Source organism: Muntiacus reevesi, chromosome 7 (assembly GCF_963930625.1).
Source record: "Muntiacus reevesi chromosome 7, mMunRee1.1, whole genome shotgun sequence".
NCBI lineage: Eukaryota > Metazoa > Chordata > Mammalia > Artiodactyla > Cervidae > Muntiacus > Muntiacus reevesi.
Window position 1 is genome coordinate 13,415,006 of NC_089255.1, and position 136,775 is coordinate 13,551,780.

General features: G+C 50.5%; 1 protein-coding gene and 1 long non-coding RNA gene across 3 annotated transcripts; one reads left to right on the forward strand and one right to left on the reverse strand.

The window, feature by feature from the left end:
- Positions 1 to 7,843: 7,843 nt before the first annotated feature.
- On the reverse strand, positions 7,844 to 23,585 carry LOC136171910 (uncharacterized). 2 transcript variants are annotated; one of them, XR_010663938.1, is made up of 3 exons: positions 23,517 to 23,585; positions 22,103 to 22,190; positions 7,844 to 8,079 (listed from the first exon to the last, which is right to left on the reverse strand). It is a non-coding gene; the product is annotated as an uncharacterized lncRNA (long non-coding RNA). The 2 variants fall into 2 exon arrangements; XR_010663939.1 differs by having other exon boundaries at positions 7,844 to 8,074; positions 21,982 to 22,190.
- SMAD6 (SMAD family member 6) lies at positions 22,547 to 100,249 on the forward strand. The gene is made up of 5 exons (XM_065940967.1): positions 22,547 to 22,712; positions 24,651 to 25,993; positions 33,774 to 33,830; positions 37,530 to 37,607; positions 98,419 to 100,249. The coding sequence occupies exons 2-5, from the start codon at positions 25,171 to 25,173 to the stop codon at positions 98,958 to 98,960; spliced, it is 1,500 nt and encodes a 499-aa protein (XP_065797039.1). The 5' UTR covers positions 22,547 to 22,712; positions 24,651 to 25,170; the 3' UTR covers positions 98,961 to 100,249.
- Positions 100,250 to 136,775: the final 36,526 nt, after the last annotated feature.

Sequence of the window (136,775 nt, forward strand, 5' to 3'; positions counted from 1 at the left end):
TCTTGGAACTTATATTCACTGACTTTGTCTTATTTTTTTTAGAATTCAGAACATTAAAAAAAATTAATTTTATTTTTGGCTGTGCCGAGTCTTGATTGCTGTGCTGGGGCCTTCTCTAGTTGTGGTGAGCAGAGGCTGGCTACTCTTGGTTTTGATGCTCAGGCCTCTCATTCCAGTGGCTTCTTTTGTTCCAAAGCACAGGCTCTAGAGCATGCCGGCTTTGAGTAGTTGTGGTATGTGGGCTCCGTAGTTGTGGCACAGGAGCTGAGTTGCCCCATGTCATGTGGAATCTTCCCAGACCAGTTATCAAACCTGTGTCCCTTGCATTGGCAGGCAGATTATTAACCACTAGACCACAAGAGAAGTCCATGCCTTTATCTTTTTTATTTAAAATTTCCTTTTCATTAGGAATTATTTGAGACATTAAAAAAAAAAAGTAGAAACAGTGTCCCCATCACCCTATTTAAGAAATAAAGCATCATAAATACATTCTCTCTGCTCAACTATAGTCAGAAGTTCATATCCCATGCCCTGGAGGCCTCCACTCCCTCTTCTATGCTGCTCATGGCCTGTGAGAGATCCAGATAATACACAATCAGATCCTGCCATAACCCTCTTGAAAACCTCCACTTAGTAAGATAAAATCAAACACATCCCCTTGACATCCAGGCCCTTCGCTTCTGACCCCCACTGACCCTTCCCGTTTGATCTCTGCCGCCCAAAGTCAAAATTCCCCTTGGCTTTTCTTTTCTTTTTTTAAAAAAGGTTTATTTCTTTTACTTTTTGGCTGTGCTGGGTCTTCATTCACACATGGGCTGCCTCTAGTTGCGGCAAACAGGGGCTCCTCTTCGATGCAGTATGCAGGCCTCTCGTTGTGGTGGTTTCTCTTGTTGCAGAGCACAGCTCTAGGCAGATGAGCTTCGGTAGTGGAGGGGCACAGGCTCAGGAGTTGTAGCTTACAGGCTTAGTTGCTCCGAGGCATGTGGGATCTTCCCAGAGCAGGGATACAACTGGTGTCCCTTGCATTGCAAGGCAGATTCTTAATCACTGGACCACCAGGGAAGCCCCCCTTAGCATTTCTTAAGTGTCTCTGCTCTTTGCATACGTGGCTCCTCTGCTGGGGAGTTCTGTGTACTCCTTCTCTTTCCTTCCCCCCTCCAGGAGGAGCAGCATCCTTTGATCCCTCCAGACTCCCCGAGCACTGTCCAACAGGGATGCGTGTGTGTGTCTCCCCTCGGCTGTATGGTCCTCATGGCAGGTCCATGACCGACTCATTTTCATCTGCTCCTGGTAAAGGAGAGGCATACACTGGACTCCACAGTTGTAGTTGAGTGTGTTTGGGGCAACTTGCTAAGGTGCAGTATGGATGGTCATCCAGTGACTCCAGCCCCACGCTTTTCACTGGGGACTCACAGTTCATCAGCTTTGAAAGCCCTGGGGAAGAAGCCAGAGGTCATTAAATGGGGGCCTCATTTTAAAGAAACTTCAGCACAGTGTGATTTCCTGCAGTGCCTGGTGTCCTCTACTCCTTCCATCTTCCTCTTGGTTCCCCATTTCCTCTCTGTGAGTTCCTCACGACAAGTGAATCATCCCTAAGGCTGAAGATGCGGGACATTTAGTGACCATGTCATGGATCCAAGAGACTTGTAGGTTTAGGGAAGCCAAGTGGATGCCAAGTCTGGCTCCAGACAACCTAGGAGCAAAGAGGTTGCTTCCAGAGTGGGGGCTCCTGGCCTGTTTTCATAACATCAGGTGTATCTGCAATGCAGATTCTCTTCACAGAGAGAGGAGAGCCCAAATATCCACTGATAGTAAATGGAGATGTGCACTCTGCCTCTCGGGAGGAAGCTGAGTGCCTAGCAAGAGGGTGGCGGGGGGGTGGGGAGAAGAGGGACACTTGCCTCTATAGACATTTTGTTCTACATTCACATCTGACCTATTTTTTTTTTTTTTTTTTAATGAAAACATATTGGATGGTAATCAGAAGAGCTGGGTTCCAGTATTGCAAATACCAGTGACCAGCCTGTTCACCTTGGTCTCTCTGAGCCTCACTTTAATAACCACCCAGTTCTCAAGCTCAACGAGCAGACACAAGGGAGACCTTTGTAAACTAGATGGGGTGGGTGCACTTAATTATTATTTACTCTGCACTCAGTTCATCTCAACAGACAATCACTGAGGCCTCTCTATTGACCATAGTGTGTGGCTCTCTCTATACAAGTTTGGGTGTGTATGTCTGGGCATGAGGGTGTGGGTCTGGGTGTGTGTGTGTCTGGACATGTCAGGGTGGGGTCTGAGGTGACTACGAACTTGACCATTACAGGGTTTCTGCCCCAGGGAGCTCCTGGTGCAGCAGGACAGGTGACCAAGTGAACAACTTCCTCTAACACACCTGAACTCTGTCGTCGTTGTGTAGTCTCTAAGTCCTGTCCAACTCTTTGCGCCCCCAAGGACTGTAGTCTGCCAGGCTCCTCTGCCCATAGGATTTTTCAGGCAAGAATACTAGAGTGGGTTGCCATTTCCTACTCCAGGGGATCTTCCTGACCCAGGGATCGAACCCACATCTCCTGTATTGACAAGTGGAATCTTTACCACTGAGCCACCAGGGAAGCCCCTCCTGAATTCTGCTCAGGGCCAAACAAAGAGATGAAAATGTGGGTGCACAGAAAAGGCAACATGGAATCAAACAGGGGCCTTTGTCCTGGCTGCTCCTTCTGCTTGGAATGTTCTTCCTCAGAATCCTTAAGGCCCACTGCCTTGCCTCCTTTGACTCTTTGAGCAAATGTCACCTTCTCAAGGAGGTCTACATGATCATCCCACTTAACAGTAACTCCACCCTACACTCCCTAAGTCCATCCTGGCATTTTTTTTTTTTAATGTAGGCCCTTACTTTCAATGATAGTAAATTTATCTATAACAAAACTTACTTAAAATAGTCTTATACTTTACTCATTTGTTTTGTTTAACTGTCTGTTTCCATCCTTTCCTTCATTAGAATGAAAGCTCCATGAGGGAAGGAACTCTATTTTGTTCGCGGCTGTACCCACCCCCACTGGCCCCCCACCCCAGCCAGGGCCTGGAATGGTATGTGCCTGATGCAGAGAAGATGCTCAGTGAGCATTCATGAGTAAGGGTGGTAACAGGGCAGGTGTTCAGGGGTGGGTGGCAGAGGGGCCATAGCCTCTGTGGACTAAAGGGGTGCCTCGTGATGTGGGATCTGGGGGCCCTGTAGGTGGTGGGGGTAGGACACTCCAGTGGGCTCAGGGAGAAGACATGGCCTGCAGAAAACTTAAGACATTTTGGGAGCCATTCTGTATATCCCCAATTCCAGCTCAGTGTCCATCTCTTCCCTCTGCCACCCTGAGAATCACAGCCTATGTTATGGGCGAGGGGAGATTCGAGGGCCCAGCTGGTTTGTGGGGGAGGTGATGGTGGACCCTTTCATGAGAATCAAAGGCAACCTGGAGGTCCCTTGGCTAGGAGAAAGTACCTGTGGGGACGTGGGGGGAGGTGCATTTAGAAGAGAGAAGGCAGCAGGAGTCCCTGAGATGGTGATGGTGGTGGCTGCATTGTAAATTCAGTGAAGGGGAGATGTTTTTGTGACTGTTGGTAACAGAGAGCAAGGTCCAGGCAGAGGGCACTCCTGGGATCATGAGCTAGGCAAGAGCTTGAGCGGGGACTGAGGCCAGGTTGGGAAGGGCCTCAAAGCCAGGCGAAGGAGTCAGGATAGGATCCTGGGAGCCCCAGGGAACACACGAGGATCTGGAGCTGAGAGTAGGAGGTGGCAAAAGAAGGAAACAATATTCAAGAAGATTTGCCCCTCGGGGGTCTTTACCACTGTGAGCTGCCCAGAGAGGAGGAGGAGACATGCTCTCTGAGCCTCATAGACAGAGAAGGGGGACAGAGTCTCCATTTCACTTTGGTAGTCCATTCATTGACTCACTCACTTTATCAAGCACTTAATGTGTGCTGGACTCCATACTAGCATTTGGGGATCCCACGAGAAATCAGTCCCAAACTTTGACCCCATGCAAGGGAGAGAATACCCCAGGAGAGAAGTGACAGCTCCAAGAAGGCTACAGTTGTGCCCAACTGGGAGACCAGAGAGAGGGATTCTAGGAACAGGAGGCATCTGAACTGGGCACTAAAGGATGGTCAGGGGTTTAAAATTCATCTGATCAGGAAGAGAAAGCATTTTAATCAGGAGCGCCAAACCTTAATGCGTACTGTTTCATTTAGTTCACCCAGCAACTCTTGGAGGAGGTAGCCAGGGCAGAGGAGATGACATATTATAGACAAGGAAGTAAAGATCTGGGGACCAAACCCAGAGAGGGGAAGCGCCCAGCCCCACCCAGGTCAGCGCCCTGAAAACCACAGAGTTGGGACTGGAACCCAGGGTGCTGGGCTCCCACCCAGGTGCCCATCCTGTGAGCTGACAGCTGCATTGATTGTTTTGGAGTTCCATCCACGGCTGCTCACTAGTGCTATGAGTGCTGAAGAGGAGCTGTCAGTCCGTCCCCGCCCCCAGGATCTTGATCTGCCTCGGCCTGACCCCAGAAAGGAGCCAGGACAGGAACCCAAGACCCAATGCAGGCTCCTCTGTGGTTGGCTGTGGGCCCTGATGGCGCAGAAGGTAAAGAATCTGCCTGCAATGCAGCAGACTCAGGTTCAGGTTTGATTCCTCAGTCGGGAAGATCCCCTGGAGGAAGGCATGGCAACCCACTCCAGTATTCTCGCCTGGAGAATCCCCATGGACAGAGGAGCCTGATGGGCTACAGTCCATGGGGTCCCACAGAGTCGGACATGACTGAGCGGCCGAGAACACAGGCGGAGGCTAGGATGGAAAGGGGTTTGTCGGAGTCTGAGTCTGAGGGCTTGGTCCCAGCTGTGCCATATGCTGGCTCTGCAGCTTAGGCAAGCCACCTCACCTCTCTGGGCCCTTCAGTTCCTGCCTCGGTCAAAGGAGAACGCTGTTCACTCTAGTATTCCCCACGTCCAGTCAGTGGAGAAACTGAGGACATGATAGTTAAAAGCTAGCTGTTATTTAAGGGATTGGGGGTTGTCTGCACCACAAGAATGATTACAGGAACACTCCATTGTGCCTCTGCAGGGTGTGTTTCTCTGAGTCCTTACCAAGCCCAGAGCTGAGCACTTGCTGTGTATTAATTCCCTGAATGCAGTGTGGATGGAAAAATATTGTGGGCAAAACGATCAATATGTATGGTCTCTAAATATGATGATGATGAGGGAGAAGGAGGATAAAGATATCTTTTAAAGCCATGTAATTAACAGGTTCAGAAGTCTTGGCCAGCTCCTGGGGGCTTTGCAGACTCTGTGGCCTGGCCCCTTGACAACTCTGGGCCTTTGCTTCCTTCATCTGAGTGGCTAACATCCTCAGAGCTCAGGCATCCAGCCTCCCAGCCCCTGGATGAGGTGTTTAGGCCCCAAGCCAGGCCAGCCCCAAGATTCCTATTCTGGGGCAGCCCAGCTACAGCCCCAGGAGGGCCGCCAACAAGGGGCCCAGCAGCTTATCGCTGCGCGGGGACTCTCCAGCGGGCAGACTGTCTCCACTGCTGCTGAGCCAAGCTGATAAAGAGGACAGACCCTTGTGTTTACAGTGGCTGGGAGAGTGGGGCCTCCTGGGGGCGGCCCCATCTCCTGTGGGAACAGACTGTCTGTTTGCTGAGATACCATCGCATTCCTGCAGCCCCAGGATGGATGGGGGCGGGCTAGGGTGCGGAGATGGGAGGGGAGGAGGAAATATGACAGCTGCCTGCTCTCTCTGTTCCCTGGGGCCCCACGCTGAGAAGGCCGACACTAGGTCTTCTGGTGGGTCTATGGTTTTCCAGCCTGATTGTTAAGCACTTCATTAAGGTCCATGATACCCAACACAGGCACTTCTCTCTACAGTTTATAAAATACTTTCTCAACATTTGTCTTTTTTTGGTCTTCCAGAGAACCTTCTATTTAGTTAGTTTGGGGTCATAACGTTTCACAGAAAAAGCTGCCTTTCTTTCTAACAAGACTGGAGCAGAGGACCGGTGACATGACCGGACATTGGGGCAGGGGTCCTGCATGACGCTCAGCCGATCAGGCCACCCCACAATTAAAGCTACACTACATACTGCTTGCTGTGGGGCAATGGCTGTCAAAAGTACTTGAGATGCATTAAGTCATTTAATCTTCACAACAGCCCTCGTGAAATAGGTGCTATCACTATCCATTTTACGGTTGAGGAAATCAAGGCATAAGTCACACAGGAAGAAAGTGAGCGGGCTGGGATTTGAACCCCGGCAGCATGACTCCAGCATCCCCAACTTAACCACTGGGCTACACTGCCAGCTCAAATTCAGTTAATGATCGTTATTGGGTTGGTCGACAAGTTCATTCAGGTTTTTCCATACGATGTCATATCACTCTCCTGCTTACAAAGGCAGCAAGTGTTTACAACCACAGAGGCAGGAACTGGCCTTGGAGTTAAGCCTGTGTTCAACTTCCAGCACTGACACGAATGACCTCAGAGGCTGATCCTCGCCTGTCTGAGGCTCAGTTTCCTTCTCTGGAAAGTGGAAACAAGACCAGCCTTGGCAGCCTTGACTCTGACCAGGGTGTCAGCGTTGTTGTATGTGAAGGGTCTGGGACAGGGTAGATTTTCATTAAATAACTACTCTTATTACTTTGACGGCTGAGGTAGGGAGTATTGTTTAAACGAGAGAGACCCGCCACTCAGCTATGGAAGCACAGAGGAGGGGTGATGTCTAGTTGAACAGCTCTGGTGGCGTCACAGGATGCAGCATGTGGTTGGAACCCTGGCCTTGAGTTCAAATTCCAACATCCAGCCCTTACTCTCTGGGTAGACTTGGGGAATTGCTTAACTTCTTTGTAAAATGAGAACACAAGGAGAACCGTCCTCCTAGGGTTGTGAAGAGCAGATGAGATTGTTCAGGAAAAGAAGCGCTGGGCACACGGGCAGGCAGTGGTCCGTGCTCAGTAAATACTGCTGACACTATTGCTCCTGGGGTGGGGGAGGGGGTGGCAGACAGAACAATGCTCCCCCCACCAAAGATGTCTGTGGCCTAATCTCAGGAACCCTCAACTGTGTATCCTAATTGCTGGAACCTGTGACTGTGTTAGGTCACGTGGCAGAGCGGAATTCAGGTTGCTGGTAGAATTAAGGTTGCTAATCAGATGACCTTGAGATGGGGAGTTATCGTGGGTTATCAGTGTGGGCCCAGTGTCATCGCAGGGCAGATGAGTCAGGATAAGCTAGATAATGCTGTGGTAACAAACATCCCCCCAATCCCAGTGGCTTTACTATAGCCCTGTTTAGGTACTACCTGATGAGTTATCAGGATGCTCTGTTCTTCAGTCACTCAACCGTCCAGCTGTAGGAAGTTTCATGTTGATATGTTTCCATAATGACGGCAGCAGGGAAAAGAGAATATGGCAAATCACACACTGGCTCTTAAATCACCTTCCTAAAAGTATTGCACATCACTTCTGCTCATATTTTATTGGCCAAAGCAAGTCACATGGACACATTTGAGTTCAATTGGGTGGAGAAGCACAATCCTACTATCTTCCCAGAAAAGAGAGAAATGACTATTTATCAAGTCTTAATACCTATCATCAATGGTATAGTCCAGAGCGAGGCTTGGGTTGAATGCAGTTCAGACATAATTTGTTTGGCATGTTCAGTATTTTAAATAATTATATAAAGTTTCCAACATGTATGACATCTAACTATGTCATATGCAAGTTCATCTATTCTGGCTAAATTTGAAAAGTTGAACTATTGTGATAATGAGCCCAGCTGTATTCATTAGAATTAGGTTGGGCAGATTATAACAGAAAATGTCAAAGTAACAGTAGTTTAAATAAGATACATGTTTCTTTCTCATATGAAAGGAGCCAGGAGAGAAAATAGGCAGCTCCGGCCTGGGTAGGTAGATTCAAAAAGCCATCAGGGGCTTGGCCTTCTCTGTTCTGTTGTCTTCAGTGTACAGCTCCCACCTGCAAAGGTCGCTCCATAGTCCATGATTGCTTCCAGGGTTCCCGCCATCACATTCACATTCTAGGCTAGAAAAGAAAAAGTTGAAGTCAAATAGGGGGCCTCCAGATGAGCCAGCTCTGTTTATGCAGCCTTCCCAGAATTCGTGCACAACGCATCTACTTACAACTTATTGTCTAGATAGTTGCATGGCTATACCAAGGGCAAGGGGGGATACAGATGGTCATGTGACTGTGCTCAAGCCAAAGTCGTCCTTTTCCCCCAGGATGAAATTTTCCCAGCTTAAAATAAATCATCTTTCTGCTATTAAAAAGAAAGAGGAAGGAGTGGGGTTGCCATTGGCACTTAACAGTCTCTGCCAGGAGCCGGCAGTCCTGACTGTCTGGAGTGGAATAGCAGGTCGTCATTCACACTGGGCCTGAGTGCATCAGTTTCCCACAGACCCCACCACTCCCTGATGCCTTGCCAGCATTCTGTCCATTACTATTTATCATTGGGCTTGTGTTGGCTGTTTTGGTTTTTTTTCTTAGCAGAATTAAGAGGAGAAAGAAATATTTCTTTTATTATGCTAAAAATCAGAAAGAGCAAAAAATATACCAAGAGAATCATGAGAGTAGAAGCATGTTTCTCTGGGGAAGAGAAAAATATTCTTAAAAAAATTTTTTTTTTAAGTATTAAAAACATTTTTTATTGGCTGCAGGATGCAGCATTTTAGTTTCCTGACCAGGGATTGAATCTGTGCCCCTTGCATTGGGACTGTGGAGTCTTGACCACTGGACCACCAGGGAAGTCCTGCGAAAAATATTCTTAGCTGTGTATCATGCAAACAAAGTGTATTAAAAAGAAGCAACTTAATACACTGTTCTGAAACAGCTGACGCTTTAGTCACCGCTCTGGCCAGGCGTTTGACTGGTTGTATAGCTCCCTGGGAAGACAGTGGGCCTGCAATCCTCCTGGTTTTGCACAGCTCACCTTCTTTTTGGGAGGAGAACAGCCCCATTTTGTCCAACATCTTTTACCCCTTATTTGGGATGACCCTGCCCTTCTTTGTATTCGGGACTTATTTTGAGCAAGTTCAAAACTGTCTTGTAAAGTTCAAGATCATTATGGCAGGCAAAAATGCAGTGAAATAGCACACCACTGTCAGTTAATTACTAAAAATCCTTTAATAGCTGACATTATTATAAATTATATACCCATTATGACAGGGACAATTGAGCTCTCTGTTTTTCTTGCCCTGCATTGGAACCCCAAACAATGCCGTCTTGTTGGAGAATGACCTGGATGCTCTTGGAAGCAAGCTGGGAGTTTACATGGGCTACCTATGCTGACCACAGCAGCCTGTGGGCCTCTGAGGACACCCTGTTGCTGGGTGGGGATGAGGCAGCTACCTGAAAAGGCCTCAAAAACAACCATTTTCCTGTTCCTACCTGCCTCCCCCACTGCTATGGCTGCAAGAGTCCCTTCCGCAGTGAACCTCCCAACTCCCTCTGCTCTGTTCCCTGTTCTTTCCCTGTCCTAGACCTAGCTCAAAGAGCCCCTCTTCCAGACAGCCTCCCCTGATTCTCCTTCCTAAAGCTCCAGGCACGTGGTTGGTTGGTTCTCTTTTGTTTTTGCTTTTAGGTTGAGCACATAAAGTACACATATTAAATGTAAACCTTGGAGGGTTTTTTTTTTACCTATGTGTACACTGTGTAGCCTCCTCCTGAATCAAGACATGGACTATGGGTCCTCTCCTGACTCAGAAATGTACCTGTGCATGAGAATTCCCTCTGGAGAGTGACAGATGCAGCCTCTGGCCTAATCCAGAGATGCCAACTCAGTAGATCTTGAGTGGCTCAGGAATGCAGATGAATAGCACCCCTCAAGTAGAGGGGACTTCCCTGGTGGCTCAGTGGCAAAGAATCTGTCCAATCCCTGGGTTGGGAAGACCCCCTGGAGGAGGGCATGGCTAACCCACCCAGTGCTCTTGCCTGGAGAGTTCCATGGACAGAGGAGCCTGGTGGGCTACAGTCCACGGGGTTGCAGAGTCAGACAGGATTGACCTGACGAAGCAGCAGCAGCCTCAGGTGGAGCAGGTCTGCAGCCCACCCTGTAGAAACCTGCTCCGTGCTCACGGGGGTAGGTCCCGTCTTCTTTGTTACCCGCCCTGTCAGATGGCGGCGTGCTCTGGTTCCTTGTCTCAGGACCCGGCAAGGTTCTGGGCTGCAAGAGGCATCCACAGGGGTGGATCTGGGCTGGGTGCTGCCTGAAACTATGCAATTAGGGAGGCTGGCCCAGAGAAAAAGAATACTCTGATGGGTGCAGGGCCTTGGAAGGGCCTCCCACAAGTTACTTTAACCCCACTTTCAATCTACCTCTGGCAGCCACTTAAGAGTTCATGGTCTTAGATGTTGTGGGGGTGAGAAGTTTTCTGTTGGATGAGACAGCTTACTTCTTCCATTCACAGGAATGGCCACGGGGATGCTTAACCTTGCTTCAGATTACAATCACCTGGGGGAGCTTAAAAAACCCCCCACATACCCAGCCCCCCATTAGATATTCTGATTTGATTGGTCTGGGGTAGGGGTTGAGCTTTAGTATTTTTTAAGCTCCCAGGTGATTCTAATGCACAGTCAAGGCCAAGAACCTCTGAGCAGAGGCCTGGCTCTGAAATTTAATCTTTATCTGCTCCAGATATATACTGAGTATATAGCTTCATATATACTGTATATAAGTATATAATGTATATATACTTAGTATATATATTTAGTCTTATATGTTTATACTCAGTATATATACTCTTATATATAATCTTTTATATGTCTAAAAGTCTATGTATATACTTATATAAAAGATTATATCCATATATAAGAGTTTATATACTAAGAATATAATTAAAACCAGGTAAATGCATGTCCTCCACCACCTTCCTTCTGCCTCTCCTGAAGGGGCCAGGACTTCTGACTGTGGTTGGTGTCATCCAAGCCAACCATGTTCCTGGGCTACCTTCAGAGCACCCACTCCCTCCTGGAGACAAATCAACTAATAATATTGGGTATTTATGAAGCAACTTCTGTTATATTTCTAATCCTCATGGCAACATTGCATTTCAGCAGGAAGGAAACTGAACTCAGGAAACCTTAGTGATTGCCTTCAGAGCCTCAGTGGGACTGGAGCTAGGATCACACCCAGGCCTTTAGGGTTCCAAAGGCCACGTGCATTTCCCTGGCCAGGGGGCTCCTGGAAGCAGTGCCTGTTTACTGAACACCAGCCATGCCCAGGGTACAGGCCTGGGGCCCACTTACCCATTAGGCATGGTAAACATGGTGCCGAGGGCCCACGGTAATTTTAAGGGGCCTAGAAAATGTTTTAATTTTCATTTTGTTTGAAATCAGAAGAAAAGAAATAATAATGACAAACATACAATGATGAATCCAGCCTGGATTACATTTGTCTTCATGCCAAAACACTTGTAAAATAAATAATTTTTTTTTTATGGAAGAAGGTACCCATGAAGACAAAAGTGTCTAGGGACCGTGGAAGTCACAATGCAGCCCTGTGCAGAGTCCTGGGTCCTGGAAGTTGCTGACCATCGTGTCCCCCAGCCTTTCCCAGGGCACAGCGGGTGCTAGTGAGGACTGAGGCAAGAAATGTTTATCACACACCCTCTGTACGCCGAGCTCTGGGAAGTAAACAAAAGCAACAAGCGTGTCCTGGTCTGGCGGGGAAGAGACGATGTGCAGACAGGAAGCCAAGACAGGACAGGATGCCCTCTCCCACTGGTCAGTTCTTACTTCTATCTCTTCTTATTTTTTTAAAATGTTATTTATTTGGGTCTTTGTTGCTGCGGGGGCTTTTCTCTAGTTACGGCAAGCAGAGGCTACTCTCTAGTTGGATTGCTTCCATGTCTTGGCTATTGTAAATAGTACTGCTATGAACACTGGGGTGCATGTATTTTTTTGAATTAGAGTTTTTGTCTTTTCCAAATATATGCTCAGGAATGGGATTGCTGGATTATACAGTAGTTCTACTTTTAGTTTTTTAAGGAACCTATAGGGTCTGCACCCATTTACATTCCCACCAACAGTGTAGGACTTCCTTTTTTCCACACTCTCTCCAACATTTATTATTTACAGATTTTTTTATGAAAATCATTTGATATTATTGGTTTTTTGATATAGACTTTGTGGGTTTGATTTGCATTTCTCTGATACTTTGCAATGTTGAGCATTTTTTCCTGTGCCAGTTGGCCATCTGGATGATTTCTTCAGTGAAATGTATATTTAGGTCTTCTGACCATTTTTTCATTGAGTTGTTTGTTTTTGGTTACTTAATGTCGTGATCTTTTCATACTGAGGGCTACCTCATTCTTTTTCAATAGCTGGATGATATACAGTAATTGATTTAACTAGATCCTTTACTGATAACCTTGTTTCCAATCTCTTTGTTATAAAGTCACCTTATGGAGCATAACTCCCACTCTTCCAATTGTGCATTAAATAACTGTATATACACATTATTTCACTATGTGCAAGCACATGTGTATGTCTGCACATAAAGCGGAATCACAGCAGCAAGAGGTGCGGGCACTGTGAGGGAGGGCTGGTTGTTTAGTTTAAGTCGTTCTCAACTCACTGCGACCCCATGGGCTGTAACCCTCCAGGCTCCTCTGTCCATGGGATTTTCCAGGCAAGAATACTGGAGTGGGTTGCCATTCCCTTCTCCAGGGGATCGACCCAACCCAGGGATCAAACCTGTGTCTCCTGCACTGGCAGGCAGATGCTTTACCACTGAGCCACCAGGGAAGCCCGTGAGGGAGGGGAAGTTGGGACAACTTCCATGAGGAGGCGAAAGTGGCCAAATCTATCTACATTAAATTTTGGGAGCACCTCCTGGGTGCTGGGCTAGGAGTACAGAGGGGAGGAGCATTCACACTTTGCTCTTGGGGGGGCCTCTCAGATTGGGACAATCACTTGTATTCCTGGGAAGGAGGGCTGTACAGATACCAGGAAAGAAAAAGGAAGGCAGCCACAGGACTGTCTCTCGGGAGAGAGAGGAAAAAACTGGCGGAAAAGAAGGAAGAGCATTGCAGGCAGGTGAACCAGCCTGGGCAAAGACTGGTTGTCAGTTGGCAGGAAACGGGGGAACTTTGGGGGTGTTCTGGGCTGCAGGTCTTTTCTTGTTCAGGGTCCACATGGTGGGAGGGGCATTGGGAAGGGACCTATACCTAACCGGGCTGGGAAGTGACTCTTTGCCCTGTCGGGTCATGGGGTTCTCAGTCTGGGAGCCTCATGATGAGAGAGAAATGCTAGAAACGTTTTCTGACTGTGGTATGGAGGAATGATTGAATAACAAGGACTATCCAGTAATCTCCCAGTCCCTGAGGGGCAGGCTCTTTGCACTAAAGGCCTTTGACCCATAGCGAGGGCCCTATAAAAACAAGCAGCTGAATTATAGTCAAGAACATGAGCCATGTTCCCGGGCACTATCTCTGAGATGAGGGCTCCTGTATTTGGCTGAAGGCTAAGGGAGTGAGCTTCATCCACTAGGAGGCCTGGGCTCAGGCCGGGGTCAGGTCTGGGGTCACAGTCCAGAGCTGCTCACAGTGATTGTGACATTCTTTAGGAGTCTCTCATCTCTGTTCAAAGAAAAAAAAAAGCCGCTCCATTTTGCATACTATTCCCTGATATATCTAGGTTAGCTTTAATAGTAAAATGGGATACATTGCAAATATAATATAAAAGTAAATTTCTCCAATCTCTTTGAGTCAAATTAGCCCTCCAGAAAAATCCTTTGACTTCAAGAGATTCACCTAGTTTGAGAAGGATGGATGAAGGCAATCCAGTTTCATTGCAGCAAAGCTACAGTCCTCACCCAGGTCTCTGTGTAACTACCTCTGACCCTCTTAGCAACCAGGAGACTTGTTGCTGAATAAGACTTCACTTATTCACGCCTCTGTTCATTCATTCACCTGGTATTTCTGAAACCTGATAATGTTCAGGGCATTGCCCTCTCCTATGACACTCACAAGGAGCAAAATAACAGTAGCAGCTCTAAATGCTTTGCATATATGATATCAATCAATACAGTGACCCTACAGAGTAGGTACTATTATTATTAAATCCATATCACAGATGAGGAAACAGAAACTTGGAGAGGATAGGTAAAGTGACCGAGGGCACCCTGTGAGCACCAGAGCCAAGATTAAAACCAGGCAGTCTGACCCCAAGGCTGCCCTTTTATCTCCTGTTCTGTATACACTGCACAGTTAGGGTGAGAAGCCTTAGGCGCCAGGATAAGGGGCAAAGAGCCCTGGGAGCTAGAAAACCTCAGGTCAACCTCTGACTCCCTCCAAGCAGCCCTGTGATCTTGGACAAATGACTCTCTTTTTCTGGTTCTAGAATCTCCTCTGGCTCCCCTCCCTGTCCTGTTCTGAGCTGTTTAGACTATTTAGATAGTGGAGGGTTAAGTGCAGCGCAAGGGGTGTGACCAGCATCATTGGGAAGGGCAGTCTGTCTAGGTTCCCAGGAGCTGCTGAGTCCCACAGGGTGCCAAGACCTTATTCCTGATGCAGTCAAGCAGGCCCATTTTATCGATGAGGAAATTGAGTCTCCCAGAGGTTAAATAAAACAACGAACTCCTTGCTTATTTAGCTAATGGGCGTGCTCAGTCGCCTGATTATATCTGACTCTTTGCATCCCCGCAGACTGCAGCCCCCAGGCTCTGTCCATGGGATTTCCCAGGCAAGAATACTGGAGTGGGTTGCTGTTTTCTTCTCCATGGGATACTTCCAACCCAGGGATCGAACCTGCATCTCTTGCGTCTTCTGCATTGGCAGGCGGATTCTTTACCACTGGGCCACCTGGGAAGACAACATCTCCCGTGTACTGAGCACCTGTTAGGCGCCAGACACTGGACTAAACCTTTGAGTCTGCAAAACAACCTCCCAATATTGTTATTACCAGTTAAGTGTCAGGCTCCACGTCTGTAGTCTCTAATCTGGGAATAATAAGAGCACCCAATTGGGGTTTGTGTTAGGAAGTTAAGGAGGTTGCCCATGGTCACACAACTGAGAGGTAACTGAACAGGATTTGAACCCAGGTCTGTTTGGTTCAACAAAATAATGGTTAAGAACCATTACCCCGTGCTGCCCAAGCACAGCCTGCCTGGAGTGGTCACGGCAAGTCGGCATTTGATTCATAGAGACTGTGGTAGTAATAGGTCCCATAATTGTAGACAGGACCGGGAAAAGCCCTTCTGAAAGTAAGATGTGAACAAACAAAAAAGCCTGAGAGTAGGTGAAATTAGTAGTTCGTTAAACTGGCATTCCCAACATTGCATGTATTCAGATGATTATTAGGATAATTCAGGTGATGCACAGATAAACTACCTATTTTTTAATGTATTATGTATATATGTATTTGTTTTGTAAGAAATGCTTTATTAAAAAAAGTTTTTTTGGTCACACTGCGCAGCTTGTGGGATCTTAGTTCCCCAATCAGGGAATGAACCTGGGCCCTCGGCCATGACAGCATGGAGCCCTTACCACTGGACTGCCAGGAATTCCTGATTTTATGTATTTGTTTTGTTATTGTTATTTTAAAATTTTATTTATTTATTTTATTTTTGGCTGTGCTCTCTGTGGCTGTGCATGCTTTCCTCTAGCTGTGGTGCATGGGCTTGCCGTGGCTTCTCTTATTGTGAACCACAGGCTCTAGGATACATGGGCTTCAGTAGCTGTGGCCTGTGGGCTCACTAGTTGCATCTCCCAGGCTCTGGAGCACAGGCTGAGTAGTTGTAGTACACGGACTTAGTTGCTCTGTGGCATGTGGAATCTTCTTCCTGGGCCAGGAATTGAACCTGTCTCTTGCATGGGCAGGTGAATTTTTACTACTGAGCCACCAGCAAAGCCCCTATCATTATATATATATACATATATACATGTATATATATTCAAATTTGGCTGACCCAGTTTTTAGTTGTGGTATGTGAACTCTCAGCTGTGGGATATGGGACCTAGTTCCCTGACCAGGGATCAAACCTAGGCCCTCTGCATTGGGAGCATGGTGTCTTAGCCACTGAACCACCAGGGAAGTCCCTTTATGTATTTATTTTAAAGTCATAAATTTAACTAGCACATTTGTGACTCCATGGCTATTATTGCTTGTGACAAGGCTAAATAAAAGTGGTGAACTGACTTTTAAAATTAAATAAATAAGCGTCAATCAGGTGTCTTCACTGTTCAGATGTTCTCTTGCACTCTCAAGTCTGTGTAAGAGCAAGTCACTCAGGGTTCTATCTTCAGATATGTCCAGGATCTGACCGCTTCTCCCCACGCCAGCATGGCCTCTCCTGGGCCACTGCCATGGTCTCCCACCAGGCCGCCATCTCTGCCCTGCCGCCTATTCTCCATGTGGCAACTAGGGGGAGCCAGTCAAACAGAAGGCAGATCATGGCCCTCCTCTCAGAACCTCCAGGGGCTCCCAGCTCAGAGGACAAACCAAAGACCCACCAATGGCCTGGGTACCCTGTAATCTGCATGCCCACCCCCCCGCAGTATTTGTCTCGTCTCATGACCTCTTTGATGGTCCTGGGATATGCAAGGCACACTCCCACCTCAGGACCTTTGCACTTGCTGCTCTCTGAGCAACATTCATCTCCCAGATAGTGTCAGACAGTGTCACCATCAAGACCTTGCTCAAATGTTAACTTCCCAGAGAAGTATCCCCTGACCACTTTCTCTGAACCATATCCACTCTCTCCTGGCATTTGTCCCTTCTTATTTTTAACATTGGCACATTTATCTTCCAAGATGCTGGATATGATTATTTTGTTTATGGTCTGTCTGTCCTCCCACTGGACTCCTTGAGCTCAGGAAATTTTGTGATTTGCTTACTGCAGTATCCCTAGCACCTGGAACATGGCTTGACACCCAATAGGAACTAGATGAGTATGTGTCATGTGGGTGAATACATGCCTGTGTGCATTCTTCAAAACAAAAAAGGTCTGCAGCATTCATCAAAGTCTCAGAAGGGTTATCCATCCCCAAAGGGTAGCCATGCTCTCCCACTTGGGACCACGTTGACCAGCGAGATTTAACCTTCTAAAGGGGCAGATGACACCACTTAGCCAGTTGTTGTTGGGCCTATAGTTGTTTTCCTAAGAATTAATAAGGGAAGCCTTGATTTATCCATTAGTTTTCTGTGAAGTGGGCTAGGATGACTCAGTCGCCCTGCCAGTCCATCTCACCATAGCAAGAGGTGGCCAGACTCTGTCTGTGATACCTCTGTTCATAAGTAGTAGCCCCTAGAACCTGGCTCTTCCCACCACCAAGTTCTGCCTTGTGAATTCCTAGCTAATGTGGAAACTAATGTGGAAATCCAGCTTCCCAGGTGGTGCTAGTGGTAAAGAACCTGCTTGCCAATGCACAAGACATAAAAGTTGTGGGTTCGATCCCTGGGTTGGGAAGATCCCCTGGAGGAGGGCATGGCAACTCACTCCAGTATTCTTGCCTGGAGAATCCCTTGGACAGAGGAACCTGGTCAGCTATGGTCTATAGGGTCGCAAAGAGTCAAACACAACAGAAGCGACTTAGCATGCACAGGCATGGAAACATCCCAAAGGCAAAAGACCGTGTTTCCTTTTTTAGGGCCAGATTCTAAGAAGCTCTATACAGTCAGCAAAAACAAGACTGGGAGCTGACCGTGGCTCAGATCCTGAACTCCTTATTGCCAAATTCAGACTTAAATTGAAGAAAGTAGGGAAAACCACTAGACCATTCAGATATGACCTAAATCAAATCCCTTATGATTATACAGTAGAAGTGAGAAATAGATTTAAGGGATTAGATCTGATAGAGTGCCTGATGAACTATGGACGGAGGTTCGTGACATTGTACAGGAGACAGGGATCAAGACCATCCCCATGGAAAAGAAATGCAAAAAAGCAAAATGGTTGTCTGAGGAGGCCTTACAAATAGCTGTGAATAGAAGAGAAGCGAAAAGCAAAGGAGAAAAGAAAAGATATTCCCATTTGAATGCAGTTTCAAAGAATAGCAAGGAGAGATAAGAAAGCCTTCCTCAGAATGCAAAGAAATAGAGGAAAACAACAGAATGGGAAAGACTAGAAATCTCTTCAAGAAAATTAGAGATACCAAGGGAACATTTCATGCAAAGATGGGCTTGATAAAGGACAGAAATGGTATGGACCTAACAGAAGCAGAAGATATTAAGAAGAGGTGGCAAGAATACACAGAAGAACTGTAAAAAAAAGATCCTCACGACCCAGATAATCATGATGGTGTGATCACTCACCTAGAGCCAGACATCCTGGAATGTGAAGTCAAGTGGGCCTTAGGAAGCATCACTACAAACAAAGCTAGTGGAGGTGATGGAATTCCAGTTGAGCTATTTCACATTCTGAAGGATGATGTTGTGAAAGTGCTGCACTCAATATGCCAGCAAATTTGGAAAACTCAGCAGTGGCCACAGGACTGGAAAAGGTCAGTTTTCATTCCAATCCCTAAGAAAGGCAATGCGAAAGAATGCTCAAACTACTGCACAATTGCACTCATCTCACACGCTAGTAAAGTAATGCTCAAAATTCTCCAAGCCGGACTTCAGCAATACGTGAACCGTGAACTTGAAGATGTTCAAGCTGGTTTTAGAAAAGGCAGAGGAACCAGTGATCAAATTGCCAACATCCACTGGATCATCAAAAAAGCAAGAGTTCCAGAAAAACATCTATTTCTGCTTTATTGACTATGCCAAAGCCTTCGACTGTGTGGATCACAATAAACTGTGGAAAATTCTGAAAGAGATGGGAATACCAGACCACCTGACCTGCCTCTTGAGAAACCTATATGGAGGTCAGGAAGCAACAGTTAGAACTGGACATGGAACAACAGACTGGTTCCAAATAGAAAAAGCAGTACATCAAGACTGTATATTGTCACCCTGCTTATTTAACTTACACACAGAGTACATCATGAGAAATGCTGGGATGGAAGAAGCACAAACTGGAATCAAGATTGCCGGGAGAAATATCAATAATCTCGGATATGCAGATGACACCACCCTTATGGCAGAAAGTGAAGAGGAACTAAAAAGCCTCTTGATGAAACTGAAAGAGAAGAGTGAAAAAGTTGGCTTAAAGCTCAACATTCAGAAAACTAAGATCATGGTATCTGGTTCCATCACTTATGGGAAATAGATGGGGAAACAGTGGAAACAGTGTCAGACTTTATTTTTGGGGGCTCCAAAATCACTGCAGATGGTGATTGCAGCCATGAAATTAAAAGATGCTTTACTCCTTGGAAGGAAAGTTATGACCAACCTAGACAGCATATTAAAAAGCAGAGACATTACTTTGCCAATCAAGGTCCGTCTAGTCAAGGCTATGGTTTTTCCAGTGGTCATGTATGGATATGAGAGTTGGACTGTGAAGAAAGTTGAGAACCGAAGAATTGATGCTTTTGAACTGTGGTGTTGGAGAAGACTCTTGAGAGTCCCTTGGAGTGCAAGGAGATCCAACCAGTCCATCCTAAAAGAGATCAGTCCTGGGTGTTCATTGGAAGGACTGATGCTGAAGCTGAGACTCCAATACTTTGGCCAACTCATGTGAAGAGTTGACTCATTGGAAAAGACCCTGATGCTGGGAGGGATTGGGGGCAGGAGGAGAAGGGGACCACAGAGGATGAGATGGCTGGATGGCATCACCGACTCAATGGACATGAGTTTGAATAAACTCCGGGAGTTGGTGATGGACAGGGAGGCCTAGTGTGCTGTGATTCATGGGGTTGCAAAGAGTCAGACACGACTGAGTGACTGAACTGAACTGAACTGAACTGAAGAACACTCAACTCAAGCAGCCCTGGGTTCAAGCCCCATCTCTGTCACTTGTTGGTTGTGTGACCAAAGACAAATTACTGAACCACTCTGCTTGCTTTAAAAATGATTTTGTAAGAACAGGAACAAAATCTGGGGGGATTTGATGAGATAGTGCATGTAAGTGTTTGGTCCAGATGATCATGAGTGTGGAGCTTGGTGAAGCAAGGTGTTTTAAACCAAGCATGTCACAAATATAAAATGCCCACTACATGACAGGTGTTATGCTAAGGACCGGGGAGAAGAAATGGGCTAAGTGTTGTCTTGTGTGAATTAGATTCTCTGATGGTACAGACAGAGTGAGAGTGAGTGAGAGTGAAGTTGCTCAGTCGTGTCCGACTCTTTGCGACCCCATGGACTGTAGCCTACCAGGCTCCTCCATCCATGGAATTTTCCAAGCAAGAGCATTGGAGTGGGCTGCCATTTCCTTCTCCAGGGGATCTTCCCGACCCAGCAATCGAACCCAGGTTTCCCTCATTGCAGGCAGATGCTTTACCGTCTTAGCCACCAGGGAAGCTACAATGGTACAGATAGAGGGGCATCAAACGGCCTGTTTCTGACTTCCTCAGCGGGGCTGTGGGTGGCCTGTGCCTGACAGTCTCCCCATCTCTAATCACGTGGCACTTACATTCCAGAGACAGAGAAGAATTGTCATCAGGTTGTACGGGTTTATTAACTGTGAGAAAACACAGGATTCTTTGGGGGAATATTAGAACAACAGGGAAGGAGCAGGTTTGAATCTGAGGGGTCAGAGTTACTTCTTTGTGAGTCACTTTGTGAGAACCTGACTGTGGAAACCTGAGGAGCAGCAGCCAGGACCCTACATTTCTCCTCTCCCGTACCCCCAGGACATTTGAGCTTGTTTTCCAGAGGGGCGGCTTTGGAGGGTATCCTCAGGCTGCTGGAGAAGACTCTTGAGAGAGCAAGGAGATCAAACCAGTCAATCCTAAAGGAAATCAACCCTGAAGATTCATTGGAAGGACTGATGCTGAAGCTCCAATTCTTGGCCACCTGATGGGAAGAGCTGGCTCATTGAAAAAGACCCTGATGCTGGGAAAGCTTGAAGGCAAAAGCAGAATGGGGTGACAGAGGATGAGATGGTTAGATAGCTTCACCAACTCAATGGACATGAACTTAAGCAAATTCTGGAGCCAACTGGAGGACAGAGGAGCCTGGTGTGCTGCAACAGTCCACGGGGTCGCAGAGGTGGACGCGACTTAGCAACTGAACAATCACCACCTAAGGCTGAAGCTCTGAGGCCCTGCCCTCTGGGCACTCACACACGCACCCTCTAGTGGTCACAACGCAGGTAGGCGCCAGGCTGCATGGGCCCTGGAAATCCAAGGACAAGGGGACTGACTGTCACCATCCTTCCCTTCCAGATACTACTGCTATTGAGACATGGTCTTCCTGGAATGAGGGATGATTCTGGGACCTCATGTCATTGAGCTTTGGTTACCATCTGTTGCACGATTCCTATTTCCATCTTACAGTTGAGAACCCCAAGGCTTATAGAGCCGAGGGAGGCTAAGCAGGATCAGTGCTGAACTCAGGCCTACCACACTCCGGTTTCCGTGCTCTTCAGGTGTCATCTAGCTGGTACCTAAAGGCACCCCACCCCGAATGCCTCATCTCTGGGTGAGCAGAAGGCAAACTCTGTCCAAATTACTGCTCAGGGAAGGAGGCAGACCTCCCCAGAGAGGTTACTCTTTCAGTCTTTCCTTGGTCTGAGGCCCCAAACACAGACCTGACATCCCTCAGGGTGCTCCCCCAGGAACCCTTCAGAAAGGGATGTCCTGGTACCTCAGGGAGGAATTGGGGAATGGAGGGGGAAGGAGACATGGTTTGGCTCCAGGGGTAGGTGTTGGGCATTTGTGGAAGCCCTGAGGGGTAATCTGTCTGCTTGCTGTCCTTTCCCTTTTGCTTCCCTTCACATATACCCCCTCCCCCAAACGGGCTGGGTTGAAATCCAGCCTCTGCCACTAAATACAAGCTTGTACCAGTTACTTTAGGTCTTTGTGCCTCGGTGTCCTTAACTATAAGTTAATGGTTAATAACCATGCCTACCCCCAAAATGCTGTTAAATGGAGTCTAGGGCCTTACCCCACAATGTTTTGATTCAGCAGGTGCAATGGACCACAGTTTGAAAAGCAGTGTCCTCAAGGATATGCTCTGGCAGCACAGACCCACATCACTTCCTTGCTGTTAGGGGGAGTGCACATACCGGTTGATGCCTCCGTGGTATTAGCATTTTAGAACTTTGAAGACTATCTTCATTTCAATGATTAATTCCTGTTCCTCAGTTTCCTCACCTGTGAAATGGAGGTAATAGTATCTATCAGGGCTTTTGTGAGAATGACTAAAATCTTTGCAACGCTTGAAACATGGTCTTGCCCACAGTAAGTGCAAGCTATTATTGTAATCCACAGCCAAATCAGCGGATACCCTGATGAAACACTTTAAATTTCTCCCCCTATTTTAAGACGCACTAATTTCCCCAGGGGCCAGAAGTAACTGAAAAGAGGCCTCAAGGTCCGTTGTCCTCTTGGTGTTGCTTACACTGGTGTTTTGTTCACTTGTGAAAATTCACCCTGTTTGCTTGTGATCTGTAACTTTACATGCACTTATTTCATAGGGTCTTCATGGTCCCGTGAAGAACACAGGACAGGCATCATCATCTCCGTTTTTCAAACAAGAAAATGAGGCCAAGACAGCTATTCTGTTTTGGCTAACGCAGAAGGGGATGCGGGTGAGGAAGCTTCTAAGTCCGGCCCTCCATTCGCCAGAGTAACCGCCTCTCCCGGAGGGCGCAGAGTGAACAGTACCTGGTCCAGGTAAAGCTCAGAAAAGGCTTGAACCCATTCAGCAAACACTGCCCTTCCCCCGGCGCACACTTAAGTCGGGGCGGCCCAGGGGACTCGCACTGCTGCCGCCTCACAAGGCCAGCCCCACACGTGGGAACCCCCGAGCGAGACCCGCGCGCCGGCGCCCCCTTCGCCCCCGCGGGGGAATGGCGCCCAGCCCCGGGCCAATGAGAGTAGCGGAATTTATTTCATTCAGTGCGGGGCCGGGCTCTTGCCCGGAAAGGGGCGGGGCGCCACGCCGGGGGCGGTGCCGCCGCGCGCCCGGGAGAGGGCGGCGCCCGCCCCGTGGCCCGGCCAATCGGCGCCGCGCCCGGAGAGGGAGGGGGGACCAGGCCTTTTTTCCCTCCGCGCGGGGCCAATCCCGACTTTACAAGCTTGAACTTTTGCCACCCTCGGACGAGAGAGCGCGCCCGAGGAGGTACCCCGCCGCGCCGGCTCCAGGGGCAAGAGCGGCCTTAACCCTTCCCGCGCCAGGCGGTCCGCTGCTGCCACCGCGCCCCCACCAGCTTGCCCGGGATCAGAAGGGATCTGGGCCCCCAACCCACCCCTATTTCCATGGTGAAATGTCGCTGGGGAAATCACGAGCCCTACCCACATCCCTCTTTGTGGTGCAGAGAATAAACTGGGGAAGGAAAGGGGGTGGAGGAGTCACTCAGCCTCGAGGGGGCCCGGACGGCTGGCGGCCCGCCTAGCTCTGAGGGAAAGACTTGGCGACCGAGAGGAGCCCGAGAGAAGACATTCCCCGCCTCCACCCCACCGTCTGTAACTCCCTACCTCGAGCAAGCCTAGAGTCCCTCTGCGAGAGGTATCCCACGCCTCCCGGCTGACCCATCGGACTACCCCCGACTTTGAGCAGGGGGTGTGGAAACCTCGTGCTATCACGTTAGATCCCGCCACCCCAACAAATCAGCCGCCCCCTACTGCCAAAAAACGTAAGCCAGGAAAGCACACACGCACACCCATTTTTATTAGCCTTCCCTGGGATGGGGGTTTGTACCAATTCTAAAGTGCAACGTGTGTTTGAAGTTTGTGCACAAGCCAAGGAGAGGCAAAGCGCCCCGTTTGCGTCCGAGTCTCAGTGGGTCCACCAAGCTCTCGCGCAGCCAGGCTGCCCGTGGTTTGTGTAACCGTGTGTGTGAGTGTGTGCGCGCGCGCGCTCGCATCCGTGCCCGCGGCGCACGCGAGCCAGAGAGCCGGCCGTGGGCGCTGTCAGGCCCTGGGCGGGGGAGGGGGGTGGTGCTGGGGCAAGCGTGGGGCGGGGGCCGGGGCTCGGCCCGCCCCGGGAGCCGGCCCCTTGGAGCCTCGGGCCCTGCAATGGGACGTGTTCTCCTTTAAGAGTTAAGAAACTTGAAACCTTGTTTGCGCAACAATCAGCGCCGCGGAGCCGCCAAAGTGTCTAGACTGGCATATGATGGGAGGCAGCCAATGACTCCGCGGCGCTCCTCCGGGGGCCCTCAGTGTGCGTTTGAGGAGAACAAAAAAGAGAGAGAGAGAGCCGAGTGGGGGAGCGAGCGAGGGAGTCGAGCCGAGAGAAAGAGCCGCCGGGCGCTGCCTCGCCAGACCTCGCCGGGACCGCGGGGCCACCGGGAGGCACTTTTTGTGGAGGGGGAGGGGGGCGACCTCTGCAGCCGCAGCGTCCTGGGCGTCCGAGTGCAGCGTGGGGCGGGCTATGACCTCTGCCTCGGTGGATTGCATTTTAATTAAGGATTCCCAGCAGCTCTTTGGGATTTTTACAGTTTCCACTCATGTGTTGACACCGCGTTCAGGAGAAATTCGCTCCAAGTGCATCTAGCGCCTGGGACCTGAGACAGAGTTGGCCTTTCGTGCATGCAATTCCAGGGATTTTGGTTTTGTTTAGGGTTCTTTTTCTTTCTTTCCTTTTTTTTTTTTTTTCTTTTCTTTTTGCAGGGAGTAAGAAGGAAGCCGAGGGTATCATCAACAAGCCTGCCTTTCGGATCCTGCAGGAAAGACCCATATAGTGAAGCGCTTGGGTTTTAAACGCAGGGCTTTCCAGACACGTTTGGGGAGTTCAACTCGAGCGCTTTGTGCTCATGGACCAGCCGCGCAGCTTCTGAAGGCTCGCCGGCCCATGCGGGGTCTTTCTGGCGGCGCGCCGGCTGCACTGCCTCTAAAGCGCCGGGGCTGGAGTTGCTGAGCCTCCCGGCCGCCGGGGTCCATGTAGCCGCGGGCCGGGCGCGGACTGCGGATCGGCGTGCGCGCGTTCCCCGCCGTCCAGCCCCGGCGAGCTCCCTCATGTTGCAGCCCTGCGGTGCCCCTTCGACGACAGGCTGTGCGCGGTTTGCACGGCGCCCGGCGGCAGAGCTTCATGTGGGGCTGCGGCCCGCGCAGCCGGCGCCTCGCTGAGGAAACGGACCCCCGGTAACCGGAGACCGCCTCCCCCCCCTCCCCCGGCGCCAAAGGATATCGTATGTTCAGGTCCAAACGCTCGGGGCTGGTGCGGCGACTTTGGCGAAGTCGTGTGGTCCCCGACCGGGAGGAAGGCGGCGGCGGCGGCGGCGGCGGTGGTGGCGGCGACGAGGATGGGAGCGTGGGCAGCCGAGCTGAGCCGGCCGCGCGGGCACGAGAAGGCGGAGGCTGCGGCCGCCCCGAAGTCCGCCCGGTAGCCCTGAGGCGGCCCCGGGACGCGGTGGGACAGCGAGGCGCCCAGGGCGCTGGGAGACGCCGGCGCTCAGGGGGCCCCCCGAGGCCCATGTCCGAGCCGGGGGCCGGCTCTGGGGGCTCCTCGCTGGACTTGGGGGAGCCGGGAGGCCAGGGCTGGCTGCCCGAAAGTGACTGCGAGACGGTGACCTGCTGTCTCTTCTCGGAGCGGGACGCCGCTGGAGCTCCCCGAGAAGCCGGCGAACCCCTGGTCGGGGCGGCCCAGGAGCCAGAGGGCGGCGGGCGGAGTCGCGAAGCCCGCTCGCGGCTGCTGCTGCTGGAGCAGGAACTCAAGACGGTCACGTACTCGCTGCTGAAGCGGCTCAAGGAGCGTTCGCTGGACACGCTGCTGGAGGCGGTGGAGTCCCGCGGCGGCGTGCCGGGCGGCTGCGTGCTGGTGCCGCGCGCCGACCTCCGCTTGGGCGGCCAGCCCGCGCCGCCGCAGCTGCTGCTCGGCCGCCTCTTCCGCTGGCCCGACCTGCAGCACGCCGTGGAGCTCAAGCCCCTGTGCGGCTGCCACAGCTTTGCCGCCGCCGCCGACGGCCCCACCGTGTGCTGCAACCCTTACCACTTCAGCCGGCTCTGCGGGCCAGGTGAGCGCGCCGCGCCCGGCGGGTCCTCGCTGTTCCCCTCCAGCCACCTCTGTGGCCTTCTCTCTCCCCTTGACACTCGGGTGGGAGGGCGAAGCTGCGGGTGTTCCCCGGGGTGCCCCGGAGCGTGGGAGTTCCCAGTGGAGGCGCCTCACCCTGTCAGGAAAACCGGGTAGTGGGGATGTGGGCGCACACATCAAATGGCAACTTCATCTTAAGGCTTCAGCAAACTCAGACTGGCGCGCTGCCGTCCATGGGGTCGCGAAGAGTCGGACACGACTTGGCGACTGAACAAACTCAGAAAGGTGCATATTTCACTTTTCTCTGTGCGGCTTCGGGGACTTAAGGTAGACCCCAACTTTGTAGACGGTGGGAGAGAAGGGCAGGTCTAGGAGAGGCCAAAGACACCCCCGCCCCCAATTCATTTACCCCTAGTCCGAGCCGTGGCCTGAGGCATTTGTGTGCATATGCCTATATGTATGGTGTGCTTCGTCGGATCCAAGTAGATGCAAGTTGTAAATTCTGGTGTAGACAGTTCATGACTGGGGTCAAAGTTGTTCGTAAATTGTCCCACTTGTTCCTGTCTATACTTTGGAGCAAAGCTTTTGCAGGGTAACCTTTCTCAGAGTGAAGACCACCGTCTTGTTCTGATTGTTGCCAGCATCCCTTGAGTGTCAAATGCCAGGGCCTACTGTCATCATCCTCAATTCTGTGTCCAGCTTTTCTAGAGAATCAAGAGCCCTGGAGGTGTGTAGGTAGGGAAGGAAGCAGGTACCTTAGAGAACCGCTCCCCTTCTTTGTTCTGTTCCTGGGATTTTCTGCACACGTGATCTACCCAGTCCTGCTTACCTGAGCAGGCTCTGGATGCTGGAGCAGAGGTGAGGACAGATGGAGACTCCTGCATCCTCATCCCCTTCCCCTTGCACTATAGGGATCACACATTTTAGCCTGTAGCATCTTCTGGGTGTATGCATCTTAGCAGGCATGGAGGGGGTTAGGGGAGGGGAGAGGGGTGTTTTGCAGGGGTGTTGGGTCTGGGCAGGCCCTGAATTCTTCCAGTCTGGCCCTTCTGGGGAGAGACACCACCCAGCCTGGGGGCATTTAAGAGGGTCAGATCACACCGGCCTCCTGACTCCCAGTGTGGAAGGGAAGGGCGGGGCTAGAAGCATGGATCTGTCCCAGGTGTCTTGTTTATGTCTGGGGTGGTGGCTGGAGGGGAAGGCCGGTGCTTCAGCGGTGGTTCCTGAAGAGAGCGCACTGGAGGGGACTGGGGGGAAGCAGCGTTGATCTGACTGCCCGCTCCCCGTTCGGTCATTCCAGGCCGGATTCTCAGGGGCTTGGGCCGTCCCTTGTGTGTGGCCCACTGCGGGCCTTTTGTGTTCCTTGTTCCTCTCTGACAGCTTCCCCTGGAAGTGGATTCTCCCACTTTTCCTCTCTTACTCCTCCCTGCCTCTGAGGAGTAGGACCTAATTGTGGTTGCCCTGTTCCTGGTCCCCCCTTTTTTTTTAGTGGGAGAGAATTGGTGGGGTTCCCTCTGCTCTTTCAGAAGGCCCCGCTGGGCATTTTCTTTCTCACCACATCAGTCTGCTAAGGGGTATTTGTTGAGCACTTACTCTCTGCCAGGGACCACGCTGGGTGATGTAGTGGGGAGAGTGGAAATATGAGTAGGATCCATGCCCTCAAGAAACTGGATCTTTGGGTAGGGGTTGGAGGAGAGCTGGGACAGAGATGGGGGAGGTAGGGCCAGGCCAGGGCATCTGGGGTGTGCTTGTAACAGGGGCACCTCTAGGAACCTTGCAGGATGGGTGGTAAAGGGAAATGAGTATTGAAGGGTGGGAGGAGGGGGCCTGCTGAGAGTTAAGGTGCCAGGCAAGTTCAAGTGCGTGGGTGGGAAGAGATGGGATGAAAAGATTGGAGATAGGCAGGACCCACCCTGTCCATACTTTTTGGATAAGTCAACTTGGGTCTTGGTTTGAATTTGGTGAACTTGAGCAGTTTTAAGTTAAAGGGCAAACTGCAGTGGAATGGTTCTGACCCATAGACCTGGTCCTAGGCTCTGTCCTGCCAGTATGACAGCTTGACCTTGGAGGGGGAGTAATCTCACCTCTCTGTCTCCCTGTGGGTCAGTGGGGTTGGCTCTAGAAAATTCTCGACATCAAGTTCCAGACTCAGCATCGGCACTTGACTCCTGTTCTTGTCCCAGAAGGAGGCGCTGTTGCAAGGGCTGTGCCTGTTCTCCAGCTTCTTCACTAGCTCAGCGCTGCGCCCCGCCCCCCTACCCCCCATTCAAGCCACCCCAGGGGCATTTGGGAGGACTGGTGGTCTGAGAAGAGTGTCCTATAGGCGCCAGATTGACCGTTTTGCTTCATCCTCTGCCCCATGGCTTAGGCCACCAGGACTGAGAACTGGGGGTCTGAGGGGGGTGTGCGGTGCTCTTTGCTGCCCACCCCACCCCCGCCTCCTGGCCGCCAGCCTGACTCCCTAAGCTGGGCTGGTGCATAGCTGGAGCTCAGCCGTGCGCGTCCTGATAAGGAGACTGCTCCTTCCAGGCCTCTGGGGGAGAGGGCTGGGCACCAGGGCAGGCAGACAGACTGACAGATCACACACAGAGCAGACGCACGCACAGAGAGTAGACTGGAATCCTCAGCAGGCCAAGTGAGGGATGCCCACCCGAACCCCAGGGCCCCCTAGCAGAGGGATCCCTAGTGACAGGCGGCCCCTTTCTGGGCAGTGTGGCTCCCTGCTGCTCTGAGCAAGCGCTGCTCCCTCCTTCAGCTTGCTTTGGGGCATTGGGGCTGGTTTTCTTTGGGCCTCTTTTCTCATCTGTAAAGTGAGGGGGCGAACAGCATCCCTAAGGTCCAAGGGGCAGATTCCAGGTTACACAGGCCTGCCCTCTCCCCCGTGCTTGTCTCAGAAAGTGGGGTCCCCCATACCTAGCTCTGCCCTGGGCTTCCTGCTCCTGTGGGACGCAAGCCCTGGCTTTCCCTCCCTCTGGTGTATCTTTCTGTCCCAGGAAAAGCCAGTTCGCCGAGCTTGGTGCCTATGTGGACGGAAATGTGGAGAAATACTTTAATCACAGTTCTAACCTGTGTTTATAGAGCTCCTTTCTCCTGAAAGTATCCATTAACTTTGGAATAAATCTCCTGCTCTTTGCTTCACCACTTTTTTTTTTCTGTAATTATATTCGGTAAATTACTATTATCCAAATTGCGCCAGGGAAAGAGACAGAGCTAGGGAGAGAACTTCTAAACGACTGGAGGAGGCCGCCTAGGAAAACACAGGGTTCCCAGGCCAGGACTATAGGAATTAGAATGGGCTAGAAAGTTTTCCTTTTATTTGGCCTGGCATTATCCCTTTGAAATGAGATCAATTTCAAGTTGGGCTTCCAGGCCCCCGCCCCGCCCCTCTGGCGGCCCCTCGGCCTGCCCGCCCTGCTCCTCGGAGCTCCTCCTTGGAGGTGAGGAAGGGGTGATAATGTGCAGTTTGCCTCTTGCTGGCGCCAGCCGGCCGCGCTGTTTATCTGGCTGCCGGGGGAATCTGGGCAATTAGGCTCCGCCGGCCTTAAAGCGCCAAGAGCTTCTTTTCGGCATCTCCCACCCCAGGGCTTGGGGTTGATCCCTCAGGTTCTGGGGGTGGAGGGGACAGGCACCCAGGAGGCCACTCCTCCGGAGGGTGAGAACTGGGAGGCCCAGGGAGGCACATGAACCTTTCCTAAGAAGATGCTAGGCTGCACAGATGGGGTGGAAGGTAACGGCTCCAGCTGAAACCTTACCAGGCAGTGGGAGAGGCTGTGAACTCTTCTGGCTTTGCAGTTAGGGTCTAGATCCCAAAGGCTCAGTACCCCCTGGGGGCTAACCGGAGGCTTGTCTGGGCTGAGCTGAGCTGACCTGAACTGGGCTGAGCGTTAGCCTTCTGATACACTCGGCCCCTGGCTGACTGCTCTCACTTCTGAAGGAAGTTGGAAGAGATTCCTGAAGTTAATGTCTGAAGCTGGCTGTCTGCAGAGGCTGGAGTTTCTGATCTCTTTCTCTTTCTCCCCTCCCCCACTTCCTCCCTCCTTCCCTCCCTCCTGCCCATGATCATTTCTTTCCAAGTGGCCTGTAGAGCCCTAAGACAGCTCCCCTTGAAGTTTAGAGCACAAAAGTTATTATTTGGAAATCAGCACAAGTTTTCTAAGTACTAAGGTAGCTTCTAAGAGCGGCGTGTGGACAGAGGGCCTGGAGGCACTTTACACTTCCTCTCCACTTTACACTTCCTCTCCGGACCTTCTGTCCCACCTGAGTTCTTGACCTGGGGCTCCATCCTCCCAGATCCTTGCAGGGAGGGTGGATGTGTTGGAGTTGCCAGTGAGAGGTTTGTGCATAGCAGCATTTATTCCCTAAGAGCCAAAAAGTGGAAACAACCGAATGTCCATTGGCTCACAGATAGATAAACAAATTGTGGTATAGCCATCCAGTGGAATAGTATTCAGCCATAAATAAGAATGAAGTATGAGAGAAGGACAGCATGGTTGAGCCTGGAAACTGGTATGCTAAGTGAAGGAAGCCAGATACAAAAGTCCTCATGTTACAGGAAGCCGTTGGTGTGAAACATCCAGAATAGGCAAACCCATGAGAATAAAAAGTAGATTTGTGGTTGCCTGAGGTTTAGGGATTGGGAGGAATGAATGACTGTGAATGGGGCAGGGTTCCTTTTGGGGTGATGAAAATGTTCTGTAATTAGGTGGTGGTGTTGGTCTCACAACTCTGAATATACTAAGAACCACTGAAGTGTATATTTTAAAAGAGTGGATCTTAGGGTATGTGAATGATAACTGGTTTTTTTTGTGTGTGTGTGTTTTTTAAAGTAACTTGGTGTTGGCCCTTTGTTTAGTTCAAGTAGAATGACATTGGCCTTCCTGTGTGGCCTTGAGTGGGCCCTTTACCTGCCTCCACCCCGCTTGGCCCATCAGTTAGAAGAAGAAGATGAGTTGGGGGGGGAACCTCTGATGTTCTACCCCAGTACCCTGGGGGTGGAGTCTCTTTTTCGCTTGCCTAGGGTGGAAGTTAGTGATGTGCTTCCAGTCTCCCTGCAGATGGTTTTGCTAGAATGGAGGAGGATGGGGGTGCTGGTAAAGTCCCTGCTGAGAGCTTTGCAATTCCCAGGTCTGTAGACTTGTTTTCTGTCTCACTCATGTGTTAGACATGCCCAGGTGTGTCTGTGAGTGGTGAGTCTTGTAACTCGAGGCCCAAGTGGCTCCTGTGAGGGGGATCTTCTTGAGCCCCTCTTCCCCTTTCTGGGTTCCAGGTTACAGCCACTGGAAGAGATGCTGGGGTTGATTACAGTGGCTTGATTCCAGCCAAAACAGCCCATTGCTGCCAGATTTCACTTTTGGGGACAGATCTGGGGGCAGATGTCCAGACTTCCTGACCACGTGTAGCCTGGGCCTCAGCCAATCGGGTGTTTGCAAGAGGAACCCTGACACAGGAGTCGGAGGCCTCCTGATAAGTTAGTGGGGAGTCGTGGGACGGGCATGAGACTGGGGGGTCAGGAAACCTGGCCTCTGGTTCTGCCTCTGCACCAGCTCCCTGTCAGACTCTGCGGGAGTCACTTCTACTATTCAGGCCTCAGTCTTCTCCTCTGTGCAATGGAGCCCTGGCTTCAGTTCCCTTGCCCCATGGGTCTCTAGCCCTTCCTGTGTTTTGCCTCTTGTCCTGAGAGTCCAGTCCTCACTTGATCTGGTCTTTAGCTCTTCCAAGGTTGGTGGATAAGGGGGCTCCTACTGAAGGAAGCAGTTCCCCTCCTTGAGTCTTGTTTGAGGTCTCCCTTGGGTGACCCTTTTGGCCACGTAGGTCCTCTTTCTCCATACCTTTGTCTGATGCCTTCAGCTTTTCCATTAACCTTATCACTGTTATCTTTGTCCACATATGTATACTGAATGCTTTCTGTGCGTGGGATGAACCAGACCCAGCTGAGATGAAGGAGTAGAAGACGGAGTGCTGCTTTTTTTTTTTTTTAATGTGGACCATTTAAAATCTTTTATAAAAATGTTACACTATTGTTTCTCTTTTATGTTTCGGTTTTTTGGCCACTGAGGCATGTGGGATCTTAGCTCCGCAACCAAGAACTGACCCCACACCCCCCCTGCTTTGGAAGGCGAAGTTTTAACCACTGGACCGCCAAGGAAGTCGCAACAGAGTGCTTCTTGATTGCCTGTCTCATTGGGTTGTAGAATAGAGGCAGGCCTGGGCTCTGATCCCAGCTCCACCATGATTGGCTGGGGGCACTGGACAAGTCAGTTTTCTCATCCGTGAAATGGGAATGATAATGGTCATCTTCTTTATTTTTGAGGAAGGATGAAATGAAAATAGGCACCCAATGAGCATGATTAACCACTCTGTACCTAAGGTCCAAAGGAATAAAATGCAGTGAATGAAATGGAACGGTCCCAGCCCAGAGAGAGAGACAGGGTAGGCATTCAGCAAATGTTTGCTTCGCTCCCAGTGGCTGATCCATGATTCATTTTCCTTCTCCCCAGTCCAGTCCACAAAAGATTCCCTGTTTCTAGACTTTGTTGAAGTCATTTCTAGCTGGAAAAGCCGGGTTGGGGAAGAGGTGAAGCTGCCTGCTCCTACAACTAATTGTGCCTTATTATAATTGCGAAAAACACTTATTACCCCTTGTGTCATTCCTGATACCTGCCTAATAATAGTTATTACCGCTTTACTACCACTGAGAGCTTGTTTTAGTTTGCGATTTGATGGTGTTTAGTTTCATTTACAGAAAATGAAGGGTCATTTCATTCATGCAAATTGTTACTTAGTTTAGCAAATTGTTACTTCCCAGAAAGCAAGAGGCTAAGGAATTCTTCTGAAGACAAAGTATATGTTTTTAAGGACAAGTATTTTAGGCAAATGAAAGGAAACCCAAAGAAAAATGCCATAGACAATAAGGAATCACGCAGGGTCTGAGGTGGGCAGCCATGGGGGTTGTGCTCTGCCCCTTCTCTACCGAGGGGGAGGCTGGGGCCGAGAACTAGTGGTGACTGGTGTACGGTCTCCCATCTGGGGAGCTGGGTTTGGCTTTTTGGGTTCTAACCAGTCATGCCCGTCTCGCCCTGAAGGATGTTTGCTCTAATGTAGCTTGTTTGGAAGTGAGCTGTGTCTCTGTGGGCCTCTGCACTCACTCTAGTTGTGGCTAGAGTTACCACACTTAGCAAAAAAAATACAGAATACCCACTTAAATTTGAATTTCAGGTAAACAGCACGTAATATTTTAGCATAAGTATGTCCCAGATATTGCAAGGGGCATACTTACACTAAAAGTGAATGCCATGTGTATCCAGAATTCAAATTTAAATGAGCATGCTAGCTCTGACTTTACCTGTACCCGTGTTTCTCTCATTATAATAATAATAGCTGCTGCTTGTCTAGATATTTTTCTGCAGTTCCAAGAACTGTCTTGAGAGCATTTTACCTACTTTATTTGCTTTTGTCCTCCTGGCAGACCTCGGAAGTCTCTCTGATTATTTTCCCCATTTTAGAGCTGAGGAAACAGGCTCAGAGAGGTAAGGTAGCTTGCCGGCTGTCACACAGCCAAAGCTGATAGAGCGGGGATTGAGCCCAGGTTTGTGGCCTTAGATTGTGGCTTTCCCTATGCTGTTCCCGGGGATTTGGGCAACAGAGGTGCTGGTTTCCTGGGAGCTGGGTTTATTATTTGAGGAAATCAGTCATCAAAACCATGTGGAACCGCTCTGTGTGAACTTTCTCATCCCAGCAGTGACACATTGACTCCTGTCTTCCAGAATCACCGCCACCCCCCTACTCGCGGCTGTCTCCTCGCGACGAGTACAAGCCACTGGGTGAGTGTCCCCCTTCCGACCCTTGGGGAGGTGTGTCCGTCCCAGGCTCCCCCGGGGCCCCGCCAAGGGGGCAAGGGGAGGAAGGGATCCCCAGCCTGGGTGCGTTTGAAATGGGGTGGGTGAAGTCTTACAAACACACTCCCAGTTGGGCCAGCGCCGACCCAGCCTCTGCAGCGGGCTATTTACATCTAGAAATTCCTCTCTCATCATTAACCTCTCTGTGACCTTTAAACATGAGCCTGTGGGAGATGAATGGGTTTTGACTTCAGCATCTCATTGGAGGTGGGCTAGGGTTTCTGTCTCTGTTCCTCTCCTTCCCTCCAGCCTTAGGTGGTTCTCCTCTGACGTGTATTAATTAGCACCGTGACAGATAGGCTGAGCATGAAGTCACTGTTGAGAGGAGCTGTATGTGTCATTCCCCACCCCTACCCCCCACCTTTATTAAGCCAAGAAATTCACCTGGGCAAAAAGAACAGTTGAAAAGTTTAGAAAGCAAGTGTCTTGGTACACGCAAGCAGGAAGGGCACCCTCAGTGGTAATGTCATGTCGGCAGGTCCCATTCAGAGGTGGGACGTGTTTTCTGTAAAGCCTTGGGGCTGAATGCTTAGCCCGGATGCTGGGGTAGATGCATGTGGTTTTAAAAGTAGAGATGGCTTGTTTTCCAGCCCTCCTGGTTCCTCCAGTGGAGAATCCCTGTGGTAGGGATGGGGTGGGGAGTATGGCCTTAGGAGCACCGGGAGAGCGACTTGGTGACCCAGGCAGCTCCCATGGGACCTGAGCTTTAAAAGTCAGATGGCGTGGCAGTGATGCTAACACATTCCACCAGTGACCACAAAAAGTGGGTTTTGTTTTGTTTTTGGTAAAGGCCTCTTCCCGGTAGCGTGTGTCAGCACCGTCTGGGAGGCCACTTCTGAGTGTCATAAACTTGCAGACATCCAGTCCAGTTTTCCTTCCAAGCCCCCCTCCCCCCTCCCGTGGAGACAGGAGTGCCCACTGGTTTCCTTTGGGAGTTCGTCCTCCTCCATCTAGGACGACGGAGGCTGTCCCATGATGGTGTGTGACTCAGTGCCTTAATCGTGGCAACTTCCTCATTGCTTTTCCTGAACTATGGTCATCTCCTGGATGGAGGAGCTTGATTTAGTTCTCTGAGGAACTGGAAAGGTCATCTGGGGGTACCCTGTCACTTGACAAATAGGTGATCAGGCTGAGGGGCAGGGAAGGCTGCCCAGCTGATAAGCCGTGGGGCTGAGACAGAAACCCACAGTAGCCCCTGTTCAGCTCAGCGGTACCCCACCCTTCCCTCCCAGGCCTCTCTCAGCATTTTCTGAGTTAACATAATTGTACTAGTTGCTTAGAAGATCCCTAATTCAAAAGATGGGGGAAAACAAAAACCAAAACCCGCAAATGTCCTGAGTTTCAGTGTCGAGGATCATTGCCCTGAGGAACCATGGGTCAGCTGGTGATAAAGCCACAAAAAATCAGGACCCCGTCCAGCGAGGTAGAGTGACCATTTGAAGATGAACAGGTGTCCCTGTTATTTTACAAATGGGACCACTGAGATGGAGAAAGGGGAAGTGGCGTTTGCTGGTGCTCAGGAGTCAGAAGATGACAGCCCACCGTTTGTTTTTGTGTGTGGCTCATGAGCTGAGAATGGTTTTTACTTTTTAAAATGGTTAAAAAAAAAAAAACCCACCCCAAGCAGAAGACTCTTGTGACATGTGAAAGCTATATGAAATTCACATTTCAGCATCCATAACTGTTCTGCTGGAAGCCGGTTATGTCGTCTGTGGCCACCGCCGCAGGACCACAGCAGAGGTGGAGGGTTTCAGTGGGGACTGTATGGCTCACAAAGCTGAAAATACTCACTTTGGGCCCCTGGCAGGCAAAGCTGGTGATCCCTGATTTTACTAAGAGTGGAGGTGGGACTCAAACCCTGGGCTCCAGCTTCCAAATGGGGTTCCTCCCTGGGACTTGAGCAGTGACCGAGGTGGGGAGTGTTCTTTTCCTACAACGGCCTCGGAGGGCCTCACTAGAAGCACCAGATGCGAGGGGTTGGAGAGTGCATGGCAGGGACTTGAAGCTGCAAGGGATGGAAAACACCCATCACCCAACCCCTGGAAAGTTCACAAAGCTGGCTGTGTTGGCTCCACAGCGCTTCACTTCACTAAGAAACAGGGTTCAGCCCGGGATGTTACTGCTTCAGACAAGAAGTGGCAACAAGGCTTGGGGCCTGAACACTTTGGGAAGATTAGGTATGAAAAGCAAAATTCTTTTACGAGGTTCCTACTTAAGCATTAAGGTTATTATCTTTTTTTAAAAGAGATTTTCCATCTGTCCCTATTTTTCTCCAAACCTGTTTGACCAGCAGATAACTTTTTCAGGCTCTGGTTAATAGTCTGAGTTGTTTTTTGTATTATTTTCTTTTCCTTGCATTGTTAGTTTTTCATAAACAAAAAGTCAGTTCACTTCTAAGCCGCTGTGATCACATGAAACCAAAAAACAAAATAAAACCCAGAACACCCAGTCAGCATCTGGCAAGTGGGAAAAGAAAAAGGAAAAAAAAAAATAGAGAAAGGCCAAATTGGTTAATGTTTCATCTTCCCGCTCCCCAAGCCATGTGGTAAAAGGAAAAAAATTCCTACAGGATCGAATGGAATTCTAGCTCGCGAGGGCCTAGGCTAACGGTTTTTGTCTCAGGGTTTCCCCAGCTTGGAGTGGTTCTGCTGAGCCAGTGGGACCAGCTGAGCCGCACTGTGGAGGGTGAGAAGATGAAAGATGCTACAGGCCTTCCAGGAAGAACATGCCTTCTGACTCCTGGACAGACCTGTCCCTTAATGGGGACAACACCCCGTTGCTGGTGGCAGAGGCACAGGCCCAGGAAAAACTTCCAAGTCAGCCTGTCCCGAAAGGCACTGGCTTGTCCCACTAGCAGCTCAGTGTTCAGGAGAAAACGTGCAAAAGAATTTCCTATCTCCCATCTAAGTTGCACTGCAGACAGGGGAAAACAAATAGTGCATGCCGTATGAGGTACTTAAAACTACTTAAACAACAAATGAATGCCTTGAAAAAAGAAAAAAGCAGTCCAGACGTTGAAAGTTCCTCTGGGAGCAGGTTTGGATGTGAGAGAGTGGGGGAGGGGAGAGAGAAAACAGTTAATCTGGGAGCAAACGCTTGAGCCCTTAATTAGAGGGGTGTAAGCGGGACAGAGTGAGGATGGCTGGTAACTTGTTAAAACAGAGTTTCCCCAGCTCCAGCGGGAGGAAGGAAGGAAGGAAGGAAGGAAGGAAGCAAGAAGGAACAGCTTCAAGAATTTTAATGGTTGTAATTAAGTACAGCAGCTATGAATTGTTTAGGGGCTTAATTTAACCTTACCCAAGGAGGCTCCAAGTTACTACTTGCTCGGTCCCCTGAACTTGGGTTATTTCTGTGGTCAGAGCAATTGAAACTTTTTCAGGTGCCAGGGCCGCAGCAGTCAGCGTTTTCCAGAAGAGTTCCAGGGTTGACTGGCCTGGTCTCGTGCGATTGTGGGATGGGGAGTGGCAGCAGAAAGTTGTGAGGCACAGGCTGCCGTTTGCAAGCACCCGCATGCCCACATGTGCACGCGAGTGCACGCGCACACACACACACACGTGCATGCTTGAGAAATAAGAGAGGAACACCCCACAGCCAACTAAGTTCTCTTTCTCTTCCCTCCTGCAGATCTATCTGATTCCACATTGTCTTACACTGAAACAGAGGCCACCAACTCCCTCATCACAGCTCCGGGTGAATTCTCAGGTTGGCATTTCTTTATTCCTTGCATGTTGCTGTTGTGTTGAATTTACAGGAGGGGGTCCGGTGGCAGGGGCCTGAGGGAGGCCCTCCTCTTCTTCTTTTCCCTGGGCCTCCTAGCCCTCGAGAAGAAGACTGCCAGTGTCTTCCTCACTGGTTTTCTTGGGGTGAAGAACAGTCTGTATGAATGGGGCCTATGGGTGAGAACCTGTCCAGCGCCTGGCAATTCACGCTTTAACCAGTTGTTTCTTGTGGAAATGATAAGAATCCAGCCCAGTTCTCCATCCCGATTTTGAAGGGATCCTTTCCCCCAGCTGCCGAGAGGCAGCAAAATGGATGTGTTTGTTTTCATTGTCTTTGTAGGTTTCTCTTATCCCCACCCCTGGGGGAGGATTGATGTGAAGGGTCAGAAGAGGGGGGAAATGGAATGGGTAGAACATTCATGAAGTCTGACCAGTGAGGAGTTTTCCAGAGGTTGTGGTTTCCATGCCTCTCTCTCAGCAGTGGATGCTGGGCTAGGAAGCAGAGAGAACTCTGGTGTAGAGCCTTCTCCCACCCCCAGCATTTAAGTGTTGGCCCTAGGGTCTTTCCCATTCTGGGGAAGGCGTAGATCAAGCTTTTCTTGAGAAATGACAGGTTGGTGGTGATCCGGGGGTTTCAAGGGCCAGGAGGGACTCAGGTGTCGAGGTCTGTGGGGCCCCCTGGGAGCAGGGTGTGTAGGGGGCACTGTGAGGACAGCTGGGACTCATGGCCTGGCTCTGCTGCGTTCAGTGACAGCCCATTGGGCTGGAGATGCTTCCAGAGCGGCCATGGCTGGATCTCTGCAAGAAGGCCTCTGTCTGCATCTGACCCCACACCCATGTCATAATGGCAACAACAGTCATTGTAGCTATTTATTGAGTGTTTACTTTGGGCCACTTCCTGTACTCAGGCCCTTTATGATCTTCAGCTCACAGCAGTAGGAAAGTGACTTGCCCAGGTCACATAGGAGCAGAGCCATCTGCCACCATGCCTCTGTGCTCCCGACCACGGCTTTGTCCCCCACTTCTCTGTAAAGACTGGACGTACCTCCAATGGACATATTTCACACGGACTTCAGTCATTTCTCATGTACTCTCTCCTTGACTTAAGGGTGTCTTGATGTTCGCTGCTCAGGGCTGCCTGCTCAGTCCCTATGCCCAGATCCCTTCCCCATCCATTCCATGTTCTGTCACATCCATGGGAGAGCACAAGAGTGTGTCTCTTTGGAAGACAGGGAAACCAGAAGCCAGAGCAGGAAGTGACTTGCCCGTGGGCACAGTGGGGCTCATGACAGCTGGTTCTGCGGTCCGGGTCTTCTGGGGCCCACTTGCCTTCTGGTCTCCGGTGGCCCCTCTGACTGGGCCACTTTTTTTCATCCCTACCTTTTGACCCTACTTCTTAAAATGTCTTGCCCTGAAAAACCTAACTAGAGCAGCACAAGAAGTTGTTGTTTTAATCCCTTCTTTTTCCTCTGTGCCTATGTGGATGGAAGCCACATATATTTTGAAGCAAGAGGCTTAAAAGTATTCCTGAATGCATGATTCCACGTCCGTGCCAGCCATCAGAGTGTATTTAATTTGGATGGATCGCACTGGCGTCAGTTGCCTGGTCGGATGGATAGTTTTTCAGCATCCCTTCCCCTTGTTAATGGTGGAAACTGCTGTGCGTGGAGGTACCTTACGGGTTCATGGCATGTTCGCGGATGTTATTTCTCTTATCGCTGTCATCCCAGAGCTGGCCTGGTGTGCGGCTCTGGCTGTAAGGAACGGAGCCCAGAGACCCTGCTGGAGGCCCCTCCTTTATCCGGTTCCCAGGAGGGAGCACCCTCTAGAGGCTGGGAGGTCTCTGGAGACCCTGAGGCCTTAGATCTGGCTGCTTTGGGGCCCAGTGGGCCCGTGTTTGGGATTCCCACCCAGTTATCCCAGAGCATTCTGATTGGTGGGATAGCACTGCTGCTCTTTACCGTGGATGAGGATCACGTGGCTCTCATGAGCAAATCTGGCACCCAGCGCCTTGGGATTCTTAAGGGCGAGGGAACTGGGGAGGGTGTTTGGGATTTCCTGTTGGGGGCTGATTGGTTTGAGTTGTGGGTGGTCTCAGTAGGCAAGTGGAGCATCCCTTCCAGTGCAATCATCCAAGTGTGCCTCAGGGATGGCACAGGTCTCCTCCCGCTTGGGGGACTCACAGATCATCTTTTCCAGCTTACTCATGCCCTCGGGACCCCAGGACCAATGGGGTTGGCACTGGCCCTGCGTGCCGGGAGCACGCAGAGTTGGGGCTGTGGGTGGCTGTCACCCTGGAGGACAGGCTCAGGAGGGAGGCCCTGCCAGAGGAGGAGAAGGCCCAGAGAGGGCTCAGTGGATGGCAAAAGAAGACTCATCCTATAAAGATGGATGGTGTGCCAGGGCAGGGTGGGAGGTGAGGTGAGAAAGGTGAGGGCTCCAAGTGGGTACAATGCTTTGGGCCAGGCGCACGATGCTCAAGGGCAGATGATAAGGATGCTGGTGCTGACCTTTATTTATTTAACGTTTGATGTTCACAGTTAGCACTTTGCTAACTGCAGGTTGTTCTCCATCTTGTTGATTCATTACCACAACCCAGTGACACAGATGTGAGTCCCCCTGTTTCACAGGTGAGGACACTGAGGCTCGTTGCCAGGCCACGGCCCCAAACTCCCAAACCGGAGGCGGCAGGCCTGGAGTGGGAGCCTGAGCAGTGTGACTGCCCAGCTCACCCATCATGTAGGGCCCACCCAGCTTCCCACGGCAGCGATCCCCATCCTCTTCCCCCAGCCACACCTGGCCAGGTAGAGTGAGCCACCTGGGGTCAGCCTGTCCTGATTGAAGCACCAGGGACAGGGCTGGGACCTGGCAAGAGGCACCTCCCTACAGGGTGAACCTTGCCAACCACCTGGAGACCAGCTCAGCCACCACCCCAGTCCCCTCTGTCTCCCTGCATCCCGGGGGCGCCACTGTCCCTGAGAGCCTGGCCTCTCTCAGCATCCTGGGACCGGTGTTGCCGGAGCAGGGTGTCTGCAGCCCAGGCCGGAGACCGCCCTTGTTTGCACAATGACAATGCCAGCACCCGGCCTGAGGCTGGCTATTTTTATCCAGCTCCAAGGTCTCTCTGCTTCACTTTCCTGTCCTGTTGTTGAGGCCGCATTAGGGGGAACAGGGTGGGGGTTTTGAGGCTCGGTCATAGCTGGGGCAGTTGAGGACACATTGATGGGTATCACGGGGGCAGCGGGACACACGTCTGTCTTGGTTCAGCCTTTTGCTGAATGCTTGACACTCTCGTCTGATCTGCGCGTTACCTCCCGATGTTGATACGTGATCCACACCATCAGCAACTGAAGCTCGGGGGGCAGGTGACTTCACCAAGATCACCCAGGCAGGGGCCAGAACGTGGAGCTGCCACTGAGTACAGGACCCTTCCACCTGGAGTCTTCAGTGGGATTTAGGGAAAACCGAAAGCCTAGAAGTCCCTTCTGGTGTGGCTTCAGGTCCTTGACACTCCGGTTTCCTTGCCTGACTGCTGCGCTTACTGCCTAAGCCCCCTCAGGTCATCCTCTTTATACAACATCACCACCCCTCTCCCATTCCCTTGATTTTGATTTAGTTTGGGGAGGAAAGCGAGATTAGCTCTAGTTAAATTCATACTAAAGTGTGAGTGGCTGGTAGGCAACTCTTTTTGGCAACTTACAGGCAAGATATGCGATAATTCAAAGAAATTGTAGGATGAAGGGCTGCACGGGAATGACCATTCTGAGGTTTGGGTTCTTTGGACTCTAGGTTAGAAGAACAGAATGAGCAAGTCATAGGAGCTTTTTGCCCTGGGTGAGGAGGGGCAGCCAGGCCAGACTCAGTGTTGGGTGTTGAGTGAGCTCTGGGCGTTGACCAAGGCTTGAGATGATGCGCTGCTTTAGAAGTCAGGCCTGCCTGACTCCAGTGCTTGGGGGCTGGGGTGTGGAGCACTGGTTCTGCAGGAACCAGTGACTCCCCTCTAGAATAGAATATCGCATTCTAGTGCCTATTGGATAACTGTTCAGGTGCTCTGTGAAGCATGAGTCATGATGTGAGCTGCCTCACGGGCAGCAGGCGGTCCTTTGTCTGGTACCTGACTCTGGGTACCAGTGTCTCGTTCCGTGGAGCTTGCTGGTTTCTTTAGAGCTGCATCTGTGAGGATGAGCCTCTTGTTTTGAAGAGAAGGCCCGGGAAGGGAGAGAGCTATGTAGGACAGTGTGGAGAGCTGGAGGTTTAGCTGAATGTGGATGTCTTTCCTCCACTAGTCAGACTGTAAGCACCTCAAGGGCCCAGATCGTCCTCTAGGATTTGTGCATTCTGCAGATTGGCAGAACAGAGGCTGCCTGTTCTGGAAACAAAGGCTCAGAAAGGTCAGGAGAGTGGCTGAGGGCCACGCAGCAAGCATATAGCAGGTGGAGCCAGGTCACCACTTAGACGGGTCCATGCTGCCCGCCCACCTGCCTCCTTTCCTATCGCTGGTCCCTGAGGAGGTTCCCCTTTGGGGTCGGTGCCTACAGAAGTCAGGAGGGGAGTGAGTTAATGCAGCATCATGTCCTGCTGCTGTTTCTGGGCTCAGGCATGCTCGCCTCAGAGGCCCTGGTCCAGCACAGACCCTAGACCTCCTTGTTCTCCAAGGTCCTCAGCTCAGCTCCAGCGTGTGCTGAGCCTCTGTGGCAAGGTGGTCTGAAGAGCATGGGCTATATACCAACAGGCCCTGGGTTCAAGTCCCGGCTCTGCCATTTCCTAGCTGTAGGGCTTGGGGCAGTTGTTTAACCACTCTGACCCTCGATTTTCTCACCTATAAAATCAGGGTAGAAATGACATTGTATCATCTGTAGTGAGGGTAAAATGAGGTGATGCCAAGTGAGTCAGCCAAGGCTTGGCATACATGTGGTAGATATGGCTGTTACAATGTGCCAGGCACTGTGCTTGGGCTGTAGACACAGACATAAAAATTACATCATCTTTGCCCTCAAGGTGCTCACAAAAAGGTGAAGACACAAATAGTAGTCATGAAAAGTGGTATAAGAGGCAGTCAAGAGGAAGAAGGGCTCAGTGACTAACTCTTGGTGTGGGAAGTGGCCCAGGAGGACTCTCTGGAGGAGGTGATATCTAAGTTGGGTTTTGCAGGATAAATAGGAGTTTACCAAAGAAACAAGGTTTAGGATTGAGGGATACAGTCCAAGTAGAAGGAATATCAAGTGCAAGGGCCTGGAGGTGTGAAAACAGACTGATATTGAGAAACCAAAGGAGGGTAGAGGGGTTGGAAAGCAAAGTACCTGATGTTAGTGGGAGATGAGGTGTGAGGAGGTCAGGGTCTGGGTAATACATATATTTTTAAAGACTTTCCTCTATAATATACCGGGTATACAAATCAGTGTCCAACTTCGTGAATTTTTACCAACGGATGGCACCTGGGTGACAGGCAGGGCCTGGATAACATCGTTGCTCATGACTGTGCTCAGCCTTGACATGTGACAGTGCTCGGGGCATGTGGGTCTGGGGGCCATGTGTTGAGTGAGTGGTTTAAAGAGAGAGCAGGAGGGCAAGGGGATCAACTTTTAGTTGAAAAGAGGGTTTCACTTGACTTTGGGGAGCAGGAAGGATGTGTTCCTAGAGTTTGGGGCAGATGGTGACCTGACTAGTTCGCCTTGAACGTAGATTGGAGGTGCCCTTGGGTATGGCCCACTCCTGCTCTGCCTACCACCTAGGTCAGGCACCAGCTTGGACATTTGTGGATGGGGACTGGCGCTGAGCTCCTGGGCCAGGACCAGCTTGCCATTTCCAGTTTGGAAATGGCCCCAGACTCCTTGCCTCCTCTTGGGGCGGGGGTGGGGGAAAAGATGCACTCCCCTCTGGTTCCAAAATCAGCAGCATTTGGATCTTGACATCATATTTCTGCCATGGGTTCTTTTGTTTGTTTTTATAATTTTATTTTTTTTAAAAGGTTCTAAAAACTTTTATTTATGTCTGTGCTGAGGCTTTCTCTGGTTGTGATGCATGGGGCTACTCCCTAGTTGCGGTGAGCAGGCTTCTCGTTGCAGTGGCTTCTTTTGTTGTGGAGCACAGGCTCTAGGGCACACAGGCCTCAGTAGTTGTGGTGCCTGGACTTATGTGCCCCACAGCACGTGGGATCTTCCTGGACCAGGGGTCGAACCTGTGTCCCCTGCAGTGGAAGGCAGACTCTTAACCACTGGACCACCAGGGAGGTCTATCTGCCATGCATTTTGTTTCTGTTATAGCTTTGATCTCCAAAAGAAAATAAAAAGGCCTTGTTTCCTCCCTAAAACCTCCCAGGCATCTCATAGAGGAACCCGTTCTTCCTGGGCTGGTGGTTTGGGATTGGAAGAGAAGTGGTGAGGGGATCGAGGGCTGGAGCAACAGGTGGTGCCAGCAGTCCTGGGAGGACCAGGCAGTGTGAGGAGGCCTGGCCAACGTAGTTTGCCAAGAAGCACGTGGGTGGTGAGCAGTGCACCTCTGTGGGTTCCGGCTGGGCCTTGCCCTTTAACCTGTGGCGTGAGCTCTGGTGAGCGCCTCACTCCCAGTCTCAGTTCTCTCCCTAGACACTGGGCCCTCTGGACCACTGACCTTAACGGCTCCCTGATGCTGCTGTGTTCTGGGTGGAGGGTACCAGCTCCTGGACCTTGAGGGGTTGTGCAGAGGTGGGACTTCTGGCCTGGAGCCTCTTAGCTTTTCATCATTGTCTCATCAAAGTAAAACTGCGGCCTGGAACAAGGCCATGCAGAAGGAGATGGTTGGTGTCCTGGACTCCCCACCACTCACCACCCCAGCAGCCCTAGTCCCAGAGTATGAAAACCTGGGGAATAGAGTGGGGGTGCACTTAACCTGTGATGAATCCAGGGCCCAGAGAAGGTGACCGATTCACCAGAGATCACACAGCTTTTACACCCTCCAGAGTCCCTGACAAAGGACCCCAGAGCTGGCATATTTCCTGACTGTAGGCTTTGGGATGACAAGTCAGTGTATTGAACGCATATTGAGAGCCTGTTGCATGCCGGTGCAGGTGCTCAAAGTGAAGAAAGCCAGGACTTTTCCCGTAGGAGCTGGTGGTCTAGAAGGAGAGGCAGATAGCAAGCAAAGAATGGTGAGTGATTGTGCTAAGTGCTGTGGAGATGTGGACAAGCCTTAGTACCAGCACGGAAACAAGGAGGGGGGACTCTTGGGATCGGAATGAGGTGTTCAGGGAAGGCTTCAAGGAGAAAACGATTCTGAGTTGGGCTTTGTAGGATGACTCGGTGTTCGCCAGGAGCATCGTAGGATAGACACCCTGTCAGAAGGAATGAATAGCTTGCGCAGAAGCAGAGAGAGATGCAAATACCCTTGTGTGTTCTGAGTTTATTTGTGGCAGAAGTTTAATACATGAGAGATGGGGGATAGGATAAGTTGAATCCAGAGATGACCCGAATCTGGAAGAATGGCTGGAACAGAGGGGTAGTAGTTACTGGGGCCGGGGGATCTCTGGCGTATACTTGGAACTGAAGGGGCTCTGGACCTTGCCTAGCATCCAGCACGGGTCCTAGCCAATAGCCAGAGATCATCATGGCATAAAGGAATGAATGGATTTTTGCCTGGGACAAAGAGATCTAGAAAAGAGAGAGAACACATAGAAATAAAGACAGATCATAACACATTTAATAATTACATTTTTGAATCCCCCCCCAACAGGTCTATGAAGTAGCTACTTATGAGCCAAATTAAAGGACAAGTAAACTGTGGCTCAGAGAGGTTAAGTTACCTCCTAAGGTTACCCAGCTAGAAAGCAGTAGATCAGACCCAGGCAGTCCGGCCCCTTTTGGGTTCCTTGGAGTCTGGCATGGTGCCCTGTCTGCCCCCTGAAAGATACAGGAGCCCTCTGGTTCTTGTTCTTCTGGGGCTTCTGTGTTCCTGGGTCTCCGAGGTTCAACGTGAACAGCTGTCATCAGGTTTTAGAGAACCTCTGCTCATCAGTGGTTGCTGGATGAGTAAATGAGTACATCCATGAGATGGCGAGGAGCTGAGCTTGTGAGTGGAGGCCGCTGGGCTGAGGGGGAGCCCTGTGCCCGTCCGTCCAGGGCTGTGTGCCTCTGAGCTGGAGGTAGATGGACCCTGCCCCTCACTCCGCCTCGGGTGGCCTGCGTCACCGGGGGAACCGTCAGGTTTTCTGAGGAGACCTGAAATTCCAGAAAATGCACTTGGTTGCATCCAGCCTAATCACAACCATCTGTCTGCCGGGCCGCACGGCTCACCCTGTCCCCGCTGGCACGCTTTCCTCTGGTGTCTGTAACAATTGGGAGCCGCGCTCGAAAGTTTCCTTGTCAGGGTAGAGCGCCTGTTGCCAAGAGCTCCTGCTTTGATGCAGAAAATATATCCTGAAGGTACTTTGTCAGATGTTTTTATATTAAACATTCTCCGTCCATGGCCCTTGGCCGCCAAGGGAAGCAGAGATGCATCGCTTTTCCAGTTGTCCTTTGTGGAAAGAATTCCTGGTGTTCGCAGGCTCTTTCCCTGTGCCTTCCCCCCACCCCTCAGTCAAGGCTTGGCACCCCCAGCTTGAGAGGGTAAAGCCCCGGGGGGCTGGCACCTCGGCAAAGCCTTGGCCGCCCTGGCCTGAGGGAGGGACGCTACCTTCACCCCGTAGTAGAAGTCTCTGGAAAAACAGAGGTCTCAGGTCTGGAGCAGACATCAAAGGCACTGTCCCAGACTGCAAGGTGAATCATCGCCAAGGCTTTAATTGATCTTTAAAAGGCGGGGGGTAAGCTCAGAGATAGGAGCCTGGAAGCCGTTTTCATCTCTGAGTCTTGCAGGGTAGTGCCAGCTCTGGACAGAGTAGGGAGGGCCCGGGCTGCCTTCTGGGCCAGGTTGGGGGAGACAGTGGAGAGGGGTCTCGGTCACACAGTCACACAGCATGAAATCGGAGGAGGAGGGGCGGGCGGGTGGGGCCAAGCCAGGAGTGCAGGCCTGGGAAGCAGCTGAGTAGGGAGGAGGCTTTGCTGGGGGCAGGCATGGTGAGTGAGTGTGATGGGAGAGGGATGGGGGCAGAGTGTGGCTGGTCTGGCTCCAGCTCCCGTCTGCAACCTCTTGGGGGTGAAACTGGGCACCTGACAAGTCCTGGGCGGGGTGTTCCCCCTCCACCCATCTCTGCCCGCCTTCCCCAGCCCTCTGTCCCCTGCCTTCTGTCTGGCACTGAGGGAACAGGCTCCCCAGCCCTGTGTTAGATCCCAGCCTTCTTTCTGCTCAGCTGCTGAGTGGTCTTCCACAAACCGCTCGTCTGCCCTGGGCCTCAGGCTCTGCCCTGCTGAAGCGAGGGGTGTGCAGAGTCCCTCCCAGGGCCATCTGCAGAGTCACAGGAGAAGAGGGGACAGTGTTTGCAAAACAAGGCTGCTCTCAGAGGGCAGAGGTTGGGAATGGGGTTTCGGGGGCTTGGCTGTGAGGGCCGCGCCTGGGTCACCCCCACTTGGCACCCAGCTCAGGGCCTGGCATGCAAAAGGTGTTGGGATTGTTGTGTGATTCACAGGCGCGCCCCCTCCCCCCACCCCCCTTTCCTTGGAGATGGAACAGATTCCACAGAGAGGCTCTGGCTTCACGTCCTGGGACCCTCAGCTCATGTTGTCTGTCTCGGGTCCAGGGAGACCCTATTTGAGTTGAAGGGAGCCTGTTTCTGGGACTTCTGCTGTTTGACCTGGGAGAGGGGCCAAGGAGGGCAGAGAGGGTCCAGGTACTTGCGGAGACAGGCCTGTGTCCTCTGACCTGACTGCCCAGCTGTGTCTTAGCTCCGTGCCCCCTTCCTCGCAGGGCAGAGGTCAGGCCGAGCCCCCAGGGTTTCCTTTGAGTCAAAAGTTAATGTCACATTTCACCTGAGGGCCAGGAGACCCGGGTCCCAGTCCTGACTCTGTCCAACATCTCCTGGTGGTCTCAACCTGCTTCTACTTGACTTCTCGGTCTGTAAGATGGGTCAGTTGGTCTCCCACATTGGTTTCCAACCCTCTTTTGCACATTAGAGTCTCCTGAAGAGTTTTTGAAAACTCTCAGAGTTCACTCTAGAAATGATGGGGGAGGGACTGCGCCACAGGGTTTTAAAAAATTCCCCAGGTGATTCTAATATGCAACCAGGGCTAAGATCCCAGAGCTCGACAGACCTAGGAGGGATCTGGAGTGCCTGGGCCATCTTCCCCTCAAGTCAGGAGCCTCAATCACTTGATCGCTTCTGGGATGGGCGTGCCTGGCAGCTTAGAGCAGCTGCATCCATTCGTTGACTGCTCAGCTCTCGTCCTATCAGCTGCCACATGTGATCTGGGGGCTGGCAGTGGGAGAGCACCAGTGCGTCACGTCCCTCTGAAAGCCACCAGGTACCTGCACATTGGAATCTCCACCAGCCTGGTGAAGTGGGCAGTTTGACCGCCAGTTTTCAGGGGAGATAAACGAGTCTGGGAGATGGCTAATTCGATGCTTAAAGACACTCAGCTAACTGTACGTGTCTGAGCAGCAACTTCATGAGGAGGTTGCCTGTTGCATCTTCTGCGGAAAGTGGGCTCTATGTGGTTGCTCAGGAAAGCTGGAGGCAGCCCCACCCGAACCCTGAGTCCCTCCCTTGTTGCCCTGATGCCCCCCTTGGGCCTGAACAGCTTTACTAAAAACTAAAATAAGCCACTTAGTCCTGCCCTGCCCTGCTTCTAGACTTTGGAGTAGGGATGTGGAGTGGGGGATGAATGACAGGATGCTTGTAGACCCAAGAGGGCAGAGGTGAAAAGCCCAGGCCTTGGAGCCAGAACAGACCTGCGATTTAAATCACTTAGCCTCCCTTTTACAGGCTCACTTTACTCCACTTGACAAGTAGGCTTTGCAGCCCCTCATGGATGCCACGGAGACCTCACATATACTATAGGTATATAGTATATAGGTAGTGAGGCAGCTGGAGCACATTTAACTTTCTGTAAAGGGTAATTAAATGAATTGGTAACCACACATTAGCATGAGGGAGAGGACTGTGTGAAGCAAATACCCACGGTAGGACCTTCCCAAGAAACCTAGAATCTAATTGGGAAGATTGGGGGGAAAATCACTTCCTAGAGAGGCGGGGAAAATGCTGTTTCCCAAGTGCACCGTGTGGGCTGAGAGACAGCCGCTGCCCAGGGTGGCTGCCGGGGGTGTGTCGCTGGGCTGGGGGCGGGGAGGTTTAGCCCGGGCCCACGTGCCTGCTGGACAAAGGCAGGGCCATGTGGAGGTGCTTGTTTGGGAAGGGAGCAGTCCTGGAGGGGCAGTGAGAAGTGAGGCCCACGGGGAGGGCCTTGAATGCCAATCAGGGAAGTCCACAATTGTCTCTATGGTGGGCCATGGTTGCCAACCCCAGAAATACTTTTGATTGATAGGTGGATTGACTGTGGCTTTAGAGGAAAGGTTTGTGCGGCTCTGTCTTGACTTGGAACATCATTGACTAGTTTTCCTATTTTTGAAATTGTTGCAAACAGAAGCAAACACTGAGGGATCTTCCTTTTTCTTTTCTAATTGGGATATAATTGGCCTATGACATTGTGAAACTTCCCTGGTGGTCCAGTGGTTAAGACTCCACGCTTCCACTGCGTGGGGGCATGGGCTCAATCCCTGTTCGGGGAACTAAGATCCTGTATGCCGCACGTCAGGGCCAAACAAGCGGAATATGGTATTAGTTTTAGGTGTACAAGGTAATGATTTGATATGTATATGTATACATTATGAAATATTACCACATAAATTCAGTTAATATCCATCACCTCATAGTGACAAATGTTTTTTGCTTTTTCTCATGAGAACTTTTCAGATTACTCTTAGGAACTTTCAGATATACAATACTGTATTATTAACTATAGTCACCATGCTGTACATTACATCTCCAGGACTTATTTATCTTATAGCTGCGAGTTTGTCCACTCTCCCCCACCGACGCCTTTGGTAGCCTCCAGACCTGTGGGCTTTTCTTCATTCCAGAAATGGAATGTTTTTGAGGCTCACCCGTCCTGTTGGGGACGTCGATGGACACTCACTCGTTGCTGGGTAGTGAATACTCCGTGGGCACAGCCGGGGTCCTCTCAGGCTGATGTGTCTGTTTTACTCCTGATGGGCACTACGGCAGTTCCCAGCTTCTGGTTCTTAGTGATGTTACGAATAAATATTCGTGGACAGGCCTTTCTGGGGACATAAAGACATGCTTCTCTTGGGTTTATACCTGGGAGTGGCCTTGCTGAACTCTCCATCAAACACACTGCCAGCTTTAGTCCACACTGCCCGACTACCATCGTTCAAACACCTCTAAGGGGGTTTCGGTTCATCCCATCCACTTTACAGATGAGACCAGAGAGAGGACCCGTGCCCATCCTGGGCCCCACAGCTCCCAAGTGACAGAACCCAGTCTAGACCTGGGGTCTCCCCACTCTGTGCCCAGGCCTCTGCCCACATGGAGAAAGAGGGTGCTCAGCCCACCACTCAGATAATCTGACTTCAGGTCCCCTTCCCCACCTCTCTGCTTCCCCCCAGGCAGGATGCTGGCTCCATATCCTTTCTGAAGGCCCTGGGCAGTGCACTCTGGGAAAAACAAAAAGGAGAAAAGAGTGAAAGGAAACCAAACATTGGAAAAGAAGTGTGTTTCCAATAAACTGGGCCTTTCACCGGTAGCCAAAACATTACATTCCTGTACCCCGGGAGCAGCCGGTCGGCTCTGCCTCTCTGGGCTGTAAATTTTGCAGGCGCTGGGCTGGGACTCTCACCTTGTCCGGGGACACAGATGGACAGTGTCCTTGGGGGCTTTGGATCCCCGGGCTTGGTGGGGGGACCTGTCACTTTTTCACTGGGCTGGCTTGGCCCTCATGGGCCGGGCAGCCGGGCCCTTCTGAGGGAGCAGTGTGAGAGTTACCGTAAGAGATTTTCCTCGCCTGCCCGCCCCCTCTCTTGCTTGGGTGCTTTGATGGGTTGGAGGTGTTTATAGGCTTGATTCACGACCGAGTTACCAGGGTTTTCCACGGAAATAACTTATTAAAGGGGAGGTGCACACAGCGACATTGAAGTCTGGAGAGGGGCGTGCGCATCAAAGGCGCCCGCGGCCCCGCCAGGCAGCCCTCCCTGGCCGGGAGCTCCAGACGAGGGCCAGGAGGGGCAGGGAAGGGGCTGGCCTGGGCTGCGGGAAAAACACTTGGACTTAAGCAAATACTCCCCAGACAAACCCAAATTCAAGTCCCTGGAAAAAAAGCGGGGGGTGGAGTGAAAGCCTAGCATCCCTGGGCAACCCTCCGTGGGACCCTCCTGCTCAGATGTGGGGACACATGTGAGTGCCCAGATGACGCATGGTACCCGGACTGAGTGCTGTCACGCCTGCACCTCCCGTTGGCCCAGGGCTGGTCCTTGGTAGGAAATGCTGAGGCTGTGGGCTTCCTGTTGCCTTTTACCAGGAGAAAGGGTGAGAGGGGTAGAGAGAGTTTGCTCATTCTCCCCTTTCCCGATGGTGCCTCTCCTTTGGTTTAACTGCATCTGATTTGTCCTTTGTGACTCAGTGAAAGCCTACCTTTTCCAGGAAGACTTCAGGGATTGTGTAGTTCTGAGTGGCTTCTTTCTTTTCTGAACTCCCTGTAGCTTTCATCCCTACGCTACTCCATTGCTGTGGGTTGATTTTGTCTGCTGTTTCCAGCCACACTGTGAATGCCTTCTGGGTAGGGCCTAGGCCTCTCTCTCAAGGGAAACTAGTGGTGCTCATGCTTGTCATTGCCCACCTCGTGCAGGAAAATAAGGATCGAAGTCATTTCCTACAACTCAGTTCTAGCTCTGTGGCAGTAATAATGACAATTTCCGTATGAGAAGTAATAGTAATGGCTAAAATTTGATTATAGCAAAACATGTTTGTTATTCCTTAAGCTCGTTCGGTCCCAATAAGGTAGCTTCTGTTATTACTTTGCCCTCATTTTTCAGATGAGAAAACTGAGGCTCAGATGGGAAAAGCAATTTGCCCAGGGGTGGCAAACAAGCTAATAAGTGGCAGCACTGAGGTTTGAACACAAATCCACCTGACTTCAGAGCTTGTGTTCTTGGGCAAGTTACTTTACCTCTCTGGGTCAGAATAACCCCCACATTGATCAAACTGGTTGGAGAAACAAGACAAGCCCTCATGAGGCTGAATAGGGTTTGTTTGGTTTGATTTATTAAGATACAATCTACATGTAGTAAAACTGTTTGAAAGTGTACTGTCCTATGAAATTTGACAGTCATGTAATATTATTGTAATCAAGAGACAGAACATTTCCATCACCCCCAAAGGTTACTTGGTATTTCTTGTGGTCAACTCTTACTCCTCTCCCCAGCTGCTGGCAACAACTCATATGTCTTCTGTCTTTCTAGTTTTGCCTTTTCCAGAACATCCTACAGATGTAATCACATTGCAAGTGGCCTTTTGTAACTTTTTCTTTAACTCAGAATAATGCTTTGAGATTCATTTGTGGTCTTGCATGAATGGATATTTGGATTGTTTCCAATGTTTTTGGCTATAAACATTTTGTACTCAGGTTTTTGTATGAACTTAAGTTTTCACTTGGGTAAATACCTAGGAGTAAGATTATTGGGTGTATGGCTAAAGGTGTGTTCAACTTTATAAAGAATTGCCAAATTGTTTTCCAAAGTTTGTACCATTTTACCATCTCACCAGCAGCATAAGAGAGTTCCAGTTACTCTTCATCCTCACCAGCCCTTAGTATGGGCAGTTTATTTTTGAGTTATTCTAACAGATATATACTGGTATCTCGTTGTGGTTTTAATTCACATTTTTCCTATTGATGAGTGATGTTGAACTTCTTTTCTGTGCTTACTTGCCATCTATGTCTGTGGTATAGTGTCTGTTCAGATCTTTGTACTTTTTTTTTTATATTGGGTTGATCACTTTTTTATTGAGCTTTGAGAGTTCTTTTATATATTGGTTATCAGTCCTTTAAAAGATAAGTATTTTGTAAATGTTTTCTCCCAGTCTGTGGCTTATTGTTTCCTTTTCATAATGGAGTCTTTTAAAGAACAGAAGCTTTTAATTTTTGCTGAAGTCCAGTTGATTAATTGTTTCTTTTCATGTTTTTGTGCTGTATAAAGAACCCTGCCAGACCTAAGGTCACAAAGATTTTCTCCTATGTATTCTTCTAAAAGTTTTTTACTTTTCGGTTTTACATTTAGGTTTGTAATCAATGTTGGGTTAACTTTTGTACAAACTGTGAGATAAAGCTCTAGTTTCTTCTTTTTTTTAGCCTATGGAGGTACAATTATTCTAGTACCATTTGTTGAAAAGACTACCCTTTCTCTTTTGAATTATGTTGGCCTTTTTGTTAAAAATCGGTTGATCATTTATGTGTGTTCTCTTTCTGGACTCTATTCTGTTTCATTGTCTATGTGTCTATCATTAGACCAGTGCCATACTGTCTGGATTATTGTAGCTTCAGAGTGAGTTTTTAAAACCTTTCGTTTGTTTATTTTTGGCTGTGCTGGACCTTTGTTGTTGCACGCGGGCTTTCTCTAGTTGCAGAGAGCTGGGGCTTACTCTTCAGTGTGGTGCCTGGCCCGCTTGTTGCGGTGGCTTCTCGTTGTGAAGCATGGGCTCTAGGGCACGCAGGCTTCAGTGGTTGCAGCTCCCCGGCTCCAAAGCACAAGCTCCTAGCTGTGGCACACAGGCTTCATTGCCCTGTGGCACATGGCATCTTCCCGGATCAGGGCTCGAACCCACGTCTCCTGCATTGGCAGGCAGATTCTTTACCACTGAGCCACCAAGGAAGCCCCATAGTAAGTTTTGGAATTGGGTAGCATGAGTGCTCCAAGCTTGTTCTTTTTCAGTGTTGTTTTGGCTATTACAAGTGTTTGCATTTCTATATTAATTTTAGAATCAGTTGTTGATTTTCTACAAAATCCTGCTGGGATTTTGGTTGGAGTTGCATCAAATCTATACATCAGTTTGGGCAGAATTGACAACTTGATATTATTGAGTCTTCCAATCAATGAGTAGAGTATATCTCTCCATATATTTAGGTCTTTGATTTGTCTCATTGGTGTTTTGTAGCTTTCAAAATATGGATCATACACTTTGTTATTAAATTTTTCCCAACTTTTTCACATTTCTTCTTATTGTTATAAATTATAAAGCATTTCCTACTATTAATACTAGTATTGATAACAATTAATTTTTATGCATTGACCTGGTATGCAGGGGATTTTAATGGCTTTGGTGTTTGCTGCCGTGTTTCAGAGGAAGAGTTGCAAAGTGGAGAATTTTTTTCTCCTGGACTCTCCGGAGCATCACCTGTGCCCCATGATTTTCCCTGAGATAGTCGAGTGTGAATTTATCCTACCAAGACACATGTGACACTTTGGGCGAGTTGCCTCAAACTTTGGGTGTCAGCTTTCTGTCTGTAAAATGGAAGGCAGTGGAGAGAACTGAATCAGATGACCTGGAGAGATCCCTTGCTGCTCGGAGCCTGCTGCTCACAGAAACCATAGGCAGGGGAGATTCGGAAGAGAACTGAGTCCATGCTTCAGGGAATCCTCCCCTGACTTCACAGAGCAGAGCGGGCAGGGGGCTTGCCTGGGGTTGCACAGGAGGTGATGAGAGGGCAGACCCAGGCCTCTCCCTGACTTGGATGGGGAAAGACAGCCCAGCACGGTAATGGGGAGGCAGGGAGAGGCTGGCGAGGCGGCCCTTGGTGCCAGCAGCCAAGAGGCCGCCAGGAGCTGTGACCCTCAGAAGTAGCCAGTTCACGTTTGGCTGTTTTCAAAGTATAAAAGTGCCGTGCTTGGAAATGCGGGTTTTGGCTGACCTCGCCTCGAGTGTGGAGTTTAAAGGCCTTTGTAACTCTTTGGTTTGGAACCGGGTCTGGGCACAGAAAAGGGAAAACGCTGGAAGCCGTGAGTGCTCGTTCCAGTTGCTCTGCCTGCGGGAGACAGAAGCAGCTTCCTGCAGGCAGCCCCAGATCCTAAAGGGTATCAGCGGGGAGGGGCGGGCAGTGGCGGGGATGGGCATCCTCCGCCACAGAGGCCCCTGCCTGGCCTGGATCTAACAGCCCCAGGTACTTTATCCCCAACAGCTTTGATTCTCATGGCACCTCTCTGAGCTCTCATCCCATTGTTCAGATGAGGAAACTGAGGCTCAGAGAGGTTTCACTTGCCTGCCAGGGTCACAGAGAGAGTAAAGAAGCTGTGACTCCAACCCAAGTTTTCTCTGAACTCAGAAGCTGGCATGAGGGAAGGGGCCGCTAATGGGCACAAGGTTTCTGCTGGGGTGATGAAGAAGTCCTGGAACTAGATAGTGGTGATGGCTGCATAACGTTGTGAATGTTCTTAATGGCACTGAATTGTATGTTTAAAAATGGTTATAATGGTTACCGTTTCTTATGTGTATTTGTGATCTTTCCCTCATCCATGCTCCCTCCCGCATAGCAGACTCCTTGGCATGTTAGAGAGTGTGGACCTTTGCTGCTATGCCTTCTGGCTGGTAGGACTGCCCGGGGTCCAGGCAGGAGGGCAGGTGGAGGCTTTGGCCAGTGGCTCGCCATGATTGGGCTGGTCTTTCCTTGCCATCCCCTTCTTTAAGAATAGAGAAACACTTAAACCCTGACGGCATCCCCGAGAAGATACTGGGACACTGTCCCAGAGCTCTTGATCCACACAAAAGAGGTGGGGCCTGGGTGACCATGACCTGCCGGCCACCAAAGCCACGCCATAGTCCAGGGCTGGGCTGGAGCTGGAGTAGATGGCCTGGTGCCTGCCTGGTTGGCCTCTGATCTCTGTCCCTTGGCACTGCTGAAAGTTATGACTCTTTCCCCCACAAGAGCCTTCCCCTTTGGGAGGAAAATTAGGGAAGGAAGTCAAAACCTTAGAGGCTCACATTTTTTTTAGACACACATAATGAAGGATGTAGGGGGAAATGATGGGAGGTACTTTAGCCAAAACAAACATGCGAATAAATAAAAGGGGCTAAATGAAGCAATCTTAATCATTGTTGCACGAGTGAGAGTTAGCTCAGGTTGGCTTCTGAGAAGCGGAGCCTGAGATGGGGATTTGGACACACTCAGCTTACTAGGGGGCGTGTTCTCGGGAGAAGCGAGTGAGGGAAGTGGGATGGGGCAGCAAGGGAGTGGGCTCAGCGGGAGTCTGACCTCAGCCTGGTCCACGGGGAGCTCTGGGGCGGGCGCTGCACCTCGGAGCTGGGCACACCCGGAGGCGAGGGGTCCGCTTTTCATTCCCGTCTCAGTCAGTCACTGGCCGCGGGAAGGTGTGCACACAGACGCGCGTGCACACACACTGGGAGGGGCTGCGACCGCCTGACCAGGACAGCTCCTCCAGTAACGGCGTCTGTGAACCACTAGCAGCCCAAACCTCCCAGTGGCTGGGGACAAAGGGAATCTGGGCGGGGCGTGTAACAGCATCCCCTCCATGGGTACAGAGGAGTTTATTGTTACTATTCTTGCTACTTTTGCTGTGTGCTTGAAATTTTTCATAATGAAAATTAAAAAAAAAAAAAATCTCTTCTGGGACAAGGTTCTGAGAAGAAAGGAAGAAAAGGGTAACTTTCACCCAGTGAGTACTGGCTTTATGCCAAGCATATCACTGCCTTCTTTCACCTGGGTTATTTCCCTGATGCACTCGGAGAAGTTGACTTGGGACATACTTACACTAAAAGTTATTCGTAATTCAAAATTTAAACAGGCATCTTGTATTTTACCTGACAACCCTACCTAGAGCACATATGTTATAAGTGGTGAAGCTAAGATTCACGCTCACATGGGACAGACACCGAAGCTTATGTGTTCACCCTGGATGGGTACAGCGCTAACAAAAGGTTTTTGGAGGCAGTATCTTGCTAGGGCGTCAAGAAGGCCTTTCCTGGTACCTCTCTGGTGGTCCAGTGGTTCAGACTCTGGGCGGCCAATGCAGGGGGCTTGGGTTCGATCCTGGGTTGGGGAACTAAGATTCCAAATGCTATGAAGCATGGCCAAGAGATTTTTAAAAAAGAAAGGTCTTGCCCAACAGCAGAGCCCAGTTAGAATCAATCTGGGCAGCTTTGAATAATCTTGATGATGCCTAGGCTGCTTTCATTATTCATGAATGTGGAAAGGAATACACAGACCAAGAGGGAACCTTGGTCTGGTACCTGGAAAGTACCCAGGGTCCCTGCCCTGGCTTTGGCCCAGGAATGTGCTGCACCCCCGTTCATCACCTCCCCAATTCAGCATCCTCCCACGGCTCCCTGCCACCAGCAGGCGGAAGTTCAGACTGGCACACGGGCCCTATCCCAGACTGCCAGCATGCTAGGCTCTTTCACAGCCCCCAAGCCTTTGCTGCTCCCTTCACTTGGACTGCACCGCCAGGCTGTTTTTGTCCATCTGGCCAGCTCCTCCTATTCCTTCCAAAGGTCCGACTCATGTCACTTCCTCTCCGGCGCTTGCCCTGGCTCTCATGGCAGAGCTGGTCATCCTGTCCTTCATTGACTCATGGCACAGACTCAGTGATAGCAGTTCACCTCTTAGCAGGAGTGAGCGAGGGGTCTTCTAGCCCCTCCACTGCTAGCTTGGTACTTCTCCATGTCTGAAGGTCGTGCCTGGCATGGGGAGGAACTTGGTAAGTGGGTATTGAATTGAAGGCAGAAGGAAGGATTTTGATGAGGGAGTGGGGTTCCATCTTTATTCCCCATCCCATTGTCCTCAGGAAGGTCCCCCTTTCCTGACCCTCTTCGTCTTGGCTGGTACCTGAGTTCATGTGCCTGGATCCTAGGCCCCTTGTAGCCTAAAGGTAAATAGGTTTAAATGACTTGAGGGAGGTAAAAAAAAAAAAAAAAAAAAAATGCAAGTGAGCCAGGAAGTTGTGTAGTGCCAGCTCTGGACCTGGGTAGGTGGAAAAAGGCCCCGATGGCAAACCTGGAGCCTTGGAGCCAGGCCCCAGCCAGCCTGGGCTGAGTCTCCGCTTCCCAGAACTCCGCTCTGGATAAACACGGAAGTAAGGAGCATGGCCCCCCAGCTTTTGAGATGGGCTACGGCCCAGAAGGGGCGGAGGAGCTGGGAAAAAAGATGAGGAGCCAGGACCCCACTTAGGAGAGGAGCCCTGAGGCACTTGCTCTTTGAGCAGGAAAAGAATGACTTTAAAAAAAAACTGTTGCAAAATACACAGAATATACAATTTACCGTTTTAACCATTTTTAAGTGTCTTCTTCAGTGGCATCAGATACATTCACGTTGTTACGCTATGCATCTCCATTCATGCATAGAGTGTCTCACAAAAGGAGAATGGCTGTTTTAAAGCCTTGTGTTAAATTTTGTTGAAAATACACACCTAGATGCCATTTTCACATCACTGCCTGGGGACATAAGGAAAAGAGCTGCTGGCACTTAGGGAGCTCTCTTTCCTGTGGGACGGCTAGGATTAAGGAGCCAAGGGAGGCGGGCACAGACGTGTGGTGAGGGCGCGACAGAATGTGTGTGGTGGGGCGGACCTTGCTGGTCCTGGCCTCTGAACTGGGTGATGGTGCACGTGGGCTTCTCATGGATACACCTGTTCATGTGTTCCCATGAAAACAGTACGTGACGCGAGCGTCGTGATAACCCAGGAAGCTCAGAAACAGGGAAAAAAATGACTCTTACCCACAGTTGTCATGCCGTGTCTCCCCCCTGGCCTTCAGTATCTTGTCTCATGGGTGTATTTTCACACTGTTGCAGTGCATTGGCAAAGAAGAGAACATTTTCTGCCCTCCTCACCTACTGTCATCTCAGAACCACTTTTCCAACATTGCACCCCCTCCCACCCCAGGCTTTGGAGTGTTTATGGATAACCCTGCTTTCTGCAGGGAGCAGTTCTACGATTCCCTCTCCGAGGGGTGGGGTGGGAGCGGGGTGCTGCTCCATTTGGGGCCAGAGGACACGCTCGAGTGGAGGGGCTGAACTGTAGAAGGAGTAGCCCAGGTGCTTTGGCAGCTGGTGGGGCACCTTCTGTTTTGAGCCAGCTTGTGGACGGTGGGTGCTGGGACTGTTGATGCAGCATTGAGCCCCTGCATTGCACTCCCAGGCGCCCCTCTCTTGGTCCTGTATCACCTGTGGGGAGCTACGGCCCCTGCCTAGCTGCACATAGAACTCAGGTGTGGATTGCTCAACCCGGCAGGCAGCCTTCCAGGACACTAGAGATGGCTGGGAAATGTGCGGCTTGATGTGTCCATCTTTCTGGGGCTTGGGATTGGCACTCCCAGGGCCTCCGCCAGGCTGTCTGTCTCCCAGGGCAGCTCCTTCATCCTCTGCACAGAAGGATGAGGGTCGGGGGTTAGGGGTCAGCAGTGGCATCATTTGGATTCACTTAAAACACACCCATTTGCTTTTTTTTTTTTTTTCCCCCAAAGAAGCATATAGCTCATTAATGGAAAATGTGGAAAGCATAGAAGGTAATCCTCCCCCTCCCTGGGATAACTACTGGGAAAGGTTTTGGCTTATTCTGTTTAAATTGTTTTTCTGTTAAAAAATGCAACTTTGTGTCCTGCCTTTTCCCCCTCAGCATTAGGTAAAGATTTCCTTGCATCTTAACACTTTTCGCAAACACTGTTTTTGATGGCTGCTTCTGTTCCAGCCTGTGGATCTCCCCAGGCTGATTCACTCGCTTCTCAGCAAGACACCTGTCCTCTCAGGTGGGAAGATGAACCCAGGTGTGCCGCGGGCTCTGCCCACCGTGTAGGCAGCGGTTCTTGCTTCTTCTCTACTGCTCCTCTGGGCCGTGTTGCTCCCTCACTGGGCCTGGCCCAGGGAGGTGGTCACCCCAAGTGGGTGGTGCTAACCACTCCCTCCTCTGCGCTTGGGCAGCCCCAGACACGGATGACGTGCCTGTCTCGGGTCACCTTATTGGGAGCTTTCTCAGGTAACCCCACCTTGGGGTGGCCAATGGGTGTTTGCCCTCCTGTGTCAACTCCCAGGAAGGAGGAGCCTTTGCACACCCTGCCTAGATTGTGTGTGTTTCCAGAGTGGGCATCGACCCTGCCCTGTTTAGCCTCTTTTCTTACTGACTTTAGGGGAAGGCCTTCGTATTCCCGAGCTGTGTACTTTGGGGCGGGTTCCTGAACGGTTCTGAGTCTTGGTTTCTTTGTAAATGAGTGTGGTTAGTAAGGTCCTGTTTGCCTAACATAATATATGCCAGTTGCCTAATCTCGTCCGGGAGCCTGCTGGGTGTTTGGTAAGTGGAGAGGGTTCCGAGTGACCCCGAGGAATCGTACTGTCTTGCTGTCTCCCCGTTTACCCACAGGAAGGAACAGCCCTGGCGGAATGATTGACCTGCTCTGTGGTTGACTCAGCCACAGTTGAATGAACTACCTCTGTTCCCTTTTCTCCTGCCCACACTCTGGTTGGGGAAACTGAGGCCACCCTGAAGTTCCGCCTACACTCGGTGTCTCTTGGGAGATCCCATGAGGGTGGCTTCGGAAACGGCTTTGGAGATTCAGGAACACACTGGATGCATCAGTTGGTGAGCCAGGGAAATTAGCAGTAACGAGCTCATTTCGATAGCAATGAGCTGAGTCTCCCTCCAGCTGCCAGACATTTATGAGGCTGGCTGGGTGCCGACGGCCGGAGGCCTCCAATGGCCCTCACCCCTCTGCCTTCCGGCTGGAAATAATTCGTATTTAAAAAATAACAATAATAAAAAAAAAAAGGATCTCCATCTCCTCTGGCCTTCTGGTTCTTTTGAGTCCAGGTGGGGAGATGCTAGATGCCTTTGCCCTGTGAACTCTGTGTGGGGCAGTCAGGACAGGAAAGGGTCCGCTGCAGCCCCAGCGCCTGGAGTCTCAGGGTCCCTCAGCGTGTCTAGCCAGCCCCCTGGGCAGTCACTTTAGTCCCAAGAATGGGACTCAGCCATGATGCTCTCATTGGTTGCCCCTTCCCTAGGGGAAGACTCTGTGGCACCCCCCTGCATCCCCGCCATGCAGCTGGTGGGTCTCAGGTCATGCCTGGCATTTCTGACCCTGTCCATAGTCGGCGCCCCCTCTGGAGCCCCGGCCTTACTTAGGGAAGCCCAGTGGGTCGTTGGACATGGCCTTTCCTCCAAGCTGCCCACTCAGCTCTCTGGCCCGAGACCTGCCTCTGCTTCTGGCCTTGGGGTGGGGTGCATTTACTGAGTTCTTACCTGAATCCTCAGCCCTGAGATTCGTTTACTTGGAGCCCCCCACCTGGAGATCCTGCGTTCCAGAGCTGCTGCCCCTCCCCGGTCAGCACGCGGGAGGTCGCGCCCTGGCAGCCTGACTTTTCCCTCTGTGGGCCTCAGTGTCCACCTTGGGACGTAACCATGCTGTGCTCTCCCATGAGTCACTCTGGCTGTGGCAGCTGCCCAGGGAAGGCTGAGCGAAGGGTGGATGCATCCACCAGCCGGAGACCATGCAGGGCCTACTCCCATGGGATTCTGAGAGTCCCCTGCAGTGAGAATGTAGCAGCTGAGGGTGCCCTTTCTTGGAAGGGTTGGTGGCTTTGCAGTGGGGCAGGTTTCTCCCAGCTTCCCACCCCATCCCCTACTCCCAACCAATGCTGCAGGGTTGACATGGGCTGTGTTCTCTTGGGGTGGCTGGTGGTGGGGCTTAGACGGTGAGTAGAGGGTCTAGCATGGAGTCAGTTTCTGTATCTGCAAAGTGGGTGTCTACCTGGAAGGGCTTTGTGTGGCAGGGGAGTGATGTACAGGGCCTGTGCAGGCATTGTCCTCCTAGCTATCAGTGACACTGACGTCCTCTTAGACGAAGGCGCCCACAGACATCGGACGGCTTGTTAGTGAAGCCCAAGCCCCGCCCCAGTAGCATTTCCTCTTTCTTCCTTTTTAAAAGTAATACATGATGAATGCAGAGCATTTAGAAAACAAGAGAAGCACAGAGGAAAAATAGATTACCCTTAGCTCTGCCACCCTGAAAGGAAATGATTATTATTTAACTAGCTTGCAATAGTATTTTTCTTGTCATTCTCTTTCTTAGCAAAAAATGGAAAGTATTACAGAAATCTATATAGGTATGTGTACATACTGCCAAATGAAAAGAAGGAAGTTATTATTAGCAACTGAACTGAATTAAAAGTATATATAGCCATTTGTAGTGCTCTGTTTTGCTGTTGGCAATATTGAGAATGTTTGCTTAATTCAACATATATTCTGTAGGCTTTTTAACGTCTACTTAGCATTTCGTGTCATGGATGTGCCATATTTCCTTACCAGTCTCCCAGGCCTGGTTGTTGCAGTGATTTTTTTTTTCTTTTTTTAAACTCAGAAACGTGGCCTCCTAGTAAGCGCCCTCATGCACATGTGCACATCACCGGCTATTTCCATAGGATAAATTCCTAGAAGTGGGATTGCTAGGTCAAAGGCCATGCACTCTAAGGTCAGAATGCTCTCCGGAAAGGCTGTACCCATTTTCTCTCCCAGCAGCCGCGAAGGAGAGGGCCCGGATCTCGTAACTCACAACCCTTTGCTATTTCCAAACCACGAGCCCAGAAAGAGTTGAGGGGGGGGAATAAAAAAAAAACCACCGTGCTGGGAGCGACTTCCTGCCAGAGGAAGGGAGGCACTTGGTAAATAGTCCACTCCCAGTGTTTGAGTGGATGCTCCGCGGCCTGCCTTGGGAGCAGAGGAAAGAGCTGAGACCTGTCCGTGTCTCACGTGGCTTCTCATCCCCCCGGATGGGGAGGATGATGACCACCTGAAAGGCCACGGGAGCACGAACGCGGGACGTGTGCCTTGGCCGTCCCCGGTGTCTGATTCAGGCACGTGGACCAGACCTATGGTGAATGTTTGTTGAATAACAAAAAGCAGCTTGTTACCAGCGGAAGCTGGTGTGAGCTCTTTGAAGTAGGGTTTGAGTCTTGTTCACCGCTGGCTACGCCCTGAGCCTAGAACCGTGTCCCTTCTCCATAAACACTGACTGGGTGAATGAAGGTTCCCGGGGACAAACGCATCCAAGAACGTGGCAGCGAAATGGTCCAGATTTCCACAAGGAGACTGATGACCTGTTGTGTGGCCCATACATCCCCTGCCCCCCTCCTAGGTGCTGGAAAGGACCGGACAGGGGGTCTGGATGCGTTTCATGCCCCCCTCCTGTATGAGCAGGGGCGGTGGCCTCACTGACTGAGCCTCAGCACTGCACCCACCAGCACTTAGGGACATGTGGGATCTTAGTTCCCTAACCCGGTATCGAACCCGTGCCCCTGCAGTGGAAGCTCGGGGTCTTAACCACTGGACCACCAGGGAAGTCCCTTAGCCTGTTTCTTAAGGGACTAGATAGACTCTGTTCTCAGGGGCCCCCTTCTGTGGTCAGGATGCAGGTGAAGAGGCTGTCAGTCGGCAAGACTCTGGCCCCACATATCCAGCCAGATGGGGGTCCCCTGGTGATCTCAGCATGGAGGGTACCTGCTGTCCCAGCCTGGCCCTGCCACTGCTTCCTACCCACTGGTCCTCAGGGCCCTTGACGTAGCTGCCAGCACTCCCCTGAGGAGGGGAGATGGAAATGAGGTGATCAGGCCCGTCCCCAGCGCGCCCCTCCGTTTTGAATAAGGTTGTGGATTGTTTATTTGAGAGAAGAGAGGCCCCAGCCAAACATCCTGCTTTTAGAGTCCCGAGAGCTCCAGCCCCAGGCCATCCAGCCGCACCCTCCCACCCGAGAGGCCCTGCTTTTGCAGCACCCCCCCGACTGGCATGCCTTCTGCCCCTCAGCTTGACTCCCCGATGCCCTCCCCACCTCTCATCTCCCTGCCTGGGACCCCCAGTGAAACAGCTTTGGGGGGCCCTCTTTTCCCTCCTGCTCTGTTCCCCTCCACTCCTTGCCCTAAACTTCCCCTTTGCTCAGGCTAAAAGAAGGGCTTCCTACTCTAGGAGGGACTGTTATTTTAGCAAAAGACTTTCCCATCTTAGATTTGTATCTTCAAGGTCTGAGTACAAAATCATTTTGTTGGTGAGGACTTAAGAAAAGCAAAGCCCTTTGCTCAGGGCACATGGCCCGTCAGCAGCCTAGTGCAGAACAGAGAATCAGGCCGGGGACGCTGGGCCTCCAGCTTCCCGTGTGACCTTGAACAAGTCTCATGCCCTGTCTGGGCCTCAGCTCGCTCATACGCAGTGTGAGCGGATGGTCTCTTGAGCTCCTTTCCACCCCTGTCTCTCTGAGTGAGAATCACGTGACATCAGGTGGGGAGGCCCCTTGGAGCGCCTCCGCAGCCTGTGGCACCCCAGCCCCTCCCTTGCGCCCCACTTCCCGCAGCCAGTTTGGAGTCAGACACAAAAGCGTGCTCTGGGCGGAAGGTGCGGCCGTGGGGATGTGTGCTGGTGCCTGGCTGGCGGGCTCTGATAAGAGGCCGAGGCTCCCCATGAATCAGCTGGAGGTGCTGGGGGTTGGGGGGGGACAGGGCAGGCTGGCACCAGTCTCGCCAGGCCCTGCCCGCACCCTCTGGGACCTTGCACAGGTGAGAGGTTTCAGGGCTCAGGCAGACAGAAAGGGACCCCAGCAGCTGTGCCACTCTGCTGACTCTTGTCCTATTTTGTGCGTGCAAGCCTGGGATTTTCTGGCCCCGACAAACCTGGGAGCTTCAAACGGCCACGTGACCCTGAGGCTCTCTCCTGGTCGTGGGACAATGTGTGGGATGGGACGTGTGTGGTTTCTGGAAGTTAAAGGTCTCCCTTCCCGGCGAGCCAGCTCTTTGTTCCACATCCTCAAGGACCCTGACTTCAGCCTATTGTTCCTGCTGCTGACACAGAGGCTCCGAGTTCCTCTCTGGGCTTGGGCTGGGGTGGGGGGTTCCTGGTGTTGGCGGTGGGGGCCTGGGGGTTGGGATCTGTGCATACCTGCTTATGAAAAGTCATCCTCTCATTCAGGGAAAACCTCATTTGGGGACGCCCTCTTGCTGTGTGAGAGGCTGAGACAGCAACTGCCAGACTTTTGTGTCGTTTGAGTTTTGTCAAACTGAGGCTTGGCGACTTGTGGCTGCGGCTGATTCCGTGCCCTCGGTGGGCATGATAATTAAACTGCTCGGGTGGCCAATCAAGGACGAGGTTCAGTGTGACAGTAGCTGATGGCGGCATTGCAGAGAGGACTCACTTCTGGATGTGAATGGTTACGATGAGCAAACCCAGCATGTCCCCCCCCAGTGTGGTTTCATTTGAGTCAGAGTTCATTGTAAAGAACTGGGTTCTCCAGAGTTGGGAGGATGATCTCAAAATGCAGAGACCTTGGTTCTGTAGGTTTAGTTTTGTTTTAACACACAAGGAAGGGAAAGGCATCTATAAGTCACTATATAAGTCACTATAAGTCACTTTCTGTGAACGCTGTGCGTTTATTACGTCAGTTATTGGTACAATAGTACTAATACAAAATTTCTTCTGGCCTGATTTTCAACTTACAAAGAACACCCCAGTTGATCCTGTTGATCTTCCATGAGAAAATCCAGCCAGGAAGACAGAAATTCTTAGCTCCACTTGGCAGGTAGGGATACTGAGGCTTGGCAGGAGTCGCACAGTTTGCTGAGGGCATGTATCCAGCCAGTGGGGTGTGCACCGGCCTTGGGCCTCTGGCTGCCAGGGCTGGCCCTTGCCGCCACACCTGCCCTTCACTTGAGAGCTTCTTCTGCCCCTGTAAGCCAGCTCGTCCTTGATTAGGGTCCCTTTGGTCAGTGGAAAGTTCTGGCCAGATGCCTCAGCTCCCCTGGGGGGAAGCCAGCCTGCCCATGCCAGCTGGCCTTTGAGGAACCCTGTCGCCATCTTCTTGGCTGTTCCTTGGGAGTAGAAGAGTTTCATGGTCGGGACTGGAGATGTTGACAGAGCCCACTGGGCCAACGATACCTCCTCATCTGCCCACGTTGCTTCTTCACCTGAAGATTATTCATAGATGGTTAAGTCCGGATTACTTTCCCTTGGCACTGGGAAATATATACTTAGTCATATATACTTAGTAAAAGTTGAAAAGTGAGCAGCATAAATTTGATAGAGATCAAATGAAACACCCTACCTTAGGATGCAAGGCGAATACAGGTGGCTTGGGGATCATCAGACATCGGGGTTATCTGTGGAGGCTCCAGCCACCTTTTCCTCAGAGGACTGAGTGCAGCCACCTGTTCTGTGTAGGAACCACTAACTCACCCTTCTCACCACTGCAGAGATGGCCTAGAGTTTCCCCTGAGAGTCCTTTGGGTTCTGCTGTATCACACAGCTGCCCCCGTCTCCTAAGTTGCCCCACTGCAGCCAGACCCCTCCCCGAATCCTGCCTGAGCTACATAAATCACCCTAAGAGCACATTCCTTGGGGGATTTGTAAAATAATCAAAATATTTGGGGGAAAGACCTTAAGATTACTTATGGCTATTAGTGCGATCCATATATTTTGGCACCAAGCATGGCTTAATTGAAAAAATATGTGCACTCGGTGATTTCTTTCTTTCCATCTTTTTTTTCTCTTTTTTCATAAGGAGTAGACCCAGAGAAAAAGAGTGGTTAAGGGAAGGGAAAAAAAAAAAAAAAAAACAGGGAGGAATTGAATATCAAAAGGGTTTGTGTAGAGGAGCTGTTTACAGAATTTTGGAAAATATAATGCTAAATGGAAAGTAAGCCCTGCCTATATAGTCCGGAATTATTAATAGAACGGAGTTACCAGGCACATAATGAACCTTTTAAGAGACCTGGGACAACTTTCCCCATTGCAAAACAAGTTTCCTTCGAATAGCACCATTCACGCAGCTAAGGGCATTGGGTTACAACAATAAATAAAAATGAACAGTGCCCTGAGAAATTCGAGGAATGCACCAACGATTCAGTGATTTAGTATGAGAAAACACTACTTAAACATTTAATTGAATCGCATACTTTCATCTTTAAAACGCCGGCGTTTGAACCGCCACCTGAATCTTTCGCTTCGCTTCATTAGATGGCAAGGCTCCTGGGGGAGGGGTCGCGCTCCCACCCCTTCACAGGTTTTTCCCTTCCCTGCTGCGCCCTAACTCGCTTTTGCCCGAGATCATCAGGAAAAGGCAACTGGATGGGAGTTTCCTCGTAAAGCTATAGAGAGAGGCCTGTGTGTGGGATGTACTTTTTCAAAAGCTTTATTTGCGAGGACTTGGTCTTAGCTTTGGGCTTCCCAGATGGCTCCATGGTATAGAATCTGCCTGCAGTACAGGAGATGAGGGTTCAATCCCTGGGTCTGGAAGATCCCCTGGAGAACAGCATGGCAAACCACTCCAGTATTCTTGCCTGGACAATCCCGTGGATAGAAGAGCCTGGTGGGCCACAGTCCATGGGGTCACAAAGAGTCGGACACGACTTAGTAACGAAACGACACCAGAGGAACAAGGTCTTCGCTTTGAAGCCCCGGCAGTCACTGCCCCTCCCCGGAGGCCGTGTCCCCCTCTGTTTAGTGACGGGCTTGGGTCCGAGCCTCTGATTCCAGGGCTTTGTGGTGGTACACACAGCTCAGGGTACACCAGTACTATCCCTGGCGCCCGTCTGATTCAGCAGCTTCCCCAGCTGCCCACGTTGTGCCTTCCTGATTAAGATTTCCTGGAGTAGGTGCGCCTGAGGGCCGGGATGCAGTGAAAGCAGGGCTCCTCTTGCGCCAGGCCTGCTGCACACGGCCTCCCTGCATCCTCAAGTCTGGAGACTTTGTGGTTTGAATTTCGGGGTGGGCTGGGCTGATCCTGGGAGGCCTGGACCCAGGGCACGTCCTGGAGTCAAGTCTGTGTGTGTGGACAGTGGTTCCGAGGTGCCGAGTCAGCGGAGCCGGCCGGGGCCGGCTGACAGACTGGGTTTGACATCCAGGAGAGCAAGGGGAGACCCTGGGTCTGCAGCACATTTTTCAGACCTGGTTGGGGGCTGCCATTCAAGGTTTTAGTGTGTTCACACTGACGATCACTGCCTCAAATGTTCAGCATGGCTGGGGCTCCCGGGCTTTCCTTAAAGATTCACCAGTGGCTCTTTACTGATTGCATGCCATGTTCAGACCATGCTCTGAGCCGCTGTGTGGGACACGGGGTCGGGGGAGGCTGGCTTTGCTCAACCCTGCCCTTGATGAGCTCGTAATCTTTTTCACGCTAAGACAGAAGAGCCATGTGACCTTAGTTAAGTCAGCTTGCAGTAAGACTTGTGACCTTTATCTTGACACCTAGGAAACCCCCCAGCACCAAATACTTGTTTTTGTGTGAGCGTCTTCACGGACTGTTTTAGATCGCAACTTCCACCTAGACTGGGGCCTTGTCAGGACAAGGATGAGCATCCTGTGTGACCGTCACCCAGTGAACGAACCATCTCTCATGTTCATTCTGGTCCATTTACGGGCACCTCCCTGCAGCCCCGGCCTGTGCCTGATGCCGGGACACAAAGCAGAGAAGACCCAGCCCTGGTTCCCACAGCACTTCTTGTCTATCTAGGAACTTGGGCCTGGGAACAGCTACTGTAGCTGTTATTTGTTTGGTGCTAAGGCAAGGTTTTCTTATTTTGAGGGGTCCCAAAAGCAGACCATGAGATAGGAATTTGAGTGCATGGTTTATTGGAGCAGGGGGTTGACCCAGGAAATAGCATTGGAGATTGGTGAAGGGATGGGGTGGGAGAGGCCAGGGCAGGAGGCAGTATATGAAGCCAGTCACCTCTGTGGACACTCGGAACAGAATCCTCCTGGGGACTTTGGGAAACGGCGTGTAGTTCACCTCAGAGTTATCCCAACTGAGCAGGGGTACCAGTCCATCACTCCTGGGGTGTCCATTCCTGCTATTTCCAGCTCTCAAGCAGAGGAAGCCCACAGCAACCTCTCAGGAGTGTGCTGGGACAAGAGCAGGTCCTGGCAGTTAGAAGTCGAGCTGTGCTCTGAACTGGTGCAAGCTGAGGGGGACATGGACAGAACACCTGCAGTGTCCATGGGCCGCCTCCATGTATCAGGCCACTGGAGCCCCCGGGACCCCGCCCTTGGCCAGAGTTTGTTCTCAGCAAAGGAGAACCTGACAAGCCCCTACGCTTTGCAGGGCCAACACTGAAACAGGCTCTGGGTTTGAGGTTCTCTGGGCGAAAGTACTTTGCACATTGAGTCCTGTTCTGTGGGGGAGGGTAGGAGGCTGGGGGAGCAGGGGTTGGAGGATGATGGTGGATCAGGTGATCATAGCTCTGCATAGAGGGCTCAGACCACTTTACTCCAAAATCAGAAGACAGGGCCAGTCGGTACCCTTTGGCCTTGGGGAAGCTACTGAACTCACCTTGCCCACTTACCATCAGCCTGAAATGGGAGCCAATACAGCACTCAGCCTGTTGCCCAGAAAGAAGATGCTCAAGAAAAGGCCACTCCCACTCCCATCCCTCCCAGACTGAGAGCATGTGCCCTCCTGCAGCCCTTCCAGCGTGCTGCACCATGGCCAGTGGGAAGGATTTTGTCACTGCCTCTTTCACAATAGGAAACCGAGGCTCGTAAGAACTAAGACTGAACCTGGCTCTCCTGAGCGCCCAGGGTCACACTGTTTTCCTGACGTGACAGGTGTGCGTCGAGGTCAAAGCAAACCACAAAACCAGCCTGGGAGCGGGGAGGAGATGGGCTGGCCACGTGCTCTGGCTGAGGCACTCACCTGTCTCAGGCAGGTCTTGGCCTCAACATATTGCATTGGCCAAAAAGTTCATTTGGGTTTTTTGTAACATCATGTGGAAAACCCCAAATGAACTTTTTGGTCAATGCAACATTTAGGCTCCCTGGGACTTGAGCCCCTGATGTGTGCACGCTGCCTTCTCAGTGCCTTGACTGTGCTGGGCATGGAGCAGGTTTTTAGTGCCAGAGGGGCTTTGGCGGTCAGCCAACCAAACCTTTGTTTTGTTGGGAAGAGGAAACGGTCCCAGAGACACCAGTGACTTCCCTGAGACACAGTGACTTATTGACGACCAGAACTGCAGCCAGGCCCCGGATGGCTGGCGTGCTCTCTTCCTACGCCTTCCGTAGGAAGCTGCTGTGTAAAGTCCGTTTTATTATAGTTGCTTATAAACATAATAGAAATCCTTTACATTTAATGGTGCCTTTAAAAAAAAAAAAAGCAATTTACAACCCAGCTTTTCACTTGCTTCTTAGGAAACCCATTGAGGGACAAACAGGCATCACCCGTTTTCAAGCTGTGATAACTGAGGCTCGGGGAGCTTGCCAGGGTCTTGAGCCCCCCAGGGCAGTGATCTTTCAGCTGTACATGGATTTTAGTGGGTCAGTGTTGGAAGTCTTGGCTGGGAGGTGCCCTCCCCACTTTCTGACAGCCTGTAGACATTTTGGGGTGGAGGGATTTGGGGAGGGAACCCCAGTCTGGTGTCCAGAAGGGGTTCAAGGCCGCCTCTGGCCTGGCTTACTCTGTCACTATAGGGAGTCCCCTCACCTCTGTGCTTGGAATTCTTTACACTTGGCTAGGTGGTCACATCACCCTCAGTACTCACAGTTTGATGGTAGCAGGCATGTAATTTTAAAACCACATACAAAAGTCTCTATTATAAAGATCTGTATAGATTGCTCTGGGATCCCAGTGGGGGTTGCCCAGGCGAGTGTGGGAGCGCTTCATGGAGGAGGTGACCTTTAGCCCTGGCTGGGGATAGTGAGGGACACTCCAGGGAGAACTACAGGGGGATGGCAGCAGCCTTTGCCAAAGGTGTACTACGTGCACTGTGTTTTCATGTATTGTCTTGCTGAATTCTTACAACACACCGCTCTGGGAAGGTTGTTTAATCATTGCCATTTGGCAGATGAGGTCATGGAGCCCCAGAGAGGGCGGGTAGCTAGTTGGGGGCCACATGAAGCAGGTTGTAAAGCCCCTTTGTCTTCTTTCTACCTCTCTGAAGCCTCCCACACGACTACCACAAAGGCCTTAAGGCCCTGGTCAGACTTTCTCAGCACTTTCAGGATCTGAGGTCTGCAGAAGGTGCTGAGGTTCAGATGGTGTGCCCAGGCGGGGAGTGGCAATCCAGTGTCCACCTCAGTGCCAGCAGCCCTGCTTCCCAGCCTGCCGTGTGTCATCCCAGCCGTGGGATCTGGGCAGAGTTGAACCTTCTGTGAGTCAGGCATCCATCTACAAGGAGCCCCCAGGGCTCCTCCCTGCCCCCAGGCCCCTCAGCACTGCCCCTCGGCTGCCTTCTCTCCGCCTCTGCCGTCCTCCTGCCTTGGCTCCCTCGAGAGGCCTCCAGCATACACCAGGGGTGAGCGTGTTGCCTCTGCATGCCTGCTCCCCCTCTCAGCTCTCTGGGTGGCCTTTTTTTAAAGGGTTCTGCCTTATGGGTGTGAAACCTCAGGGTCACTCAGCCCAAGATTTCTTTGCATAGATGGGGTGGCCATGGCTCTCAGAAGGGAAGTGACTTGCTCAAAGTCACACTGCATTAGGGGCTGGGCCAGAACTCCTGGCGAGGCCTGGCCGGGAGTGACTGCTGGGGACTCTGCAGCTCTCAGCCATGGAAGGATGGCTCATGGGATTCAGTACACACTGCCCACCTTTTACGACTCTGGTGCCTCACCCTAAACAGCCTCATGAACTTGAGAAGGAAACTTAGAACTTTTTCCTCCTCTTGCTGCAAGGGCTTCATTGGTCTTTTGGAGGTTTGTGGGGACAGGGTGTTGCTGAGGAAAAAAGCCCCAGCCAGGTGATGCTTCCTGGCACTGCCTGCCTTCACCATCAGAGGGCCCGAAAGGCAGCATGTGGGGTGCTTGGGGATTCACGCTCGGGGGTCAAGTGTCACAGTCACCATGGGTGGTCATGGGCTCATTTGTCCTCCTCTATACGAGTGGGGATAATGGGAGCCCTACCTCAGGGGCCTGACTTAATAACAGGCATGTAGGAAGAGCTCCATGAATGGGTCATTTGTTATCTGGTCCTCAGAGACAAGGGGGGGCACTTCTCATCCCTCTTCTGTCTGCATCTGACTCTCTTGTGTTCTCCAAACTCGCTCAGTCTTACTGAGTGGCCTCTTGCTTGTGCTCTCTTTAAATCAAGTCAGGGGTCAAGTTCAGAGTCATGCTTGCCAAAAGGTTGGAGTTTGCCAGGCTCCAGGTGACCCTGCCTGGGGCGTTGGCTCATTGCACTGCTCAAAGAGTTGGCTGCAGTTTGCAATATGCAGGGGTTCACACCCAGTTCTGCCCTGGCTGTCCTCCCCTAGCACAGGAACACACACACACACAGTTCACACAAATCCTCATGAAAGTACCACTGGTGGTACTTGGTAGGAGCTCAGTAAACACATGTGCCCATTTTATTTTCTCTCCCTTGGTGGTGATGTTCCAGGCAAGTACTCTGTGCTAAGCGCTGGAGGGTTGAGCAGAATAAGTGCCTGCTAGCTGATCAGCACAGAGTTGGGCATTTTTAGTAAAGTGTTTCCCATGATTCTTGTAACCACTGGGAGTAGGGGCAGTAGAGTTCATTAATCCCCATTGTACAGGTGGGTTCACTACGGCTCAGAGAAAAAGCACATGTCCACTTCAGGCAACAGTGCAGGGATTAAAAGTCCATTTGATGATACAGATGCACTTATTAATTAATTAACAGCAATAGTCTCACAGACATACAGAGCAAAGTACAGCAATAGTCTCACAGACATACAGAGCAAACTTATGGTTACCAAAGGAGAAAGAGGGGAGAGGATAAATTAAGAATTGGGGATAAACAGATACATACTACTATATGTAAAATAGACAAAAACAAGGATCTAATGTACAGCACAGGGGTCTTGTAATAACCTGTAATGGAAAAGGATCTGGGAAAGTGTGTGTGTATGAATCACTTTGCTGTATGCCTAAAACATTGTAAATCAACTGTACTTCAATTTAAAAAAAAAAAGAAACGTGTTAAAAAGATGATCTCATAAAATAAAAAAAGTCCATTTAAGACAAGAGGGCACAGGACAGGGTGAGCCTTCTGACTGCCTTTGGAGGCAGCATTAGGAGCTGGGGGAGGGAAGGGGGAGCCCTGTGGTTTGGGGGTGCCGTGTCTCACCTCGCCAAAAAGATGACTTCAGTTGGAGCTCGGGACAGGCTGCTTTGTCCTTGTCCCTGGACCCTTCTGTTTGCTTGCTGTGTGACCTTAGGCAAGTGTCTTTCCCTCTCTGGGTCTATAAGGACTGCTCGCTCATTCACTGTATTTTTTATTTTTCTGGAAACTCGGGCAGCTAATCAAGCGTGTTGGTTCTAGTGCTATCCTTACTTTCCAAAAACTCCTTAGGACTGGGGGGTTCATGGCCCAGCTCTGAGGATTACCTTCATGTTGAGGAGTCACCACCAGGCTGGGAAGCCGTGAGAAAGTTCCTGTTTGCTCACAGGACAGTCCTAAACATGCCCACGTGGATTCCCAGGTCCCTTCAATGTGCATGCAGGACCACACTTCCCAGAGTCCCCACCTGCCCTGAAATTAACAAACCATGTCCTGACCTTTACTGGTCCTCAGTTTCCCCCTTTTGTACCAGGAGAGGGGACAGCTTGGATCTGTACTTTTCAAACTTTCTCAGGTGCTGCTTTAAAGCATGAGGGAAGGAGTAGCTGTCCCTTGACCTGTTTTAGATCCTGAGATTAACAGTAAGATTCTACATGGGAGACAAAGGGCGGTGAATGTTCCATTGCTAAAGAAGAAAACAGGCATTAACGACCGAGTAGATGATAACTTCTGACCCAAGTCCATTGTGATGAGAATGTTATTATGCTAAGCTCATCCTTGGATGAGCCCAGGGCCCTGTGATTGCCACTGGAGCCCTCTGCTCACCTGCAGAAATGGCCCTACCTGGGCTCCAGGTGCAGGAACCCACCGCATGTCCCTGGACTTGGTGGGTACTCTGTGGCTGACAGGGTGCTCACCACTGATCTAGCTCCAGCCTGGGCGAGGCAGCTGCTGTTACCACCCCATTTTAGGGATGAGGAACTGAGGCTCGGGGCAGGAAGAGCCTGCCCAAGGTGAGAGGCTGGGCCATGGCAGTGGGGGCTGGGTGGTACTGTCCTGCTCAAGGGCCAGGCTGGGCTTGGCCCCCACCTCTGCATGGGGCTTCCAGCCAGCGGAACCCACAGTGGGGTTAAACAGAAAGGCCTCCTGGAGGAAGGAAAAGATTCCCAGAGTTCTGTGCTTCAAGCCATTTTGGTTAAAAAAAACCTAATTAGAGGTGACAATGGTGACTTTGTCTGTGTGCTCACTTTTTCCTCCCTCTTCCCCACACCTCCCCCTTCTCTCTGTCCCTCGTTTGTTATATCCATGGGAAAACTAGGTAACGTTATAATTACTGAAAATATTGTGGGTCCGTGGAAGCTAGGGGGAGGGGCCCCATGCCTGGGAGTGCAGGAGGCCCTTTTTAAAAAAAAAAAAAAATTTTTTTTTTTTTTAGGCTTTATTTTTTTCCTTTCGTTTGGAAATGGAGCCCTTTGCAGTCATGCTGTCACAGTTAAAATAAGGTTTAAATTACAGGCCAGCCCGTGGCTTTTCCCCTTTCTTTCAGAATTTTTGCCAACTTGCAATTTACTTAATGAAATCCTGCTATTCCGTTTAACGGGGATATTTTTTGCAGATGTTGATTTAACTTAGCTTTGCAAAATATGTGAACTGTACCGTTTCTTTTCCTATTTTTAACGGTTTCAGGATTCTAGTTCAGCAACTCCACCGGCTCTGCCATGCCAACCATGGTGTTTACTCCCAGCCCTTGAAAATATTTGTTTTCCATTGCGCTGTCTGCCCTCCCCTCCATCCCACATGCCCACAGAGGGGAGGGGTCCCATATCCAGCAAATTGTTCCAGAGGAGACTCAGTCAGTTTCAGTCACGGGTGGAATTGGACTGAGGGGACACCAGAGTTTCTTACAGTCCATCCCCCTTGTTTTGAGGGAATGGATGCTCAGGGTGGGGAAGTGACTTGGCTAAAGTCACCCAGCAAATTAGGAGCATGGCGGTTTGAGGCATAAGCTGGGTGCTCTGGACAGAGGTGAGAGTGGGGGGGGGTCAGGGTGTTTTTGCCTTGTGGCTATTTTGGCTGGTTCTTCTCTAGGAAGAGATCCAACCCCCCCCCCACCCCCCTGCTGGGGTGGGGGTGGTTTGGGCTTGAATCTCATGTGCCAAGGGAAGTTCTGCTTCATATTTCCCCGAGAGTTCTGAGACTTGGAGCTGTGGGGACAGGCTTCTGCTGCTTGGCTGTCTTCTGTGACCTGGGTAAATTGTTTCCTCTCCCTAAGCCTCAGTTTCCCCGTGTGCACAGTGTAGGTACAAGCCCTCATCTCCTGTCAGGATCTAACGGAGGAGGCCAGCGTGAGAAGCTCTGGCCCGAAGCCCAGCAGGTGTTCAGAGAATGCTTTTATAACATCCTCACACACTGCCAACTTGGGTCCCCACGGGAGGACACGGGAGGAGAGATGTGACATGAGAGTGAACCTGGGGTCTGTGGGTACCAGGATCTGGGTCAGATATAGCAGGACACACCCCTTCTCTTCAGTGTGGGAAACCCCCCGTCCGCCACCAGCCACCCTTTCTTTACTGCGGACCCACCCAGAATGACAAGGACTCCCGTGGTGTCAGGAGAGAGTGGGCAGATTATTTCACTGAGTGGGGCGGAGGCCCAGACTGGCAGGGGACTTGCCAGGGGCAGAGCTGAAACCCAGGGCATCACTCTTGCTGGCTCCTGTGGTGACGGAGTCGGGGGGTCAGGCCCTGAGGATGGGTCTCTCTCTGAGTCCCCAGGTGGGGGCTGGTGCATCTTGGCCCTGGCCCCTTTCAGGGCCTCGCCCCCAGTCTGTTGGAGGGCTCGCCTGGCTCCAACCTTCTGGAGCGGGCTACAGGAGATTCTGGAGGTGGGGCCAGCCGGGAGCGTGGGGGCAGCGGTTCAGTGCTGGAAGGCGCCTGGCTGGGCCTGCCCCGATCGCCGCATTCCGCACACACGCCCTAGATGCTGGAATGTCCACTGAGCTGCGAAGGAAGTGCTGGCAGGACAACAGAGCCGCGGGCGGGCGGAGCGCGCTGGGCCCGGGCACTGGGGATCGGGCCCGCTGCAGACGTGGAGATGGCCGGGCTAGGGCCGGGATGGAGGGACGGCCTCCTTGGCAGACTAGGTGACCTCCGGGAGCAGTTTCCCGTGGCCTCGAGGGGCTGGTTTCTGGTGAGGCTGACGGAGAGGACCAGGGACCCTCCTTGGAGCCAAGTCCACATTATACAAACCCCATTTATATAAAGTGGTTGTTGTCTTTGCGTATGTCTGCGGGTGGAGGTGGTGGGAAGGGAAGGGTGACTGGAACTTTTGTTGCCTGAAGAATTCATCACATGGATCCTTGTATATTCATGACCCTTGGTTCCTTAACACTCTCCTTTTTATTACTAAATATAAAGTAGCATGTCATCACACAAGCAATGTAGTTATAGCCTCTTTTTATAACACTGAAAATATACTGGCAAAGCAGAAGTCTCCCCTCTTCCCCTGTGACTTTCCTTCTGGGGGTTAAGTGCAGCAGGATGAAAACAGCAACAGAACAAGGTAGAGTGAAAAATAACAACACGACAAATCCGGACACCGGTGACAATAACGAACACATCACGAAAGCTCTCAGTCTGTTTTCATAAATCCAGCTACACGCTGAATTTCCAGGAGAGACATAGCTAAACAAAATCATATCGGGAGGTTGAAACTGAAGAGAATTGGCGGAGGCGGGTGGAATAGGGAAGATAATCTAAGTCAATGCTAAACAGAGAGAAAGCAAGTGCAGCAGTATTAACACAAGGTAATATAATTCCAAGCAAAAGAGCATTAGAAGGAACAAAGAGGCAAATTTTACAAAGATCAAGGGTTGGCAGACTTTGCCGTAAAGGGCTAGATAAACATTGTCGGCTTTGCAGGCTGTTCTGTCTCTGTCCCACTGCTGAGCTCTGCCTTTGTGGCACGCACACACACACTCTGCTCGTGATTACACACACACACACACACACACACACTCTCACATTCTGCTCGTGATCACACACACACACACACACACTCTGCCCATGATTATTTCAGTACCCGCACACACACACTCACACACACACACTCTCACATTCTGCTTGTGATCACACACACACACACACACACTCTGCTCATGATTATTTCAGTACCCCAAACAAGTGGCGGGCCACACTTGGCGTTTGCTGACCGCTGACATAGGTCAAAGCTAAAACAACCAGAAAGATATAATAATCAAGAATCTTTATACATTTAGCAACATAGTTTTGAAATCTCTAATAAATCAGAAGATGGATAGAGCTTCCCTGATGGCTCAGTGGTAAAGAATCCGCCTGCAAAGCAGAAGGTGATGGTTCGATCCCTGGGTCGGGAGGATCCCCTGGAGAAGAAAATGGCAACCCACTCCAGAATTCATGCCTGGAGAATCCCATGGACAGAGGAGCCTGGGGGGCTACAGTCCATGGGGTCACAGAGAGTTGGACATGACTTAGCAACTAAACAAGAATAGCAACACAAAAGATAGATAGAAATAAAAAGGGAATTTGACAAACCTCCAGAAGAGTGGGAGTTTGTAACATAGTGCTTTCCAAAGTTGACAGATCCAGTAGACAAGAGAAAGAGAATTTTATGAAGACCACTGCAAGCATATTGCACTATTTGTATATTTCCTGGTGCATGTCCCATTATCCTATGCCAGGTCCCTGTGCACCCTTCAGGGTTTTCAGAGTGGTCCGTCTTGTCTCTAAATGGACTTGATGGATCAAGATAAGGTTAAAAAAACTCTGCATCTTCAGCATTATGTGCTTCCTACAGTTGTGGAAGCCCTACCTACAAAATCCACCTGTCTCCCAGTGTTAAACACACCCAGTTGTAGGCAGGGTCCCTGCCCTGAATGAGCTAATAGTCAGTGGGATGGAGGGATGTATGTCCTGACTCTCCTTGCCCACCACCTTCCTGTGGCTCCTTGTGCCCACAACACCCCAGGGGCGCAGCGCTCGCCGACGCCTACAGACTCTCTCTTCTCCATGAGCCCTTCCGTATTCTGTGATCTGGCCTCAGCAGGCTGCTTTTGCCTTGACTGCTGCCCATGTGCCTTCGCCCAGCCCAGCCCTCAGCCCTGAAGCGCCACTCTCCACCCCTTCCACCCCTCCGTGGTCCCCCTCGGCATCCTCTTCCGCTGGGTGAATTTGGTGGCCCAGCCTTGCTGCCCCTCACTTATGTCCTTGGTGGTCATGTCCTCTCTTCCCCAGACTTGGAGTTCTGAGGGCAGAGGTGCACCTGGTCCCCTGACCCCCGGGAGACCAGCCTCGTGCCCTGTGGGGGCTCTGGGTAGTGACTGGATATGGAAAGGGGCATCCATGGGGAGAGAGCCTCCCTGCCTCTTGCACGCCCCTTGGGAGCAGAGGTTAAACTGCATGTTTGTGAATCCCACCACCACCCCTTCACCAATGGGTGACCCTGGATGAGTCAGGAGGCCTCAATTTCCTCCTTGTGCAGCAAACAGGCAATTAATAATATTCCCCCCTTCCCCAGCCCACCCCCACCCACCCAGAGTTGTTGTGGGAACTAGATGCCTGCCATGGGGTGAACCAGCAGGACACGTCAGCTCATGGCACAGTCATTCCCACCCCATGATTCTTTGTCCTGGATGCTCTTGATCCCATTTCACAGATACGGAGCCCAAGGCCCAGAGAAGCTAAGGCCGTTCATCCCTGACACAGAGCTAGTAAGTGGCAGAGGCCCCTGATGCTGGATCCCACGAGGAGGTGCATGCGGTCCCCAGGGCCTGTCCTCAAACACGCCCAGACGCACTGAGTCAGGGCCATCCGCGGTGGCTCCAGAGTGTCGCCTTCCCGGCTGGTCTCCCGGCCTGGCGCTGGGACCGCCACGTCTGTCTAATGCTAGGAAGTCGATTCGGTTTGGTCTCCTTCCTGCCCCTGTCATCCGTCCCCTGGGGAAGCCAGCTCTGTCACTAGTATGCCAGGCTGCTGAACCCTCTCCTCATGGGATCGTGACATATCAGCCAGAAAGGGGCCTCTTAAATCTTGTGAAAAACATAGATTCCTGGGCTCCACCCAGGACCCATGAATCAGAATCTCCAGGGGTGGGGCCTGGGAATCTGGACAGAAGGGCCCAAAGCAGGGTAAACACTAGTTCTTTTAACCCTTTTATTTTTCAGTTGAAGAAGCTGGGCTTCAGAGAGGAGTCTGTGTTGCAGGGAGGCTCAGAGAGCCTGGGGGCCTGAAAAGCCTTCTCTGGACCCTTATCTGGGCCACAGCTGCTGCCCCTTCCCAGCGCTGGTGCCCTCCACGGCCCTCCCGCCCCTGGCCCCAGCCCCATCCCTGAACCTCGGACCTCTAGGAACCCTGCACAGTGGAAGTGGTTGCGAATGGGTGTGCAGAGGCCTTCTGGAAACTCAGGCTCTGCTTGGAGACTTCCTGTGTCTTACAATGTTATCTTCAGAATAGGAAACTTTGCCCCATTTTTGCAACGCACATCCTTTGCCTGAGAGTCTGTGGTGGTGCCGGCCAGCCGGGGCGGGTCACTTCTCAGGCAGAGGCGGGGAGTCGTTCTGACAGCCACGCGAGGAAAACCTCTTTGCCTGCTACCCACAAGAACAAACAAACAGACCCTTTTGCAAAAATAATTCCTGTTGGCCAGACTCATCAGGAGCATTTGTTCCTTGAGCCCAGTGATACTGAGGAGCAAGTCGTTCCTTAGAGACAGGCTTCCTAGCCATGAGGCCCAACTCTGCTGCCTAGCCTCTGACAAGTGATTTCTGCTCTCTGAGCCTCAGTTTCCTCTTCTGTTAAGGGGGGAGGTTGGGCTGGATAAGTTCTGACGCTCCCCTTGAACAGCTCCCCAAGTATCCTTTTGAGTCCTCTACTTCCTCCAAGTTTCTCTTTGAAATCAGCATGCTTTTGCTGTTAGACAGTGTGTTCCGGAGTACCCTATAATTTTCTGAGTTTCCACCAATCCAAGACAGGCATGCCCCTCCTCACCCTCAACTCTGAGACGTTCACATGACCCATTGGGGTAGTGGGTGGATTTCCCGAGTGACAGGTTCCATTTTGAACTGGGAGCAGGGAAATGCCCCTCGGAACTTAGAGGGAGCAGACTTTCTGCAAGCTTGCAGTTAGTTACACGCCCGGTCCAGAACTCACTTCCTATGGGCCAGCTGTAGAGAATGTTTATGCAGTTTCTTTTATTCCCCTCAGACTGGAAGTCTGAAGGAGGACTCTTGGTTTGAGGGAAAAAAATGTGTGTGTGTAGCCCACTAAATAACTTGGAACTGACCAGAAGGACTGATGTTTACAGAAATGAGAGCCTCTCTGATTTCCTTTGACACACACTCCTTGCCACAGGATAGATGATTCCTGCTTCCAGGGAGTCCGGGTTGGTGCACCCTTGCACACAGTAGGCATGAAGTGAGTGTGAGAGAGGAGCCCCACCTCCTGGGCAAATGCTGTTCTTGCCTCTCCGTGGCACTTCTGTTGGCTGGACCCCAAACCCACAATGAGTGGTTCTTGAAAACATCCTTCCCACTCTTTCCCCTCAGGGAATTGCTTTCAGGGTTTCAGGGTGGGGCCCTACATATTCCAGGCCTGGGCAGGGCAGCTCTCGTGGCTGGGTGGGAGCAGTCAGGAGGCCGGCGGGGGGTGACTTGGGAAGGTAGAGATGGTCGGACTCTGGCATGAGTGACCTGCTAGGATGCGGTTCTTGGTGGGTCTTTGTAAGTAAGTGAGTCGATCTGCCTGTTTGATGGTAAAGACCACGAGGAGGGAGAGGGTTAAACCTAGTGAATGCCCGGATTCCAAACATATGGGTGAAGATCCTTCTGGCCGAACAGTGGGTCAACTACAGAACCCATGGTGACCATGGCAGGACGTCCATCTGGGGGCAGATGCAGGCATATGGCAAGCCCCAGCCTCCATTTTTTGTTGGTCTTAGCTGATTGCAATATGTGAAGCCCAAGGAAGGGGTGCAGGAGTGCAAAGGGATTGGCAGGGAAACGGAGAAATGGCATCCCCCAGCGCACCTGGCTTCCCCACCCTGCAAGACGCAGGAGGCATCTTCCCCATGGAACACAGCCGAGAGGCCCCTCCCGGCCTAAGGGGCACCGCTGAGGCCGGCTTCATCGCCCAGTGGGTGCTCCAGAGTCTTGGTGAGCCAGAAGATGTCAGCAATGCGCAGAGGACCCGAGCCGCGGGGTGGTGGTCTTGGGTTGGGGGGCAGGGGCTCTGCCGGGCAACTCTGGAACTAGGGGATGGGGGGTGGAGGGAGAACAGTCTTTCAGCCTCAGAGCTGAGCCTGAGGCCAGTGCCCCTTGGGGGGCGGGCCGGGGGGAGGCTCTGCCTTCCTCTGGGGTCTCCAGGCGGGCGGGCTGCAGGCTAGCGCCAGGACAGGGGCGCCACGGGGAGGCTGGCGGCTCCAGGTCTCCCTGGCACGGCTCCAGGCCCCACGTGCCCAGAGACACAGGCGGTTGCTCCTGACTCGGTGGCCTTGGGGACCCGCCCGGCCGGAACCTGCCATTCCCCCATCAGTGCCGCCTCCCTGACTTGGCAGGGCCATCTCCTCGCGCTGGAGCAGCCCTCGGTATTTCCAGCTTGGCCCTCTGCCCGCCCCGCTGGGGCCTCGCAGTCTCTCCTCCCGAGCCAGGACCAACCCACCCTCCCAGCCTGACGGCTTCCCAGCCGTGCCCGGGGCCTCTTCCTGCCACCCCCGACTCCCTGAGCCGCATCTTCGGTCCCCTCACCTAGCCCGCCTCTCAGAAACCATCAGTGACCAGCCTCTACCCCAACCCCCGGAGGTGAAATGCACTTCCTCCCAGGGAGAAATGTGGGGCCTGGCTCATTTAGAAATCACCGAGGAAGCCATAAACATCCCAGTTCCCTGGCTGCAGTTGACGCCTGAGGGGTTTCCACATGGGGTGGGGCCCCTGCCCACCAGCTCTCACGTGGAAACGCCCCAGTTGGCTGCGTCCCCTGGCCACACGCCCTAGGAGAAGCTGCTTCTTTCAGATGGGCGCGGAGATGATTTTGTGGCACGTTGGCTTGCGGGAGCCACGGGCTCCCTCTCCTTCCTGGGCGGCCACTGAGGGACCTGGGGGTGCTAGAAGTGTAGACCCCCAAGTGGCTTCCTTTTCAGATCACAGAAAGGGAACACGGACGACCCAGGGGCTCACCAGTCAGGCGACTGGGTGGTGGGCGATTGGAAAGGTTAGCATCTGGGGACCAAATTTTGTGATGTTCAGGTACCACAGACGGTGATGCTAACCGGATCATGTTTCCCGTTAGAGGTCATTTGGAGATGTGCTTTAGTCCACAGATAAGAGTGATTTGTAATTGGTATGCCCGTTGTTTATACAGTGCTAGTAGAATAAACAGTTCTCCTGAACCTTATTTATATTTTGCATTTGTTTATCAAAACTTTTTTTTTTTTAAACTTCAACCCAGCTGCTTTCGGAATTATTACAAACTCTGGATTTATGGGTCCTGATTAGTGATACTTTATGTATGTGTATGATAATTTATCTTGGCAGTATGCATGTTTTATCCAAGAGCCTCAGTGCTTAGGGTAAGGGAAGCCAAAAGTGTCCCTTCCTCCCTGGAGTGTCAGTGCTATAGGAAGGCTTGGGAGACAACTGTTTGTCTTATCTGATCAAAATCATGGAGTAGATAAAGCATGAGATTTCAAAGTGCCTTGCTAGACTAAACCCTGAGGGCTTGAGTTCCCAGAGCTTAACTGGGACACTGTGGGTGAGGCTGACATACTGTGGGATGTGTATGTGGCCAGTGGAGGATGGAGGAGAAGAGATGACCAAAAGATATTTGACAGCAGTCTCCAGCAACAACATATATTTCTCCTTTATTTATGACCTGATATGTTGTCATTGTTCAGTTGCTGTCACGTCCAACTCTTTGTGACCCGGTCAACTGCCGCACACCAGGCTTCCCTGTCCTTCGCTATCCCCTGGGGTTTGCTCAGACTCATGTCTATGGAGTCAATGATGCTATCTAGCCATCTCATCCTCTGGCACACTCTTTTCCTTTTGCCTTCAATCTTTCCCATCCTCAGGGTCTTTTCCAATGAGTTAGCTCTTCGCATCAGGTGGCCAAAGTATTGGAGCTTCAGCTTCAGCATCAGTCCTTCCAGTGAATAGTCAGGACCCATTTCCTTTACAATGGACTGGTTGGATCTCCTTGCAGTCCAAGGGACTCTCAAGAGTCTTCTCCAACACCACAGTTCGAAAGCATCAATTTTTCAGCGCTCAGCTTTGTAGTCCAACTCTCATATCCATACATGACCACTGGAGAAACCATAGCTTTGACCAGACGGACCTTTGTCGGCAAAGTAATGTCTCTGCTTTTTTAACACGCTGTCTAGGTTTGTCATAGCTTTCCTTCCAAGGAGAAAGCATCTTTTAATTTCGTGGCTAACCTGCTATATACTCTCTATCATTTTTGTCCTTCATTGGTCTTACAGCTTACCTTGACATTCACCCACTAGCATTGGCATCAACCCTTCAGCGTGACTTCTAATCAGGAATTAATGGCGCCACTTAGCCCAAGACTTTGGCACTGATCTCAGGAGAGCTTTGCTCTGATTTCACAATTGAACCTCACTGTTACAGGGAACTACATTTCACACCAAGGTTGGTCACCTTTTTCTGTTGATCCCCACGTTTCTTGGGGTGTTTGTCTGTACAAAGACCTCCCAAAGACTTGACCCAAAGAGGGACTCACACTTCTATCCTCTTCCTCACACCCGAACTCCCCCAAACCACTTGAATAAACCTGAACACAGCTGTAGCCTCTCCTACCCTCTGCTCAACTAGCTCCCATCATTCTTCATCATTTAACCTTTTCCTGAGGCTAAAGCAAACAGGGGAAGGTCCTTACCTACCTACCTACCTATCACACACATACGTTGAGGGGGATGTAGCCCCGTTTTACAAATGGGAAACTGAGGCATGCTGTGTTTTTGCACATAGGTAGGGTAGACACTCTGGGATGGAGTTGGAAAAGGAGACTTCTGGATGTTTGGGTTTTCTGCTGTTATTTTTAACTCTGGTATGAAGCATCCTTTCTTGCAGTTATGACCACAAGATAGGACTGGGATGTTGTGAGACTCTTGATGTAACTGAAAAGGCCTGGCCTATGAGTTCCTGACCAGGGAGGAAGTGGTTAGGTGGCCAAGAATGCAACCTGCACCTCCCAGATTAATTAATAATTGAGCGCTGGCCCCTGGCCAGGAGGAGCCAGGAGAGATACAGTGAGCTGAGAGTGGTTAACTGCAGTGGGGGAAGGAAAAGTTTGACTTTGCCTGTGGCTAAAAGGGAAATTCACAATGGTCGTGATTTACGAGCTGAATTACTTCGGATCCTACTCGTGGACCCAACTCGGGCCTGCTCTCCAGGAATGCAGAGCCAATTGTGCCCACGGGGAAGGGAGGTGGGAGGAGTGGGGGGACAGGCGCCAGCCTCGGTGGAGGAGGTATGGGTCAAACCCCCAGGAGAGGGCCAGGAGAGAGGCTGGCTAACCGCCTATTGGAAACGGTGTAGGCTAGAAGCTGAGTGCCCATCAGGTCACCCTGTGCAAGAAGGATGGAAGGGAGAGTGGGTATGGGGTCTGGTTCTCCTGGGTTCAAATTCTGGCTGATTGGCTTTGTGACCTTGAACCCGGAGCTTTACTTCAGTGACCCTCCATTTCCTCCACTGTAAGATTCTGCCCACCTCCTAGGGTTGTTCTCAGGGTTAAATGAGATGCAGTGTGGGGACAGACAGTGGCTAAGAGCCCCTGAATTCCCATGGGATGAATGGAGGCCTCAGTATTGACCCAGCAATGGCAGGATCATTAGCAAAGTTCTGCTGATGTTTGCTGGGCCCATGCATGTCAGGTGTGTGCCACTTGTTAAAGTCGATGTGATTATCCAACCTCCTGCCCCCACTAGAGTTGCTTCAGACTTCCCTGTGATTCAGGAAAGGCACTCCTTCCTCCCCTTGTCAGGCAGGTCCCTGTGGCTGCAAACAGCCCTATGGAGGAGGGGGAAGTAGTTCTAGAAGGCACTTGGGTGTTGCCATCTGTTGGGCTCAACCCAGGTCTCTACCTGGGTTCTGTCTTCCATAGAAGACGTTAAGAATTATGAACTGGGGACTTCCCTGGTGGTTCAGTGGCTAAGACTCCAAGCTCCCAATGCTGGGACCCAGGTTCGATTCCTGGTCAGGGAACTAGATCCCACATCCCAAAACCAAGAGTTCACATGCTGCAACTAAAGACCCACATGCCAACAAATATTGAAGATCCTGTGTGCTGCAACTAACACTAGGCAAATCAGTAAAAGTAAGTATTTTTAAAAGAATTAGGAATTGAATCATGGCAAACAAGCCTTGTACCCCTCTCTACTGAAAAGTTAGCCTTGGGAAGAGGAGACCAAACAGAAGCACAGTTGACAGTTGTGACATTGCTCCCACATTTTGTTGCACTGACTTGAGTGATGCAGCGTGTGTGCCCATGTGTATCTGGACACAGACGAAAGAATTACTTTGAGGGACTTACTGAGCCGATGTCTCACTTTCCCAAGGTGCTTGACTGACAGTGGAACCGACAGTCGGATGAGCACCTTTGGCCTCCAGAGACAGGGATGAACCCTGATCCTCCTTCCTCAGTAACCCTGTGGGCAGTCACCCAGCCTCTCTGAACTTCATATGCCATAACCTAAAAAGGGGTCATTTATGAATGGACTTGGAGAATTGGAAAACCCTCCACAGTTAGAACCAGCATCCCACCATCACCACAGATCGGGGAGAACCACCTCCTTGACTTGGGCTATAGGGGCTGTGAGAACCAAGCCTTGGCTGCCTCTTTCTGCTTTGGAAGCTGACCCCGGACTTGGGGTTGAGGCATGGGGCGCAAGTCCCACCTGCGTCCACCTGCGTCCACCTGCAGGCCTGCTGTGATGGACGGTTGCCTGACTTGCTCCTCCTCCGCACCTCTATCCCCATATCAAACAAGCCATCCCTTTCCAGGCAGCTTGGAGCTTGGGCAGGGACGGCGCCCGCAGCTCCAGCTGCGCACAGTAGCATGACTGCAAACAGGAGACCAACTAGCAGGGATGAGCTTCTGCCAAGTCCTAGGTCATTTTGCAACATTTTTGTAAGGAACCTTTAAATCTCATGTTACTGTGTTCTTTACAGCAAATATTAATATTTAATTGTGGCTTAATGATCTCTCCAGTCAATATTAGCTTTTTGCTTATTATAAAGCATCCTTGTTTGCTTCAGAAATGTGTAAGAATGATCCAGGCAAGCCTCACTTTAAGAAAATCCAGTATGTAGGACCCTGTCTTCACTAGAGAGGTGTGGATTAGGTACCTTTTGTGTTTAAAGAGAAGGTTTCAATGCAAGGATTATTTGTAAATTGAATGCCTCTGCCCCTCGGACTTTAATTTGGGGGTGTTTATCCCAAAGTGTTAGTTGCTCAGTCTTGTCCAACTCCTTTCAACCCCATGACTGTAGCCTGCCAGGCTTCTCTGTCCATGGAATTCTCCAGGCAAGAATACTGGAGTGGGTAGCCATCCCCTTCTCCAGATCTTTCTAACCCAGGAATATAACCTGGGTCTCCTGCATTGCAGGCAGATTCTTTACCATCTGAGCCACCCAAAGTGCATCCCAAAGCACATCTTTATTGTAAATAAGGCATATTTGACTTGCAAAGGCCACATGATACTGGCTCATTGGTAAATAACAACAAGCTGGTGTTAGATGAGGCATATCTTTGAGAGCCTTGCAAATAAGAAAATCAGCTCCCATCCTGTTCTTTGGCATTTCTATGGAGAGCCATGCTCCCTGTTCCATTCACCCTCACAGACCTAGCAAGCCTGAGAAATTAAGTCCACCCCATTGCCAAACAAGATGACTGTAACCTTTAGGTGATTTTATTTTATTGAAACAAGCATGGCACATAGTGAGCTCATCTGGCGTTCCACTGGCTGGGTTGCATCGTGAAGATCAGCGAATAGGCATGTTGCTTCTTCCTGCCCAGCTCCTTGCCCTGACCTCGAGCCTCCGTGGTGTCATCTGTTCAATGGGAATGGCATGGCTGCTGCATTTTTTCCAACATGGGGAAAATCCAATGATTTCCCAAGTGCCCTCTCAGCCCTCGGATGCGAAATTCCAGTCATTTCCTGTTATTGAGAGTGTCTTGGTCAGGAGGCAGGGTGCCTGGTCCCAGGGTTGGAAGGGCAGAGGCAAGTGAAGCCGCATCCCTGGCCAGCCTGCTTGCAGGTGGGGGAGGTGGAGACACACGACCTCCTGATGTCCGCATCAAAGAGCATCATGGAAGAGGGGCTGAGTGGTTCAGATTCAGGGACTGAGGAAGGCTTTTCAAAGGAGGTGACATTGGGGCCTTGGTAGCTGAGTAAGAGTCTGATGCACTTTGGGGAATGGAGGAAGAGTCTCATGTTCATCAAGTGCCAGTTACTGTCCTTAGGGCTGTCATGAACCCGCCCCCCAGCCTTGACCCCTTGGAGTGAGTTACACTGGCTTCACGGGTGTTCAGTGATGTGTGCCCCACACTGGCTTCCTGGGTGTTCAGTGATGTGGGCCCCACACTGGCTTCCTGGGTGTTCAGTGACGTGTGCCCCACTCGGGGCCTTGTGCAGAGAAGGGGCCTCTGCTCAGTTTAAGGCCCCGCTTTCACTCCTGAAATTCTGAATACATTTTGAACAAGGAGCCCTGCCTTTTCATGTTGAACTGGGCCCCCCAGTTCTGTAGCTGGTCTCAGAAGTGTGGTCACCTGCTCCCAGTAACCCAGTTGTTAGGATCTGCACTAGTTCACCTCTCTGCTGCCGGTGGTCTCATGGGATTTTCCAGATCAAGAGAGAGTGGGATGGACCAGGTACACATGGGGTGGGGAGGTGATCAAGGCGCAGGGAGCTAAAGGATCCCCCTCACAGGGGACGCTGGAGCCAGGGATTTGAGGGGCCCGGGTTGTCAGGGCCTCCCCTGATTGCCCCCTGGGATGTTTCTGCAGCAGTGTAGGTTCCTGCCTCAGAGACAAGTTGATTGAGGGCAATTTTAAGGTACTTTGCTTTTATGACTTTACATTAGGTCCAGGCAGAAGTCTGAGGCAGGAGGTTTGCCAATAAAACTCAAATTGTATTTGGGAAATAGAAATGGAGGTGCCCTGAATTCCCCCGGCAGGGGAGGAGCGTGCCCCCAAGTGGGCTTCCTTGAAGCACATCGCCAATTAGCAGAGACCGCTTCCCCCCACTTCTGATGCCTGCGCCGGCTGTCCCCACCTGAACCCCCAAAGGGCCGACTTTGTTCTCTGTTCTCGGATTCAACAGGGAAGTCAAGGTGGGGTTGAGTCAGTGAACTTTGCACCTGAAGGCTCGGGTGAAAACCCACTCTCCGGCAAGACGGGAACCCCAAAGGGCAGCCAGGGCCCTGGTCCCTGTGAGAATTCAGTTCAGCTACAGCAAGGCTGACTTGCAGGCAGGGAGGCTGGGGGTGGGGGGGGCCTTCCCTTCTCACAACTGCTGCCTCTCTCCTGGGGACCCAGGTACCCAGCTTCGTCATTGTGCACACACAGTGCTTTTTTAGAATCTTTCCAGGGTTAATATGAAGAGCCAGGCTTTCCCAACCCAGGGGGGTCTCTGGCTAAGGAAACAAACAGACTTACTCAGAGTCCTGACTTGGTGATAAAACAAAAGAGGACCTGGAATGGGAGCAAAGTTCAGAGCCTTTTGTTGCAGAAACTGGTTCCTTCTGGAAAATGTGGGGCTGATTTTATAAGCTGCTTATCGCCGGCTCTCCCCACCCCTTGCAGACTGATGCTTTTCACTGGCCTTCCCTTCAGGACACAGGGAACCAGAATTCTCCCACCTAGACTCAGATTTCTGCCTGAGGTCTCAGAGGTTCTCCCGCCCAGCCTCCTGGCTGTTGTTTCTCAGTCACTAAGTTGTACCCAACTCTTTGCCACCCCATGGACTGCAGCCCACCAGACTTCCCTGTCCTTCACTATCCCCTGGAGTTTACTCACATTCATGTCCATTTAGTTGGTGATGCCATCCAACCGTCTCATCCTCTGTTGCCCCCTTCTCCTCCTGCCCTCAATCTTTCCCAGCATCAGGGTCTTTTCCAATGAGTCAGCTCTTTGCATCAAGTGGTCAGAGTTTTGGAGCTTCAGCATCAGTCCTTCCAGTGAATATTCAGGGTTGATTCCTTTAGGATTGACTGGTTTGATCTCCTTGCTGCCTCTTTGGGGTCTTGTCTTTTCTGGCTTAGGGTTGTTGGAGTTTCCTTTAGGACCGTCGGGCCGGGCCAGGTAGGCCTGCCGGTGTTTCTGGGGTACAGTCTGATGCTCAGCTCTGATGGAGAGTGACCTGATGGCAGCCTCAGTGTGGCTCTCAGAGCTGGGCCTGCCTGCAGAACGTTTTTAAGAAGGAAGCTTGGTCCACAAAGCACCAAGCCTAGGGAGAAAAGCCACAGCCCCCGGGCCCAGCGACCCTGAGAAAACCTTACAGAGGCAGCAGGGTGAGAAGGACGCTGATGGAAGCGGTAGGTCCTGGTGGGCTTCGGGGAGACTAGTTGTGGAGGAGACTCTGAGCAGGCCTGTGTAGTAGGGCCCAGATGAGAGCTTGTTTTATGTCAGGGTTGCAAGAGGAGCTCATCTTTTCAGGATTCATTTGAACACTGCAGGAGATTAAAGAATGGAAACCTTACCCACCCCAGCCCAGACCACCACTTGGTTCTGCTGGAGACATGGGGCTGAGCAGGCAGGGGTCAGGCTGCCAAGGGTGAAAGAATCCCATGGATCCAGCAGGACAGTTCTTAGAGCAGACCAGCGACAACTCAGCAGGCTGACCACTGACAGTGCTCATACTCCCTCTAAAGCCCTCAGGGCGGCGGCTCCCTGGACCTCCCAGAAGAGCAGAGGCAGCCCGCAGGGCCCAGCAGAGAGAAGCCGGGCTCGGAGTCAGGCCATCCGTTCAGGATTCCCACACGGCCTTGCTCTGTGGCCTCTGTGACTTGAGGTCTGTCCTCAGAGAATGGGGGTGATCCTGCCTCCTGCACTGGGTGCAGAGCAGAGAGCACCCAGCACCCCCCACATCCTCCAATTACTCGCCCAGGGTCAGCAGCCCTTTGCTGAGGTCACCCTCCATTACTGCAGGACATGTAGAACATGCTCCTTGTGTCGAGGAGGGGAGATGAGTGCATGGGAGAAACTGTATCGAAACACCGAAAAAATGTATGTTTGCAGGGCTGCATAGGTGTCTATAGATAGTTTTTAGAAGGCATGGTTTTTGAAAACCCCCAAAAGGTGGGCAGTGTTTATTGCCACATCTAAAGGCCACTTTTAACATTCAGTCTTTATAGACAGCCAAGTGCCAGCTTGGAGTGGACGTGGATGGGCTATTACAACACAGACTCTATGCCATTACCTGCAGGCCTCTGGGGTTTTGCAGCTCATAGGTTGCAACCACGAGAGAGTAATGCAAAGTCCCCAGTCTCCAGATAGACGTGAGCTTGGATCCCAGATTTGCAGCTTCCTAGCTGAGGACTCTGGACTCACTACCTGACTTTCAGGCCTCCGCTGCATCTAAAAATGGGAATTACTAACAGAGTGAATAGTATGATGAGACAGTGCATTTAAAGTGCTTCATACTCTGCTTAGCATTTGGAAGTTCGTTACATGTTGGCTGATATATCATCATTATTACTACTATTACTACTGGCTGGTTTATTTTATTGTTATTACTACTAGTGCTCCTTTTCTTACCATTTCCCCTTGATTCTCAATTCCACTGGCATTTTACCTAACCTAATATGAATACCCTTATGAACTATACAGACTGAGTCAATCTATTAAATAATTTATACAATATAGAGATAAGATATACAGTGATAATACTACTAGTGAAGAAAAAGAATAGCTGTTACTTATGGAGTGCTTATTTTGAACCAGGTATTATTTAATGTACTTGAAATTAGTCCCAGCAACCCAAGGCAGTAAGCGCTGATTGCATCCCCATTTTACAGATTAGGAAACTGAGGCACAGGGCGTGACATCACTTAACCAAGATTTCACTGCTGATGAGTGGCAGGGCTGAGATTCACACACACAGGCAGCTTTGCTCCTGGACCCTGTGCAGGAGACATCCGACTGGTCCTAGCTGCCAGTCTATTGTGAATTTCTCCTGTAACCCTGGCCAGTTCCTTTCCCTCTTGGGTCCTCAGTTTTGCATCTGCAGAATCCTGAATTTTGGCCACATGGACCATGAATTTCCTGGACTCCCTCCTCCTGTTGTCATTTTCCCTTTGCCCTTCTGCTTTCTGCTGTCTAGGGGGTAACCCCCCGCCCTTCTGCCCCCAGCAGAGCGGTTAGTCAACCGTCTGGAAAGTGGTTGCCAAACAGTCCTTGGCCCCAGAGACCAGCGGCTGAATGAGCCCCGAGGTGGACCCCGTGAAGGCGGCGGTGGTGGCCAGACCGCCCGTGATGTAATGACCGATTAGGAACTTCCTCTTGGAAGCCTGGCTTCCTCCAGGGGCCAAAGGTGCTGGAGTTAAGGTGGGGGCGGGGAGGGGCGGGTGGGAGCGAATAAGAGGAAACTCCTGTCAGCTGGGCCCTGCTTTTGGAAAGCTTTCAGCGGAGAGGCTCGTTCTAAGCTGTTGACCATTAACATGGCCCTGTGCACATTCCTTCTCTGCTTTTACTGCCGGATCCCAGTGAATAAAGGACGGGTCTCCCCCTCCCTTAACAAAGAAAAAAAAAGAGCCTCTAATTAATGCTGCATCTTTAGACTTGCTGCAAAACCTGAAGCCATTTCTGCAGCTTAAAATGACAAAGGAAGGTTAAGTGGAAACTTCTTTTTCCCCCTTTAGTTTGATAACAAAAACTACTTATCTAATGGGCAAACAAGGCTTTTAAAGGGGTGTTAGGTTAACCAGATGCAGGGCCACGTAATTATTCCCAGGCCTGGGAGCCTCAGATGAAAAAGCTCCTGGTTGGATGGGAACTTAAAAGCCGCGGGCATGACATGGGACAGAAGAAGGAGTTTTCCAGGAGGGCAGGCGGCCCCAGCGGGGCTCTGTGCAAAGGGGATTGGAAAAGCCAGCCCTAGGCTCCTCCTTGGCTCTGCCACCAACTTGCTGGGTGACCCTGGGCAAGTCACGTAGCTTCTCTGAGCCTCCCTTCCCAGCTCTCGGTGGGGTCTGCCCTTGTTTCATTGTTCATTTAAGGTGTGGCTGGGCCAGCCCCCGGAAAGGCTGTGAGGCTGCCGTGGCCCAAGCGGGTGTGAAGCAGCAGCCAAAGCTTTGAACGTGGAGGAGCCTGAGCAGCCCAGCTAGGCCCTGGAGACTGGGGGACTCAGGGCCAGCTTCCTGTGAATGCTCGGAGACTTTAATCTGGGCACTTCTCTGGTTCGCCTCCCAGGGTGGGCGAGTCCAAGGCAGTCTGGCGTGGTGGAAATGGGGAGTCACGAGGGAAAGAGGCTGCATTGCGTGTGTTCAGGCTCTTGGAGTGTGCGGCCCACGGGGGAGCACACAGGAACGTTCCTGCCCTTTGTTTTGACAGAAAGCTGCTGATTCAAAGACGCTAAAGGCTTTCCTTGGGATTTCAGCTTTCCCCGCCCTTCCCAGACTACAGTGGGCCCCCTAGGTGCCCCGGCACCCCCACAAAATTACACATTGGGCTCGCAGGACGCTCACTTGGTCAAGAGGCCCAGAGAAAGGAACGCCAGCCATCGGAGGGGCTGGCCGCAGTGCAGGGGAGAGGACCTACTGCTGGGCCAGTCTCCTCCTGCCCGCGACAGGCATCCACCACCCTCTGGTGGCAGGAATGTGGGCGCCACCCAGAGGCCAGGCCACCCTTGTCCGGCCTGGAAACACAGGTCCTGTCCCCTGGGCCCCCTGGGAGCCCTGCTGAGACCACTTTTAGGACAAGCCACCGAGGGCTGGCCTTGCAGCACATCTCTACTCTCTTTGTTGTCCTTTCAAGGCGTCACACCTACGATGAATTGCATAGATCTTTAGTGCATAGGTCATGATTTTTGACAGTGTGTATACCCGAGTTCCTGCTTCAAGACAGCAAACGTTTCCAGCACCCCAGAAAGTTTCCTCATCCCCAGGGATTACTCCCCAGAGGTAATCCCTGTTCTGATTTCTGTCACTTTAGCTTCATTTTGTCTACTTAAGAATTTCATATCAGTGGAAACAGCACATCTTTTGGGTCTGGCTTCTTTCACTCAGCCAAATGCATCTGAGATTCACCCACGTTGGGGTGTGTTTCAGTAGTTTATTATTTTTTATTGGTGAATCATGTTGCATTATATTGTGTGCATGTTCAGTTGTGTCTGACTCTTTGAAACCCTATGGATTGTAGCCTGCCAGGCTCCTCTGTCCACAGGATTTTCTCAGCGAGAATACTGGAGTGGGAATACTATTTCCTCCTCCCGGGGATCTTCCCGACCAACAGATCCAACCTGAGTCTCTTGGGTCTCCTGCATTGGCAGGTGGGTTCTTTACCACCGCACCACCTGGGAAGCCCTCTTGTACTGAATGGATGTGCCTTATTTTTGTTTATCCATTATCATAGTCTGTTTGGGCTACGATCACAATGATACCCTAAATTGGGTGGCCTAATTAATACATATTTATTTCTCACAGTTCTGGAGCGTGGGAAGTCCAGGATCAAGATGCTGGTAGATCTGGTGTCTAGGGAGAGCCATTTCCTGGCTCATAAATGGCCGTATTCTTGCTGTAGTCTCACACAGTGGAGTGAGGGGGCTCTCTGGGGTCTCTTTTAAAGGGCACTGATCTGTTCATGAGCTCATCACTTCCCAAGGACCCTACCTTCTAATACTACCATGTCAGGGATTAGCATTTTCAACCTGAACTTGGGGAGGGACACACACAAGCATTTAGTCCATTAACATCCATCCTTCTGCTGATGGACATCTGAGCTGCTTTCCAGGTTTGGGTGATTATGGGTAGAGCTGCTGTGAACATTCATGAAGTCACAGAAGCGTAGAGAGCTCACTGTTCAAGGGGAAGACTGAGGCCAGGAGAAGAGAGAGAACCTGCGGATCGGGGCCAGGAGACAGGACACCTGGCTGCAGGACTCCTGACCCCTGGTCTGGTGCTGCTCCTCCAAATCTGCCCCAGACATCACGCCAGACCGCGCCTGTCCTCTCCCCCTCCCCCCGGAACCCTTCCAGCCGGGACCCAGAGTCTGGCTGGGAACTAGGCCAGGCCCTGAGCAGGGGGTAGTGAGCAGGAGTTTCGGTCAGAGAGCGGTCATCTTTGATGTTGTTCACTCGGGTCTGACTCCCCGGTATTTATTTGCAATTAAGGAGCTGGTTCCTAATTAGGCTGATGGCGGGACCACAGCCTTGGAGCCATGAGAAGAAAAGGATCTTCTGCAAGAGGCTGTCCCCTCGCATCCTGAGAGGCAGCCCAGGCTGCAGATGAGAGGCATGGTGGGTGGAGGGGGCTCTGCATCTGTGCAGAGTGGAGAGGGGACCCTGGGTTTGGGGGTGCCTGCCTGCTCACTCGCAGAGAGCGTTGTCAGCTTGTGAACACACAGCATTAGATCTGAATACACGTGTGTGTGTAAACACAGCCGCAGGAGCACTCATCTGTGTCCCTCATGTTCAGCTATTCATCACTTCGCTTTGATTTCTTCACTTAATGAGCACCTCTCTGCACTTCAGGTACCAGGCTGGGAGCTAAACCTTAACATTGGTAAAGTGCTTTACAATTTGCAAAGGCTATTGCTGTCCATTGTCCCATTGTAACCTCCCATGGTGGTGATCCTGGGTCATGACCCCTAACACCTGTAAGGCGCCCTGGCCTTGGAAGAGTTAAGGCCAGCATGGGGACAGATAAGCAGCTGCTTCTTTCTGCTCCAAATTGATCTGCTGCTGGAGCTGCCAGAAAGTTCAAAGAGGGACTGTGTCATTGAGGTACTCAATTATGAACAAGTCCATTTTACAGATGGGCAGATTGAGGCTTGGGGACATTCAGTGACTTGTTCATGGCCACATATCTAGTCAGTGGTGAGAGCTAGGTCTGTCTCACTCGGAAACCTTCTGGATCACGGGACAAGCATTAGGTTAGAATTCTGGGGTCTCTAGTTCCAGTCCCACTTCTGCCACCCACTGCTATATATCCTTAGGCAAGTCACCTGGTATCCTTTGGGGCACAAGGACACTGGACTCAATTGATGGTTCCCACAGACCAGTCTCAGGACTGAGTTTTCACTGGTCTATGGTGAAAGAAACAAGAAAATTTCTTACAATGTAAATGTATTTTTAAGTTTTCTGATTTTTAAAATACTCTCTTTTTTGAGAATCAAATTACACTTTCTTTCATGCTAGTGACAGTAGATGGTCTTAGGGTTTTTAATCAGTCTGTATGTGACAAAATAAAATTGTGGTAACCTTGTGATATTCCCACCCCCCATTAAACAGTGTATTGCTTTGTGAAATTCCAGAGTATTGGGGCTCCCTGGATGAAATGGTGCCCGGGGACCCTCAAGCTCTGGAACCCAGAGACCCTGAGAGCTAGGTGGGGATGAGGAGGCCTCAGGCATGGTGACAGGCTCACCTGCTGGGCTGCTGTCTCAGGATCAGACCTGAGACCCTAGACCTTGCCCAGCACCCTTCAGGCCTGAGGCCATGAGCCCCACCTACTGGGAAGGATTCCAGTGAGGGGTAGGGTGACGGCAGTGTGCCGACAGTTGGCATATATTCTATTTCCTTCCTCCTTCCCCTGCAAGGTGTTCCAAGAGCACCCTGGGGATACATGCAGACTTGGGATGGACGCAGAGAGGACTAAGACCCACCCAGTCCTCTTTGAGAGTCGAGGCCAGCCAGGGACACTGACCAACAGCACAGACACCTTCTCAGGCCAAGGGCGGGGCTGCCTTTGAGGCTCTCGGCACACAGGAGGGACAGGTCAGAGAGGGCTTCTCAGAGGCGGCAGCCCGTCCCTTGGAATTTGGAAGACCTGGCCCAGAGCCCAGGCTTGATGAGGTGTTACTGCTCATCCAGAGGCCACAGGAGGTGAGGCCTGGACTAGGCGGTGTCCCTGAGCACCACAGCTGGGGCAGGCTGGGCCCAGGGCAGCTCAGGGAGTGGGTGGTTTATCCCCAGGCAGAGGGCTCCATCCCCCGTGCGGAGCAGTGACTGGGACAAGACCAGGGACGCAGGTGTTGGTCGGGGTTGGGGGGTGGTTAGATGATGAGGCTTCGCTGGGGTTGGAGGTGCTGAGAGGAGGGGGACAGGAAGGCCCACTTGGCCTTGAATTAAAAGCCTTTTAGGAGCTGGGAGGGAGGAAGTGCCCCACCCCCAGGCTCCCATTACTCTGCTCTCTGTTAAACTGCTTCTTAACCTTTTACAACTGCGTGGCTACACCCTGGGGCAGAGCTGCCCCTTTATGACTAGGGTGGCCCCTCTGTGCTTATCTATGGAGGCGGGACAGCAGTGCTCCCTCCCTCAGCAGGACTGTGTGAGTCTTCAGGGGATGAAGACCTCTCGTCTGTGACTCACCAGCTTGTGGATAAGCGCTTCTAGGACTCACAGACCACGAGAGCTGTCACGGTTACAGCTGGGGAAACTGAGGCTCTGAGAAGGTGGGGCACCTGTCTGGAGTGTGGAGGAGAGCTCCCCTCGAGAGTGTGGCCTGGCACTGATGCCAGCCTCAGCACTCCTGAGTGTGTGCCCTTGGCCGGTTCTGGCACCTCCTGGGGCCTCAGTTTCCACACCTGTGAACAAGGCTGGTAATGGGTACACCAAGGCCGTTGTGAAGAAGTCACCTGGCTTAGGGAGGGCACTCAGAGATGCCTCTTGCCTGTCATCACCCAGCATTCTCCAGGCATAACCTCTTTGCCTCCACACCTCTGTGCCTAGTGCACTAATGGAGTTCTCATTTAATGAGAGGATTGGTTTTGGAGTTTCACAGCCAGGCTGGGATGGTGCTGCTCCCCTGCGTCTTGAGAGCTCTCAGACCAGTGCCAGATGGATGGATGGAGAAAGGGACAAGGGGGTGGGGTACTCCTGGCTGCCCACCTGCTGGGACTGGCCTAGTGCCCCCTGGCTGAGCGGCAGGTCAGCTGAGAGCAGGGAGCAGGACCTATTTCCCCCACTCTGACCACAGCTAGAACCATAAGGGGCCTGCATAGGGACCATGAGACAAAATATACACCCTCAGGGGCTAGGCTGGGGCTCTGTGGCTGGGACCTTAATGCCACGCAGAGAGCTAGGGGCACGTCCTTTGAGATTGTGCCGGGCCCCAGCCACAGCAGAGCAAGCAGCCCAACAGGAAACCCCTCAGGTGCAGTGTCCTGCTAGGGGGGCCTCCCAGAAAATAAGGGAATGTCAGGAGCTCTGTCACCCTGCTGCTCTGGGGCTTCTAGGTGGGACTGGACTGAAGGCAGGCAGAGCTGACCCCACCCAGGCTCCTGAATGAAGTTGGTGGCAGTGCTTTCTCCCTCAGGTTTGACTGGACTTTGATCTGTTTCTCTGGGAGAAGCTGAGCCATAAAGAGCCTCACTGTGTCCTCATCAGGCCTGCAGCAGACCTCCCTCGGCCAAAGCCCCAGCCAGGGGCCTGAGTGGGAACACATCACCCCACTGGGCAGTCTGCTTCTCAGAGCGGTGCGCTCAAAGGAGAGCCCAGGCGTCAAAATGCTTCAGAATCTGAGGCTGGCCACGCCTGAGGGCAGTGAGGAGGGGCCCTTGCCTATACCTGGTTTCAGGAAATTGTTAAATTCACACAGATGCATAGAGGTGCTCCCTGCTGGAGTGAAAAGAGATTCCAGTCTTCATCCAGGCCACATCTTTGCTGTCACTGGGGAAAGTGGGGTCTGGAGGGGAGCAGCTGGGAAACTGGAGCCCTTGAGAAGCGATCTCCTTTCCCACTTAGAGACCCTTCGTTTCTCTGTCTCACAGAAGCGGCTGCAGTTCTGGTGAAAACCTGCACTTGCTGCCAAGGGAGCCAGCCTGAGGGGCTGGGGGTGGGGGTTGCTGGGAGACTGCATCACGCTCAAGGCAGAGGCTGGGAGCCGTCAGCACTGAGCAGCCGTGATTCCCAGCTGCAAGAGATACTGGGTGGCCCCCACCCCACCCTATCCTGCCTTCTGATGCCTGAGTCCCCTCCAAGGGGTGATTTACACCCCTCCATTGCCTCACCCTGGTAGTTCACACAGTAAAGAATCCACCTACAATGCAGGAAACCTGTGTTCAAGTCCTGGGTCAGGAAGATCCCTTGGAGCAACCTACTCCAGTATTCTTGCCTGGAGAATCACATGGACAGAGAAGCCTGGCGGGCTACAGTCCATGGGGTCGCAAGGAGTCAGAAATGACTGAGCGACTAACTTGCACCTCACCCCACTCTGTTCAAGTTGAGGCTTGGACTGACTGGGTTCAAATCCGGGTGCTGCCACCCACCAGCTCTCAGATCTGTCTCGGATCCTCATCTGTAGAATGAGAAGGTAGCCTCCTCGCGGTGTCGGGGGACCCGGAGAGCCCCGTGCAGGGCACAGCCCCCAGAACAATGCAGGTGCTCACCGTTCAGCCCTCCCGGGTGTGTGGCGTGCGGCCCTCTTCCGCTGGCTCGTAAAACTCTATGGGCAGGAGCCGGGTGTGGCTCGTGTTTGGGTGCCCATGGCAGCTGGCACAAAGGCGCCCCGCCTTTGTGTGTGTTCATGGGTGGGGCTGGGCGAGGGGGCCTGCGGGTCGAGTTTGAGGACAGCCTGGCCCCCAGGAGATGCTCCCCAGGTCTGTGGGGTGCTAGAAGCGCCACCCGCCTGCCCCTTCTCCCCGGGCCGGACAGGCATCCCGCCTCCGCTGCCCGGGAATAACACCTGCGTGTCCTCTGCTTCCCGCAGACGCCAGCATGTCTCCGGACGCCACCAAGCCGAGCCACTGGTGCAGCGTGGCCTACTGGGAGCACCGGACGCGGGTGGGCCGCCTGTACGCGGTGTACGACCAGGCCGTCAGCATCTTCTACGACCTACCTCAGGGCAGCGGCTTCTGCCTGGGCCAGCTCAACCTGGAGCAGCGCAGCGAGTCGGTGCGGCGCACGCGCAGCAAGATCGGCTTCGGCATCCTGCTCAGCAAGGAGCCCGACGGCGTGTGGGCCTACAACCGCGGCGAGCACCCCATCTTCGTCAACTCCCCGACGCTGGACGCGCCCGGCGGCCGCGCCCTGGTGGTCCGCAAGGTGCCTCCCGGCTACTCCATCAAGGTGTTCGACTTCGAGCGCTCCGGCCTGCTCCAGCACGGCCCCGAGCCCGACGCCGCCGACGGCCCCTACGACCCCAACAGCGTCCGCATCAGCTTCGCCAAGGGCTGGGGGCCCTGCTACTCGCGGCAGTTCATCACCTCCTGCCCCTGCTGGCTGGAAATCCTTCTCAACAACCACAGATAGCGCCCCCGCCACCTGCCCCGCCGCCGGGGGTCCCGTGCCCAGAGACACAGCCCCCACGGACGAACCCACCCTCCCCCCAGATATCATCTACCTAGATTTAATATAAAGTTTTATATATTATATGGAAATATATATTATACTTGTAATTATGGAGTCATTTTTACAATGTAATTATTTATGTATGGTGCAATGTGTGTATATGGACAAAACAAGAAAGACGCACTTTGGCTTATAATACAGATATATTTTCTTTCTCTTCCTCCTTCCTCTTTATGTTTTTTTTTTTCTTTAAAGAAAATGATACAGCAGAGCTAGGTGGAAAAGCCTGGGTTTGGTGTATGGTTTTTGAAATATTAATGCCCAGACAAAAAGCTAATACCAGTCACTCGTTGATAATAAAGTATTCGCATTATAGTTTTTTTTTTTTTTTTTAAACTCTTCTTTTTAACAAAGAGGGATGTGCAGGGTTTCCATGGGTTTCTGACTGGTCAGGCATCTTGAAACTTGATTTCAATCTTATTAGCGTTTAGAGGGAATTACATTGAAAAGGAAGGACAGACCTATGTTTGTTCTTAAGACCAGAGAAGGTTCTATTGTTCCTTCCCTCCCATGGCTGTGGGGTGTCCACAGGATTCAGGGGGGAGGAGGGGGAGTTTGTGGCCCATCCATCCTGGGTAAGCTCTTCCAGTGTGATGGGGGAGGGTCATGCTCTGGCCTACGCCAGCTCTCCGTCTGTTGAGAAAGACATGGGTCCATACCTCCCATCTCTGAGCTGTCTGCAAACTGGAAGACTAATTCTCACCACTTTGGGGAAATGACCTGTGGAAGAAAGACTGAGATGGTGGGTGCTGGACCCACTTAATGGCCTTGTAGAAGCCCCCGGAGCCCCAGGGTGAAACTCCCTTTTAGGACCTAAATAAGCTACCCTCTGATCCCTCACCAAGTAGGTCAGAACCTGCCCATCTGGGGCTGTAGTCATGACTGATGCAAAGGCAGGTGGTTTCTTTCTACTCTATAAAAGGGAAAAAGTTAAAGGTTCTGGAAGGGTAAATGACTAGCTCATGAAACAGACCAAGGTTAGAAGTTACATCTAATTGTAGGACCAGAGCCATATTAAATCAGTTTCCTCTCTTGAGAAAACTCAAAAAAAGAAGGCCTTCTTGGCCAAATATTTAAGGGGAATGTTACATTGTATATCTTCTTTCTTGGAGATTTACATTAGCCTATTAAATGCTCTGAGAAGTCCTGTGTATTATCTATTGCTGCGTAATAAATTATCCTAAAACTTGGCAGCTTGAAACAACTACCATTTATTATCACACGGTCTCTGTGCTCAGGAATGCAGGAGCAGCTTAGCTGGCTGGTTCTGATTCAGGGTCTCTCGAGGCTGTAATCGAGCTGTCGGCCAGGGCTGCAGTCATCTGAGGCTTAACTGGGCCTGGAGGACCCACTTCCAAGCCTGCTCACGTGGCTGTTGGCTGGAGGCCTCAGTGCCTCACCACGTAGGCCTCTCCATTGGGCTACTCATGACGTGGCTTGCCCGAGAGCAACTGATCCAAAAGAGAGACCAAGTGTGAGGCTGCTGTCTTTCCTAACCTTATCTCGGAAGCGTCATTCCATCACTTCTGCCATGTTCTGTTGGTCACACAAACCATTCTTGCTACAGTGTGTGTGTGGGCGGTGGGTGTGTGTGTGTCGGGGGGGGTGTTGCTACACAAGAGTGTGAATGCCCGGAGGTGGGAATCATGGCCACCACATCCTCCAAGAACTACACTATTTTTACTCCGTTTCCCAAAGTTCTATGCCAGTGGACTCCTTTCCCACCCCTCTAATTCTGTCTCAGACCCAGGTCAGCCAGCCCACCTTTCACTCCACTCTGCCACCTCAGACCCGAGCTTCCCAGGGGTCCCCCCATCGCCTGCTGTCCCCACTGTCCAGGCCTTGGTCCTCCTGGGGTGCGGGGAGCAGAGCTGTGCTGTGTTGGGAGGATGGGTTCGGAGTCACTGTATCTGTCTCCTTTTCAAGTCAGTGATTACTGACGTGCGGAGCAAGAACCTCTGCGAGCATGTTCTCAGCTAGTTCCCCTTTCCAGATGGAGAAATGGATGCTTATGGGAACACTGTCCTTTGCCCAAGCTCCCTGGGGGACAGGACACATCTCTGTCTCAGATGTGGGCTGGGCATCCTGTCCGACGTCCTCTCTTGTCCTGGTTGTGACTGGCTTTGCTGGAGTGGGCCTGCCCCCTGGGGACCATCCTTGAGTCTGGAGGGCTGAGCTCTGGGGACCCAGGGGCCTGAACCTTGCAGCAGTCTTGCACCCAGGCCTGCCCTCTGCCCAGGCTGAGAACCTCCCTGAGGTCCCTGGATGGCCTCAAGTGTTGCGGAGAGGCCGACTGGCTGACTTTCTTCACGGGGGTCCCTCGGTTCACAGGGGGAAACCAAGTCCCAGACAGGACAGGCTGAGTTGCTGAGGTCACAAGTGGCAGCAGGACCTCCATCCTCCCCCTTTCCCAGTCGTGGTGCCGGCAGAAACGTTGTGGTTTCCCCCAGACCACCCAGGGATTGGTGACTCAGGCTCCAGAAGACACTTTCTAAACAAGGCCCTGTCTCTGGAGAGCTTGGTGGAGCCGGTCCCTGCAGGCACGGGGAAGTGCGGGGGGTGGGGTTTACTGCCCCCGGGCCCAGGCCGAGGATGGGGACAGAGGGCGATGGATTTCCTGCTGTTGGCCTGATTTGGGGAGAGGGGTTAGCCCCTCCTTTGCTCCTCTCTCTCTGCATCACAGCCCACCCCCATGCCCTGTCCCTTCCCTGCCTTACTCTCTGAAAGTGTCTGGGGGTGAGGGTGTGGAAGGATGGACCTATGAGCCAGAGAAGTACAGCTGGGAGGGCGAGGGGTCCTTGAGATCTTGTGTTCAGGCTTCGGGTGGGAAAACGCAAGGCTCAGAGAGGGCGATGAGGAGCCCAAGGTCACACAGCAAGTTCAGGGCGGAACTGAGCCTCAACCCCAGGTCTCAGAACGCCTGATCTGGCTGCTTCCTCAGTGTGTGGACACAGATTCCCTCATCACTCCAGAGAGTGTGCACACACCTCTGTTCACCTCTGGGAATTCCCCCATCCCTTCCCACTACCTGTTCCGGAAGCTTCCATCCCACACGTTTCAGAGGGCTTCATTGTTCTGGCTGTCTTTGACTGTAACTGCCTTGTTACAGACTCTGCCACTTACCACATAAAGTGATCTGAGGCGTGTTACTTAACCTCTCTGTGCCCGAGTTTCCTCATCAGAAACAAGAGTATTTCCATCCTAGGGTTGAGGAGGATTACATGAATTAGTGCCTGTTAGGCACACACAACTGGCCTGTGTTAAGCTCTCAGCCAACACCTTGAGGCCTCGAAAGTAGCTCAGGTTGCTGAGGAAGGCTGGAGTTAGGGTCTCAGCATGTACGAGGTCTCAAATTCAGATCTCCTAACTCACTCCTGGCTTGGGGCAGTCAGCTGACCTGGGAGAACCTCACTTTCCACAGCAGGAATAGTCAGTAACCCACTTGGACGTCCATAGTCCAGGATGCCAGGGCCTCGGCCAACAGCTGCTGTGGCCTCTTGAATAGGCCTCCTTCCCTCTCCCGCCCCTTTCAATCCACTCTTCACCCACGGTCATGGTCTGCACCCAAATCTTTAATAATTTATTTATTTGTGGCTGGGCTGGGTCTTCATTGCTGCTCCGGCTTTTCTCCAGTTGCGGGGAGCAGGGGCTACTCTCTGGTTGCATTGCACAGGCTTGTCGTTTCAGTAGCTCCTCTTGCAGCAGAGCGTGGGCTCTGGGGCGTGTGGGCATCCACAGTGGCTCCCGGGCTCCGGGGCTCAGGCTCCGTAGCTGCGGGGCATGGGCTTAGTTGCTTCACGGCATGTGGGTTTTCCCCGATTAGCGGTCGAATCCATGTCTTCTGCATCGGCAGCTGGATTCTTTACCACTGAGCCACCAGGAAAGCCCCCGCACCCAAATCTTGACAGTGAACCTCCTCCATGTGATGGTGACCTCTCCAATGGCTGCCTGTGTTTTCAGCATACAGAGCTGCCTCCGAGAGGACCTAGCCCTGCCCTGAGTCTTCTTGGCCAACTACCTTCAAACGCCACACTCCAGACCTCTCTCTCCCGGCTCGGCCTTTGCCCAAACTGTCCCCTACTCCTGACCATGCCCTGGCCTGCCCAATGCAAGATCTGACCACGCTGCTGTCCCCTTTCTCCTCCCTGGGAGTCTCCCGGAAGCCAGAGATGTCTTATGTCCCTGGTCTAGCCCAGTGCCGGACACAGAGGATGGGCTTTCTGGATGTTTGTGGAGTGAAAGGGTCATGGGAGTACTAGATGTGGGCGTGTTTTATAAACTCTACAGGAATGAGCAGGCATCCAGAGGGGGTTGTGTTTATTAGTACCATGCGTCTCCATGACAACCCCAGCTGTCTTCTTCTAGGCCTCTAAGAACCTTCATGCTCTCCACTAGCCTCAAGTCCCAGTCCTATAGTCTTATTTTACCCTCTTGGCGCTGTGGTAGCAAGAATTCCTGATTTGGGAGGGGGAGGCATCCCTTTAATGATTTAGAACACAGACTCGGAAAATGTCCAGCGTGGGAGGACCCTTAGAGGGCATCTAGTTCCATTACTGTCATAGAACTGAAGCTCAGAGAGGTCAGGCTGCGTTGGGGTCACACGGCAAGGCAATGGCCAGAGGAGGCCAAACCCTTGACCTGGGGCTCCTTTCAGAGCTGACCTGTCAGAGATGCTGCAAAGGCTTCTGTGAAACCTGCATTAGTCTGACCAAAGCAGAGGAGAGGCAAGAAGGTTAGTGGCAGAGATCATTTTTTTGGTTGTGTTTGTTTTTAATTGTGGTTAAAGAAAAGAACCTATATGGTGTAAAATTGACCAGTTGAACTATTTTGAAGTGTACAGTGCAGTGGCATTAAGTACATTTGCACTGTTGCACAATCATCACTACCAACCCTCCCTAGAACTTTTTCATCTTCCCTGTGTTTTTGTGGTTAGTGTTATTATTGTGGTAAAATACACATAACAGAAACTGCAATTTTAACCATTTTCCAGTATGTGGTTCTGTGGCATTAAGAACAGTCTCCTTGTTGTGTTCCCTGTGCTTTTTAATAAAAGGCAAATGAAGACAAAGTTTTACAATTCTCCACCCTGAGATTGAGGGTTTTGCTGACTTCTGGCAGCCTGGATAACCGAGGAAGCTGTGTGTCACCTTGGCTTGATGGGGGCTCGGTGGAGGATACTGGGAAAGGGGGTGTCCAGAGTATGCTGACTGTCACCAGGACTGTGCGCTGAAATAGCCTCGCAGCCTTGCTGTTTTCAACGCAGGTCATAGCGAGGCTAGTGGAGTGTAGATGAAATGCCTAGAATTTCTGAGTGTGAGACCAGGAGCTCATGGGCTGAGCAGAGGATACAGATGGTTTTTAATGTGACCTCCTTGACTCCCTGGGGGCACTGTGGGAGACCTGGCTGAATGGTGCTAGGAAAGGCCCCTCCCTGGGCTTTAATTTCCCTTCAAAAATGAAAGGTCTAAACCAGATGTCTTGATGATGCCTTCTGGAGGAGCCCAGGGGTTCTAGAGATCCCTTGCTGCCCACCCCAAAATCTAAGGTGGACTTTCTTTATTAAAAATGGTATATATTTATTTATCTTGGGTTGTGCTGGGACTTTTTTGCTGTGCCGACTGCTACTCTTCTTTGTGGCGTGCCGGCTTCTCATTGCACTGGCTTCCCTTCTTGCGGAGCACCGGCTCTAGAGCACAGGCTCAGTAGTTGTAATGCATGGGCTCAGCTGCTCCAAAGCATGTGGGTTCTTCCTGGACCAGGGATGGAATCTGTGTCTCCTGCATTGGCAAGTGGATTCTTTACCACTGGGCCACCCAGGGAAGCCCTAGGGTGGACTTTCACATCGGATCTGCTGAGAGGAGCTGGAACACTTGCTAGTAGCAGAACCCTTACTTTGTTTAGCAGTAACCATAACAGTTTTCATCAATGAAGGGACTTGTTATTAATATATACTAAAGTGTTAGTCACTCAGTCATATCTGACTCTTTGTGACCCCATGGACTCTAGCCCTCCAGGCTCCTCTGTCCATGGAATTCTCCAGGCAGGAATACTAGAGTGGGTTGCCATTCCCTTCTTCAGGGGATCTTCCCCGCTCAGGGGTCAAACCCGAGTCTCCGCGTTGCAGGCAGATTCTTTACCATCTGAGTGTTGTATACTAGGCACTTTGTATTATCTCATTTAATCCTTATCCCTGATTTACAGATGAGGCTCAGGGAAGTTAAGCAAGTTGCCCAGGGTCACACAGCTAGTAAGTATCAGATGGAAGTTTCCCACCAAAATTTCTGGTTCCAGAGCTGGTGTTCCTACCTACCCACCCCCACCCCCCCACCCCCATCCTGCGAAAGAATGGTGGCACTTCTGAACTTGACTGAGCACCCAAGCTTTAGAGGCAACTCCCGGGGCTCCAGGCCCAGCTCTGCCTCCAGCTAAGTGACTTCAAATAAGTTATTTAAGGACTCTGTGCCTCAGTTTCCTCATTTGTTAGAATGGACACCTTCTAGGATGGTTAGGAAGATGAAATTAAGTGGGTTTCTATTTGTGAAGTGGTTAAAATAGGACCTGCTTATAGTCCCACTTAGCATTTATTGAATTTTTAAAATACTATGTTTATTGCCAGCTTTTGGGGGTCAGTTTTGCTTGAACCAGCACATTAACTGGGAATGTTTATTTATCATAGTTTCACTTTCTAGTTCTCATCTTTGAGCAATGAACAAAACGGAGCTTTAGGAATGCCTAGAAAAACACACATATAAACACTGCGTACACGCATGCAGTCCAAGCTGTGCTTTCCTTAGCAATGCAAACGAAACACATCTATTCAGGAGTTTTTGTAGAGAAGGGGGTAAAAATCTCCATTGGCCATAGAATGTTGGCTAAGCTGCTTAAACTGTCTAAAATGGGCAGCATTTTGGTGCTTCCTGAGCATGTGTACTGGAAGCAGATGCTTTGGAAATGGCAACCCCACCCCCACCCCGTTCCCTCTTCCCTCTCCTCTCCACCCGTGGAGTGACGATGCTTGCTGTTCCTGGCCCTCATGACAGCTCTTTTGACTCTTTTAAGGATCCCCAGCTTTGTGTTGCCCAACATATAATGTCAATACACGTCAAAAACCACATCAGATCCCCAGAAAGCCGAGTGGCGCCTTGGTGACAGGCCTCGGCTGGCTCCCAAGCTCTCCGCACTCTGGGGCTCCGGGGCTGAGGTCTGACCCTTGGGCCCCTTGGCCCCATCTGGGCGCACAGCCCGGGTCTCTGCCAGGCCCTGGCTGTGCTGAGGGGTGTCCCTGCCACGACTTGCAAGGAGGAAGAACCAGCTTGAACCACACAAGGATTTTTAAACTGAGGAGTTAGTCTGCATATTTGGGATCCCATTCTATCCGAGCCTAAGGTTGGAGATTCCCAGGGGTCTTCCACTCAGGGAGGGCTCTGGCCGGCCTGGCCCTAGCCTAAGCAGGCGATGTCATCAAACATCCCCTGGGACAGTTTCTAAGCCAGGATTCAAACATCAAAGCCTCACAAGTGACCAGGATAAGCCAAAGGCCTCTGAGGTGAGTCTGTTCTGGAATTTGTCATGGTTGGGGTGAGAAGAGCCACAAAAACCTAAGGCAAGTGTTCAGGGCTGGTACACTGGGAAGACCCAGAGGGATGGGATGGAGAGGGAGGCGGGAGGGGGGATCGGGATGGGAAATACATGTAAATCCATGGCTGATTCATGTCATGTATGGCAAAAACCACTACAATATTGTAAAGTAATTAGCCTCCAACTGATAAAAATAAATGAAAAAATTAAAAAAAAAACAAACCTGTCTCTGAATGAGAGATTTTGCCACCTTCTCTTGTCAAGCCTTATGTCTGAACTGCAGTTGCTGAGGAATTTGGGCTGGTTTTGGAGAGAACTGGAAAGCTTTGATGTTTGAATCCTGGCTTCACCATTTTCCACTCTCTGAACTTTTCATGTGTTTCCTCTGGGCTGTGGTTTTCTCATACATAACATGAGAATGATATCCTCTATCACGTAGGGACCAAATGAGAAAACTTACAGTGGGGAGATAATTCTCCATGGGACTCTCTAAGAATCTTGGCAGCAAAGGCACAGACTGCCTGTATTCCAGACTCTTTCTTCAAGGATATACGATAACCAAGAGCCTTAGAGATAGTGTCTCCCTCTGGTGCAAAGGACAGGCATTTTACTACCCATTATAAAAGATTTGGGTTCCCTAAGCTTGGGATTCTGCTCCTATAAAGCACCTACTGGGTGTGAAGTTGTTACTTGTCACTCTGCACCACAAGAAAACCAACGCAGACATGCTGCCAGCAATGCCCTGAGTACTAGAAACCTGTCGTCTCTGAACCAGGAGTCTTGTGTCTCCCGTCAGCATCCAGGAAACAGGGCAAGCTAACATACTGTCTTACAAATTGGGTAACATCTCAGATTCATAGACTTTGACAGTGATGCAGAAGGGATGTTGAGAGAGACATGGCTTTCTGGATGAGGAAAGAGGAGGGTCTTACAATCCAGTTAATGGAATTTTGAGGAAGTCCATGGAAATCAGTAGCAAATATATTGATCAAGATGTATGGCCAATTGGGCAACGCTAAGTCACTTCAGTCATGTCCGACTCTGTGCGACCCCATAGAGGGCAGCCCACGAGGCTCCGCCATCCCTGGAATTCTCCGGGCAAGAACACTGGAGTGGGTTGCCATTTCCTTCTCCAATGAATGCATGAAAGTGAAAAGTGAAAGTGAAGTCACTCAGTCGTGTCCGACTCTTAGCGACCCCATGGACTGGAGCCCACCAGGCTCCTCTGTCCATGGGATTTTTCAGGCAAGAGTACTGGAGTGGGGTACCATTGCCTTCTCCGAATTGGGCAATAGATGTCCCTATGTTTTATTGCCTTTTATTGAGGAGGACTGGGGAGGTGGTTTCAGGCTAAGTACTAAGAAGGAAGTTCAAAGACAGCTGCCAAAACGTTTCCCCGACCACGGTTAAATCTCTTCCAGGTAGTGGGACTTCCTTGTCAATGCAATGCCCAATCTCTGTCTCCCCCATCAAAAAGAGCCACCACGAGGGTTTCTCCTGGGGGATTGAGGTTGCTCTTGCCTTTTAGATAGCAGTTATGGCGTTGGGTACTTACACAGAGAAAGGAGAGAAATTCACCACTGACATGGACAGGAACCAAAGGGATCCTTAGAACTTCAGCTGATTCACTCGAGACAAGAGGGTGAGACAGGTCATGCTCTTTAGGGAAGAATGATGACTCCACCCCTCATGCAGTGTGTCCTACCACCTTTAGATCCAGGCAGAGATGACAATCAGAAGTCTGTAAGTGAGTCCTGGCTGCTCTAAGGTAATTTTCACCTTCTTGGGGAAATGTCCCTGAGACAAACTCCCGGAGGAAACCAAAGGTGGAGATTGGACTGGGGTATCGGGGCTCTTCCTGCTGCAGGTCGGCTTTGTCCTGAAGGTGTCCACTGGGCGGAGGCAGCTACTCCACCCCAGGGCGCCAGTTCTGCGAATGGGCACAGCCACTCTGCTCAGGGGGCAGAACTCAAGACTTCTCATAGCTCCAGCCAACACTCCTCTTGATGGAGCTCGTTATAGTTTTGCTGTCTCTTGAATCTAACCAATGACCTGGTTGTTTCATTTGTCACTTGGAGAACTACACACTGGCAAATTAAAGACACCTCTCTATAGGGTCACAAACTGTTGCCACTAATTGAGGCTGCTGATTGAGCTTTGTGGGTCATTCCTGCGGATGCCTGTTGGAAATGGTCTATTCTCGGATGAGACTGACTGGCATGCCTCCCCTGGCCAGCCTGCCCCCTGTGGCTGCCTGAACCTATCCCCTGCCAGACATGACTACCCTCAGAGACCTGAGCAAGGAAAGGATGGCATGTTTCTACACAGTCCACCAGGCCTGAGACTGCTGCCCGAAGTTGACCTGTAAGCATGAACCTTGGCTGCTTTGGAAGATTGACTGCTTCACACCTCTAACCCTGTCTTGGGGCTGTGGGTGTATGCCTCCATGCTGTTGGCACATTTTTAGGTTATGTTGTCACTGGCAGTCAGATCAGCCAATTCCAGCCACAACATTGTGGCCCCGAAGCTGATCTGGGTCAAGTTTTCGCATTCAAGGCCATTTACAGTTTAACAACGGTGCAAACTTACTGCAGGAGACACTTGACAATGGGCTGATGGTTCAAGTGTTCATGACCGTCCCTGCTCCCTGCCGTCCACTGGGATGGTCTTGATTGGGTCAACATTCCCAACTTTCTCTACCTCCCCTCTTCTTGGTCCACACACCTGAATAAGGCAGCTTGGTCATTGATTGTGACTGTCCCCAGAAAGGGATCACCCCAACTCTGGGTCACCTCCTGGGTACTAACCAGAATGAAAAGTGTTGGGGAGTGGATTTATGGAGATTCTGCCCTAACCATTTCTGGGCCAACTGCTTCTTAGTTTCCCTGAGTGGCCAGCCTAGTTAACGCAACCTATGCTTGGTAGTCTGACCAAAAGGGGATTCAAATGGAATAATTCTCGTTAGTTTTTATTAAAGTGCCTCGCCACTCAGTGTACCTTGCCCCTCTGGGTGAAAGGTTTGGGTACATGTAGAGGATGAGTGCGGAAAAGATGAAATTATAGATGCTGGGAGAGAACACTGCTTTTGTGGTGGTGAAGGAAGAGCAGCAGCCCAGCACCAGGAAGGGAGCACCTTGAATGTCAAGACCTTCTTCACAATGGGCAGCGCCCCGTGCAGCCTGCCACATTGGTGCACATACCTTAAATGTACTGCTGGGTTAGCCATCCACCACCAAATAGCACTGACCATGATTTGATCACTATTTCTCTTAGCCTTTCCAAACCAAGAAGTTTTGGGAAACAGCATGAGATATCCCCTATTCCTGCACCTCCCATGCAGAACACCAGTCAGCACCTTGGAATGTCTGCCTCACCCAGCTCCCATCAATCCGGCATCTGGTGGAACTGATGGTGTTGACAAATAGGACAGGTTGAATGGACTAGTTTGGGGAGATAGTCTTTCTAAAAACAATGTAGTTTGTTACACAGCAGTAAATAACTGATACACCATCAGTTCTCTTGTTTCCCACTCCCAGCTGTGCTGTAGCGTCTGTGGGATGGTGCTTGTTGTATAGATGAGAAGCAAAAACTCAGAGAGGTCAAGTGATTGCCTAAAGGTCACACAGCCAAGTGGTGGTGCTGGGTTGTAACTGGGTCTGTCTGACTCTTGTTCCGGTGCTCATTAGCTTTCCCTCACCTAAGGTGCTGGGATTCTTTCATGTGCCTCCAAGACCCTGGCTTATAGAATTTCATGCCTTTCAGCCAGTGCCCTGACCCTGAACCCCATGGTTGGGAGACTGAGAAGGCTGGGGAAGCATAAAGCAGCCAAAAGGCTTCCTACCACCTTCCCCCCACAAGGGAGTGGTCTCAGCTTCTGTATCTATGAAATGGGTCCAATACTGGTTTGGACAGAGTGGTTGCAAGGAATAAATGAACTTGGAAACAGGAAAGTGCTTTGGAAAACAAGATGGGAACGAATGCAAGCACTGATGTGGTCTGAGACATGACCTAGAAGAGAATAAGGGCTTGATAGAGGGCTGCGAGGACTTCCGTGGTGGCTCAGTGGTAAAGGATCTGCCTGCAGTGCAGGAGACCTGGATTCAATGCCTAGATCAGGAAGATCTCCTGGAGGAGGGAATGGCTTCACACTCCAGTGTTCTTGCCTGGAGAATTCCATGGACAGAGGAGCCTGGTGGGCTTCAGTTCATGGGGTCGCACAGAGTCAGACTTGACTGAAGGGACTAAACAGCAGCCGCAGGAACAGAGGGCTGGGAGGGAAAGAAAGCGGAGCAGAAAGGGCTGGTCAGACACACACACTGGCCCAGCGTCCTTTTATAAACTGCTGTTTATCCACTACGATGCCACCGGCCTTCCTGGGCCTTAACCTGGCCACTCCTTTGAGTTAAGCAGGGCCTTTTCTAGGCTCTCCTTTCGGGCAGTGGTACAGTACTGATGTAAACTGAGTCCCCCTCCCACTAATGGAATACTCACACTGGACTCTCACACTACCTCTTTCTACAGACATGGCTGTCCCCTTTTATAGATATGGGAGAATGAGGCTAGCAAGAGCTCAGTACTTTGCCTGAGGGCTCACAGGAAATAAGGGACAGAGCTAGGGTTCGACTGAGATCACTCCTGCTTCAAAATCTGGTGGCCTTTGGGCTCCGAGGTTTTCATAACCTAGACTTCCACCCCAGAGAAGCCAAGCACGCGGAGACTGGGACCGGGGCAAAGGGGCTCAGAATCCTCCCGGCTGGATGGTACTTCATGGTGACCGGAGGCCAGTACTTGCTTGTTCGACGACAGGCTTCCAGGCTTGGAAGGGGCAGCCCCGGGCCACCTTGGCTCCGTGACACGATCTTTCTGCGGCATTGCCATCGCCCCCTCGTAGTGGGTCCCTCCACAGGCCTCTAGGAACTCCCTTTGTTCCCCTGTCAATGCTGCGGCCAGATGGATCTTCCTAAAATGCAGCTTAGTAAGTCATTCCTCTGCAAGAAGCTATCCTTTGGCTGCCCATCAAAGTCCAAGCCCCTAATGGGATGTATCAGGCCCTTCTCGGGTCCCCTCACCCTCCCAAGTCTGAACCAACCATGTTCCCTAAATAGGCCAAACTGATCTGTGACTCCAAACCTTTGCCAATTAAAAAAAAAAATTATTATTTATTTATTTGGCTGCATTGGGTCTTAGTTGTGGTTCACAGGATCTTTCGTTGTGACATGTGGGATCTAGTTCCCTGACCAGACCTCGAACCCCCCAGGCCCCTGCATTGGGAGCACTGGATCGCCAGGGAGGTCCCTCCAAGCCCCTGCTTACGCTGTTCTCTCTTCTAGCTGCCTTTCACCTGCTCTGGTGCTTCCCTGTCAAACTCCTTTCCCTTAAAGTTCAGAATATCTTATGCGTATTTAATGCATTAGGAGATAAGCACCTGTGTTATAAATGGCATGGTGAGGATTGTCTTCTCCCACCCAGGCCCCCTTGGGTCACCTATTTGTTGAGTGCCTTTGTGTACAGAAGGTATTACTGGAGGGCTGGGGGCATCTTCAGGTGATGATGGCACAGTGTCTGGTGCTGCTACACTTTGCGGAATCCACTAGAAAGGACTTCCTTGGTGACTCAGACAGTGAACAACCTGCCTGCAATGCAGGAGACATGGGTTCGATCCTTGGGTCAGGAAGACCCCCTGGAGAAGGGAAAGGCTACTCCAGTGTTCTTGCCTGGAGAATTCCGTGGACAGAGGAACCTGGTGGGCTACAGTCCATAGGCTCACAGAGTCCGACATGACTGAGCGACTCACACTTTCACTTCTAGAAAGGAAGTTTTGCTTTATAAGTGGCGCCTTGGAAACCAAGGAGTTGGAGGAGTGTAGTGGGGAGGAGAGAGAATAGCTCCATCTTCACCTCACACTGTAGAGCAGAACAAATTCCAGATGGCTGAGACTGCAAAATGTGAAAACAATGAAACCATGAAATAACTAGAATAAAATGTTCGTGATTTTGATCTCTGGATGGGAAGGGTCTCTAAGCACCAGCAATACTGGAAGAAATTATAAAGAAAAAGATGTATGTATATGTTTGTGTGCTTGAGATCAGAAACTTCTGTATATCAAAACATCCCATAAATAGAATTAAAATAACAACACATATGTAAAGAGCCCTGGCGAATCAAAAAGAAAAAAATTTAAGAACCTCAATAGAAAGAAAAATGCACAGTGGACATGAAAAGAAAATTAATGAAGGGGGAAAAATGTGACTAAGTTCATGTTTATATTTGAAAGTAAGTGTCTAAAAATATGTTTAACTTCTTTAGAAAACAAAACCTCAATTAAAACTGCAAGATGTTATTTTTCACTTATCACCTTGGCCAGACTATAAAAAAAAAATAGCACTCAACAGGGCTGAGATGGAGTGAGGTAAATAAGATGAATGTACTTCTGTGCTGATGGGCCAACAAACGAGGGGGGCAGTTTTCAGGAAATCAGTTTCTCAATTTGGATCAAAAGCCTTAAAAATGTTATGCCCTCTGTGCCAGCAGTTCTGCCTCTGGGGATTTTTCCTGAGAAATATTCATTTTGTATGGCAGCAAAAATTTTAAAACAGTCTAACTGTCCAATATGAGGAATTACAGAAATGATCGCACATCTATGTGACAAAATTTTATGCAGTCTTTAAAAATTATGTTTAATTTTTTTTTTAATGTTTAGTTGTTGATGGTAATTGTGCCTGAAAAAATGGGAGGGAAGATCAAAGTGAGCTGGGGGAATTTTTTCTTTCCAATTTCTATTTTTCTGAACTATTTATCCTACCATCAGCATGTGTTATAAAGAAAAATATCATGTTTTAGAATCTTTTCAATTTGGAAAATTTATGATATAATGACAAATGGGGAAAAAAACCTAGTGATAAATCTATACATATGTAAAGTACTTCATTTCCATATGTACATAGATAATACAGTAAGCACTGGAATTCCATCCCTGACACATATATATCAATATTGGGATATTAATGATTATACATGTATATAAAATATATCCAGTGAATATTTCTAGGTTGTGGAGTTAGGGGTAGTTTTAGCATTCTTTTTTAAAAAATACTTCCCCATGTTTTTTAAATTTTCTACAATGAGCATGCATTATCTTTATTATATTAAACTTTATTATAAATTATAATTATAAAACCAGACTCTCCACTATAAACATTGAACCACAGGGATTTGGTGTTAAGTCTTAATTAAACATTTCTATCTGCCAGTATTCTGCTTAGCTGAAGTTTGACTGTATTAAATGACAATAAATGAAACTTACATTTTTCCCCCCTTTTTTTCGCGGTGCCCCTTGGCACGTGGGATCTTAGTTCCCAGATCAGGGCTGGAACCCGTGCCCCCTACATCGGAAGGGCAGAGTCTTAACCACTGGGCTGCCAGGGATGTCTGAACCTTACATTTGTATAGTGGACTTCCGCCTCTCAACTATCTCCCTTGACCTCTATATCACCTGTGCAAGGCCCTGGGAAAACGTCACAAGACACAATGGGAAAAGTGTACGCACGCGCGCGCGCGCACACACACACACACACACACACACACACACACACACAGACACACACACACGTGGCTGAGCCACAGTCTCGGGGGCTCCAATCTCGTGTGAGCCCCACGCTGTGGCTTTAGGTGACCAGTCCACAGCATGGCTTTCTAACTGGGCTTCCTGGCCTTGCTGCCACCTGTCAGGAACAGGTGGGAGTTGGCAGGGCAGGAGGGGACGAGAGGCGCATGCTCACAGTTCCCAGCGAGGTGATGGGGCGCATTTCCTCTCTCACTTGGCTTTCAGAGAAGACTTCGGCTGCTCTTCCTGGAAGACCCCACCCTGATCAGTGAGGCTGCTGTCCCTCTGGATGCCGCACAGACCCGCCCTTCTCAGCTCAGCAGCGGGTTTGGCAGAGAAAGGACATTTCCTTGGAAGAACAGAAGACCGTGTCCTGCATGTGCTTCCAGGGTAACTGCTTTCCATTCTTTCAGTCATTAGGTTCATGTGTGATGGGTTTCTGGGGTGCTCGGGATACAGACAGTTCTGTGAGCCTCAGCGCTGAAACCCCAGTTCACAGATAGACTGAGGAACCTCTGAGGGAGGGGGGACACAGCTCAAGCAGGATTATGGGGCAACATTGCATGAGACATGCTGTTGCTACACGCTAGAGGCCATGCCATAAAAGAGAGTTTAGAAAGAGAATAATAATGTGGATGATGAGGAGGAAGTAACTATTATCTATTGAGCACTATCTATTGTGTGCCATCTGTAACCTCACTTAATTATCCCATCATCCCTGTGAAATAGGTAATGTTATGTCCAATTTATAGATGGTGAAACTGAGGGAGGTAAAGTAACCTCCAGATACTCAGCAAGTAAATGGCAGAGTTGGAATTCAAATCTAGGTGTTTCTTCCCCCTAAACTAATGTCCAGAACTTACCTGGCATATAGTATTCTCAGTGGGAGTTGTTTGAAATAGATGGATTTAAAGAATATCTTCTGAAGGCCAAATCATGGCTCAGGTGCTTTTTAACATGATATCTCATTTAATCTCCACTACAGCCTTTGTAGGGTATGTGTAATTATTACCATTTTATAAATGAGAAATCTGAGGCTCAGAGGTTTGTCCAAGGTCAAACTGAGCCAAATAAAGGCCTTTTTTAGGGAGGCACTCCTGGGGAGAATGAATCAGGAACAACCTGGACCCAGGGGCCAGAGAGGACTAGGGAATGGGGTGGGGCAGGGGGATCTGCTAATTGGATGCTGTCTTCACCCACAGGAGGCAGTAAAGGGCCCATGGGTAACTATGATTTTGGACAAGCCACCCTGGCCTCAATTCCTTCATCTGAAAAATGGAACCACCAATATCTACTATATCTGGGCTTCCTAGATGGCGCTAGTAGTAAAGAACTTGCCTGCCAACACAGGAGACTCAAGAGATGTGAGTTCGATCCCTGGGTCGGGAAGATTTCCTGGAGGAGAGCCTGGCAACCCACTCTATATTCTTGCCTGGAAAATCTCATGGACAGAGGAGCCTGGTGGGCTACAGTCCTTGGGGTCACAAAGGGTCAGACACGACTGAGCGGCTGAGCACCCACCACCCAGGTTATTTACTCCCTCTGGCCCTCAGTCTGGGCTTTCAGGATTGGCCGGGGGCAGGGAATGCTGACCGGCCCATCTCGGGGGCCCCACTGAGCCACTGGGTGCCCCCACACTGGCTCTCTCTCCCCCAGCCTGTACCTCCTCCGCCCTGACCCTGCACATGGAGGCTCTGGAGGCCGAACCAGCTACCCACTCCCCAGGGACCGCCCAGAAGCTCCCTTCCCTCCAGGTGCCAGCTGACAGAGCAGTCCTTCTTCCTCCCACAGCCCCTGGTAGGGGCCCTCCCGCTCCAGCAGTGCACAGGAAAGTGACTCAGTCGCTACAGCCCCCTCCTCAGACTCACGCTTACAGTCTTGCTTTGGAAAAAGGGTGGTTTTCATTTCTTCTTTTTTTTTCTTTTCCCTCAAGTGCCCTTACTCTTCTGTCCCTGGGCTGTCTCTCCCACGGGCCTCTGTGGTCTGGGCCAGGAGTCTGTGGCCAGCCCTTCTCCATCGGCTCCTGGTGGAGGGTCTCGCCATCAGGGCGGGCTGTGTGGCCCTACTGTGCGTGGTGGGAAAGAGGCTGGCCTCTGGAGGCCCCAGCTGGCCCCCTATTATATTGGCTTCTATTAAACTGAAACACATAGCACATCTATTACACAATAAACCACAGCTATTTCATGGATCAAATTAAGTTTTATTTGGGCAAATTACAACCTTTCCTACAGTCGTGCCTTTGTGAGGCCATTCCTTTTTAATAAAAGCAAGCATTTCTGGGGCTAGCCCTCCTGGACCAGAGCTCCATGGTGGGTTGGGGGCTCCGGCCAGGGCTGGCAAGGGTGTATGTGTGTGTGTGATGGGGATTCTTGGGGCCCCTCTTGGGAGTGGATTTGTCCACCTTCTCCCCCTGCCTCTCCATCCTGAGGTTGCCATGGAAGTCTGCAGAGAACTTCTCATTAAACAAGAAAAAAAGCAGCAGCAGCAACAGGAGGAAAGCATTTCCCGGAATCCGGGAGGAAGCGTGAGTCACCCGGCCTGCTAAGTGAGCCCTGCGCGGCCACTGCAGCGCCTGCCCAGGAGGCCTGGGGAGCGGGGCCGGCCGTCAGGACTGCGCCAGGCCTGCCCGCATAGACATGCCCGCTGCCCAAGCTGACGCAGGCTCCAGGAATGCAAACAAAGCTGGGTGGAGGGGCCTTCTGAGGGCCAGGGCTCTGGGCCAAGCAGGAGGGAACCGGCCTGGAGGAGAGGCCTGCGGAGGGGCCTCAGGCCCCTGACGGGCCCCTCTCTGGTGTCCGTGGAGCCCAGGCTGCTGGAAAGGTACCCCTTCCTGGTGTGACTGCCCTGGCACTGCCAGCTCTGGCCTGGTCTCTAGCTTCCTTTTGGGGTAGGACAGGAGTTCCCCTAGGTCAGAAGATTTCCAAATTGGTCCCTGGATCAGTGGCACTGCATCACCTGGGGACTGGTCAGAAATGCAGAGTCTCAGGCCCCCACCCCAGCCCTGCTAGATCAGAAACGCTGGGGGTGGAGGCCAGAGAGCTGAGGTTTAACAAGCTCTCCCAGGTGACTCTGATGTGCGCCCAGGTTTGAGGACTGCTGCACTTCATTTTCCACAAGTCAGCTTCAAACCCACATCTGCTGGTTATTTATTGACCAAATTAAGAGGTAATGCTTAAGGAGCGCCTCCTGTGTGCCAGACCCCAGGCTAACCGCTTGACGCATGCTTGCTCATTCACTCCCCACGTCAACCCCGTGACATCATCTTCTGCGATCATTTCTCCATCTTACAGGTGCCATAAGCACTGCTTTTTAGCCAGAAGCCAATGTTCTGGGACCTTGTAGGTGATGGGAGATGCTGGGCTCAACTCAGATTTGGCCCATGTTGATTAACTGGTTTACAGAGTCCTATCCAACTCTTTGTGACCCCATGGACTGTAGCCCCCCAGGCTCCTCTGTCCATGGGGTTTTCCAGGCAAGAGTACTGGAGTGGGTTTACGAGACTGACATTTCCCTGTGTAACTTTTCTTAAATGTCCTTCAGGGACTGTGCTGCCTCCTGAGGGGTGGTGGTGGGGAGCGCTCTCATTCCGGAACTGGGAGGGATCAGGCAGGTGGGCCTGAGATGCAGGGTCCTGTAGTGTCTTGTTTCCCCAAATGTGGTCCCTGGGCCAGCAGGGATCAACATTACCCAGGAGACTGTTAGAAATTCAAAATCAAGGGCCTTACCCCACACCTGCGGAATCCAAATCTGCATTTTCATAAGATCCTTCTGGTTTGTGTGCACTTTCAGGTTGGAGAAGCGGAGTGAGGCACACAGAGACGTCCCCCAGCCTTGTCCTGCCACATAGAGGGACAGGATAACAGGATCTGGGGTCTGCACCGGCCTCAGCCCAGCTCCCATGGTCTCGGCTCCTCTGTTAGCACAAGCATCCCCTGAAGACCCCGGAGGGAGCCTCCAGCCCTTAAAACCCACAGGCAAACTGATACAGAGGGAGGGCCTCTTCCTCTGATGAGCTGTCTTCCCAGGGTTGAGGATCTTAACTCCTTCACCCTTTCTTCCTGGAATGTGCATGTGTGTGTACTCAGTCATGTCTGACTCTTTGTGACCCCAAGGACTGTGCCTCCCCACGCTCTTCTGTCCATGGAATTTTCCAGGCAAGAATACTAAAGCGGGTTGCCATTTCTTCTTCTAGGGGATCTTCCTGACCCAGGAATCGAACCCATGTCTCCTGTGTCTCCTGTATTGCCTGGGGGATTCTTTACCACTGAGCCACCCAGGAAAAATATGCACCCTGGGTTCAAACCCAGAGTTTGCCACTTACTATGATTATTGTTGCAAACTTCTAGTTCCTTGGTTTTCCTTTTCCATAAAATAGGGTAACGATATTTCCTGGATCATACATTTTTGTTGTGCAGATTAAATCTGTGAATACACATTAAGTACTAGGAACGGTGCCTGGCACTTAACTACACGAACATTAGCTACTTGCTTTCAGCCTGCCTTCTCTCCCTCCTTTGGCTGGCCCTTGGGCTGGGGTGGGATGTAGGGAAGGCAGAAATGACTTGCAAGGCCCCAGAAGTGCAGTGACCAACCCAAGGCCACAGTTAGTGAAGGATGGAGCTAGAGCTAGAGGGGGTGTGCTTGGCCAGCCTGCCCTCATGAACCCGTGCTTCTGTCTCTACTACAGCTCAAGCCAGTCCCTCGAGGAGACAGAGGGATCCAGGAGGTCAGAACTGGCAGAGGATTGGGAAGCAGATGGGTCCTAGGGATGTGGTTCTAGGCTCTTTCTTCAGAACCTCAGTTTCCCCTGGTGGTACTTCACTCTTGCAAGGAGCAGGGAGAGTCTTCTTTTTTTTTTCTTAAATTAGTTAATTTTTGACTGCTCTGGGACTTCGTATGCCAGTTTTCTCTAGCTGTGGCAAGCCAAGGCTACTTTCTACCTGCAGCGTGCGGGCTTCCCATTGCAGTGGCTTCTCTTGTTGCAGAGCACAGGCTCTAGAATGCAAGCTCAGTAGTTGTGGCACATGGGCCCAATTGCCCCATGGCGTGTGGAATCTTCACAGTCCAGGGATGGAACCTGTGTCCCCTGCACTGCAGGCAGATTCTTTAACACTAGACCACCAGGGAAGTCCCAGAGTGGGTCTTCTGAGTGGACCTGCTCTGAGGTTAGCACTCCTGGCTTTGCACCCCATCCCAACACAGTTGTCTGTCCCTGTGTGCCTTGACTGGAAGGCAGGCTTTTGGCAGATGTGTTAAGACCCCAATAGGGGGACTTCTGGTTTCAACAACCATGTATAAAAGGAACTGGAAGATGTCCCTCTCATCCTCACAACAGGAAATAGCTGAACAAACTGAAAGTCAACAACTCTTAGATCCATCAGAGAATGACGGTGCCAGGGCAGACTGCGGCTCTAAAATCTGGAGAGACAGGTGAATATAGAGGATCACAGCTAAGATCAGCTCACCTAAGCAGAAGCCACCAAAGCCAGTAACGATTATGAACACTTGAATGGTAACTTTTTTTAATTAAAAAAAATTTAAATTGAAGTATAGTTGATTTACAATGCTGTATTAGTTGGTAATGTATAACAAAGTGATTCAGTTACATATATACATCTATATGTATATATATTCTTTTTCTTATTCCTTTTTAAAGATTTTTTTATTTTTATTTATTTTTAGATTTTTTTATTTTTAAAATTTTATTGAAATATAGCTGATTTACAAGTTTAGGTTCTGCTATACAGCAAAGCGATTCAGTTACACATACATATACATATGTATATCCCTTTTAATACCCTTTTCTTTCATGGTTTATCACAGGATACTGAATGTATTATAGTTCCCTGTGCAGTTCAGTAGGACCTTGTTTTTATCCATTCTGTGTATAATAGTTTGCATCTGCCAAGTCCAACCTTCCACTCCCCCCTCCCCAAGCCCCTCCCCCCGGCAACCATACACTGTTTTCTGCTTGTGAGTCTGTTTCTTTGTAAATAAGTTCATTTGTATGTATTTTATATTCTGCCTTAAGTGATATTATATGGTATTTGTCTTTCTCTAACTTACCTCACTTAGGATGATAATCTCTGGATTCATCCGTGTTGCTGTAAATGACGTTATTTCATTCTTTTTTGGTGGCTGAAGACTACTCCATTTGTGTATATGTACCACATCATCTTTATCCCTTCACTGGTTGATGGGCATTTTAGTTTGTTTCCATATCTTGGCTATTGTGAATTGTGTTACTTTGAGCATCGGGGAGCATATATCTTTCTGAATTATAAATTTGTCTGGTTATACGCCCAGGTGTGGGATTGCTGGGTCATATGGTGATCCTTTTTTTAGTTTCTGAGGAACCTGCATACTGTTTTCCATAGTGGCTGCACCAACTTACATTCCCACCAACAGCGTAGGAGGGCTCCCTTTTTCTCCATTTGTAGACGTTTTAATGATGGCCTTTCTGACCTGTGTGAAGAGGTATCTCATTGCAGTTTTCATTTGCATGTCTCTAATAATTAGCAACGTTGAGTATCTTTTCATGATTGTTTGACCATCTATACATCTTCTTTGGAGAAATGTCTATTTAGGTCATCTGCCTATATTTCTTTCCTTTTTTTAAATTAATTTTTATTGGAATATGGTTGGTTTACAATGTTGTGTTAGTTTCTGTTATACAGCAAAGTGAATCAGTTACACATATACTTGTCGCCACTCTTTTTTAGATTTCCTTCCCATTTAGGTTAGCACAGGTCATTGAGCAGGGTTCCCTGGCTAACCAGTAGGTTCTCGTTAGTTACCTATTTTATACATAGTAGTGTATATGCATAGTGCCAATCCCAGTTTCCCAGTTTGTCCCACCCCACACCCTTCCAGGTTCACGTGGCAAAGATCAGAGAAAAATACCCTCTTTTGGGGCAGGAGAAATAAACACTTAAAAATATGCCATAACAAAGGCCTACCCCTTAGGAGAAACATACCTTACCAGAGTCTTGTCTGACCTAGAGGAAGGGCAGTTAAATAACTGTATTCCTCTTTAGCCTTACTATGTCATCTAAGAGGAGAAGAAATAAAGGCTCAGATATGATTCAAAAGGTCACAGCCCAGGGACTCAGATCAACTGAAAATCAGAGATTTAGTGATAAGACTATAGACTGTTTTCCCTTCCCAACATCTTTCTGCTAATATAACAGATCATCAGTATTATAACTGATTACAACTGAAAGAGCTGCTGGACATAGCCTCTTTTTAAGAAGGAGTTCTTAGGGAAGCTCAAAGATAACAGGGGAGGAAAAAACGAGCAAGGAAATTCTAGGGAACTGAAGCCTCTGGCACCTACAGGGATAGCAAGCCTTACACACAGGTCAGCTCCTAACCAAATTAACATAAAGCCCCACACTAAAAGCCTCATTACTTAAGTTCCTATAACCTGATATATCATGTCTGGTTTTCAACAAAAAATTAAATGGCATGAGGGAAGACAAGAGAAAATAGTCTGAAGAGACAAGGCAAGTGTTAGAACCAGACTCAGATATCACAAAGATTTATGGAATTAAACAGAGGTTTTAAAATATTGATAACTTTGGTTAGTATTCCAATGGAAAAAAGGAAATAACATGCAGGACTACATGGAGAATGTAAACAAAGAGGTGGAAATTCTAAGAAAATATCCAAAGGAAATGTGAGAAATCAAAAACATTGTACCAAAATGAAGAATGTCTTCAATGGGCTCATCAGTAGACTGGACATGGCCAAGGCAAGAATCACTGAACAGGAAGATATGTCCTTATAAACTTCCCAAACTGAAATGCAAACAGAAAAAAGAATGGAAAAAAGAGAACTGTGGGACAATTACACAAGGTGTAATATGTGCACAAAGGGAATACCAGAAGGAGCAGAAAGAAAAGAGAAATTTTTGAAGTAGTAATGGTTGGGAATTTTCCAAAATTAATGACAGACACCAAATCATAGATCTAGGAAGCTTGGGGAATACCGAGTAAGCAAATATAAAAGTATCTATGCTTAGGCAGATCTTGTTCAAACTGCAGAAAACCAAAGACAAAGATAAAATCCCAGAAGAAAGCAGAGGAAAAATACACTTTATCCACAGGTGGGTAAAGGTAAGAATTACATCAGAAAACCATGCAAACAAGAAGGGAATGAAGTGGAGATTTTAAAGTGTTGAAAGAAAAAAACGCATCAACCTGGAATTCGGTATTCGGCAACATTATACTTCAAAAGAGAAAAGTAAAATTTCTCAGAGAAACAAAATCTGAGGGCGTTTGTCACCAGTAGGCCTGTCCTCCAAGGTATGTTAAAAGAAGTTCTTCAGAGAGAAGGAAAATTATGTAGGTAAGAAACTCAGATCTGCATAAGCAAAGGAAGAATATCAGAGAAGGAATAATGAAGGTAAAAGTCTTTTATTTTTCTTATTCTCAATTGATCTAATAGACAACTGTTCAAAGTAAAAATAGCAAAAATAATAGCAAAACCCCAGCAATATAAGTATTGAGTGATTATAGTATATGAATAAGTGAAATAAATACCCGCAATGTTATAAGGGATGGGAAGAAAAATTGGAAATACCCTACTATAAGGGACCATGAAGCAATATAGCTATTGCAAGTGGACATAGATTAGTTGTAAATGTATATTGTAAACTCTAGGGCAACAACTAAAAGGGTTTTTTAAAAGAAATTTTAATTGATGAGCTAAGAGCAGGGAGAAATGGAATCATATAAAACCAGATGAGGCAAGAGTAAAAGAGGAAGATTAAAAAAAGAAACAAGTGCAACAGATAGACGGCAATTATAAACATGGTAAATATTAATCCAATTACCTTAGTAATTACCTTAAATGTGAATGGTATAAACATACCAATAAAATACAGAGACTATCAGAGGCATAACTAAATGGGACTCAGCTGTCTGTTGTCTGTAAGAAGCCACTTTATTTTTATTAATTTTCACTGGAGTACAGTTGCTTTACAATGTTGTGTCAGTTTCTTGCTGTACAGCAAAGTGATCAGTCATATGTGCACACACATCCACTCTTTTTCCAATTTCCTTCCCATTTAGGTCACCATAGTGCATTGAGTTTGAGCATTCTTTGGCATTGCCTTTCTTTGAATGAATGAAAACTGACCTTTTCCAGTCCTGTGGCCACTGCTGAGTTTTCCAAATTTGCTGGCATATTGAGTGCAGCACTTTCACAGCATCATCTTTTAGGATTTGAAATAGATCAACTGGAATTCCATCACTTCCACTAACTTTGTTCGTAGTGATGCTTCCTAAGGCCCACTTGACTTCACATTCCAGGATGTCTGGCCCTAGGTGAGTGATCACACCATCGTGATTATCTGGGTCATGGAGATCTTTTTTGTACAGTTCTTCTGTGTATTCTTGCCACGTCCTCTTAATGTCTTCTACCTCAGTTAGGTCCATACCATTTCTGTCGTTTATTGTGCCCATCTTTGCATGAAATATTCCCTTGGTGTCTCTAATTTTCTTGAGGAGATCTCTAATCTTTCTCATTCTATTATTTTCCTCCATTTCTTTGCATTGATCACTGAGAAAGGCTTTCTTATCTCTCTTTGATTTGGAACTCTGCATTCAAATGGGAATATCTTTCCTTTTCTCTTTTACCTTTAGCTTCTCCTCTTTTCACAGCTATTTATAAGCCTCCTCAGACAACCATTCTGCCTTTTTGCATCTCTTTTTCTTGGGGGTGGTCTTGATCACTGCCTCCTGTACAATGAGACAAACCTCCATCCATAGTTCTTCAGGCAGTCTATCTATCAGATCTAATCCCGTGAATATATTTGTTACTCCCACTGTATAATCATAAGGGATTTGATTTAGGTCATACCTGAATGGTCTAGTGGTTTTCCCTACTTTCCTCAATATAAATCTGAATTTTCAATAAGGAGTTCATGATCTGAGCCACAGCCAGCTCCTGGTCTTGTTTTTGCTGACTGTGTAGAGCTTCCCCATCTTTGGCTGCAAAAAATGTAATCAGTCTGTTTTCAGTATTGACCATCTGGTGATGTCCACGTGTAGAGTCTTCTCTTGTGTTGTTGGAAGAGGGTGTTTGCTCTGACCAGTACATTCTCTTGGCAAAACTCTGTTAGCCTTTGTCCTGCTTCATTCTGTACTCCAAGGTCAAATTTGCCTGTTACTCCAGGTGTTTCTCGGAGAAGGCAATGGCACCCCACTCCAGTTCTCTTGCCTGGAAAATCCCATGGACAGAGGAGCCTGGTGGGCTGCAGTCCATGGGGTCGCTGGGAGTTGGACACAACTGAGCGACTTCACTTTCACTTTTCGCTTTCATGCGTTGGAGAAGGAAATGGCAACCCACTCCAGTGTTTTTGCCTGGAGAATCCCAGGGACAGGGGAGCCTGGTGGGCTGCCGTCTCTGGGGTCGCACAGAGTCAGACACGGCTGAAGTGACTTAGCAGCAGCAGCGGCAGCAGCCAGGTATCTCTTGACTTCCTACTTTTGCATTCCGGTCCCCTATGATGAAAGGGACATCTTTTTTGGGTGTTAGTTCTAGAAGGTCTTGTAGATCTTCATAGAATCATTCAACTTCAGCTTCCTCAGCTTTACTGGTCGGGGCATAGACTTGGATTACCGTGCTCTTGAATGGTTTGCCTTGGAATCAGAGATCATTCTGTTGTTTTTGAGACTGCACCCAAGTACTGCATTTTGGACTCTTTACTATGAGGGTTACTCCATTTCTTCTAAGGAATTCTTGCCCACAGTAGTAGATATAATGGTCATCTGAATTAAATTCACCCATTCCAGTCCATTTTAGTTCGCTGATTCCTATAATGTCGATATTCACTCTCGCCATCTCCTGTTTGACCACTTCAATTTACCTTGATTCATGGGCCTAACATACCAGGTTCCTATGCAATATTGCTCTTTATAGCATCGGACTTTGCTTCCATCACCAGTCACATCCACAACTGGGGTTGTTTTTGTTTTGGTTCCGTCTCTTCATTTTTTCTGGAGTTATTTCTCCACTGATCTCCAGTAACATATTGGGCACCTACCAACCTGGGGAGTTCATCTTTCAGTAGACTGTGTGGATCACAACAAACTGGAAAATTCTTAAAGAGATGGGAATACCAGACCACCTTACCTGCCTTCTGAGAAATCTGTATGCAGGTCAGGAAGCAACAATTAGAGCTGGACATGGAACAACAGACTGGTTCCAAATTGGAAAAGGAGTACATCAAGGCTGTATATTGTCACCCTGCTTCTTTAACTTATATGCAGAGTACATCATGCAAAATGCCAGGCTGGATGAAGCACAAGCTGGAATCAAGATTGCTGGGAGAAATATCAATGGCCTCAGATACTCAGATGACACCACCCTTATGGCAGAGAGTGAAGAGGAACTAAAAAGCCTCTTGATGAAAGTGAAAGAGAGTGAAAAAGTTGGCTTAAAACTCAACATTCAGGAAACTAAGATCATGACATCTGGTCCCATCACTTCATGACAAATAGCTGGGGAAACAATGGAAATAGTGACAGACTTTATTTTTGGGGGCTCCAAATCACTGCAGATGGTGACGGTAGCTATGAAATTAAAAGATGCTTACCTCTTGGAAGAAACACTATGACCAACCTAGACAGCATATTAAAATCAGAGACATTACTTTGCCGACAAAGTTGCGTCTAGTTAAAGCTATGGTTTTTCCAGTAGTCACGTATGAATATGAGAGTTGGCTCATAAAGAAAGCTGAGCACAGAAGAATTGATGCTTTTAAACTGTGGTGTTAGAGAAGACTCTTGAGAGTCCCCTGGACTGCAAGGAGATCCAACCAATCCATCCTAAAAGAAATCAGTCCTGAATATTCATTGGAAGGACTGATGCTGAAGCTGAAGCTCCAATAATTTGGTCACCTGATGCGAAGAACTGACTCACTGGAAGAGACCCTGATGCTGGGCAAGATTGAAGGCAGGAAGAGAAGGGGATGACAGAGGATGAGATGGCTGGATGGCATCACCGACTCGATGGACATGAGTTTGAGCAAGCTCTGGGAGTTTCTGATGGACAGGGAAGCCTGGCGTGCTGCAGCCCATGGGGTCGCAGAGTTGGACATTACTGAACGACTGAACTGACTGAACTGAGGGCATTGAGCAGAGTTCCCTGTGCTATGCAATATGTTCTTCTTAGTTGTCTTTTTATACACTGTTGTGTATAAATGTCAGACCCAATCTCTTAATTCATTCCACACCCCATCAAGGAGCAGGTGCACTGGCTCCTGGCTGGTGGGGGTACAATGTGAGGCTGACTCAGCTCAGCTGAATTCAGGGTCACAGGCTGGGAAGAGTTCCCCAGATAGAGTGTTTGGAGATGTCCCAAAGATGGGGGTCCATTCCAAGCTGAGAACACAGCCTGAGCGAGGCTTGGAGGGTGGCTAAAGCAGTGTGCTTGAGGCATGGTGAGCAGGCTGGAGTGGATCATAGACCCCAGAGATGGTCAGAGTGCAGAGGTCACTTGGCCCAGTCATCTTGACATAGAAATGAGGAAACTGAGGCCCAGGATACCTCCCAGTTGTCACACTGCTAGATTCACTTCCATCCTGGGACCTCACTGAACTTGGAGAATGAGAGTTTTGATTAGAAAGAAAGATAATTTAGCTATGATAAGGGACTGATTCTTATAGACTGATGAATGTGTATCAGGCACTGCTATACGGGCTTTACAGAAGATATGCAATTTTATCTTCGCAAGTAAACCTGTGAGTTAGAAACTATTATCTCCATTTTAGAGTTGAGGAAACTGAGGCACAGAGTGGTTATTAATGAGTCCTCAGTGCTTTCAGGACTTTAGCAGATACGACTCACTGCCTTATCCACATCCACCCTGGCATCTCTCCCTTGCTGTCTCAGCAGCTGCCCTGTTCTCTGTCCACCTGTCCCACCACTGCAGCTTCAGGAGAGGCCAGCTCCAGGGGAGCCACCCATGATTGCCCACCCCTCCTGCAAGAGATTGTTTCAGGAATACAACGTAAGATGTCCTCTGGCCTGTTAGAGGTAGGGGGAAGTTTGGGGAATTCTGGAAGGAGTTCCTTGATTATAAAAAGGAGAGAATGAGAGAGAGAGAAAGACAGAAGAGAGAGAGAGAGAGACCCATGGAACATACAAGGGCCCCTCTTCCACTTCTGAACATCGTGGTGTCTGCACGTGATGTTGGAATGATGGCAACCACTTTAGGTCCATGAGGAGACAATTCTGACATACAAGATGGCAGAGCAAGGCAGGAATGAATGGAGACCTTGAAGACGTGGATGAGCTGCTGAATTTACTAACCCGAGATGGGCTTCCTCTCATTTTCTTGACACAGGGGAGCTCACATCTCGTATTTACTAAGCCAGTTGCATCACTGTTTTCTGCTCCTTATAGTTGAAAGCATTTTTGTTGGTGGTAGGATGAACCCCAAATCTCCCCAAATGTCATTCAAGACTCAGACTCCTGGCGTCCCGTTTCTTGTCAGCATCTGCTGTTCTAGCCCGAGTTGAAGACTGGCTAATCCCAGGATGGGCCGTGTTCTCTGGGGCGTTGGGGTCTTTGTATCTGCTGTTTCCACTGCTGCAGTGCCCTCCCGTGTGCCGGTTTTACACACTCCCTCTTCTCTCCTGAACCGGCGGCTCCAGCTCCTGCTGTGCGGAGCCCCACAGCACCGCTCTCATCACGCACGTTTTCCCATGTCAGTGCATGCATCTGCCCATTTTCCCGGACTGGGCTCTGGACCGAGGGCAAGCCCTGGTCATGTCTGTTTCTGGGCCCTTGTCACCTCAGGGCCCGGCCTCACACACATGCCCTCTAAGTGGCTGTGGGATAAATGAGGGCGTGGGAGCTCTCTGGGTACCCAGAGCTCCTGAGGGGGCCTGCAGACATCAGCAATATTAACAGTGACCATCAGTGAGCCGCCAGATGTTCCACACACACTTCTCCTATGCTCTGTGTGGGACTGCCAGTCTTCTCTTACAGATGAGGAAACTGAAGCACAGAGGGCTAAAGTGATGTGTTCAGAGCTGGGATTTAAATGTGAGTCTTCAGCAAAGTGAAAAAAGATATACATAGAATTACCCATGTATGATTGTGTATGGGAGCATTGAGTATGTGTGACTGAGTATGTGTGTGTATTTAATTGCACTAGGATAGTGTGAATATTGGCCATTGACTTCCAGTCTTCCCAATATTTTAAATTTTGTTTCAGAAGCATAATGAGGAAAATTTTTTAAATATATAACCAGAGGTTTAGAGAATTAACTTTAGGCTGGGCTATGTGCCTGGAGGACTTCATTTTCTTAAAGATTCTGTGGTGGAGCAGGAAACCCACATCACTCTGTGTTCCTGAGATGCGATCTGAACCGTGTAATATCAAGATTTCCTGATCCCTTGTTCTCTAATCTGTACTGTCATGAATTTGGGGAATTTTTGTTTGTTTTTTTCCTCCTTTCCTCCCTCCCTCCCCTGCTTCTTCCTTTCTCTTTTTCTTCTTTTCTTCCTTCCTCTTTTTTTTTTTTTTTTTTTTGCCAGAAAGTGAGGATAAAGAATAAGCAGTGTTGACATTTTTCTAGCACGACTTACATTTTTCCTACTTAGAAAAGGTTAAGCCATTAGGTCACTGGCATGTGGATGGGGAGATAGGAGGAAACTCAGTTCCAAAAATCCACCTCCTTTCTTTCTTATTTACATGAAGCTTTGTGCTGAAGTCTTCTCAGGGGCCCAAGAACAAGCACACAAACAAGATCAGGTCACAACCATTCTGCTCTCTGCCCCTTGCCCAGCTGGACCCTGGGTGGAGCCCCAGGACAAAGCGCTGGGGGGCTCCGGGCAGCAGATCCAGCCCACCCCAGGAGGGAGGCCCCGCTGCCCTGCTCAGGCTCAGAAGAGGATGGAAGCCGCAGGACTGAGTAGCCAGGCTCCCCCCTCCACCCCAGCAGAGAGCCCCGCCTCCATGAGATGGGGCTGTTGTGAGAACCCAGTGGGAGGACGGGGGACCAGGCTGGGCCAGGAGCTCGGCAGTGTGGGCTGAACTCAGTCTGTGAAGAGGACAGCCTGGGTGGGGGGAGTTTTTGCAAGTCAAAAGGCATGTGTTTTGAGAACCCTTCATTCTGTTCTTGGCTTAGGGATCTCACGCCCCTGTGAATCTTCTTGCAGCACTGGTGTTCTCCTCATCTTGTGTTGAAATCATATGAACTCCTAGCATCCCTGTCTGCTTCCCCCCTGGGCTGGCCACCAGTAGCTGCCTGTCTATGCCATCATTTTTTTTTTTAATTTATTTACTTATTATTTAATTTATTTTGGGGTCAGTAGTTGTGGTGCATGGGCTTAGTTGCCCTTTGGCATGTGGAATCCTCTGGGACCAGGGATCAAACCCATGTCTCTTGGATTGGCAGATGGATTCCTAACCACTGGGACACCAGGGAAGTCCTGTCTATGCTATCCTGAGGCAGCATGAGGGTCAGACGAAGAGACTGCAGAGCAGTGGAAAGAACTCTTGATTTGATCAGAAGCCATGAATGTCTCACAGTCCTGCCACGAAGCTGCCCTTACCACCTCGGACCTCAGTTGCCACCCTCTGGGATGGGACATCTGACCTAAACGTCACGAGGGGCCTTCTTGGCTCTGTGGTCTCAAGGGAAGGGCTGGGGCAGCTGGAGGGAGGCTGGCAGGGAGCTGAACCCTCTCTTGCTGGCCCCCACTCCATCCGGCCCAGCTTCCCAACAGGGTTTGAGGCAGTGGCGGCTACTGGGTAACGCAGACCAGATGCAGCCCTTTCCTCGGCCACGCTCGGCGGCCTTTCTCCTCCAAGGCCTTGGGGATATTTGAAACCCCGTGGAGTTTGGCATCAGAGTCCGGAGTGGAAACCACAGCTCCATTACGTGAGCACATATGATCTCCCTGGGAGAAGAGAGGCAACCGGCCTCAGAGCATGAGAGATGAGTTGGAGATTGCTAGCTCCAGAGGACACTTAGGACGGTGTCTGGGACCCCAGGGAGGTGAAGTCCAGGGCACTCGGGTCAGATCCTGGTGTGACCTCAGAGTGGTGGGCTGCCTGATACCAGAGGATGGAGCAAAAGCCAGGGTCCCTTAGAGTGGAGACTTGAGCCTCGAATGAGAGCTGGACGTCCACCAAGGAAGCATTCTATCTCCCCTTCCCCAGTGGATTGCACATCTTGAAAGCTTATTGTTTGCCACACAAATCATTGAGGAGAGAAAAATTCCCCTGAAAGGGAATGACCTCCCTTTCCCCTCCCCCAGGGAAGAACAAGCAACTATGTCTGCATGAATTAGTGAGAGATGATTTCAAAGTCACTGCCAGTTAAGATATTCCAGCTTCTGCCACTGCCTAGTTGGGTAACTTTGGACCAATAATTTTTTTTTCATTTTTCATTTTTCTCTTTTTAGCCTCAAGGCATATAGGATCTTAGAACCCCAACCAGAGATGGAACCTGCGCCCCCTGCAGTGGAAGCACAGAGTTTTAATCACTGGACCACCAGGGAAGTCTGTGGGCTAATAATTTAGTATCTCCAGCCTCAGATTCTCATTTGCCCCACAGAAATACTGAGCCTCACCTTGGGGTGGGGGTGGGAGGCTCTTAAATATGCATGAAAGGTCTTAGCAGAGGCTCACAGAGGCAGGTTGGTGTTACTCTCAGATGACATAGATTAAATCCTCGTATCCCATATCTAATAATCCAAGATCATCATAACTGTCCATCAGCAATGTGGTCAGCAAAAATAACGGAGACACCCCTTGGGGGTGGTAGTGGTCAGGCTGAAGCATCCAGTCGGCCGGCCTGAGTGTAGCATCTCCCGGCTGGAGTGACGGTCAAGGGCGGGCACTTTGAATGCTGCTGATGCTCGGCAGTCATGACCCTCATGGGCAGAAGCCAGGGCTGAGACCATCTCTGCTGGCCCTTCCTGAGGTTCTTTCTCTCCAGGGGTGGAAGCTCAGGCAGGGCCCTGGTTCCCCAGCTTTGGTTCTGCTCAGGGTCCACTCATCTGGGCTGCTTTAGTCTGGCTTTCTCTGTGTGGCGCAGAACTGACCTGTTAGATCACTTGGCAACCTCAGTTTCCTCCTCTGCGAAATGGGAGCAGCAGGCACGTCAGTTCCCTGGCAGGGTGTTGTGAAGGTTAGGGAGAGCGGTCAGTGGGTCTGGTTGGGTGGAGAGACCTCAGACTTCAGGACACCAAGGAGCAGGAATGCAGAGCAGTCAGCTCTCCTCAGGGGTCAACTCCTAGGAGAAGGTACAACCCCTGGCCTGGGGTCTGGAAGTGGGTGGGGCAGGTTCTCAGTAAATCTAAGATTTGTGGAAGGAAAGAGATTGGATTTGTTCATGGACTTTTGAGATAGGCCACCTGGGCCCAATAATGCAGATGTTTCCCCCCTTGCCCAACTGTGTCCTTCCTCATCCTCGTTCTCTTCCATCTCTTCATTCATGCAGCTACTTATCCCACAAACACTGTCCTGCGCTGGGATACAGCACAGAGTGTGGTGCTGGCCCTCATGGAACTCCCGCTATCCTCGGGGGAAAAGACCTTAAACAGATAGCTGGGGGCTTCCCTGGCGGTCCAGTCGTTAAGACTTCACCTTCCAATGCAGAGGGTACAGGTTCGATCCTGGTTGGGCAGTTAAGATCCCACATGCCTTGTGGCCACAAAACCAAAAAAACATAATAAAGAAGCAATATTTTAACAAATTCAGTAAAGACTTTTTAAAATGGTCCACATCAATAAAATCCTTAAAAAAAGATTAAATAGCTGGATGCATCAGTACAAAGATACAACACTTACCAGGAACCAGGAAGAAAGAGAAGGGCTATTGCCAAGTTCACAGCAAAGACCAACTCCCCCTGAAGGCCAGGACTTGCTGCAAGCCTGGCAGGGCCCTAAGCACTTGACATTGACTCACGGGATCCTTGCCACATCCCCGTGGGGTGGGAGCCATCATCACCTCCATTTACAGAAGCGGAAACTGAGCAGAGCCCAGATCTCAATTGTTCCTCTAATTCTGTGCCCTAGGAGGGCAGGTTTCCTTCTTCCTTTTTCTGCAAATGAGGAGACTGGAACTTTGGCCGGAGTAAAAGGTTTTTTTCAAGGTCACAGACAGGAATGACTGAGTTCTCTGGTCCTTCTCCTACCAATGTCCAGTCAACCTAGGACAGAATTTTTAGCCCAGTGAAGAGAAATTATCCCTCAAGGAATGAACATGTGATCCAGTTGTAGAGACAGACATGGTGGAAGATTAATTGCATTCATAGCCCCATAGCTCTTCACCCCTCCCGTATCCACCTCTTCTACCCAGTAAGTCTGCAATGCCCTCCACCCCGGGATAGAATGTTTTGCCCAGTCTTTGATGCTGGGCTCAGTTCTGTGACTTGCTTTGGTTGATAGGATGTTAGCCCACGTGGTGCAGAGGCTTGACAAAGCACTCGCAGTTTCCTCTTCTGCTGTGGTCATGAGAACATGCCAGCTAGCTTGCTGAGTGTCTAAGGCATGTGACCCATCATCATAGCCAAGGCCGTGGTAGGTCAGCAGCTGACCCCAGCCAGAATCAGCCGAGCTAACTGAATGAACCGACTCATGAGGTAAGAGAACGTTTGCCATTGAGGTTCTGGGTTGTTTGTTACACGGCATTACCGTGGCCGTCAGTGACAGATGTAGATGTGTATGCAGCCAGTCTGGCTGTAGAAGCTAGTGCTAAGGGCTCTGCTGGAGTCTGCACAGCGCAGGAGAAGAACAGTTCATTCCGAGCCTAGAGGTCAGGGCAGGAGTTACAGACGAGTATGAGTGAATCTCCAAGAAGTAGGAAGGTGTCAAAGGCAGATAAAGCAGGCATAGGCACGAGGTGTACAGTTATAAGGCGTGTTTGGGGAAGGGCAAGTCAGCCACCCTGTGTGGCCAGTATATGTCGGGCAATGTGGGAAGTGAGCCTGAATTGCTCCATCAAGGAGCCCAGTGGTGGCAAATCCTGAGTGCCATGGTCTCTAGTGGGCAACAGGGAGCCATGGAAGGTGACAAACTATGAGGGAGTACAGCGGATTGAGTGTTTGTGTCCCCTCAAAATTCACATGTTGAGGGACTTCCATGGTGGTCCAGGGGGTTAAGAATCTGCCTTGCAATGCAGGGGATGCCAGTTCGACCCCTGGTCGGGGAACTAACATCCCACATGCCGTAGGGCAACTAAGCCCTGTTGCTGCAACTACTGAGCCCATGCATCACAACTAGAGTTCATGCATCTCAGTGAAAGACCCTGCATGACACAATGAAGATACTGCGAACTGCAACTAAGGCCTGATGCAGCGCCCCCTAAAATTCATACGTTGAAATCCTCACCCCCCAGTGTGGTCAGATTAGGAGGTGGAGCCTTGGGAGGTGATTAGGTCAGGCGGGGTGAGCCCTCATGAATGAGATTGGTGCCTTATAAAAGAGACCCCAGAGAATTCTCTCGCTCTCTTTCTGCCATGTGGGGACACGACAAGAAGCTGGCCATCTGTAGCCCTGAAGAAAGCTGTCACTGGAACCCAGTGTTGCCCGCACCCTGATCTTCCACCGTCTAGAACCGGGAGACCTAGTATACTTCTGTTGTTTTGAAGGCGCACAGTCTATGATACGTTGTTATAGCAGCTCAAACTCAGGGACCGTGACACCTGTCCTGCCCTCTATTGCCAGGTCCTCTGTATTTGGTTCATCCTTTGTGTTCCCCACCTCCTTGCCCTGATCCTGACCTTCTCAGTGGGGTTCTTGCTCATCCTCTACATGGAACCCCGGACAGACCCCCAACAGTCCTTCCCTAGAGAAAGGGTAATTAGAACTTGCCTCTCCCCAGAGCCTTTCCTAGCATTAAAGTCAAGGGGCTCGTTTCTGAGCCTTCTCTAGGACAGGCCTTTGCAGCAGGGGAGGCCATGATCGCTGGAGTCTGAGTCTACCTGCATGCCAAACTGTGTCAACATGTACTGAGGGCATGACCTTGGGGAGCCCTGCCCCCTCTCAGAGCTTGCCTAGCCCTCACTGCCTTGAATCCTCACTGCACCTTGGGATGCTGGTATCCCCGAGCTGTAGAGGCTCAGAGAAGTGTAGTGACCTTCCCAGGGTCACAGAGCCAGATGGTGGGCCAGGCAGCAGGGACCCAGTCTTTCTGTCCAAGTGTTACGTCCTTCTGGGACTCCTTCCTGAAATTCTGTGAGGTAGGATGGTGCCTTCTCTCCAAAGGCAGTTGCCAATAATTTCTCCCTATTGAATACATACTGTGCTTCTCCCAGAAGGAGGAGGGCCTGTTTTCTCTCCCCTCGACTGGCCCTGTGACTTTCTTTGACAAAGAGAACACAGCAGAAGTAATTCTCCAGTTCCAGCTCTAGGCTTCAATGGCCTAGGCCTTCTACTTTCTCTCTTTTTAAAAAATCTTTTTAAAGAATATTTTGTTATGGACCATTTTTTTTAAAGTCTTTATTGAATTTTTTTTTTTAACAATATTGCTTCTGTTTTTTGTTTTGGTTTTTTGGCCGCGAAGCATGTGGGATCATAGCTCCCCTACCAGGGATCAAACCTGCACCCCTGAATTGGAAGGTGAAGTCTTAACCACTGAACAGCCAGGGAAGTCCGTCTCTCCGTTTTTTGAGTCCAGTGGCCTTGCACGGCAACCTGAGCAGACAGGAGTGTCAGGACCATGTGGGAAGAGAGGCCACATGCAGGGGGGCTGAGGTGCCCCAGCACAAGCCTGAGATGGAGGCCTCGTGGACATTTCAGCCCAGCTGAGCCTTCCAGCTGGAAATCACCACGCTGATGCCACAGGAAGGAGGGGATACACCCAACTGACCTACGGACCGTTAGAACTCATAAATCAGTTATTTCAAGCCACTGAGCTCTGGGGTGATTTGTCACATTGCAGCGATAACCGAAACAGGTGGCCTTGTGGATGCTCCGTAAGTCCCTGCGACCTCTAACCCCCTCCTGAGCCCTGGTTGCCATGGTTCCCAGGCAGATGCTGAGGGCTCCTCCTGTTTTACTCATTTTAATGAAGGTGAGGGGAGTTGTATGGTTCCCCCACATCCCATTTGAAGGCACGCCTATCACAAGCTAACAGAGCTCCTATGACAAGAATGACAAGCTAAGAACTTGAACTCTGCAGTCAGACTCCTGGGATTTAAGTCCAATCTCTACCAGTTTCGAGCTGTGTGACCTTGGGCAATTTACTTATCCCCTCTGTGCCTTGGTTTTTTCATCTTCATTTTATAGTGAGGTTAATACTCATGCCTATCTCATAGAGGTCCTGTGAGGATTAAATGAGATAATATACATAAACTCTTAAAATAGCACTTGATTCATTATAAGCCCTCAATAAATATCATCTATTATTTCAGTACTATTAGTATTACTAGGTTCCAGGGTTTCTTAGCTGGATATTTCAGTGTTCTGGAGACGTATAGCTGACACCTAAGCAGGAAAGTTATAATACAGAAGGATAAAAATAAAACTAGGAATATGGTCATTTCTGGGAGAGGTTTTTTTTACCTGGGATTTAGGAAGTCTTCCTGAGGGAGGTGACAATTGAGCTGGGTTTCAGAAAGTTTTAAAGGCATTTTCTGGCTGTATCAATTACATTTACACTTGGCCCTGAATGAAAACAAACACCAACATAACAGTGACTTAAACCTGATAGAAGCTTGTGTCCGACTCAAGTCGAAATCTGGTGGTGGGAGGCCCAGGGCTCGTCAGTTTCTCCATGGTGTCAGGCACGCGGGCTCTTTCTATTTTCTTGTTCCACATACTTGACCTCGAGCCTTCACTCTCCTCCTGGGACAAGGTGGCTGCCGGAGCTCCACAGCCGTGTTTTTACGGACACTCCCGGAAGCTGTACACTGCACTTAGAAGCCATTGTCAAGGCTCAATCCCATGGCCCATCTAATTGCAAGGGAGACTGAGAAACATATTCTTTGTTTTGGGTGGCCATATGAGCAGCTAGCTAACACTTGGGGGTTCCATTTCTAAGGAGGACTTGGGGAATAGACACTGGAGGTCATAACTGGCCAAGTCTGCACATAGAGGACAGGTGATAGGAAAGGACTCCTACTAGAAGGAACAGCATATGCTGAGGTCTGTGTACAGGAAACACAGGACTGGTTCTGCCTCCACAAGATCTTCCAGGATCTTCCTCCTTCTCTCCTGAGGTTTCACTGCTTCAAGCTGGCTGCTTCCACAGACTTGCCTTTAGACCAGCTTCTCGCCAGGCAGACACGAACCACTCACTCCCAGCTCTCCTGTTGCTCTGGAGGCTCCCTCCCACCCAATGCCTCCACGGGAGAAACTGCGATGCCCAGAGGAGCCTGTGGTCACTGAAGAGACAGGTTGTGAGTGGAGGGGCCTCAGGGAGAAGGACCTGGGCTCTCCTTGAGCTTCTGACCTCGGCCGAAAGGGGCCCCAGGCCAGGGAGTGCTATAAACCAAGGCCAGGAGGTGGCTCTTAAGGCACTTAGGGAGCTGTTGAGGAGAGCTGTCCCTCTGGTCCTGGGGGCCT

Bases quoted from the DNA above. Each gene is read 5' to 3' on its own strand.
- SMAD6 (XM_065940967.1), top strand. From the start codon at position 25,171: ATGTTCAGGTCCAAACGCTCGGGGCTGGTGCGGCGACTTTGGCGAAGT. The intron at 25,994-33,773 runs GTGAGCGCGCCG...CCTGTCTTCCAG, and splicing joins CAGCCGGCTCTGCGGGCCAG to AATCACCGCCACCCCCCTAC. The intron at 37,608-98,418 runs GTTGGCATTTCT...TGCTTCCCGCAG, and splicing joins AGCTCCGGGTGAATTCTCAG to ACGCCAGCATGTCTCCGGAC.